Genomic DNA, 110546 nt, shown 5'->3' on the forward strand with positions numbered 1-110546 from the left:
GAATGACTACAATCTAAATGTACATGTTATGTTTGCTACACTGAATAATGCCACATTTAGTCTAGCTGTGACCAAGAACTGCAGATGGAACACACACACACACACACACACACACACACACACACACACACACACACACACACACACACACACACACACACAAAGCCATTGCCTTTAGGCGCAAATGTTCATCTAAAAGATAAGTTAAACCTGTAGCGACAAAGGCACTGTTACCAGAATGCTATATTAATGCTTTGAAAAATAACAGGCTTTTCTGTATACGACTAAAGAAGAGGCTCAACGAGCAGGTGTGGTTTGCATGCTCGGGCCAAACTAGACTCGGTGTTGTTAAATAATAAAAAAACAAAATCAATGTGACCGAACAGGGAAAAGACTTTCTTGTTACGCAACACCATCAGACTGCGTGACAAAATATTGTGATTTGCTGGAGGAAATTACTTTCCTGGACGGGTTTGATTAAATATTAACCAATAGTTTGGGTGTGTGGGGAGGCTGCTGCAGCAGCTGATGGACAGATATGGATTAGACGACCGAGTGAAACAGGACCTCCAGGTGTTTCACACGTGGTATACAAATTCTGAGAAATGATGGGTGTGAAAAATGAAAATAAACAGCAAAACGTGTTACTCGCATATGTAATATCTGAATATGGTTTATTTATCTCATGAGTGTACATTGCTGAAGTCCGTAAGCGGACATCAAGACCAGTCATCTCTTTTAGAAGATTGGCAGACTACACCCGAGGCTGTTTAGCATAATCTTCTTTTCAGCGTTTGAGAGGTTAAATATCGATTACACAGCATTTTTTAAATATGGAACCCATAACCCCCATAGAGTAGGTCATTTGACACTTACTGCTGTTTTGAAGACAGTAATAACAACATGTAAAATGTATTAACTACATATATGTTAAAAAAAAAAAAAAAAAAAAAAAAAAATTCGCTTCTTCTTGTACGTTAGCCAGACTTCTAACCGGAAGTGACAACCATTTGGGGGTACAAATATATGAAAATATTTCTACCTGCTAATATTTTATAAATGTTTACAGTTCAGTATGTATGTATGACTTCACCCACGTAATTGCGTCTCGATTAGCTAAAATAATAAATAATACAAATTCCAAATTGCATAAAGCACCTAACAGGTGGAAACAAGCACACCTGTTGAATGGAAGAGTCTGGTAGCGGTAGGTAGAAAAAGAAAGAAAAAAAGAAGAAGAAAAAAAGAAGAAAGAAAAGAAGAGAGAAGGGAAAGAAAAAGAAAAAAAAGAAGAAAAAAGAGAAAAGAAAGGAAAAAGAAAGAAAAAAGAAGAGAAAAAAGAAAAGAAAAGTAGCGGTAGGTCATTTAGCGACTTTGCTTGTTATCGCCTGTCACGTGCATTACCAACGTTACTCCAATTTTATTATATTTTATTCCACTTATTTATTTGTTCATTATTTTTATTTATTTATTTTTTTAAACTATATTTATTTATTCCATTGGTTCCAGTAACAAGCAAGGTAATATGTCACTTCCGGCAGCCATCTCTTGCCTGACGGTAATTAACAACGTTTGAGTGTTTGAGTGGCTAACCCGCCGTAGTTTTCCCTGTTGAACAGGAGAAAGAGTTTGTTTGGTTTTACCCCATCAGAAAAGCTTTAAGAAGAACAGTCTCCAAAACTTTCCAAACTGCCGTAAGTATTGTAATTTTAAGGGGAAAAATAAAAGGGTAAAAGTTAACAAGCGAGTCAAAAGTAAAGCTTACTGGGATGCTTCTAACTGTCAGCTACAGGTGAAGCAATAGTACTAAACGCAAACTCATTAGTTTAATGTGTGTGTCGCGCTTTTCAAGTGGTGTGCAGGGCTTTACCTACTGTTGCTCGCTAAAACGATATAGTAAAGCTAAATGAACCATGACATATACTAAGCTAGCTTAGTCCAAAAACATGTAGCACTACTTTAAAGGTGGGCTGGTGCTCGTCACTTATACGGAGCCATTTCCACCGTTATGTATAACTCAGTAGCCATGCCTTTGACGTAGCACAGGTCCGTACTCAAACTTTAGATTGTTAAGAACATTAAAACATGGCAATGTTACTTGACTTGGGAAAGTAGGAGACTCCAGCAACAGGCCAGAAGTAACATAACTGAACTGGTTTTACATAGAATACCATAGGGTTTAAAATAAAGTAACTATGACTCAGGTACTATTTACCAACACTTACTAATATTATTGATCCACTTGTATTCATTGAGGTCCTGTAAAGAACATCTTGCTTACTAGAAATGTAACTGAAACCTTTTTTGTTTTTTTAGTAACAGGAACCACACCAGGGAATCTCAGGGACAGAAACTAATCTCGTGAGTTATAGCTGTGCAAGTTCACATGAATGATGCGTGCACATTAAATCAGCATTGCGGTGCATTTTACCATTCTTTTTTTTTTTTTACCTATAAAGTGTCGTACCAGAGTATGTTTTTGCCCAAGGCCTTTACATTTTAAAACTCAGCTGATTAACTGTGGTCCTTAAAGATTCTTCCTTTATTTGAGTATGAATGTTTGCCGTTGACCTCTTTGACCCATCTTAGTTGTGAAACCAGAAAGATAGAAGTGTATTTGTCGGTGATTAAAACACTTGGGACCTTCTTTCCAGCAGCATTTCAAATGCACAGTCTTTTGTCCCTGATATTCACCAATGCTTTTATGAAAAGAGTGCCTTTGGGCATGCAAGCCTCTGTAGTCTGGACTGGCTCAGTTGCAGACATTAGTCACCAAGGGTCTTGAGTTCAGCGCTCCCCTGTCAGCGTTTTGGAGCAGCACAATGGAGACAATAGCAGCTAGTTCACGTTCATTACACAATGTTCCAATCCAGCTCATGCTGTGGGAGAGCCGGAGAAGGGAAATGGTGACTTTTGATTAAATGGTTGAGTAATTGTGTTTTGCCATTAGCGTACTGCAGTCGATTCATTCATGTCGATGTTGACTGAGCTCAATGCATCGTGAGGTTTGGCTCAGCATTTGTTAGGGAAATTTACAGGAAAATCTGATGGAGTATGTTTTGTAAGAACGGCGGTGTTTATGCCTACGGAGGGGGGCGGGTAGTCGAATCAAAATACAAAAGGCCAGCCTGTACGTCATAAACATGTGATGGAATCCGTGTCCGTTCAACGTGCATTTTTTCAGTTTGTCATTTAAAACTGGTGTTGCTGCATGTGATGATTCTCACACAGCTACCTGAGGCGGAGGGCTGGCTCATATTCTGTCACTTCCGTCCTGCATCAGCGGTGGCACCGGCGTAAACACGTGTGAGAAAGTAGCAGTTAAGTCAGATCCTCTGAGAGAAAGTGTTGAAGCATATTTATTCAAATTAAGACTTGGCCAAAAGTCGTGCAGCCGGTGCTTTGAAACAAAAACGTGTAGACCTCACAGGAGGGGACACGAGGCACTTCAAAAATCCTGAATAGAAACCTGTTACAGAATTTTGTTATAGCAAAGAAAAAAGTTGTCCCTTCCCCCAAATGAACCAGTGAAACAGTTGAACTGGCAACTGTGTTGTTACTTTGACACATGTGAAAATAGGTCATGACTGCTTCAGATGTGTAGTGGCATGCATCTCTGTAGTGTCTCGGTGATGGTAATGAAGTCGGTATGTTGTGTAGCCCGACACATTTGTCATAACTAGGCTGTAATTTAGATCAGGATGGGTAACAAACATGAAACCTTTGAAACGGCTTGTATGCTGCTTCTTTACATGCAGTTTTTATTTCTTATTCACCGTTGACATTAAACTTATGTTTGTGTGTATAGTCATCAAAAGAACTGCCCAGAGGCACGACCATGGTGGCTGCCAAGCGGCGAGACCTGATAGTGAAAGGGCTTTGTTGTAGGTACAGCTCCAAGTTTGGGGGTATCATGTTGAGACAGAGCCCTGCTGCACATGTGAGTGTTGGAAGTCGAGTGAGTTCACGTAGAGGTTATTGATATGTGGGAAACACTGTGGGGGAGAGAAGGGGTTGCCAAGTTTGAGGATAATGAATGAGGTTTTGGGTGTTGTTTGCCTGGGAAATTCAGACTGGGAAACTTTCTGATCCCCGTTTCCTGTGTTGTTCTGTGGAAACCCTTAAATGCACAAATATTATTAGGCAGTGGAATCTGTGCTCCGACCACGAAGGCAATACTGTGTCCATGTTTCACAATATAGGGGATGGACACACGCAGCATTACAAACTGATAATCTTTATTTGTTCTGTCAGAAACTAGTTTTCCAGGGGCTTCTTGTCATGTGCAAAATTCAGTAAATGTATTCATTTTATTTTCCCTCTCAAAAATTAATTAAAGGAATCATTAAAAAAGGCGTGTGCAGATAAATTGGTAGCACCTGCATAAGACGACGACCTTTGAGTGACGTTGAACTAGTAACTAAATCTGTTTTTGTGTATTATTCCCTCTGAAACATTGCTGTGGATACATTAAAATATATCCTCAGCTTGACGCTTGCATGATTAAATGCAGAGAGTGGTGGTGGTGTTACTGCTGGAGGAGGAGTGAGTCATTCATGCTGTCTTAGCCATAGGGGGAAGCCTTATGTTGTACTGTGGAGTCTTCTTTCACTCAGTTTGGCTGTCGGTATGTTTTCTGCATGGCTTGCCCACCATCCCTTCAGTTGCATTATTATTTATCTGTACATTTGTTTCTGGCTGGAGTTATTTAGGGGGTTTTCCGAATGGGATGAGGGAGCCAGTCAGTCAGTGTTTATGAGCAGTGATCCCTCATCCTGCTCGATTGTTTTTCTTTAGCCTGATGAGTGGAAATGTTCTGTGTTGCAGAGTTTTGGACTCTCCTGTCCAGCTGAAACTTGTTAGAAAAAAACTGAAGGAAAAGGGGAGACTGTCTTGGGATTGCATATCTATTTCAGGACCTAAGCTGATACCAGAGTTTATTTATTGTCACCGATATGTACACATGGTTTAAGTACAGACTTATTTTTCCTGTGTGAAATTGAAGGTGTTATATATAAATATATATAGTGGTAGTTGTTCTGTGAGCACCACTGATGCTGCTCAGTTAACCATTAGATGATCCTTAAAATCCTGACTCTTTTTACCGAAGGACAAAAAATGCCACCTTCCCAGCAAATGCGGTAAAAATATTATATAGTAACTTTTTTTTTTAACTTTAAAATACTCAATGTTTTAAAACTACTTCAGCCTGAAAAATAATTTCAAATATTAAGTATAATTTTTGCGATTTCACCCTTTAAAGCCCAGTATGTTTACATAATTCCACTGTTTTCTATTGAAAAAGCAAAAACAATTTCCATAAAATACATTTCGAGGAATATTTGATTGGTTTTATTAGGCCCTTAGATGAGTCAATGATTGGCAGCAACATGTGTTTTTATTTTTTTTGTAATGTCAGATTAAAAGAAAATAAAACCTGACGCTCGTGATCCTAAGGACAAAAAAATGGCAGCTTCGCAAAAACTGCTGTAAAAATACTATGATGTAATATTTTTTCCCACTTTAAATGACTCAGTCTTTTAAAACTACTTCAGAGTAAATGCAACTATTAAATATATTTAATCATATTTTAACCATATAAAGGCCTGTATGTTTACGTAGCTCTACGTGGAGTAAATGGACAGACTGCTGTCTTTGCAATCAAGGTTCCCATATGGTGCTGCCAGCTCGTCTCTTTCTGTCTGTGCAAAAGTCACACTGCCCTTAAGTTTGATGATGAGAGGGGCTCGCAGCAGCACCCTGCAGATTTGAACTGATTCATTTTTTGCCCTGTAAACATTGTCCAAAATGAGCCTATAGTTCCTCTGTGTCCACATAAGCCACTGAGTGTTTCCTGTGCAGGTTTGTCCAGGTCACAATTTACTGCAGGATTTCGTCCATCACAGTGGTGCGTAGCCGGTGGCATGGTGTTGTGTAGGTCCCGGGATCAAACCTCTGGCTGCTGGGACGTAGCAGAGCATTACAGTTTTTGCGGGAGACTAAGATATGGAGTCAGTCCGACCTGTCACTGCTTCAACAGTCTCCTCTCCACTCTCACCTTCAGATGGGTCAGTTGAACTTCAGCTGGTCTGTTTCTACCTCTGATGCCTCCTCCATGTCAGCCTCGGACTCCTCAGAGGAGGATGAGGCGGCATCTTCACACTCGGAGTGCACAATCATTTCCAGAGCCTCCTGTGTGCTGTAAGGTCTTGCACTACTGCTCAGACTTCTAACCGTGGCTGCAGTCCAGCTGCACAAACTACTTAAACGAGAACCAATATAAAGTCCAATTTTGTTTTGGTTCTTGATGTTGAGATATTTTTCAAGCTCTGAAAGGTTACTCATCATTTACTGTTTTTAAATGAGCTTGAAACGCAGAGTGTGGCCTTTGAAGAGAAAAGGCTCGAAGGTGGTATTTTGGTCCCCGCAGAGATATGAATACACGCTCAAACACACACACCATTATCTAACATCAATGATGGCACACTTATCATTTCCCTTGCAGAAAACAGAAAAAATGTGACATTTTGCTGCTTGCTTTGAATGGTAAAAAGTAGCGCCACCTGGTGGACAGTAATCCAAAATAAAATTTTAACATAAAGGAGTGCATTAGTTGATGTCAACATGAATGTGGTCATTTTTTTGCCTGAAATGTGGCGGTTTTGCGTAGCTTAGCCATTTTTAGATATTCTAAGGAGCTGAGACAAATAAAATATTTTTAAACTCTTCTAGTAAATATGAGCTATTCATTCAGCACAGTCAAAATAGGATGAAAATTAAAAAAGGAATGGCACAAAATGTCCCCAGGATCCTCTGAGAGTTTAAAGGTAGAGAATTTACTGGAAGTGAGGAGTTTGGGTGAGCTGTGTGTGCGTGGGTGAGCTGTGGCTTTCTGTGAGGAAGAAGAGTGTGCTTTATTTTTTGACACACAGGAGCTTCTGTGAAACAAGTCGGAGATAAGTAACACAGAGCTGTGTATGCGCCTTTGTATGCCAGTGTAACGGCAGACGCAAGTATGTGATGTGTATTTATATATAGATAAGTAGACTCGCCTCCCTTGTGGTGTGTCACTTTCAGTCGTGGAAAGGAGTCGAGATCTTGGAGCAACTTTTGCTGCGCTTGAACACAGGATGACACATTGCAGGCTGGCACAGCGCTGCTGTCAAATGTCACAGAAGGAATCTTGTAAAAATGCTTTTAGACAGCAAGCATCTGCATCCATCGTCTTCAAAGGCAACGTGATAGCAAACGCTAAGATCACCAAGAGTGTCCCGGGCCTTTGCCCTGTCGAGCAGGCACAGCTGTACGAGACTGCTCTCGGCGTTCGTGGTTCAACGTTTTCAGCTTGCTGCTGTGGCGAATTCTGTAGCCATGGCAACCAAAGGGAGGCAAAGACTACAGGGGCTGATATTATTATGTCTGAGTTTCTTTTTGCCTCCTCGGGAGCACAGAATAGACGGATCAATAAAAAGAAAGCGTCTGTCAGCAACATCAGGACGTTCAGAACCAACCAGCAGCATCAGGACACGAAGCTGAGGCAGCAGCTCTGGTGCAGCATGTATACCACGAGCTGCTGCAATCCACTGTCAGCTTACATTTATTAAAACCTATAGTGGGAATTGGTATAACAGCCAGTTCAGCGTGAACTGGGAATAGCCAAGCTCAATAATAACTGCTGTCCCATAGTTGTATTTGGTACAGATAAAGTAAACAGTAAATTATCTTTTCCTCAGCAGAGTGGAAGGAGCTAGGAAATGCTAGTGTTGGCTAGAGTACTAGCTTTCTTGCCATCAGACTGGGGGTGGGTTTTGATTATCGATCTATCGATTAAAATTGATTCTAGCTTGAATAACGTGATATCGATGCATTAAAATCCTGAATCGATTTTTTTTTTTTTAAAAATTGGGTAAAGATCGTGGCTCAAGAGTCGGGAGTTCGTCTTGTTATCGTAAGATTGTCGGTTCGAGCCCCGGCTCGGACAGGCTTGGTCGTTGTGTCCTTGGGCAAGACACTTCATCTACCGCCTACTGGTGTTGGCCAGAGGGCCCGATGGCGCCAGTGTCCGGCAGCCTCGCCTCTGTCAGTGCGCCCCAGGGCAGCTGTGGCTACAATGTAGCTGCCATCACCAGTGTGTGAATGGGTCGATGACTGGATGTGTAAAGCGCTTTGGGGTCCATAGGGACTAGTAAAGCTGTACAAATACAGGCCGTTTACCATTTAATATAAATTTATTTTGCCCGAAACGCCAGAATCTCAGGTTAAATCTCACAAAATTTCAACAACCACCAAACAGCTAAAACAGTAAATGAGAGCAGGAACACGGATTCTGCACAAAGACGTAAACACAAAGCGCGGACCCGCCGACGCATCAGAATCAGTGAGATGTCGCCTTTCTCACCCGACGCCACGGACACGGTCGGGGCTGGAAGCCGACAGCTCGCTGATTTTGAAGCGTCGGCGGGCGCTTTGTGTTTACGCCCTTTTTGTGCTGATTCTGAAGCTGCAGGTTTGATCTCTCCAAACAATATTGACTGAACCAGCAGCAAAAGAAGATCCAAACTACGCTTCACATAAACATCGTCATGAATTCCCTCTGACTTTTGCTGTTTCGCTTCTACCATGATAACACATGATCACACTTCATGCACAGCTCTCTCTCTCTCTCTACTTCACGAACAGTTTACTGTCTAAAAATCGTTTACTGTCGAAATCGAATCGATTCTAGAAATCAGTGACGATACCCAGCCCTACATCAGACTTTTTGACATGTGGAGTTGTTTGGCATGTGTTATCGTTGGTTTTAGACGAGTTGTCATGTGTTTGGAAGCTTTTATAGCGGGTACAGCAGTTATCACCAACCCTCCTTTGTTGCTCTTCTCTGTATTTATTTCCGGCCCTCCTCTCGGTCCATGACAGTAGATGAAATGGTTATTAATGACTGCAACATACAGTAAGCTGTCTCCCTCTGTGCACATACATTTTGTAAATACTGTCTTAAGTTTCCCGAGTGAGTCTTGGATTAGTGAGGTACCCTAGTATTGTTCATCTAATGAAACTACGGTAAAATGTTGCTGAGAATGACTAAATGGGATTACCCAGCCACCCACAGGCAGACTCCACCTTACAAGTATTTAGTTGATGACTCATACGGTGATATCGATCACCTGTTTTTTCCAGGGACTAGAGAACTGAAGTGACTGTGGAGAACCTGGTTTGTGCTTTGTTGAGCAGGAATGTTACTTTGATTACTGGGTTTGTGACTTTGTGACTTTGTCGTTGTCCTAAGTCAGAAACTAAGTTAATTCTTCTCCCTCTGAAGCGTTGTAAGATCCAGAAGTTCTTTTTTTTAACTACTATTTTAAGATGCTTCATAAATTATAGCTCCAGTTAAATGCGTCATTGGGAGGCCCATCCTGGCTCCTATCAGCACATCACAGATTCTACACACACACACACACACACAGAAAAACACACAAAACCTACATTAGACGCATCCTTGTGGGTGTCACACCAAAATAGAGCGAGCCAGTAAGCAAGCGTAGGCAAATTCTGTCTTTTTCCCCAACTGTAAGTATGTATTAAACTATGGATTTCATTCGTGTGAGTTTTTAGCTCAAAGTCTCCTTTATGAAGGATGCGGATCTCTTACGTAGAGCCAGAGCCTCCAAATAAATGTAATGCAAGTTAAAAACGTAGTCGGTTTAAATTATCCAAAGAGTCGGACAGTATAGAAGTCGCATCTGTGCTATTTCTGCCGTTGTGTGAAATAGTCCTTTGAAACTCCCTTCAGTGAGTTCATCTGGCTCCATTCTGTCATCTCAGCCTGGCTGTCCAAGCAAAGTACGGTACTCTTGGGAGTGGCCTAATTTAAACCGCTCCACTGTTTATAGATATAAGCTGATCGTATAGCGAGTTTGCTCTGTGTTTATTTAGGTCTGGGGCCTCTGTGAAGATGATCACTGGTGTGAATAAGAAGGACACACCAGTGTTGACGTCCTGGAGACCATTAGGTAGACGGCAGAGCTGACCAGTTCAGGATCAGAGACATGAGCTCATCTCTTCCATCCCCTGTTCTCAGGCTGAAGAGAGAACTGGGTTTTAATGGGGGCCTCTAGCAGGGGGTTGACTCGGGAAGGGGTTTCGGGTTAGCAGGAATGCAGCGAGAAGACAACGGCGTAGATTTTCAGGCTAAACTATGGAGTGAATTTGAGTTTTGGCTTGCACATAAAGTATGCACACATGCCAGTCTAACAATCGAACAGATATTTATTCCACTGACCCGACACCAAAAATGATGTAGCATACAGAAGAGAAATACTGGGATACATGTGTTTTATTCTAACTTGGCTTTAGATAATAGCCCCAGTGGCATCAGACTAAACAAGACAGATTCACCCATGAGCTGTTAGTCAGCCTCCCCAGTGTAATCAAGTAATCAGGAAGTGTCTGCTAATCACACAATCTTTCATCATCTAATGTGTATGTGTGACTGCAACCCTGGGCAGGGACGCAAGTGGGGTAATGACAAAACACAGCGTGTCTGGCTGGTGGTACTAACAGACTGAGAGCATTGTGAGCGGCTGAATGGCACGTAGGCACACAACATGGCACACTGTCCTCGCCACACCTTATCGCCCTTCCCGCCTCTCCCTCTCACCGAGTGGAATGTTGTTTTGATTCGGCTGCACTCACTGCTGGCTGTTTGTTTACATTTAATGAGTGCAGGCTAATCACCGTCCCTCATCAGAGCACTTTGGAGTGGAGGGTGGAGGTTTGCAGGGATGTTTCTTCAGCAGTGTGCGGGGAAATGGCACGAGGCCTTGGGCCGTGAAACGTGACTGTTGCAGCATGAGCAAAGGGAATTCCCACTATAGATGTTTTTAACTGAGAGCCATCATATCTGTGATACTCCCGCTCTGTGTTGACATGCCTCAGGTGCAGCAAATGCTGTTGCAGGTAGGTAAAAGGTGACGAGGGACTCATGTAGAATGGTGCCGATGAAATCCATAGGCAATATTGTGTTAGGCAGAAAATGAGAGAGTCTCCATGAACAGCTGTTATTTTTACAAGAGTCTGGTGCGATGTTTGGAATTCAGCCTACACTTAAAAATATATATAAGATGATTTTAAAAAAAAATGTTTCCCCAGTATGGCCACGTGCATGCTTTTTCATGGAAATAGTGTATACTAATGTCCCACATTCCAGTGGAGTAGTGATGCATTTTAGATTTTTGAAAATGATATGTAAAGTATCATAAATGCAGTCAATATTACTGACTGTCTAATCAACAGAATGGTCTGGAACCAGCTGCTGCTGATGCAGAGAGAAAGAACAACGTGTGCAGGATTGATATTTTTGTTTGCTGGGGACACTGACGATAGAACTAGAACGTATTTGATGTATGATAAGCAGTTCAGCCTCACCGTCCCAGCGGTTTCTTGCTTGAGTAAAAGAACAGCAGTTTTCTACTAAATGTAGCCTCTATGCTGTATCCGTATAGTAACAGCGATGACCCATTTGCATTTTTCTTGTGGCTTTTTGCCGGTGGCGTGGACAGTTTTGGACCTGCAGGCAGATGCAGAGACATTTTTGAAAAATACCCAGATTTAGAGCAATACTGCACCCAGCAGGCGAAAGGCATGAGCAAAGGTGGCGAGAAAGTAGGTCAGAGGGAGGGAAGCGGTGGGTGTTTGTTAGTGGGTAGGGGTAGATGCACATACAGAGCAGAAACGGTGCAGAGGGTGGTGGGAAGGATGGATGGGGTGAAGAGGGTTGAGGAAGAATTATTTTCTCTATCTTCTGCAGCTTGCTGCCATCTGGGACGTAAACCAAATGTGCCAGAAAGAGCTTTCTTGCCCATAGTCTATATTTGAGTAGTTAGCACTGTTTATCCAAACTCTTAACAGACTGCTCTGCTCTAAGAAGAGACATTTGCAGGACTTTGCAGCAGTGTGTCAGTGCTGTCACCTCTGTTTTAATCATAACGTTTAAAATGAAATTGATGTTCGTGTGATCAGCTGTTGTTACTGGAACTATTACTGTAGGTGTGAGCCTACATGTGATCATGTCTGCATCCCTTTTGTCGATCTATTGTTTCATAATTGTGTCTTACTTTGTTACCTTTGTTACTGCTCATGTTTTATGACTAATCACACACCACGCAGGTGCAAGTCTATGTGGAACAGAGGGGTCGAGAGGTATTTTATGGAGAATAAAGTACTGTGTTTAAGTGACCAGTAGGTGGCACCACTAGCATGTGCACTTTTGGAGTTTGAAGCAAGTTCAACCCGTCAGTTCACCTGAGATTGCCACATGCCAATTTGGATCCACTTAAACTGGAAGAGAGAAGAAATGTAGCTAATCAAGCTTGGGGGCCATGTTTTAGAATGATGGACAAATTTACTCTGCACATCTTTTATATCTATATATGTTTGTACTTTATAGTTTAACTTGAAACTGTAGTTTGTTAGTTTTGGTTAGTCTGTGAATCTGTCAATGCGTTCAGCATCTCAAATCTAAACAGGCTAATTTAGACATTTTTGAAATGCTGAATCTTTCCCCTGTTGGAAATCACAATAATAAATTGCAGATGAAACAGTTGCATGATTAAGATGCATATGCTGTCTTCTGCACTGCAGAACTTAGGCAGAATTCGATGAAACCATTCCCATAGGACACGTTGACCTTCAGTGCTTGACAAATCTGTACTCGCAGGCTGAGGCTACCGTGCCCCATTACTATTCTCCACAGGTTGCGTGCATTGCTTCGCGAGTACACTTGCAGTTGTCAGCATCAGTGTACATTTGTGTTCTCCAAAGACCTTTGTTTATTAGTTATACGGTAGCCTTTGGTAAATATTCATCCTCGTCTCCCTCTTCTCTTTCCGGTGAACCGTCGTTGTCCATGTTCGTTGTCTTCCTTCTCATCCCTCTGCCTGGCTGGAGTGAGAGCAGCGGGGTCCATGGAGAGAGCTACTGATGGCTGAGGAGCTGTGCACCGGCTGGTTTCGTATCATTGCAGGTACAGTAGGTAAAACACCTTTATTTTTGCAGCAGCACATCACCTCAGCAGTTTGAGCATGGATCGACAACTTACCCTTAGAATAAAGCATGAAGGTCACCCACCACTTTCTGCATTTTTAGAATCTCAAGCGGTTTACTCACCGGTCCTGCAGTGAAGTGGACTTTATACTGCATTAGCTAATGCATGCTTGTATTGATGCATGACAACATATGAATGCTTTTGTTTATGTATCCACTGTGGCTACATGTTCACTGTGCTGTGTGGTGTGCCCTTTTTAAAAGTGTGTGTGTGTGTGTGTGTGTGTGTGTGTGTGTGTGTGTGTGTGTGTGAGAAAACAATAATAATGGATTGGATTTATATAGTACTTTTCTAGGCACCCAAAGCGCTTGACGGGAAAGCTAGAAAATAGAGCAGCATAAGTTCTTCCTATCCAGACACATGGAACTCATTTCCCATAAGCAACATTCTCTTCTACTTCCTGTATGTTCATACATCATCTACCTTTTGGTTACATTTGAAACCAAATGTATTAGAATCAGATATTACAGAATTAAAGACAGTCTCCTTAGATTACCTGCTGATAATCTGCCTTTACTGTAACATAGTCTACTGGTTTGTTAATTTAACAATACAATTAAAAAGTTAACTAATGTTATGTGATGTGTACATCATGTGCACAAAGGCAATAGCATTGGTTGTGTTTGCACTGATTTGAGGCTAGGTATAGAACAGGGCTAGGCAACTCCAGGCCTCGAGGGCCGGTGTCCTGCAGGGTTTAGATGTGTCCTTGATCCAACACAGCTGAGTTAAATGGCCAAATGACCTCCTCAACGTGTCGTAAAGTTCTCCAGAGGCCCAGTAATGAACTAATTGATTCAGATGTGTTGACTCAGGATGAGATCTAAAACCTGCAGGACACTGGCCCTCGAGGCCTGGAGTTGGACACCCCTGGTATAGAAGAACTGTAGGAGACCGATGCAGTACCATGAAAAAGTGTTTTAATATTAGACCAATATAATCTGAGTAAATAAAGAAAAAAATGCACTTTTTAAATTGTAATTTCATTTATTAAGTGGGGGAAAAGCTCTCCAAACCTACCTGGCCCTATGTTCAGTTTCACTAGCCACACCCAGACCTGATCACTAAAGTCTCCAACAGTGCATTGACTCATCCAAGAGGTCACAAAAGAACCCAGAATAACATCTGAAGGACTGCAGGACTCACTTGCTTCAGTTGAGGTAGTTCAGGTGTAGTTGAGGTGTTCACGATTCAACAATAAGAAAAAGACTGGGCAAAAATGGCATCATCATTAACTGCTGTGGCAGCGCTAATTAGCTGCATAATCATCATACATGGCTCTCTTGTATTAGAAATAAGAAATATTGTTTGAATTGCCAACTTGCTCGTGGAAACAAATGAACTATATGTTAATGGTACTACACTACAGTGAGTTAATGGTGCCAGATTTCTGATTCAGAAGCATCGAAGTTCCAGCACCAGCACAAACTGTTAAATATCTGTCATGGTGCTCTGTAGGCACTAGATGACAGTGTAGGAGAAGATGTTTGTCTTGAGGCAAACATAACCGAGCATGACTGATACTAGAAGAACAATGGGGGAGGAAATTGGCAAGGGATGGTGTAAGTGATAAGAAAGATGAATGGATAAAGGCAGGGAGGAGAAAAAATTACAAAGGTCACAGAGATTACTTAGCAAAGCTTTAGAGCTAGTGGGACCGGGGGTAAGATGAGGGTGTCGACCCTCTCCTTGGGGGCATCAGTGGTGGTTGATACGGAAGAGCTGGCCCTGTAGCAAGAAAAGGATGAAAGGAGGGAGAAGGCAGGTGACATAATGAATAACATAGAAGCAACTTGACAGACAGTAATGCAGTGAAAATAAGAAAGAAGCGTGAAATTATAAATGTGAGAGGAAGATTTGGAGAGAGTAGTTTTATATCACAGCAGTGTAAGAATGACCTCAGGAAGAACAGCTGCTGAAGTGCTTCAGCTAATGCTGATACTAATGAATTGAAGTTGGCCAGCTGGCTCTGCTCAAACAAGAATAACGACACGTATTTTGTCTCTTGGATTATTCTATAGTTCCATACATGCACATGTATGTATAGAACTATAGAATAGAATGCCTTTTATTGTCACTATACACATCAACAATGAGATAAAGAGCATCTCCTACTCAGTGCAGACCTGTGGGGAAAGGAGGGAGGGTACACAGTTCTGCAGCACTATATACATATGAACACTATATAAATATATAAAATGAACAAATATGCAAATAAATAGTGTTACGTGTGGTTATTGAATGAAGTATTGCACAGTGGTGATGGTAGTTGTGTAGTCTGTGTAAAGAGGGAAGTCCTTGGATTTGGGGAGGAGAACTTTTTTGGGAAGAAACCATTCGTGAGTCCGTCAGTGTTTGGGCTGATGCACCTATAGCGCCTCCCTGAGGAAGCAGGTTGAACAGGTCAAAATCAGTAGGCCTATATATGTGTATAGCATGTACCATTAATATGGGTTTGGTTTCTTACCATATGAGCCATGTTTTATTAATAAGTGTGTGAATGGGGCGTGTAGTGTAAAATGCTTTGAGTGCTCAAGCGAGGTAAAAAAGCACTATAATAGAACCAGTCCTGTTACCATTTACTGATACACCACTACTACTGTTACTACCTCTTCAGCTGCTCCTGACACTGCCAGCAGTAGAAATTAAACATGAGTAAACATTAGGGCTGCCACGATTAGTCGACTAGTCACGATTAGTCGACTATCAAAATCGTCGACGACTGATTTAATAGTCGCGTCGCGTCGTTTGAAGCTTTGTAAGATCCCAAAAGACGCAGGAATAAGTAGTAGGATTTAAGAGTGTAATAACGGACTGAGACAGAAGATGGCAGCACTGCATGTACAAGGATGCCAGCTGCCGTTAAACACCAAAGAAGAAGAAGCTCTGTCCCAGAATTCATAGCGCAGCCCAGCTCAGTTTCCAACAATGGAGGCAGCTAGTTAGTTTTAATGTTACTCTTATTATTCTTTCTGGGTCACAAAATAAACGTTTAACATATTTTCAGGCGAGAATGTAGCTGTGTAAACCTCAAATATCTGCTCAGTTTATCAAGACGCCACATATTTTCAAAAGCGCTCCGACGTTTTCGGAGACGTCTGTTACCCACTAGCTCGATAGCTAGCCGGGGGCAAGGCTCACTAGAGCCGTGAGAACACCGGACTCCCGGCATATCGTTTTCAAACCCACCGCCGTCTTTCGCTACTCAGGTTAAACATGATATATAAGTGACTTAGATAAGTTAAAAATGTTATTGTTTGGCTTTTTTCAGTATTTTATTTGTTCCTGAGTAAATCGGTTTGGCTGAGATTAAAGTTATAGTTTTTACACAGCTGAATAAACGTGAAGCAGACAGCTGATCATCAGAAGTGTGAGATGCTCGAGAGTTTACTCCGGTGTCCTGTTATATTTTAGATAGCAAGGAGTTTATTAAACTTCACCGAAACAATCTGCAAATTTCATTAAAATTTAATAAACTATCATCTTGTCTTTATTTTTAGTTAGCACAGACCTTAAACACTTAAAGCTGTAAGCTAATGATAGTTATATAAGAGCAGATGCTGCTGGTGCAATAAGCTGTACGTTTTACGTCCAGTGGATGATGATCTGATTAGTCGACTAATCGCAAAAATAATCAGTGACTAGTCGACTATCAAAATAATCGTTTGTGGCAGCCCTAGTAAACACGTCTTTTCCAGACTTAAAGACCAATGGGTACAAATTACCCAGTGTCTGCATTTGTGGCTCATTGTTATTCTTTTCTTCCTTTTTCGCCCAGTAAAATCTCACTTTGCTGTTTGATTTGTCACATTTGCCCCCACCCCCCTTCACTCTCCACCCTCTCATAGAAAATTAATCAGCGCGCACACACAAACACCAGCACACACCCCTCTCTGGAGGCTGGTCTGTCATCGGCTCTTCCTGTTTGTTGGCTGCAGCTGTAGCCTGCGTTGCCGTGACGTCGCACCGGTCGATTCTCATCCCAGTGCGGTGGGAAAGCACAGAGACAGAAAAAGGCAGCCAAATGAGACAGACTAGCAGAGAGACGGTAAGGTGGGAGGGAGCGGGGAGAGGAGCAGAGTGAAACTGCACCGATATTCCAAAGAGGGCGGGACACGGAGGCAGTTACTAGAGAATTAGGCGCTGTGCAGGACGGTGCAGGGCAAGGATTTTGCGCAGTAGTGACTTAATATAGAGCACGTTTATATTTTTGTATCAACATGGGTTGTCACTTTACTCATACCCTCATTATTCTCTGTGTGACCAAAAAATAGACTCATGCCTGGGTACCTCGGCACACTGCACTGACATAAGGTAGGGTGAAGGGTAGCTGTGTAAGCATGTGTGTGTATGGTTACTCTGTTTGTGTGGCTTCTATATTTAAACCTCACATATCTGTTTGCTTCCTCGGATGCTCTACATGTAAACATGTAAATGCGCACCGGTTTTTGTCAAGTAAGAGAGGTTACTAATGTAGCCTTCTCTCTTTGGGGACAGTGTCAGGAGATTCAAGCTGTAAGCCATGTGACTGCACAAAGAGCTGCAGGGATTGGCTAAGGTCATCTGTGACCTCAGCATACTGCCTCAGCCACCCCCCCCCCCCCCCTCCTCCAAACACACACACACACAACCCTCCCTCTAAATCTCTCCACCTCCTTCTCCCTTCCCTGCCTCTTTCATTTTTTTCCTCCAGTTTGCTTTTTCCCTACCTCTCAGCATCCTCGGCTGTGAAGGTTTGAGCCGCAGCAGCAATAGCAGCAGCAGCAGCATCCATGGCTCCAGCTCTGATCGACACCTAAGCCGTCCCCCACCCCTCCTCTCTCTCGCTCTATCTCTCTGTCTCTCTCCCTCCTGAGCTAGTTGACAGGCGGCATCTGGGGGTGTTGGAGGTTCACAGTTAGCCAGGGCGTTAGCCACAAGCACACAGCTGTTCTGCTGCCATCAGTTCTACTGTGTTTTAGTAGCCAGGAGCTTCTTCTCTTCCCCCTCCCCTCACGACACCACCTTTCATTTCAGGCTCTTTGGAGATTGAGGAATGCAAATCTGCAACCATGATGGAAGGTAAGATCATTTTATTCTGTCTTTTTTATGCCACCCCATTTTTCTTTTGTAATTCAGGATAATCCTTAATGGCCTTGTTCTCGTGTGCTTCATCTCGTAGCAAGTGTATGAGGTATTTGAGGTTGAGATGTCAGTAGCTGTCCTTCTGTTTCGAGCACACGCATTTTGTTGACTTGCTTGTTATTCTTGGGAAAAGGGCACAGCCACTGAATATCTACAACAGAGGCACAATGGCGAAGCTAATTGAAGCGTGTGTACCTTTTTTGTGTGTGTGTGTGTGCGCACGCATATGTCTGAGAACCCCCAGCCCCCCTTTTTCCCGCTTCCCATCGTAAAGGATTATTTGGATTTATTGTGCAGGAGGGCTTATGTACCCAGCTGGCTCACTTGTATAAATTTTCTTTGTATGGTGTGCTCTGAAACGGATGCACACGCTCACTGCACTGTATGACTTTGCCGTGCGTTCACACTACATGGCTGTTTAACCCAGCACTTGTATGTTTGCACGGGCAAGTGCACGCGTACATTCGAGCCTGCCGATGGCTGGACTGAGCCGTCTCTGTGGGATTAAGCATAGTGATGAAAAAGAGAATTCATCATTGTTTTAATGTCATGTCCCTTTAATTGGTGACATCATTAGGGGCAGGCCGGTGATGTAGGAATGAATCTCTGTAGCTCTGCAGCTGGCACGCGAAACCTTCTGTTTCATATGTCTTTGATTTCCTGGATTTGGTTTGGAAGTACAGTATATAATATATTCAGTGACCAGTTGTATGTTCTATGATCAAAAATGCAAAAGATTTGAAGTGTGTACATTTTAATTGTCTTAATAAGGTAGAAATTTTCAAAAAATTGTGGATAAATGCACGAGGAAAACCAGTTATTTTGGCTCTTTTGTTTTAATGTCGGATGACCTTAGGACAAGATGGAATTACCACAGTGGCTGATGAGGACGAATCTTAGCATGCTGTCTGGTTTTATGTGTTTCTCTCAGTGTTTAAAAATAAGTGACAGCTATTGAGTCCTTTACGTTTGCTTTGTAGGCAGGTAATCCACACACGTTTACAGTAATTTGGACATTGGGATATGCTGTTCACCACGCCAGTCCCCTGATTTCTGATGGATTTGTAAGCTTGAGAGAAAATTTCAGTGTTTAAAGGTGTTGTTCTGAGTAAGTAATGGCTATTTGACCAAATGGCTTATCGCTTGACCTTAACTGTGTATTATCATGCTACTGTGTCATGAATAGGCTTACTGTCACTTACTGTCTCATGTGTCATTATACGATGAACTGTGTTGTAGGTTATGATTTATATAATGGCCATATGGCTCCACCCTTTCTGCCAGACCCTGCAATTCACTTGTAACACTGAGGCCTCTAACAATGATATCTAATAAGCTCATGCTGCTCATGCAGACGCAAATAACTCGCTTGTTTTTGAAACAAAAAAGGTAACCCTGGGTAACCTTTTCCTTCCTGTAGGCCGCAGCAGTATAATATGATTCCATGTTCAGTGTTGTACTAGGATACAGACTCGCAGTGACAGCACTGGGCAGTTGGACACTAATGGACTAAACTAGAATATGATGAGCTAATTTTTTTTAGTGTATTGTCCTGTCATAGATCACATAACTCTCTTGGGCCAAGTTATTGGGTAACCAAAAACTACAGACCATCTATAAACCACTTACCTTCCATCAGCATGGCTAGCACAGGCTTACCATGGACTAGTGAGGGCAGGATTACAGTCAGGTGTTAAAATTGGATGCTAATCCTTGTTAGCTCTGCTTTTTAAGGCCTGCGTGATTGGCCCTGAGTAACATACAGGGTAGAAGATGAGTAGTTACTTAAATGTAACCTAGAGAGAGAGGTACAGGCATTTGCTAACGTGTTGCTAATAGCAGCTAAAGTTAGCTCCTCGTAGCTGTTCTGAGAGATGGCTACTGTCTCAATCTAAAATACACATACATTGGTCTCATTAAACTGCTTACTTTTGTTTCATTTGCTAAGATAGGTAGTCACGCTGCACCTTTTAGAGAATGTTGTGCGTTTCCTTAGCTTGGTGGTCTGTTCATTGTTGGATGTTGTAGAATCAGGCCAGTTCTGAAGTGTTGTTTTGTCATCATCAGCTGCAGCAGCCATTATTCAGCTTGGCTGGAAAAGCTCAAACATAGACCAAACCGTTTCTCACTAGTGTTGTTTAAGAGACATCACAAGATGCATGTATCTCAGTTTTATTAATAAGATCCTCTGTTCGATCGTGGGAAGAGATCCTTCTGCGTGCATGGAGAGTTATCTGCTGCGGTGACCCATAAGGGAGCAGCTGAAAGTAGCTTTAGTTCTGCATGTACCGTACATTACCCGGGTCAGTCTTAACTTTCAGTTTTTAACAGTCGTTTGCAGTAAATGTCATTTGCTTTGCTGCTGTATATCATGTTTTTGGATTAAGTTTCTGCTACAATAGTTTTTATGTTCTATTTTGCTTCTGTGGACGTTTCATTTTATCCAGTTTTAAACTTTGCTGTTTTATGCTTGTAGTGTTACTGTCCAATAAAAAAACTACTTTGATAAGTAGGCCTATTTTCAGATTTATGACACCACATTTCAGAGCTAATCCACCAGGTGTTTATTTTAAGAACAAGGAGAATGCTCTTGACTGATACAGGAACATTGAACAGAAACATTCAGTGTCACCATATTTGGATTTATATGGTTTTCACAGGACATTAAAGGTACATCCACACAGGAAGCGGTTTGTGGTGATTAGTGAAGTGAACTGTTCCCGAGTTAATTGGAATTATAGTAAAGAAGATAGATATATATATATATATATATATATATAAAAATAAATAAATAATGGCTGCAATAATTCCTGGCTTCATAAAGGTTGCAATCTTCAGTTTTTCTTGATTATAGGTTTTGAATCGACTCTATGATTACATTCAAGGATGTAGGGAGCTACTTAACTGGCTTGCGAGGTCATCAGTGTTGCTCTCCTGTGGTTTCAAATATCATCTCTTCAGCAGGAAAACATGTGAAGTGATTTATTGCATTTAGTCTTCTTACTGTGATCATTTGCATTTATGCTGCTCGTCTTCTCACCCATCACAAATTAATTATTCGACAAACATGTTTTTAAAAGTTTCCCCCATTGGACAACCTTGCAAGATAGAAGCTAGCCATGCTACTTAGTTGAACCAGTTTATTGAAATCATGTGTATCCGGTCTTTAAATGATGACGTGTGAACCTGCTTCCGGGCCCAAACTACTCTGCATTTATTAAGGCTGTTGTGTTTTTAACATGTTTTAATGCTTTGTATCTTGTTCTATTTAATCTGAAGGAGCCCCTAAAAACAGTCAGTGATCACTGTTGGTCTCTGTTTTTATTACACTATTCCTTTTAAAGCTGAGGTTTTAAACTGTTACAATGTAACTCCAGCCCAGCCCATGCAGCAGTATATTAATGACTAACCTCGTATTGTGGATGGATTATCTCAGTTGTTCTCCTGACTGAGGTTTGGTCCGTTTACAGCATCCTGCCATGCGATTGCATTTGTCCCTAACCATCAGGAATCTTCACGTTAACTTTTATCGAGTGGAAAAAAGTTAGCGTTTATCCTCCAGCTTCACTGTGTTTGTGTGTTTATGTCATGCTAATAGGAAGTGACAGCAGAGCTGTACATTTTAGTTTTTCAGAAATCTCTCAGTCAGAACATGCTATATCATGTTTAGGTGGGAACTAGCGAGCTAACTTCCTGCTTTCTTCTAACTCTGTTGAATTTAATAAATTCTGTTTTCATGGATGCCTGGATTTTAAACTTCATTGTTACACCTGGTAAAGCAGCAACGCTGATCATTTTATTAAAGATGAAAGAATTTAGACAGTTTGCGGCATCTCTGAGAGTTATAGTGTTCGCTTGACTTTGGGACCTGAATCGGAGTTTGGACCCGGAAACGGCTAATGACATCAGACTTAAAGACCGGATTATGCTTAGTGTTTTTAACCTTGCTGCTAACAACAGATGTAAACACTGAGATACTTTGTATGGCAAGACTTTGAGGTAAATATAGGCCCACTGGATTTCCTTTGAAGTATTTTTCATATTTCTTATTTGAATTAGTAATACTCAAATATTACTAATTCAGGTGCTGTGGTAGCACACCAACAGTGAGAGGGCAAACACCCCCCAGGGAAGAAATGGGAGAGAGAAGAGGACGTGTCCAGTGAGAGCAGTGGGTTGGGTTGTGAGGAATATGTAGTGGTTGATAAAGATCATCAGACGGGGAGAGCTGGAGATGAGGCAGATAACTTTATAAGCAATTAATAAAGGAAGTTCAGATTTGGATTATCTTGATGGTTCTATGTATATACGTACACTTAACTTCTGTAGCCTTGGAGACGAGCTACAAATCAGACATGTATGTGCATCCGTGTCCGTGTTTGGTGCTCTGTGCATTACAACAGGGATCAGCTCCTATCTGTTGTTCTCTCTGATCAGTTGCATATTATGTTAAAAACCAAAGGGCTGATTAGAAGTGTCCGACCTTTCCTCTAGCGGTACTCTGGAGTCAAAACTTCCTTTATAAGGCAAACAGCACCAACATTTTTCCTCATCTACCCTAGAGCCAAAACATTTTGTGTTTCAGGCACTTACTCTTGTTTCACCTCTGCCCTAATTGTAAACTCTGTGCAGACTCTTGTGATATTTTCTGATCATGACAATGTTCAGAATGGAAAAACACTTATTTTTAATGACTGCATGGTATTTCCTGTGGCACCACCATAAGGGATAAGTTCATGTTGCAGTCCGAGGACTGATAAGGATCGAAGATTAGCAAAATCAGTATGTTTTTGGTATTCTGTCAGAATCTTTACTACACTTAGCTGCAGTAATCATTTACTACCCTTAATACACGAAACTTGTACTGAACAATTTAGTCAGTCATAGACAGTAGGAAGCTTTAATCCTGGTTACCAGCATTTGGAATTAGACTGTCACAGGGAGGCATAGTATTTAGAGCTTGTGTGGCTGAAAGTTGGATAAACCCTTGATCTGAATGCAGGACAGCAGAGGACGGAGAGGAGCTCAAGACATATGGTGGCTTCCACTTCTTTATTGCTCTGTTTGTTATTTAAGGTTACAAGCAGCAAAATTTAAGAAACATTATTATTATTATTTGCTTAATTCATCATTTATTTGCAGTGTCACTTGTGCTTTTGGCATCTGCATTTTGTATTTTTAGGCTTTTGTGACATAAAATATATTTATTTATATTTAAAATGTTGCCTTTAAAGTTGCATAATAAAGATCTGATTCTGCTGTGCAAGCTCAGTTAAACTGATGCTGTTGAATTCAGGATTTTCTTTCATTTTCTCGGCCGAGGTGAAATGGTGAGGGGTTTTGCTCCTGGCTTGGCTGGAACAGTCTGTGATATAAATGTCATAAATACTTTATCGGTATGTAAAAAAATATTTCATACACTATCATCTTACCGGGAGAAAGTTCAAACTGTTTAAAAATGAATATTGCTGATACGAAATAAAGAACACGTCAGTCACTCTGCCCATCTCTGTAGTCGCTCTTTTTCTGAGGATTCCCTGCCTGCAGGTACGATCGCTAGGAGGCAACGAGCAGCTCTCAGCCCGTGGTCAGGTTTAAGGGGGATCTTTAAGGTTTAAAAAACCTGACAAATTAGGGAAGAGTTCAGTACCTGAGTTTCCTGTTTCTATGGCTGCACAATGCTGCGCATTCATTTGATAGTGGAAACTGCCAGTACAGGTCAGCGCTACTAATGATTGTGTTACTAGGAAAAAAAAAACAGTATAGATGTACAGTATTCGAGTGTCTGAACTCTCAGGGCATAAGCTCTGCAGTGACTCAAAAGAGCTAACATTCATCGCATACATGTTACTTTTTGCCAAAGAATTAGTGAATATCAGAATCAGAGAAACTTTATTAATCCCAGAAGGAATTTGAGTTGTCATAGCAGCAGATTTACAACAAACATCACGCACTCATATAAAGTGAGTGCAGAAACAGAGATATTGATAGATAAATATTAAGGTAAACAGATAAATATCGAGAGAGGTATCAGTATAAAAGGACAAGTGTGTGTGTGTCATGGTGTACAACAGTGACATTGAGGTGTGACCAGCTCTGTTCCACATGTGTGGATCTGACCCAAGTGGATGAATCAAAGAGTCTGATGGCAGCAGAAGGAACGAGCTCCTGTAAGGTTCCCTCAGACGGCGAGGTTGAAGGAACCTGTTGCTGAAACTGCTCTTCAGATTGTCAGTGTGTCATGGAGGGGAGGGGGGGGGGTCATTGTCCATGGTTGCCAGCAGTCTGTCACTGATCTGGGGTCTCTTATGTCATAATTGCGCAAATTATCAGGTTCTGCAGTGAATATGTGAATAACTGAGTGGTTTGTAACAAGCAAAACACTGAGCACGTCTCCAAAATATTCCTGTGACTCACATATTTTAATAATTAGAGATAAAACTGCATGTAGCTTCAAAATGCATTTTTTAATAACTATGTGCTTGTTATTTATATTGTTACAGAACCATGAAGGACATTGTGATAAAACTAGTAGCTGCATGTTTGCTCTAGAAAATTTTGTCCTACACTGGGTCCTACTCTAGACCCAAAGGAGTAATCTGGTGTCATTTGCCCAAACCATTAACCCATGTGGAACGATGCATTGGAACCGATGCAGAATTGTATCTTCCTTCTTCTTCTTGCAGCCAACTGACACATAAAGCTGCATGAACAGCTACATAAAGGTAAACGGGAGAAATTTACTGTCATCCATGTTTGGCAGGAGAGTGAGGCACAAAATCTAGTGTAGCGCTCTTATTATTATTATTATTAATCCTTTATTTATCCAGGTAAAAAAATCTCATTGAGATTAAAAATCTCATTTCCAAGAGAGACCTGGCATCATAGCAACAAAAGTCACATACCACATAGGTGTATAACATTTAAAACAAATACAATATCCCATACAAACATGTGTAAAATATACAATAACAGATCAAATTAAGAGTACATTAAAAACAATCACACTGAGTAAAAGAGCTGTTCTCTCGTTCCTTTAAGACAGACTTAAACTCTCCCAAGGTAACCAATTCTGATAATTTCAGTTCCTTCTGCAGATTATTCCAGGAAGCAGGGGCAGCGTATTTAAAAGCCCTTTTCCCCAATTCTGTTCTGATTTTTGGGACAATCAATTGTATGATTTTGTTCGAACGAAGGTTGTATTGGTTGTGGTTTTTACACATATAAACACATAAAAAAGATGGAACCAGCCCAAGGAGAGATTTATAGATAAAGATCAACCAATGGGAGAGTCTGCAAGTATGCAAAGATGGACATTTAGCAGCAGCATACAAAGAACAATGATGTACATCATTACAATCTTGACAGGTTGTTGTCGATGTAGATTATTGTTCGATCTACTGCGCTATATAAATACAATTGAAGAAGAAGATGCATTTTAGTATTAAATAGTCCACAATGAGAGAAAATCAGACAGACGAGAATGGGTCTGTGGTAATTTCCAACATGTTTCTCTAAAGAAAGTATGGAGGTGATCGACTACTTCTGACGTTGGTTTGTACACTGGAGAAGTGACAAGTCTGAGTCACTGGCTTCTCCTAATAATAACAAAAGTGTGTGTGCATGTAGCACAGTATTAGATAACGCTGATATGAAAAACAAATGTTTGCGCATGTGTGGTCAGGTCATCACAATGTTTGTTTGCGTGCGTCTTCCTCAAAGTGTGGCAGACACAGAGGAAAGCTCTTTGTTGAATGTGTCACAGCAGAATGGGTCTATTGTGGCCGTGCTTTACAAGTCTGACAAAGACCCAAATGAACTTTCCCACAACAAAGACACACAGAGGCAGAAATTCAGGAGGGAAGGAGATGAAGTGCCAGCAGTCGAATTCATTTGCTTGTTCTTCTTCACTTTTCGTAGCACCATATTCATCGTAGACAAGAGCCCGTCCAAATTCTGTCTTGTTTTTGTTTGTTTTTTGTTTGCGCAGACACACCCGATCGCGTGCACACACGCATAGATGAGCTAATGTAATGATAACTGAGATTCAGAGCAAGCTAAACAGACGTGTTTGTCGTGGAGCGGCGGCTGGGGGAAGGCGAGGTTCTCATGCGACGTAATGAAGCAGTTTCTTTGAATGACGTGTTAAAGTCGGCTTGAGAAACGTCTTTTTCAGAAAGACTGTTGAGACTACATGACGTGTGTTTGCTAGCTAAAAAGGAAAGGCACTGCGTGTAATTCAGCTGGTAATTTTTCAGTAATATTAATATTTAATGTTTTCCGGCTATAATTACATCTTATGTCCCAGTCGGCAGCGTAGTGGTTCTTTTAAACTGAGATGCTGCGCATTAAAAAAACAAGCGTGGAGTATCACAGCCTGTTACCGACTGACTAAAGATGCTGGTTTCAGCCTGACAGGCCCCACGCAGGGATCAGAGGAAGCTGCTGTCAAAGCAGGAGGTGATTTGCTGTCAGAGACGTGTGGTCTAATTTAATCAGGGACTCTAGTTTCATCATAAAAAAACCAGCCTGGTCTTGTGATAACGCAACTGGCGTGTTTGTGTTGTGGTTTTGAATTTAGGTGAGAGCCGGTTGAATGTAGCTCAGAGGCCTGTGCTGGGTTTTCGTGCGGCTGTGATGTTACTGAGCGAAGGTTTGAAGGTGAGTCAGAGGCTGTGCTCGTTTCAGAAGTGCTTTATCTTTATCGATGATCTAGAATCATTTATTAGCTACAAACGATGAATGCTAAAGTTACAAAATAGCTCAAATCGGATGCCTCGCTGGATATTAGATGTGAAATATTTCATATTAAAACTTTAGTAAGTTTACAAACAGGAGTTGCGATCAGTAGCAGAAGGCTGCTTGTTGTTTCATGTGATTGACATCAATTGCTGTGACACGCTAAATTAACTGAAATCTACAGACAGGATTTTTGCATCGACCCAGTGGACAACTTATGACTCAAAGCAACGAGGTTAACGAGCTCAGGGCAGAATAAAACGTTTTCAGTGAGACTGTATTGAACGTGCTCTGCTGTTGAGCCAAATACAAATGACAACAAGGTCTTTCATGTTTAATCCACAATAAATGAGGGAAAACTCTGTTTACATTAGCATATTTCATGCAGAGTAAAATGGATCAGCTCACGGAGCAATCCCAAGTAAGCAATCTGAGAAGACACATTAACATAGAGATGCACGGACAGAAGCTCTGCAAAAGCAAAAGGAGAATGAAGACGATGCTCTACAGCCATTTCAAGGAGGGAGCAGGCGAGCAAAATGAGCGGTGTAGATAGGAAAGATGATGCGAGTTAAAAATTCCAGGTAGGATGGTGTGAGAGGTGGAAAAAGGTGCGTTTAGTTGAGTCACTTTGTTTGCTTTGGTGTGACATTTGTGGCATTTCTGGAATTTGACCAGATTATGTGATAAAGATGAACATAAGCACTTCATTTATTTATTTTCTTTAAATCGTCCGCTTTGGTTTGAAATCGCAGCTTCAGACATCCTCATTTCTGTCACGACTGTCTGGCTGTGAACAAATCCCCAGGGTTGCAGGAAACCCCTCCAGGAAGTTGGATGTATTTTGCTATATAATATTCATGTGTGTCTCTGTTCATCTCCCAGGTTGACTCTTACTGCGTGGCCCAATCTCCTTTTACTCTGCTTAATTAATAAATCAGCGTGACATAACGGTGCAGTTAAACGGATGCATTTGCGTATTCTTTGTTCGTGATTACCCGCTTACCCTGAGCATCTGTATCTACTTCAGTTAGTCATTTTCTGGGTTTCCCAGAATACCTTTCACCAGCCCCTAGAAAACCTCTATGTAGCAGTTTGATAAAGGTGGAAGTATTTTAGTGTGATCTCATAGTTTCAGATCCAACCACCCATGTTATTGATGGCTGCAAAGAAGAACTGAAATATGCTGCTTTTATACGTCTGTTAATTAGAAAAGGTGTTTTTGTTTTCATCCTTGTATCCATGGCGAATCCCCCCCTTTCACCGTGTCTGTTCTGTCCGGTTGCAGCGTTTCACGTGTTCCTACTGTGCGGCTACAAGCCAACGCAGTGTAAACAGATGTCTTTTTCAATCAGCAGAGGCTTGCACTAACACAGTAATGCAGAGACGCAGCTACAGGAAGAGATTAGCTTGATGCTGGCTTTGTTGAGAAATGTAGTGATGAGGGAAGGGTTGAAGGGTTTGGCTGTTGGAGAGCAACAGAGGGATTGAGGGCGATGGAAATGTGCAGCAGTGTCTCGTCAGCTGTGCGTGATATGTGCGACTTGTGAGCTGAGTGTGAGTCATTACATATTTGTAGTGCATTTACAGTTTATTGGGCTATAGGCCTGATTCATGTCCAGGCTTATACTAAAGATCTGGGGGGGGATCCTTGATGTCCTCACTCGACCTGTCAAAAAGTTATTTTTATTCCCATGTATGGACTCTAAACTAAACTAACTCTAAGAACAAACTCCAAGTGTAAGAGGTAGATTACCCAAAACACACACAAACATACTGCAGGCAGTGAGATTTTCAGCAGGAGTAAAAACAAAAGCAGCTCCTGCAGGTGACTTAAACATATAAACCTCGTATCTGTACGCAGGCAACATGGCAAAAAGTTGTTACTGCAGCCTGTGAAGCATTAGGACAATCCTTTACCGCATGACATTTGGTACAGACTGTCGTCTTTATTCTTTATTTCTAATGTTAATTTGTTTGTTGAGACATTACACTCTGTAAATGTCAGTAACTTGTGAAAAATGTAATTATTCCTTTGACCAAACTGTACATGCAAACTGTATTATGATGTAAGTAAGGTGGCACAGAAAGCACACAATTAAAACTAGTGGTTTTGTTTGTTTGTTTTTATAGCTGAGGTACAAAAAGTAATGTAACCTGGAATAACGTGTTTGAATTATTCATCAATCCCAGTAATCCCACAGTGCAAGTGAACTTCAAGCAGAAACAAAGCGACCTTTGCATCCATCTTTGTCTTTTAACTCTGAGGCCTCTGTGATGTCAACACAGCTCTTTGACCTCGCTGACCCCGGCTCTTCTGTTGTTGTGTTTGTTTGTTTTTTTAATTTTTTATTAGCCATCACCTTTTAGCCAGCACTTTTCAGTACAAATATGTTGTGGAGTTCAGGAGACGAGCATTTCCTGTCCTCTGCTTTTTCTGTGCAGCACAGGTATGTGCGACTCTCATTTGCCACCTTTTCAAATCATCATTCAAACCCCTTGTTTTAACTCCATCGTGCATCTACTTCTATAGTCTATATTGTAAACAGGATCACTAAAGCTTAGCTGATATATAGAGGATGCACCCTGGACAGCTGACACGCACAGACTGAACCAGATGCTCTCACTTTCATACCTGCTGATTTAGTTGAGTTAACCTTGGATGGAGCACCTGGAGCAAACCTGAACAAAAAGCTAGCTCGGATGTTTGAACACAAGCATGTGGCTGAGAGGTGGTTGCGCCCAATCATAGTTTATGCTATAAATGAAATGGGGGAAGAGAGTGAGTTAAAGCACTTGAATGTATGTAGGCTGTGGTTTGGGGATGAAATGTAATGAAAAGCTTGAATGATAACACTGAGTTTATATTAAACATGCTTGGTAAATCTCCACAGCCAGTTTTTATTCGTCAGTTGCTGAACAGGATTGTAGCTTTACGGGAAATTTGGATTTGTTTTTACTTAATTATTGTCATCTTATCTTAATCTTGAAATGCTCTTAGTCCCACGAACCACACTACTCCAAATAAAGCAATGGTTTTATTTTCTACAATTTAAAAAGAAATATTTATAATTACTACAAAAATGTAATTTTTCATTATATCACTGACAATAAATGTGACTTGGTCAGAAACACAGAAAGCCATCTCTATTTTCAGAGGCGATTGTGATCATTTGCCATACTCTATTCTGTGCTGTGCTCCCGGTATCTGCAAGTCCGGCGACGTTGTGGGTACGGAGCTTGACGGCAGCAGTAGAAAGTGGGATCAGTAAAGTATTCTGATCTGAAACTACTTTTTAATTTAGCCATATCAAGCTCATAGGTTTATCAAAGTGTACACAATCTGCTTGTTGACATATCGACCCTGCTTCCTGGTCCAAGCTCTTACTGCTTTTAAAACGTGTTGCAATGCTTTGGGTCATCTTTTATTAATGATAAACAAGCCCCGACAAACAATTGGTCATTGTCAGCCTTGCTGGCTTTTTATTTGGACTATTTAAGTACGGCATGTGTTTAAGCTCGTTTTTAAAACCTCACAGTGTAAGTACCGATCATGGGCTCACAGTCTGGCAGAAATCTGAGGTCCCCATCCTCCATCTTCACTGGGTTTAAGTGTTTCTATTATCTGAACCAACATTGCTGCTGTTTAGTTTTGTGCTAACGGTCAGTAATACTGAAAAATGGCAGGATTACATTCTTCTCATTTGGCTTTTTGTGTCACTGTTTAAGGTTTGGTCAGTTGTCCGAAAATGTGAATGACAACTTCTTTGTTGGGAATTTTATTTTTATTGAAACGTAGTATATTTGATTACAAGGTGGATGTAGAGAAGCCAGCAGATCTCACTGGCAGTAACTTTACACTGTGGTAGCACAAACCATAGAGAAATGTTCCTTTTGTTGTGAGGACCTTCCATCAAAAATAAAGGTAACCCATCAGGTCTTCAATTTCTGAGATGCTGGAAGACTCTGACTTTCTACACTTAGCTGAGAGTTTTAAAACTGAGCATTAGCAGCTAACACAGAGCTCTGCCCTACACTGATTGTTCTTTCCTTGTATCTGGCTGAGGCATTAGCTCATTGTGTGTTTGATGGCATGTCATGCTAATCAAACAAGGCAGCAGGAGTCCTTATGTGTTACACAGTAATGTAGAGAAGTAACAGGGGAGGAAAATGTGGTCAGGCTAATATAAACTGGGACATCAGTTATTGTTCACTTGTGCAAATGACACACTTTAGTTTGTGTAAGTGAATGTTCCCAAGGTGTGTGTGTGTGTGTGTTTATGAGATAGAGATGATAAATGATGTTGATGAGATGGTCCATCTGCCAGTCATAGCCCAGGAGCTCAGATGGATGACTCATAGCAGATAGGATTTCATTAGCAGACGTCAGGCCAGTCTGCAGAATAGAGGAGTCATTGATTTTCACCGTATCAGCAGAGAGGGGGACAGAAGGGGAGAAAAGGAGACTTTGGGTTTGGAGGACTGCAGCTGAGAGAAAACTCAGTGAAAGTGAACCACACAAAGCACCTGTCATCTGCAGTGCCGCTGTAAGATGCTGCTGAAAGAAGGGTTGTTTGTGTCTATAATGAAAGATGGGCGCAATGGACTTTTTATATTGTGTTTTTCTCTGGGCCATTTTTATGCAAATATCATTGAGACTCATCAGTGGAGGAAGAAGAGGGACTGAGAACGATGTCCGTGTGGAGGATGCACTCTGTAAGTCCAGCAAATGTAGATCTTAAATGCAAATGTGGCAAAGCTTTCACCCTCGTGGCAGTCCGTCACAGTTTCCTACAATCAGGGATTTTGCGTAGCGCCGACGTTACATTCTTGTTTTTCGTTCTTGATTGCGAGGCATCGAGTTCAGATTTTATTTCATTCATCAGACCCTCGTTCGATTTTGTTCTAAAAGTCAAATTTTATATGTGACAAACTGATAAAGGGGAAAAACAGAGAGCGATAGAACAAAAAACAAAGTATTCTCTCTGGTTTGTGCCGGTAAAGAAGGGCGGATAAACCAAAGTCAGGATGTGCAGTCCTTTTCATTATACCAGACTAGTCTCTCCAACATTCATTTCTTTAACAACTTCATTGTTGAAAGACTCGGATCCATATATAACAAATGGTCGAGGCAGATCCACTCTGGTGGAACAAATTAAAGGGTTGGCAAAGGAAGTGACTCCTTCACTGTTTGCCTCGTGTTAACCTCTGTCTATAATTTCTGACAGCTATGCAGTGACAGGGAAACATCTTGGTCCCGTTTCCTGTGATCAAAGATCGGGCTGCCCAACTCAGTTTTTGAATTTGAGCAGAATATGTCATCTTTAAACGTCAGTAAATGCAAACACAGCATGTACCAAGTGCTTCCTCCCAGAATCACAAGGTTTTCTTTGCTGTTTTTCTCCTCCTGCAAGTCACGAGGCTCTGAGCAAATACTTTGTTACTATTTGAGAACATCAGCATCACTTTCAGAGCCTTATGTCTGCGATAGAAGTGTTTTATATTATTATGATAATATTAATTTGATGTAAAATATACCTTCTTCTTCTTCTTCTTCTTCTTCTTCTTCTGACTGCAGTACTTTCAGTGTTACAGTATAGTGCAATCCCAAGTTTCTTTCTAAATGTAATCGTGCAACGTGTTAATTTAGTCACTCAGCTTCTCAGCGCCCGCAGGCCATCTCATAATCATCTCTGAGATTGCCTTCCTCAGTAAAATATTTAGTCGTTGTGTCTTTATTTCATTTCATTGACCTAAGATTTAAACTCTTGCAGAACACGTGCATTAAAAACATTGTATATGTTCTTTTTAATCACAGGAGGGGGGATAATCCATCTCTGCCCAGCACTTTTTAAACTCTCTGAGAGCACATCAGTGCAAACTGTTCTGCATCTGTGTATGATCCATCTGCACATTCAGCAGGTCGAATGCATTTGATGTTAACTTGGCCTCTTTCTATCTCCATTACTTAAGTGCTGCAGTTATCGCAGGATTCTCTCCTGAAATGGCCCTTTGTTGGTTTAGAAGTAGCAGCTGGTTACATAACATGGAATCACTGCTTTTTGGAAAACCTGTTTACAGCATCGTGTGCTCGATGTTTGCAGCACATATTGATGAATAAAAACACAAAATGATTGAGGAATATCACAGAAAAGGTCCCAAATCTTTAGGATTATGAAAGAAATGAGAATTGTTCTGATATGTTTTGCCTGTTTTCTTCAATCATTATTATTATTTGTGCATTTCTTTTTTTTGCTGGGTATTTACAAAGTAGGTGCAGTGTGTATGTGTAGCTTGAGTCAACTTGTGGGTTACATAAGCTTTTCCATAACTCCGGGTTGCTGGGCGTTAGTGACGCTGGGAATGATGGTCTGTTCCCTCAAAGTGTTTCCAGATCTTGTGGTTCATACTGGTTTCTCTCCTCTTGTTTTTTTCTTTCTCTCCTTACGTTACGGTTTCTTCCTCTGCCCAGCTTTTCTTTTTAGACACTCGTTTGTGTTTTCATGATTTTAATTTGAGGGCCGTCCTGTGAAAACATGCTGTCAGAGGCTTTCCATCATTTTTTTTTTCTTTGTGAAACATAGACAGTCAGAAATTCTTTCGCCAACCAAAATCTGGCCAAACCTGTAATCTGGGTGTGAATAAGGGAGGGGTGGAAGCAGTGGTCTGCTGTAACCAGAGAGAACTGAGATTAGTGGAGGAACTAAAGCAAATGTAATCCGCAGGAATTTGGGCCGGCTTTTTAGGATCATGTCACAATAAGACGCACGAGAGGTAAAAGGCAACACGGTGTGGCGCATTGACTCGACTCCTCTCGCCTGCGTTCTTTCTTCTCTCAGCCCCGCCCCCTTATTGTCCTCATTTTCATAATTGTGAATCAACAAACAAAGTAATTTCCGGTTCTTCCCTCCGGGCACGCGGGAGGAGGACGTGACCAGGTTGCATCTGAGCCGCTGATATGTATCGACGTTTTTTGTTATCGAGCCTCATCTGGGTGAGACCACACACATGCAGCCTGGCAGTGAGCTGTGTGTGCAGAGCTGCTTGTGTGGAAAGCTTCTGATTGTGCGCAGATTTATAACCTGACCTGGGATCAGCTGCTCGTCGCTCTGATCGTTCCCGTCTTTCAGATGTTCCGACACCCTCGTGTCTTTCGCACCACCTCCTCCTCCGTGGCTGGAAAATAGCTGAACTAACAGCAAATACTCAACATATCTAAACTTTAAACACAATATAAGAAAAAAACAGACAAACAACAAAATAGAACATTCATAAAGTGGTAATCAGATTTATTTTTTTATTTTCCCTGAATTTTTCTTGGTCCAAGACTTTTAACTTGGGTTTTTCATTTTTGCATAACCTTCATTAAAACGCTCAGCTTCAGTTGTTACAAGCATCCAAGGCATAGACAGCATCACAGTTATTTATCTACTTGTTATTTGATGATGTAGTAAAACACAGTACAATGGTAAGAAAAATGGGATTATGTCTCCTAACAAACGCTTACTTTGTGGCACCTGAATGTGAAACTGTGCTGAGGATCATAAAGGACTTTCAGAGGACTTTGTGTAGCATGACAGGCTTTTTAACTGTCGTTAAATATGCACTTGATTTCATTAGCTCAAGTTTGGCAGTTTTACCATCAAAGCAATTAAGGTGGCCAAATAAACTTAATGTTCCAAGATCCTTATTTTTGCTTGGATGGTTTTCTTGGACAGAAGCCGAGCTCACGGACTGTCGACGTGCCAAAAACTGCACCGCAGCGCCGTGTCTTTCCCCTGAACTCAGTTTGTTCTGCTACTCCGTTTTCTCTATAATGTGAAAAATATGAACACTCCTGTGCCAACCGACACGATGACACATTGTAACGGATTTACTGTGAATTAGCTTCACAAAGGAAACGATGGTAATGCAGCCATGTCAGATTGCACTACACAGCACAGGGGTAAGCCTTTACATGCGCTTATCATTGAAGTGCTTCAATATAAGGGATGCACTGCTTAAGCTTGAAAAAACAAGAACAAACGAGCGAAAGATAACAGGTTGTGTTTGAGCCAAGTGTCTAATTTGTCAGTTTCCAGTGTTGCTCCCTTAACATCTAAACAAATACTGATTGACCTGTTATTGATGACCAGACTTGCTCCTGTTAGTTTGCTAGTATTTCCTACTTTCCCCATATAAACAGATTAATGTGTGTGTGTGTGTGTGTGTCAGTGTGTAATACAATACATAAGGAAGATTTTAGCTATATCTCCACGACTAACTTCACAGTATTTTTGTAATGAGCATGTGTGTTGATTCTCAATTACATTTTTTATTCTTAATCATTATTAGCAGAATCACGATGGCCTCCTAGGCCTGTTTTATCTCGATAAAGGCTGTGGGTGCATCTCAAACGTTTTCTCACCACAGTCTCGATCCTTTCTCCTCCCTCGTCCTCCTGCTCTTCATCCTCCTCCTTAATACCGCCGAGTTCAAACTCTGTGCAAACACCGATCTCGTGGTTTTGAGAAGAAAAAATAACATCCTCTCATCAGTGAATCACGCTTCATTGTACACCCACACTGTCTTGTGCCTCATGGCTCAGCTGCTTTGAGTCACTGTATTTGATATTAAAATGAAGCCAAGACAAGAATCTCTGGATAGTTGGGCCCAGAGAGCACTTTATGTATTCATCACAATCTCAGAACAGATTCTGTGAATCAAGGTAGCTCACAGTGAGCAACGGCTGTCTTTGTAATAAGACGGGCGGTTGAATCGTGCGCTGAGAGCTTGTTTAAATAAAAAAAGAAAAGAAAAAGAAAATGCTCGAGCAGCCATAAAGCAAAGTTGTTGTTTCTTTGTTTGTTTTTTGTTTTGCTCCTTCTTTTCTTATCTTCTTACGACAAAGATGGTGGCACACAAGATTAGTTTCCTCTAAATATTTTTTTCCTGAACGACTTTCAGCTTTGCTTAGAGTTACTGTTACTAGAGTTACTTGCACATGCTGGTTTTTTTTGCAAATTGTGCAAAATAATTTATTTTTTCCTTTTTCCTGCAGTTTGTAAAAATGAGTGCATCTCAAAAATGAAACTATGAAGACACTCGAAATAAATTTCCTGTGGTTGGAAACTATTTTATCTAACGTCAAAGGAGCTTGCAAAGAAAAGCGTCTGGACTTCTTTAAGATACTTGAAGACGTTTCACCTCCCATCCGAGAAGCTTCTTCAGTTCTAAGGTCAAATGGTGGGGAGTCCCAGATTTAAACTTAGTGGGAGTTTCCCCCCACAGAGGGACAAAAGGACCCCCTGATGATCCTCTAATCGCCTGAGCCAAGGTGTGAAACTGGGTGTGGGTCAAAGTCAGCCAGGGTTTCGGATGAGCTCGTTGTGAAACCTGGCCCCACCTTATCATGCGAATTCCTGAGGTCAGATGGCCCAGGATGTAAGTGGGCGTTAAGGCGTCTGGGGAGGGAACTCAAAGTCTTCAAGCAACTTAAAGAAGTCCAGACGCTTTTCTTTGCAAGCTCCTTTGACTACGATGACCTGGATGACTGAGAACCTTCAGACACATTTTATCGAACCTTTTTACATTTGCCGCTTTGAGGGATATACATGTGAAATTTCTGTAACTACAAGTAGGGCTGGGCCATATCATCCCGTTCACGGTAATACCGCTGTAATGTTGGCCAACGATAAGAAAATGAAATATCACGATAGAATATGGGTAAAACGTGCATGCGCGGTGCCTTTCTTTTCATACGCACATGGCGGGAAAAGCACTGACAAAGAATGAGAAGAGCGAAAGCGGATCGTTGAATGAAACGGATGAACCTGAACTGGTTTGTAAAAATGCTTCAGTGGTGTGGAACTGGTTTAGCTTTCATCCGTCAGATACACAACAAAGCACTATTTTTGGTAGCGCATGCTAGCGGGCCGTCGTTATTACAGTGTTTGATTTTAAGTGTGCCAATCCTTTGATTTTTCTGAAAATCGACAGAGCCCCTTATAATCCCGTGTGCCTTATGTATGAACTCTGGTTGTGTTTACTGACCTCGAAACGATTTTATGTGCACGGCGCTCGAAAATCTGTCAAATGTTTTAGTACGACTTTGCTAAGCTACGAAGCCGCACCGCTTGATGGATTGTCGGAGCGTTACGGCTGTCGTAGGCGGAGCCTCGCGGAGTGATACGTGCTGCGCTTCAACATAATGTTACCTTATTGTGTGTGTATAACCTCTTTTTAAGTTCTGTGGATATTATACATGGTTATGCTGAGGATATGTCGGCCAGTTTCCACTGGAAATGCCTTTTGGTTAAACTGTCAGCAAGGAATTTGCATTTGCACTGTTACATTTTTATATTTATTTTAATGCAGATTAAAAAACAGCTGCTTGTTTTAAGTGAAAATACATTGATGTGTTTTTTTTTTGCACTAATAAAGTTGTGGAGTTGTAAAGTATTTTGTCTCGTGTCAGTTATTTCGTCAGTTATATCGTTATCGCAAATTTTCGTGATAAATATTTTTGATCATATCGCCCTGCTCTAACTACAAATATGTGTTTAAAAAAAAATATATATATATATATATATTTTCAATTTTTCTGTAGTTTATTGCACTTTTTTGCAATTTATCTCGTTACTATGGACCTAATGCATGCATATTATTGAAATTTGGGATATGTCAGTTGTATTGATGCATATTAACTTGAAATGCTACAGCAGGTCAAAATATAAAGACTTGGTTCTGTGGTGGGGTTTAAAGGGTTATTAAAATGAATCACATTTGTTTTGTGTTGATGCTGCTGGGCTGTGTCAGAGAGATTATCCTGACCATCTTACTTATGGGATTGAAAACACTGACCACAAGTCAATAAATACATGTAGAGCAGTGCTGCAGGAAATTACTTGTTTTCACTCATATTTTTATATTTTACTCAATGTTCTTTGATAATGACACAGAGCTTCATGAGCCTCTAAATGTCGAGTGTGTGTGTGTGTGTGTAAACTGTTAAACTTCAAAATCATCTGCTTTGCTCACACTGTAGCGTATTGTCTTTTTATGTAGCGGGCCCTTTCATTTCTGTTAATTAAAAACTACAGTCAATTCAATTCAACTTTATTTATACAGCGCCAAATCACAACAACAGTCACCTCAAGGCGCATTATATTGTAAGGCAGACCCTACAATAATACATGCAGAGAAAAAACCCAACAATTAAAACGGTCTTGATCAATACGTCCAGACGCACTGGATGAACTCATCATGTCTTGAAGCCAACGTAATAAGGGACTGGCCTTGCTATTTTAATCTCCAATCACAAGTGAGCGTCTGTTGTAGACAACTTATCAGAATCAAAATACTTTATTGATCCCGGGGGAAATTATTTTTTTGTTACAGTGCTCCATTATAAACAAACATTAACAGAGACAGACAATACACTAACTAAGAATAGCACAATATATACAGGAATATATATACATAAAAGTCACTTGTTAATAAATAGCTGAAAAAGGAAGAACATGTGCAAGAAGGGTGTAGCCGTTGCAGAAAACAGTGTGTTAAGTGGAGGAGTTGTACAGGGAGCCACAGGCAGGAATGATTTCCTGTGTCGTTCAGTGGTGCTTTTTGGTGATCTCAGTCTCTCACTGAACGTGCTCCTGTGACTGACCAGTAGGGATGGGTATCGTTTAGGTTTTATCCGATACCAGTACCAAACCGGTACCTTTTGAAACGGTGCCGGTGCTTAAACGGTGCTCAAACCGGTGCTTAAAGAATGAAGAACACACACTTTGTCCAAAAACCTCTCATGTTTAGCTGTTTTCCACTTTTTCTTTGGTCATTTTAGCCTTTTTGGCCAGGGTGAAGGGAGTATCTGCCATCAAACAAGAAGACAGCCGCATGTAGCTATGATGATGTTTGCTAGTTCACCTTACATGCATTAATGTAATAACGTGGTTAGCCTACTCAACGTAAATTACACACGAACAACATTAAGCTACTCACGCAGAGAAGAACGGCTGCTGCTGCATCATCATCCTCATCATTTCTGCTACACTGGCAGGGCTAGGGGCCAGGACTCTCCTCTTCGGGTTTTTGGGGGATGTTGCTAACTCCGGGTCCGATAACAGGCACCACACCCGCAGTAGATGTGCTCGGTGTGAGGTCTCACAGCAAGCTATCAAATACGGTGCATTTCTCGGCTTTTAAAAAAAACGCTATGCGTCGCCAGGTGTTTCATCGGATTCGAGGTGTTACCTCCTTTGACAGTATCACAGTATCAGCTTAAAGCACTTGTTGCTGCTGAGTTTGCATCTTTTGCTGTGAAGTACAGCCAGACTTTGACCGCTTCGCCTTGGACATTTTTAATCTGTAGCTCTGCTCTAAAAGAGCGTACGTACCTGGCCCCGCCTACTACGCTTGCAAAGGTAAAACGATTGGCTAGAATCCAGAGTGTATGACATCTCAGGGAAATAAAGCACCGAAATGTGTGCTGCTTTTCGGTCTGGTTACTACCGTTTATGTCAGAACCGGTGCCATCATGGCACCAGATACCGGTACCCATCCCTACTGACCAGCATGTCATGGAGTGGGTGGGAGGTGTTATCCAACATTGTCTTTATCTTGGACAGCATCCACCTCTCCGACACCACCTTGAGGGAGTCCAGCTCCATCCCCACAACATTGCTGGCCTTACGAATCAGTCTATCGAGTCCGTTGGCATCTGCAACCCTCAGCCTGCTGCCCCAGCATGCAACAGCATAGAGGATCGCACTGGCCACAACAGACTCATAGAAGATCCTGAGCATTTTCTTGCAGATACTGAAGGACCTCAGTCGCCTCAAAAAATAGAGACGACTCTGGCCCTTTCTATAAAGTGCTGTGGTGTTTTTAGCCCAGTCCAGTTTGTTGTCAATGTGAACTCCAAGGTATTTGTAGTCCTCCACAATGTCAACACTGACCCCCTGGATTGAAACAGGGGTCAAGTGTTTCCTGGTCTTCCTGAAGTCCACGATCAGTTCCTTGGTCTTTGCCACGTTGAGCTCCAGATGATTCTGCTCACACCACGTGACAAAGGAGTCGACCACAGCCCGGTACTCTGTCTCATCATCCCTGCTGATGCAGCCAACCACCGCAGAGTCATCAGAAAACTTCTGAAGATGGCAGGTCTCTGTGCAGTGGCTGAAGTCTGTGGTGTAGAGGGTGAAGAGGACAGTCCCCTGTGGTGCCCCTGTGCTGCTGATTATTATTATTATTATAATAATTCTCATCATCTTGAGCAGAAATGTGGTACCACCTAAACACCTTTAAAGCTATTTATCTGAAAGGAATTTCATAATGCAGAATCTTTTTTTCTTTCATGAAAGCCTGTATGTGATGTGTGTTGTTATTATCAGGAAAAAGACTGAGGGGGAGATGGCGTTCTTACAGCTCTGAAATGCCACATGCTTATACAGGGAAGGGAGATATCCTCCTTTGGGTGGAGATTCAACTATGCTGCTATATTTCAGGGCACTGTCAGACTAATGTGGCCAAAAGAAGCTCTACTGTCCCCCCTCCCCTCCCCAGTGGCAGCGGCGCTGATGTGTTTTGATAGGAGGGCATGACTGAAATAGCCACGGACTTGTCTTGAGGGAGAAGTCTGAGGCCTGGCAGTGGTTAGGACAACTGTATGCTGGCATTAGTCATATTTAGTTGTGTGTGTGTGGGTGTGTGTGTGTGTGTGTGTGTGTGAAAACATTTGAAAAGCTCTTGTAAGAAATCATTGCCTTTTGTCTTATTAAAGTTTCAAATATACATATGTTTATGTACCGAAATCATTACCTAACTTGGGGTTTGCTGATGCTTTAACAATTATGTTTTGAAAAACAAAAACAGCTTTATCTTTGATCATTTTATCAGAAATATACATTTGGTAACTATATGAAGGAGGCCGAAGTCAGAAGGTCACGCTGTGGCACGAGCAGGATCACTTTAAGGGGTGTCCTTGATTCTCATGTCAGCATCTCATATGTGTAAAGATTTTTTGTCAGCAAATTAGACATTTCCCCCCGTGTCCTTAGACCAAAGATCTATGTTAATAGCTACTTTGTTGGCTCTGCAGCAGGGTCATTTGTAGCACAGTCCTTGGTGGATGCTATTTGGAGCCTGGGGATGAGAAGCTTGAGTGCAGGCTGTTTATAGTGAAGCAGGGGATGAGCAATAATGGGACGCAGGAAGAGATGGACACAGACAGGTAATAAATAGCAACTCTGGTTCTAGCTAACGTTTCATTTTTTGACATTTAATATGTTGTAATTCTTATTATCTCTGATGTTTAAGGAAACTTTGAATAAATAAGGAAGGTTTAATTAAGGATGAAATGCTGTGATGGCAGCAGTGTGAAAGAAATTTGTCTGTACCTATGACAGCATCATAAACCTAAAAGAATAAATACAACACTAAACATCGAGTAATAAAGAGAGTGCAGACATATAAGGCTGCATCACCACCATCCTCACATTCAGTTTTTGTTCATCTCTGCACCAACCGCTCGCACGCCGCTGTTTGGTTTCTGGCTCTGACCCACTTTATTTAGAGGTGTGTGACGTCACTCAGTGTGTGCATGCATCAAAACTATCCACTTCCTAATATGCGTACGTGTGGAGTCGTGTGTTCATTGTGGATACATTGTTACTGCGAGTGTTGCACACGATGGCTGACAGCGCAGCCACCTGGCCTGTACAGTCAAGTTCTAATTTTAGCATTCACAAACTGGCACTGTCTCTTTGTCTTACACACACACACACACACACACACACACACACACACACACACACACACACACACACACACACACACACACACACAGAAGAGATTTGCTCCTGGTGGTGATATCTGGAGGTTTTCATAGGCCGTGCCCCCACATGGCAGTTTCCTGTTTGTTCTCCAAGGTAATGAGACTGGGGGGGGACACTTCCACTGACACGATGTCGTCTCCCCTTCCCCTCTGACTTCTTTCTCCATTTTGGAGGTAGTTGAGATGAAGATCAGAGAACTGGAAGATTAAATCCAGAGACTAGCAGAGAAGAAAGTAGGTGGAGAATATAGAATAAATGGCTTCCTTCCTTCCTTCCTCTGCAAGCAGAGATAAAATGGTTGTAAACAGGGAAGGCTGAATGATTTGAGAGCTTCCTCGTTTGTGCAAATATTTGTCTTTGGAATGAGCTGACATACTTTGTCATTAAATCCATTTGGCTTCATTTTTGAAGGTTAATTCTTAGTTTGTAACTACTGAATAGGAGCATGTGCTTTTCATTAGCACGTCTTTAGTTAACAGATATCTTTTCAGTCTGCGAGGCTGCAAAAACAGTACTTGAAATAAAATAGAAGCTGCATTCAGCTACATGTCTGCTTGAGATAATAGAGGTCTTTCTTTTTTTGCCTGGGTATCATTGCTGGTACACTGGGAGGTCAGAGAAGGGTTTCTTTCTCTCACATGTCTTCTCTTCCTTCTCCCTCTCAGAGCCAGTAAGATGAATGAGTCACTCCAACAAAAGAGCCCTTTAAACCGCTTGTTTGCATTGCGCCGGTCGATCTCTGTTTCTTTACTGTACGTCAGTCTGTCTGCATCCCATCTCCCTGCTCGCTGCTGTTTGTCTGCAGTTGTTTATTTTTCTGTGTGCTCGTTTCTGTGCCTGCCTGCCTTCGTCCTGTATCGCTAATTACTTGCCTGCCTGCCTGTCAGTGGATCCACATGCTTTTCCTCGTGCTTAGTCAACAGCATGACTCAATACCCACAACAACTCAACACACCATCTTCCCGTCGCAGTTGTCCCCTGCCACTCTCCCACCTGAGCGCGCTCAGACATGCACGGCACACACCAGCTTATCATTTCCAAACATGTTGTTTTATCCAAGCAAAAGACGTCGAACGTGTTTTAAAAATGAGTTTAAGATATTTATTCCATGTCTAAATGAAACGAGCTCCCATTTTTTTCCTTCTTTTTCATTCAACACCTCTGCTGTTAAATCTCAGTGGTGTATTATCTTCCTTTCTGATTACTATGCACAGCAGCACAGGTCTCGCATTCAGAGTCTGGAGTGGCCTGGCATGGTCTCTGCTGCTGTAGCTGGCAGCATTAGCTGTGTATGTGTGTGTGTTTTTCTGGTTGGCGAGCAGATTGAGCCTCTTTGTCTCTTCCCCATTTGGAGCAGCTTGTTAACGGCCTCTGAGCTGCTGCTGCAGAAGCAGAGCTGTTCTCCACATGTATGTTGGCCCATGGCTACATGCAGGAGTTTTATTTTTAGCCATGTGCGATTTGGAGTTTGTTTCCAGAGCATTGTTTAATGTTTTGGTTCCTTTGTTTCTTATATAGCTAGGGCTAATGCAATAGATCCCAGGTGTGTAAGGCGTCAGGAAATAACGCAGTAGGTGCTGTACACGCACTTGGTTTGCTTTAGTTTCCTGCTGACAGTAGTCGATGAAATTGTAGTGAAATAAAAAGCAGAATAGCACACATTTTTTTAAAAACGGGTGGAATATCCACCAAACATGGATCATAAAGATGGATCGGTGCATCTTGCACCCCTCTGCATCTGTATTTTTGTATTCTTGAGGCTCCGTAATTGCACAACTGCAGCTGTGCCCCTCATTTCCTAATTTGCCTTTTCTACCTGACAGCACATCAGGTATACAAGACCGGTGTTTTTCTCAGAGGTGTTTTGGTTTGTGTCGATGTGCTCTGTTTGTCTACCTGCAAAAATTGCACATGAGCACTGAGCAAGTAATATACAATCTTCAGGTTAATTGTCATGGCAACAGCATGTGCTCAGTTTAATAATTGCAGTTGTTCAAGGTGATGGTTTGTTTTTATGGAAGACTGTTAGTGACAAACACTCGATTGAGGCTGCAGGGTGGATCTCACAGAGATGTGATAACACCATCTCTTGTTCAGCTTCCTCCTCCTCCAAGGTTGGCCCGAGCCACACATTTTTAACAAATCAACATTATTTGAATTCCATAGAAATTAGTACAGAGACCCACAGTCTTCTAGGGAAAAAAATGTGGTGTGCTGTTGCTCTTCAAGTGCCTTGTAGTTTTTTAGATTTGGCAGTGTCCTGTCCTGTTTGGCTTCATGTCCTTTGGCTTTTCCTGAAATTGCATTACTGTGTCTTGAGAAGAGACCACTAATTACGTTAGCACATCCTTCTGAACGGAAGCCATCAAGTCATTAAATAGTATGCACCACAAACCCTGTTATTTCCCTCTCTGTTAATGAACTCGTGCCACACACATTCATGCATTCATGTCACGGTGCAGGTCCTGCACTGGTCCTAACAAGGAATAATCATTTATTGGGTTATTTAAAAATACAAACGTTTGGTGGAGTCGTGTGTGAATACAAATATCTGTTCTGATGTATTTTTATGTGTGCGTATTTCAATGCTAAACATTGTAATGACCTCCAATAAAACGACGTTTTCCTTGTTCATTTACTGTGTTATTGCCCTTTTCTTGCACTCTTTAATTATTGGGAGTGCTGTTTTATAGTAGATGGACATGAAATAAAAATAAGCTTCATAAAAGCAATAAGAGGTAATTCCCATAAAACAAAATAGTCCTGCAGGGTTGAACTCATTTGAGGTAATGTGCGCTGAAAGAGCAAAACAACACACATACATGTGCATTTTCTTAGTACAGCTGTGAATATGTCAGCTGCTGCTTCAGGGAAGTAGTAGAAACAAACCCCAAAATAGAAGTAAAGGGGTATTTATTTAAGCTGTCAAATCTGAAACAAGTAAGATGTCAAGAAAGAACTGGATTTCTGACATTTTGGTTCACTTTGAAAACCATCACGGCCCAGAATCTTCCTGCTGGCCTTAACTGAGCCTCACGAGAGGAAACGTATAAAAGTAAACGACTTTTATGCTTCCAACTGGATTTTTGTATTTTTAGTCAAAGCAACTCTTTAGCTAATGCTACAGCGACACTAGGAAAACACCGACCGGAGACTGTGCGATGAACAAAATTGTGACACGAATGATCTTGTTGCCTTTGAAAATGAGATCAGGTTCATCGCTCTTTGAAGCAGCTTTGGTGCATTCAGATTGTGATTTAACCCTTTCATGCATGGATTTTTACAACCTCAATCAGGATTTTGTTAAGTATTTTTATTCATCTTTAGGTATAAAAAAAGATTTTTGAACTACATTTTTTTTTTTTAAACATGTACTTTTCAAAGAGTTTTTTTTACATGTCCACTTAGTCAGTCCACTGGCTGACCAGTGGGTGGCAGGTATGGAGTGGTTTGAGCAAGTATACCATCAAGACTGACACAAATAAAAGAAAACAGCCTTTGAATAGCTGTCCACTGTGGTGACCGCTGCACGTGAAGGGGTTAAACATTTAGTCTGCTGTCGATCTGTTAGTTTGGGATCGAATGGGGTCAAGTTGATGATAATAACATGTGTGACGGGACGGCGATTAACTGGTAAACTGGCAGTCGCAAATTTGTTGCCATCTATGTTCTCAGAAAAATTCACGTTTACCTCAGATTTCAAACAGCAGTTTGTCTATAAAGATTCATGTAGTTGCTGCAGGTTGGCGATTTAACTGAATGATGATAAAGGTGCTCGACAATCTTATTATTATTTAAAATGGCCACAACACAAACATTTAGCACCCAGCTGTCACCTCCCCCATCAAAAACGCAAAGATGAGTCATGCTCGTTGCTGCAGACTGACTCGGGTTAAATGAGTCTGCAGTCATTTGCAAACCGGTCTGTCTGCAAGCGTTTGCAGTCAGTTCACATCAGGCCGTGATCGTTTGGAGACAGGTTGCCTCCCACCTGGTGACCTGTGCAGTTACCGTGGGATCAGGTTGGTTGTGTTGCATGATCAGTCTGTTGGAGACCAGTTGGTTGTTGCAACTATTTGCAGTACTTTAAGGTTTGGCACCAAAAAAACTTTCTGCATCAGTGGGTCCACTGATTATTATTTATTTATTCATTTTATTCCCATTTATGTTTGTTTACTTGCTTACTTATTCATTGGTTTCCTAGTTGCAACCTCATTAAAACTAGGAAAACTCCACCCCAGTGTGAGCGAGCCATAAGTCAAACTGTTCAAAGATTAATCGGACAGGACGATATCAGACTAAAATAAATGTCTGTGCCTTGGTAGCCCAGCTGTTGAAGGAACAATTTAAGCTCCTTCCATCCGTTATACTAAAGGCTGAGAGAGAGCACGCTGTGTCCTCATCTGGAAGCCTCCCACAGATGGTTCACTGAGATCAGGAGGGGAAACTGGTCTGGGAAAGCCAGAGATTGAAAGAAGAGATTGCAGTTTGGCATCGCGAAATGAAGTCGTCTGTACTTTGAAAGGGAAAGGGGTAAAGCTCGACATCAGTTGAGGGGAGGAGCTGTCTGTGTATGTGTGCAAACGACACATACGTATGTACTCACAGGGACACACAAACAGCATGATGGCTTCCACAGTCGCCCTGCTGAAGTACATGAAAGTAATAATACTCGTTGTATTTTGGTACTTTGTCGCTTCGCTGAAGGCCATCGATGGCTGTTTATGTTTAAGGTCTGTAACGTGTTAGACGGGTGATGCATTACCATAAGATGAAAGGATAAGAAAGCGTTAAAAGAAAAACGGAAACCTTCCTGCTCTTCATCCACGATCTCAGTGACCTCACTGATTCAAAGCCGATGTTTTCATATGAAAGAGTACTCATCGTGTGCCTCATGTAGCCACGCAAAGTGGAAATAAGATTTCTGACCTTACCTAAACTCTTATTTTTGACCTTGCCTTTATAGAAACGAGCACTTCTTTCCAACACCTGATCTACTCGTGTCCGTCAGAATTCATGACGCTCTTGGCATCGTGAATATTCTGCAGTGACGTGTGTGTGTGTGTGTGTGTGTGTGTGTCTACCTTTTCGTATATAAAGACAGATTCATGTCCTTACGTGCAACATATGAAACTGCCTTTAGTCTTTCTGTATGTGTGCTGGTGCTGATTATAAGCAGCGGGATATTTATTTGAACCTTGACAGTCACCATTAACAGGATGCAAGGCTGAATATGTTGGCAGAATCAATGGGAGAGTATTTCTGGGCGAGAGCGTCTGTGTCCTGGAGGCCTTCTCGGATTGATTTCTCGTTCTGATGCAAAATTAGTCGAGTGGAGAAATGAAATAAAAACGTGGAAAAAATGTAAACAAGCTGCAGATACTCTCCTTTGTCCCTGTGGGTCTGCTGTAGTAGTCTGCTGAGCTTCGGTGTGGTTTCCTGTTATCCAGCTTATGACACTTCTTAGGTGAGCAGAGGACTGTAGACGCTCTTAATTTTTAGCAGGAGACTACAATGATGATATTTGTCTTTTATTCATGAGTAGGGTCACTGGTGTTGAATTTGAGTACCAGAACACATCAAGGACGGGAGCATGATACCGTTTTGTGTGTGTGTGAAGTAGCATCAAGTTTCTGGTTGGAGACTTGTGTGTAACTGCATGTGGTATGAGGAGAAAAAATAGGTTGGTCCTTAGATTATGTGATGAGATCGCAACCACACAAAGAGGAGGAAGTATGAGAGTAAGGGAAACATTGGAGAAGAAATGGAGGACAACTGGGCCTTCATTTGGGGTAAGAAAGAGGTGCGAGCATTTGAGTTTGTTTAGCCTAATGTAACTAAACATGACTCATTTCATAGACAGGAGGACTACATATTAAGATTAAGATTACATATTTAATTTTTAAAACTTGAAGCTGGACTAATGTGCTGGTCAACTGGCAGAGTCGTTTTTGTAGCGTAATTCCTGAACAAACAGGATACTTTGTGCTTAAATTGGTAAAACAGGAGAAAGTCCAGAAGTTTCATGTGAACAATGTCTGCATTTCTTGTTTTTCACCTTTTGTCCCGCAGCTGTACCAAGTCCACAGAGTAAATGCGTTTTGTTTTAAGGCATGAACTCGCCCGAGCTTCCTCGAGGCCTAAACACACCAGCGCTGTAATCATTTGTTGTGTTTCAATGAGCGGCTCCAGTAGAGCTTCAGGAGATGTGAGGTGATGTGTAGGTGAGATTATGACTGTAGAAGGCTGGTTTGGTATGACCCCTGAATTACTGAGTAATTACCAACTCCAGTAACTTAATGGCTGATTTTGTTCTCACCTTGTGAGTTTGTCTGCTTGATTTGATGTTTATTTGTCTGCGAGCATTTTGAGCTAGTAATCACATTCCTGTTCGGTGCATTAAAAGTCAGCAGTTTCTCAGCGGCTGCTTTCTTCATGTTCGCTGTGCTCAGAAAACTTTGTTTTCATTCTTTTTTTTTTTTGACCTCGCATTGATGCAACTAGTCACTAAATAACACATAAAACATTTTCTTTAATTTCCTGGGTGATGGATGAGTCGTCCACTGAGCCTTTAACCCACGAAACCTTCGACTTCTAGTCACGTCTTTGTTTCTGCATAGAATAATTCACCTTTTTCTCTTTTCAGGATTGAAAAAACGTACCAGGAAGGCCTTTGGGATACGGAAGAAAGAGAAGGACAATGATTCCACGTAAGTCCTCTGTTGTGTTGTTTGATCCACGCACAGAGCTTATTAGTGCTTCACTATGATGCTGTGAAGTGGAGCCACAGGCTGACTGAACACTCGGGGGGGAAAAAATGATATGTGGCAGTAGGTTATGCATATTTATGGCAGAAGAATGAAGGGATTGTGGTCAGGAAGAACAATTACAGGATTAGTATTAAGTGTGGTTCATGTCAAATACGTGAAATGCTAGACTGCAGCTTCCTGTAATCATCTGCGGCTCAAGGGTCTTCCAGCCAATTACGCGTCACTGCTGAATACTGTATAGACTTTATAGACCACTTTATTGTATGTCATGTGTTATTTAGGATCTCTAAAATAATACACCAGCTTACAATACTTGTTGCTTGTTTTTTGTGTAAGATAAAGGGAAGAAATGTTCTGCATTTATGTAACTACGACAGTCATAATACAGGAAACTGCTGCCTTTGGCGTTTGTTTAGTCAACTTTTGAATTTTTGTAGCCATGTTCTAATCCTACACAAAACAGTTGAAGTGTTATGAACCTGCGTGTCTGTGGAAGTGTGTGACTATGATCATGTGAAAACTGGATTAATCAGAAAAAGACTCACTTAAATGAAGACGTTGTGTCTTAAGTAACATTTTCCTTTCTTTTGGTTTGCACAGGGGGTCTCCAGACAGAGATGGTGTAAGTAACAGAAACGATCTAGTACATAAACAGTTTTATGTATTTATTAATTGGGGTTTATGTAAGCCTGTGTCATCAGAGAAATTTGTGAGGCACATTGTTTTTGTGTTTTTTCTTTTTCTGTTCTTTTCACCTGACAGGAACCTCGAGAGGTTGAATCGGTACTGAGCTCAGCTTTTTAGACTAGACCACACTCTAGAGAAGTGTAGTGTGTAGAGCTTAGACTGGTCATAGACGTCGCAGTATGTTCTTTAACTCAGTCTGATGCAAGTGCAGCTGTTTCAGCTGTCTGTTCTTTAGCGCGCTCTCTGAGGAAGCTCTGTGGGGGTGTGGGGGGCGTTAGGGGAACAACACCAAGTCATTTGGAGTTATGATGAAACCTCAGTCTTGAAATCCTGTTCAGCTCCATCGACTAACATAAAAAAACCCCAAAAAACAGCCAATTTGATGAGTTGAAGAGCCGCTAACGTAACAGAGCAGCCTCAGAGTAAAAGCTTTGTGACTTAAATCTGGAGGTTCAAGGTGTTTGGGTGAGATTAGCTGAGACGTAGTTCCTCTGTGTAGGTGTGTAATGCAGTTGCAGGTATGTTGTATCGTGTTTTGTTAGGTGAGATTTTAGTCAAACTGTTTCTGTCTTCTCGCTCTCAGAAGAAGACGAACGGGGCCCCGAATGGCTTCTATGGAGATATCGACTGGGACAGATACGTAAGTAAAAACGCTGCTTTGTAGGCCCAGGCTGACTTTCAAGACTGTTTGTTGGTTTCACTTTCATGTCGTGACTCTTCTGTGTTGATCTGTGGTTTTATAAAACAGATCAACAGCTTCACAGATATGTTAATTGTTTGTAGATGGTCCCGTCAGGTCAGCGGGTTTACATGTGTAGCTTACACGGTGGGTGTGGGTTGTCTGTGTGGAGTTTTTTACTATGCAGGAACAGCTGCTGTTTGTCACTATCATTCAGACTCATTGTGTCTTTCAGAACTCTCCTGAGGTGGATGATGAAGGCTACAGTATCAGACCTGAAGATGAATTAGAAGAGGAAGATATCCTCAGCACAGTTTTTAATACGTGGCAGTTTCTGTCACGTTACTTGGCAAGAACTGGATTGTTTTCATTGTTTGTGTCGCATTTGCTGCACACTGTTGGGTCAGTTTTTGTCGTGCATGTGATGGAAGACAAACGTGACTTGGCTCACAGAACAGATCAATATGATTAGTGTTTTACTGAGAAACGGCAAACAGATAATAAAATGGCTCAAGTTCTTTAAAAAGGTGTTTAGGCCCCAGATTTAAGATACAGAAAAGTCTTCATTTTTATTATGTGGCTAATAAAAAAGTAATTAAAAACAAATTTATAAAGTGGGTCAGAAAAGAACATTTCTAAGTGTCTGTGAATGTGTGTTAAACAGGACGATGTCACAGAAAACAGACTTTTGTAAAGAAGAAAAGATTTAAGTACCGACACGCAAAGTTTCACCGAGGAATGTGGTTCCCGGGTTTCTCATCAACCTTAAGATGAAATGTAAACGTTTGTTTTCCTTGACATTTTTCCTTCACTTGCCCCCAAAAAGTCTCACTTCTTCTCCTCCGACGAGTCCGAGGAAGAAGAGGACCACAGGAAAAAATTCAAGATCAAGATCAAGCCTCTGCCGCCTGATCGTGTTGTGGAGGCACCCTCAGTCGATGAGCTCAAAGCCTCCATAGGCAACATAGCTCTGTCCCCATCTCCCATGGTGAGTAGATCTGGTTTCCCTGGTCCGTCTCTGCTGGCTTTAAGTTAGCCGTGCATGCATGCATGCATCATTTCTGTTGCTCTTCTTTTTTGTGGTTTTAACTGTGCATAAATGTAGCCGTTGCTCACGTATCGTCTTTTCTACTGTGTGTGGTACTATATGTTGAGCTGCTACTGTTTCTCTACAATATAAAGCTGCTTTAACCAGTATTGCTCAAAAGGGACATAAGGACACCACGAGGAGGACTGAAATCACATTTCATTCCTCTGTTATGATTTATAAAAGACCTCTAATTTCATATAATTGATTTCAAGTGTTTGTGATATAGTCTTGGTCAGACTTGGTCATAGTCGCTGACTTCAGTGTTTGGAGTAACTCGAGGCAGATGTCCTACCGCAACAGAAACCATCTAAGCACCGCTGCAAAATAGCAGGGTGTGAAGCTCTTATTTGAAGCGATGCAGCTCAGTTGACGAGTCCAAATTCTAACCAGCGTCCTCTTCAGACAGCCCATAATTAGCGACATCCCTGCCTCTCTAGCTGGGACCCATAACTTGAGTGTTTTCCAGTGAGGAGAGCTGGCTTAAGTATCTATCTTGAATTATTCAGGTAGGAAAGTGGGCACCTGTGTGTCAGTCTGCTGTGGTCATTTGAGCCTCTGGGCCTTAATAATTGAGTCCAACTTCAGTGTGCTCACCCACTGACTGTCAACCTGATCACGTGTGAATGATTTTTCACGCTGGTCACGTCTGCGTGAACGTGTATGAAGAGCTAATGCACGAGGAGGCCTGTGTTTTTGGAAGGTTGCACACCTACATTTCTTACCCTTTCTCAGTTTTTGATCATTTTCCAAGGACTATTATTTCAGTGTGACAGGCTCTGTTTATAAGGCTTTGAACACTAACACTTGACATCTTATTGTGTGTTGTTTATCTTCTGCTCCTAAATAAGATAAATGTTAAGTGCGGCCCTCACTGTATGACATATTTGAGAGTGTTGGATGTTGAGGTGTTGCTCTTCATTTTGGTTCAAATCTGCATGACGTTTAACTGCCCAGCGCTTTTCCTTCATACATGCACACAGTTATTTTATGGCTATGGGTAAAATAATTTTTTTTAAAAAGGAATATAGGCCACATGTTAACTGAAAGACTAAACCCTGACTGTTGCATGTATGTGTTTGTTGTTTCTGTAACCTCATTTGGTTGATGTATAAATGGGACTGAATCCAGGGAAACCCGCTAACACCATCCCGGCTGCATGTGCCCGTGTCTGTGGGTTTAGATGACTGCTTGCGTTGTAAAAGAGACTCTGCTATGCCAGTGTTGATGTACCATTCCTCCTTTTTAATCGTTCTAATTCTCTCCCTGTGCTGTCTTGATTTTGCTTTCTCTCTCATCTCATTGTTATTTGCTGCCTCAAATGATGCTAAACTCTGTAGAAGAGTCCGGTAAGCCTTTGCTTTGTACCCCTCCACCCCCTTAACCTTTTCATCTCTCTTGGCATTTACTACCTGCTGAAAATAGGCTAGCTACATTTAAAGCGAAATATTTATAGGGCCGGTGGCTGTTTTGTGATTTCTCTGTGGCTGTAGCCACTCGTCATCGCGGTGCCAGGTTATTCTCAGCGTTTTCACGCCTCATGCACAATGATGTGGCTGCCAAAGTATTTGGACTATGTGAGCCCTCGTCTTTCAGGGTGTTTCTGCTGGCTAAGATTTCTTAAATCTGGTTTTAATGAGTTTTTGAGTGTTAAGCGCCCAGTCCTCAGTCCAAACAACTAGATTGCAAACAGTAGAGGCCAGCAAAAGGTCAAGGATGGAGGGAAAATGTTTGCGCTTAAATAAGAGATCTCACGTGACATTTGATATCTTTGACATCTTACTTTTTATATTTTGGGCAGAAACAAAGAATGTGTCCTACCCGAGCACCAAAAGCAAAGAAGCAATGTTTTCTTTTTGATTCTCTTCGTATTTCAAATAGAAAACGACACCGTATCTTTAAAGGCTAAAAGGTCATAACGTGAGAGTCGGAGAGCTTCCTGCTGTGCTTCCTGTTTACATACAGCAAAGCAGCAGTGATTGGTTATGACAAGCAATACAGAGCTTTGTCCTTCACCAGTGTATCCAATCAGAGGTCTCCTTTCTAGGAGCATTTCCCACCCACTGTTGCATCACTTTAATCACTCACGGCTCACTGCACAACTGGATCAGGCACAAGAGTGAGCGATGGAGGGAGAGATGGCTGATGCGAGGTGGACATGACACAGACAGATGGAGAGATTTCAGTTCAAATTAAAGATGCCAAGGGGGCAGATGGAGTCTACAAGGGAGAATAAAAGGAAACTCTAAAGGATTAGTTGGCAAAAGGGTGGTGTTTGCAGGAAAGTGATTAGAATAAAGATGGATGAAAAGTGAGCCCATTTGAGATTCTAGAGCGACTACATTTTGTTCTTGAACACTAACCTAGAGTTAGTTTAAATAAGTCATTCTCACTTTTTTCCTATTATCTGTTTGACATCACACACACAGCTGTTCGAGCTTATTTAAAATAAAAATCTGAGACAGATGAGCTCGTTTTTTATGACTGGGTAACAACCACATCCTCAAATTCAGCCAACCAGGCCAAAAATTCTTCTCATCCTGATGCATATGATGTCTCCTTTACTGATTTGTCACTCTCTGATCAGGTATCTCTTCTCTCTTCCTTTTTGCTGGTCACAGAGACGTAGCCCGGTAAGTGGCTTCTTCTTCCTTTTCCCTGGGGTTAGACTAAATGTACCGTAGCATGTGCCACATGTCTACTTACTCCTTTTCTCCTTGTCCTTGGGGTCAGTTGAATAAGGGAAAATATGTAAGGGTCAGCAGTTAAAACAGTCGATCAATATGTTTCAAAATTTCATTAACATTAAAAATATTTTTAGCTTTTTAAGATCAGCGATATACTTGTGTACTTCTTTTGGGTGTTTCTTTGCCTTGAATGGCTTCATGCTTGGTCTCTACTGGGGACACAATTTACACTTTGGACAGCTTGGACCCTTTGATGTCTTACTTCAGTCACTCCCCATCGTGTCTTCTCATCTCCTCCCTGCCTCCTTCTCTCTCCTTATCTGCCTTTTGTTGGCCTCTCACATCCTGCTTGTGGTGAATTCATACACATGCTCTCTTAGACTTTGGTGTTTGGGATCACAGCCGAGAAGGCAGTAATGTTCGTGCTGTTGCCTCCCCGTCATCAACACTGGTCTCTTTTTTTTGTACGCCTATCGCATCTTATCACGTGGCTTCTTACAGCTTCAAAGGACGTTTGGAAAACCTTTAAAGACGCCATAAACCACTGCAAGCAGATTTAGTTTACCAGTATCCCACTTTCAGACAGATTTGATGTTCACAGCATTATTGTTGTACCAGCTTTGCATCTCTTCATTTTTTCTGTCTCGCTTAAGGCAGTTTTCTCTCCCTATTACCGTTGGGCGATTGGACGAATTTATCGACCACAGCGATAGGCTGAGCGTTTTACAAGAGCGATTTATTTATGTATTTGCCCATGAGTAAGTTAGTTTCAAGCAACAAAGTCATGTTTGAGTCTTTGCTGGCGCAGTACGTCTGCACGAGCGGCACACCTCTTTGGTTATATCCTCAGGTTTACCTCTTTCACCCGGTTTAAAGCCAAAGAAATCACCAAATTGGTGACTTTGTATTTTACTTTTTGGCAACTAGTTCCTCCATGTTTGGACTTACTGTGTTCTAAGCACGCAAATCAGTCCGTGCATGATTACATTGCTCCGCCCATCAAAAAGTCACCTGCCCGAATATATCGGCCATCGTCATTTATTGGACTGATGAATGTCGGTTAGAAAAATGTGACAAATCGCCCAAAGTGGGGAATGCGTGCAAGTCATGCCCGCTCATGTGAAGTGTAACTGAGTGCAGTCTGATCAGATTTAGTCGCAGTTCAGCCTCCGACCTTCAACAGCTGTTGTCTTTGCTCTGTCCAAACACAGTTTCAGAAAGAAAAGAATAAAAGAGCTAAGAACATCTTTTTTGGTTTTATTAGAAATCCTCACACATGGATGGAAGAATGTTGGATCCAAATATGAGAACAATTTGAGGTTTCTTGTCTTTGACTTTTTACATTTCCATGTTGTTTCTTTCCACGTTACAGGGTTTGAAAAGGAACACGTCCAGTAAGTATCAGCTTCATCACCTCAGGCCAAGCTCGCTTTTTACAAGTGACAAATTAGGAGGATGTGATGTAAGATTAACGTAAATACATTTCATTTTGGGCGCAGGCGAAGAGATTGCCAGACCGAGACGCGTCGTCCCTCCTGCACCCGCCGTGGCCCCCACACCAGCTCCAGCACCACAGCCCCCCAGGTGCGTATCTCGGTGTCGCTGCTCGTCCTTTCTCCTGCCTTTGGATCACCCTTCAGTCCCGAAAAGTTTTGTGCAGTTGGTCTCTATTTTAGCTTTTTGCTCGTTCCACGACACTGACGCGTTCATTTTAATTATACTTTTCTTGTTGTTTTAGTCAGCGGTGTCAGTAACAAGAGGCACAATCGCCGTATCATCATGCATAAAATGTCGACATTTGGAAACTGCACCATACGTTGGCGAGGTTTTTGTTATCTTCATTATTTTCTTTGCTTATTAACTGCAGGCTTAAACTGTGGCATGCCACATGAAAAATAGTGTAGTAAGAGGAACTGTCTTTGGGTTGCTTTTGATCTTTTTGCCATCTCGTTAAATAAATCCAGACAAAAACTGTCCTCTAAAGCCAGACAGTCCTTTGCAGACCTGCCACTGTATCTACACAAAAACTCCACGCTGTGCCAACCTGGTTTTCATATCTATTGCGCTGAAGACGAGGTCTTTTTATGTTTAAGTGTGCGTTTGTTGGTTGTTGTTTGGCTGCGGTGTTTGGTGTGTTGGTTGCAGCCTCGGTACAGTGAATATGAGGTATTTGTATTTTCTGCAGATGCGATTGAGCCACAGTCACTTTCTCTTTCTGTAATGCCAAAAGACAAATGGTAAAAGTCAGTTGTTTTTATTCTGCCCCCAAAACCATCCCATTAGCTTTTCCCGTCATTCTTCCTGTCGTTGTTTATGCTCCTGCCACACTTTAAAAATGACACATTTGTAATATTGTTGGGAAGATTTGAGCGGAAAGGGGAGCTGCAGCCTGATCAGACGACATGCAACGAGACGCTGCACTCTCTGACTGTTGTAGCTGTAACTGTTTGCAGCTAACAGTTTCTTCTGTATTGTCCTGTTTTTTCTGTCGCAGCAATCAGCAAACACCAGTCTCTGAAGACACCACAGGCTTATTTGGGCCTCCTTTAGAAACAGCCTTTGGAGAACAGAAAACTGAAGGTAACCCCCTCCCTCTGTGTCTTTGTCTGTATCGGCTCTTTGAATATGTTTCTGTTGATGCTTTGCTGTCAAAGTATGTTAGCAGTATGATGAAAAACACAAACACACACTTTTTGTCTGTGTAAGGCTTCCAGCTAGTTTTGGATGTCTTTGTTGAGGGTGTGGTTGACGGCAGTCCTCCGAGGTCGTGCTCTTTTGCACAGTGAAACTCGTTCATATGCAGATTCTGCCGTCACCTGCTCACATCCAGCCCTGCAGGATTTTATGATGCAGACTGTGGATGAGCTCTTAGCTCTTACGCAACTGCCGTGTCAGGCGTAAGTAACATCAGCTTGACACAAATTCCCTTCACATTTAATTCAGACAAGTAGAAAAGCTCTGCCTCTGGCACTTTGAACTGGTAATGTTTCACTTTTTTTCCAGTAAATACTAGTTTCATCAAGATCCTCTTAAGGTCAGTTAGAGATTCTCTGTGTAATTTGACGCAATTCAGTAGCGTCAGATGTGCCGTTAAGTTGAATCGTTGTCTTTGTGAAACTGCTGGAGTGTAGACGGGATGTGTTGCAGGTTTGTTGCATCACACTGATTTCATCCTTTTTTAGCTTATTAGCTGGTGTATTTTTTTCAGATGTCTTTTTTTTATATGCAATTATAAAAGCGAATATTATATAGTAGCACTGAATCGAGTGCGTGTTCTTGTGTTGACACATTGTGATTGCAGTTTTTACTGACGTTCTCATCTGTAGCTGTGTCCCAAAACGTCGGCTGCATCCTCCGGAGGCTGCATTTGAAGGCCGATTACGTCACAGCCAGGCGACGAAGGCTGTCCCAATTCGTCGACTCCTTCAAATGCGTCCTTCATTTCTCCAAATTTGAAGGATGGGTCGGGTGTGTCCTTCGTGGCCCACCATATCCCAGAATTCATAGCGCGGCCCAGCCAAATTTCAGCTGCCAACAATGGCGGCTGCTACTAAGTTTTAATATTACTCTTATTAATCTTTCTGGGCCACAAAATAAACTTTTAACATATTTTCAGGCGAGAAAGTAGCTGCGTAAATTACAAATATCTGCTCGGTTTATCAAGACATCGCATATTTGCAAAAGTCTGTCACCCACCAGCTCGATAGCAAGCCGGGGGGTTCAATGGTCACTCCAGCCGGTGAGAGCAGCAGACTCCCAGCGTCATCGTTTTCAGACCCCCGCTCTTTCGCTACTCAAGTTAAACATCATATATAAGTCACTCGGATAACTTAAAAATGTAATTGTTTGCCTTTTTTTCGGTGTTTTATTTGTTCCGGAGTAAACCGGTTTGGCTGAGATCAAAGTTATTAGATTAAATAAAACTTTATTAATCCATCGGGAGGGTTCCTCCGGGATTTTCACACAGCTGAATAAACATCAAACTGATTAAACAGAAGTGTGAGACGGTTGAGAATTTACGCCAGTGTCTTGTTATACTTTAGATAGCAAGGAGCAGACGGCCGAGTTTATTAAACTCCGCCGAGACAGCAGTGACGCAAATCTGAAGGCTAGACCGTCCCATTTCACAGCCTCGCACTTCCGGCCTTCTGGGTCTTTGAAGGACCCGGCCCACGTAGACCGCGAAGGCCGGGTCCTCCGAAGGATGCAGCCGACGTTTTGGGACACAGCTTCACACAAACATCCCCAAAGGATCACGAGCCCGAAGTGTTTCGCTGCTAACGCCCTTCACGATGGCCTTTTCTGTCCCCTCCTGAACTTAGCGGTTCTATCTGAGTGTGACGTGTGGGGGACTCCTCTATCAGAGCCTGAATCCTCTTTGACAAGATCCTTTCCCACAGGAAGTAAGTTGCGCCATTCCCTCCACATTACGCCGCACTTCCCCGTCCCTGTGAAATTAACACACAGATGGATCAGCTCAGCTCATCATCCTGAGAAATCTGCAAACTGACCTGATCAAACAGCTGTGTGCCAATAATGCTGCCCCCCCCCCGTTCTAAACAGCCATCGTTTCATTTCATCAGTCATTTCACGAGCACGTGATTCAGCGTCGGTTGTAACACGAGAGACGTTCAATAAGTTTCCGTCATTGGGCACCAACCCTTGCCTGCATGCATTTGGGCTGATGGGGGCTGAATGTTCTGTGTTGCATGGTGGGTAATTTGGGACGATCCCCCCTCGTGTTGTATCTGGAATACAATGGTGCCTGTCGTTGATAGATCCAAACGTTCATCTTGTGTTGGCTTATTTTCTTCATTCATTTTTTCCCTTTGTTGTCGTTTGCGCCTTGAGTCAGACTGTATGCAGCCCATCACCAGGTGCAGTGATGTGAAACGGGTAATTATTGCATTCATTGTTAAACTTGTGGTATACTTGCAGCTCCACCTCCACTTCCACCCAAGAATGTCCCAGCTTCTCCACCAAATACTAGCCCTCCGCCTGCAGATGATGCTGGTAAGAATCTGCTCATGTGTTTCTGCCTCCCGTTAAATCGCCTCAAACTGAAACAAGCTTTTAAATTTGACCTCAGTCGTCTGTTTATCTTGATGTTCCGGTGCTAACTTTGTCAGTCTGTTTGTCTCCCTGTGATCTTTTATCTCCTTGCTGAGCACATCTGCAAACACCCCCCCCCCCTTTCTTTTTTAAATTGCTCCTCCCTTATCTCTGTTTCAGAAGTGTCTGCAGGAGCAGGCAGCTCAGCCAGGAAGCCTTCAATAGCCGACTTGGACAACATTTTTGGACCGGAGCAGGCTGCCCCTGCCTGCGAGGATACGGGTGACTCGTGGGTCTGCTTCAGCGAAGAAGCTCCTGACCAGCCGCCTCCACCAAAGGACCCTGCACCTCCCCTCCCCTCCTCCCCACCTCCTCCAGAAGAACCAGCACCTCCATTACCAGCCTCCTCTCCTCCACCTGTGCTTCATGCCCCACCCTTACCTACATCACCACCTCCTTCGGAAGACTTTGCACCACCTCTGCCTACTTCACCTCCCCCAGAAGATGATTTTGTTCCCCCTCTACCAACTTCCCCACCTCCCTCAGAGGAACAAGTCGTACCTTCAGTCCGTTCGGGTCCTCCCACTCCCAAAGACCAAAACCCTCCCACGCTCGCCACCTCTCCGTCTCCTGCAACAAAGGAGCTTTCATCTCCTCCTGTTTCCTCCCCTCCTCCTCTTAGTTCACCTCCAAGTGTCCCACCTGCACCCACCCCCAAAATAAGCACTCCAGCACTGACGCCTCCTTCCGAGGAGCCTGCGGCTCGCTCCGTCCCGCCGCCTCTTGTCCTCTGTCAAGAAGAGAAGCCCAACAATACAAGCACCACCCATCCCAAAGAGGATGGAGGTGAAACTGTCACTTCGCCCAAAGATGCAATCCAAGGCAGTAGAACTACACCTCCGCCACCACCTCCTCCAACGTACCGCGCAGTGGTTTCATCACCAGGTCCCACATCTGGGGCCGGCGGCACGAATAGCGGTGAGCGCTTCAAGATCCTCACTTAAATATATTTGTTGGGTTAAAACTTAATTTAGAGGATGGTTTACAAGAAATATTCTCACTACAATGAAAAGAAAAAACCCACACGTCACCTGATCACTTAACTGCTAATTTTAATGGTGTCATTGCAAACAGACAGTGACAGTGTTGTGAGCTGAGGCATCATGTCAGCAGTGCACCCTGCTCAGATTTTCTTTCAGCTGATTGCACCACTTTTGTTGGAACTTGCATCACAGGAACAGTTATCCTGCATGTTCTTCCTGGAAAAGAGGTCATGTTTTGGCCCAGATTTATGTACAATAGCATTTTGCCTCAGAGCGTATTATGTTACCAGGGCCTTTTTCTTTCACGTTTTATTAAAAACTTGACTTGCTTAGAATTTCTGTGCTTTTTGTTGCATTTTTAGTGCCTTTTTTTTCTTTGTTTGTTTTTTAGCTTTTTGCTTTTTGACCCGTCCTTGAGCTGCCCAATATGTGGGAAACGTGGACAAAGACAGCAGTGTGGGCGGTTTTGTTTTGTTAGGTTAAATGTACTGAGCCAGTGTCCAAAAGAAGTGGATGTAACTATGTGGCGAAAAAGGAGCTCTTCGAACGAGGAATAAAACTGATCAAATTTCCTCTCGAGTTTTCAAAATAAAATGTTTGAACATCTGAGCGGAATCATTTTTCCAGTTTCGTCAATGGTGAAAGAGACCCGAGAGAAAGCACGTAGAGGGATGTGTGCTCTTAGTGCTCTATGGAGGATATGAGGTGTGTAGTAGATCACGACAGCGATCCTGTGAAGTGAAAAATGAAACAACACTTCTTACTGAGTGCTGATGGTACTCTGTCCTTTTGTTTAGTCGTTTTCCAAACTGAATAATTAAATTAATCCCTTTTGTGTTTTCTGCGCGCCTCTTCAGGTTCCTCTTCACCCGTACGACCTGCCACACCGTCGTCAGTCAACCCCACCCCACCTCCCCCTCCACCTCGTCCCCCTTCACGACCCAAACTTCCTCCAGGGAAACCTAGTGTAGGCGATGCGGTAAGACCTTTTTTTGTTGTTGTTTTCGTTTTCGTTTTCATTTTGTCACTCTTATATCTTTCAGTTCTTTGGTTCTGATTCGGGGATTTAGGCATTATTTACATGGCCTTTGAGTCTAGGAAGAACTGGCAAAAGAATAATCATTAAGTCGACTATCTTAATCAGGGTTTAACTTGATAATCCCAAAGAGTTTATAGCGGCTGTGTACATAGTATTTAAAATGCCGCATGCTAAACCGCTTCTTGTTTCCTTCCCGTCTCTCGTCTCGTCTCCTTTCTCTGTTCAGAATCGCCCATTCAGCCCACCGATTCACTCGGCCAGCCCTCCTCCCATTGCTCCGTTGGCGAGGGCTGAGAGCACCTCCTCCATCTCCTCCACCAACTCGATGAGTGCCGCCACCACTCCTACCGTGGGCAAGGAGCTCTCTGTGTCTGTAACAGGTGTGTGGACCATCCGCTCAACACTGCAGCACGTCTCCTGATGGATGTGGAGGTCACAGAGGCTAGCAGGGGCATCTTCTGTCATTATATTAAAAGTTTTACATGCATTTTACGAACTTTGCATGTAGCGTTTGTGCGCATGAGTCATGCACCTGTGCATTTACTCATTTTATTTGTTTTGGTTCTTTTTTTTCTGGAAATGGCAGCAGTTTCACCTTTGATGTTGTTTTACAGCATCTAATTATCACAGAGCGAAACCTTCTACAAACATGCCAATGATCGTTTTGTTTACATTTCTGTTTATTGATAAAGAATTAATTACACCTAAAGATAAGAGTCCTGAACTTCTCTCACACACACACACACACACATACATATATATATATATATATATATATATATATATATATCTCAACATATATATTAGTATCTGATTCACGTTAACACGCAAACACAGGGAAATTCATTTTCATGCTCACACATGCAGGGTGTGAGTAGGAGGTGAGAATATGAAAATTTTAAAGTGCAAACCATCCTTTAATGAATTAGTGACACAACAACAATTTCTACTCCTTGATAACTGTAGAGTCGGTTTTAAAGGAGCCTGCAGTGCAGCTTTTAGTGGATAATGGCAAATCTCAGTAGACTGTAACATAGCTGAGTCATAATACTAAAAAAAATAATAAATACACATTCTGGAGGCAGCAGTTATGTAAAAGCAGAATCTAGTCCCCGATTGGAGGGTGCTTTCTTCCTCTTTTAAACAAATTGCAGGGACCGACTGAATAAATGACATTTTTACTGAGGTCTCTGTTACAGCCGCTTAATTTAATCTGTATTCTCTGTGCATGAAAACAGTCTCGGAAACTGCTTATTATGAAATATGCTAAATTGCTCCTTTAAAGTTTCACCACTTTTTTTAAATTTTGTATTTTCATCAGCATATTTATTATAATTGAATATATTTGTTTTTCTCCCATTTGAATTTAATGTGCATCACAGTTCTGATCATTTTTCGTTGTCTTTCATGGTTTGATTTCTTTTTGCTTGTTTTTTTTTGCTGTTTGTCTCTTTGGCTCGTCAGAGGATGATGTATATGTAGACAAACTTCCCACCTTTGAGAGACACTTTGATTCGTTTGCAGGTAGGGTAAAGCACCCCCCCCCCTCCTCCTCCACATGGGGACGGGGGGCGGGTTAGGTAAGGGTTTGGTGAGTGCTTGTTTTGAGAGTTTTTGGATTTGGATGCTCTTTACCCGGAGCGCAGTGCACAAAGAAGGGTAAAGGCCATCAGTGAGTGTTTTGTGCCTTTTTTAGATGGAGGTCAACAGGTTTTGTAGCCTCATGTCAGGCTTTAGAAGCACAGTGCATACCAAATCATTTTTCTTACTCCTCCTTTTTTCACTCATCTGCTTTATGATTCGTGCACAGATGTAAGGACGCACCAGACATTATTTCTTTTCCTTTTGAATATGGCATCATTTTTCAGTGAAACCACCAATCTTCTACATTGTTTTACTCCTCATACCTTCCCACGCATTTCTCAGCCATCGAATGCATATAACAGTCTCTTTTTATCTGCATATCTTTGTCATTTCTTCCTTGTCTTTCTCGCTCATTCTCTTGGATGTCACAGTGAAATCTGCCAGGAAACAAATGAAAGCTGTGGTGACACAAAAAGCTGAATCTACTGCATAGTACTCCAAAAAAAAGTGCCCCCCCCCGGCCCATCTGCCCGCTTCTAAGACTTTTCTCTCTGTTTTATGACTGTGCACCAGTGACTGTCTCGCCATGTTCCCATGGCAACCTCCTGTCTCGTCTCTCGGCGACACACATTGTGCGTGCAGTGCGGTTGCTCCCAGATACCTTTGCTCTCAGTTCGCAGCACAAGAGTGTGTTTGAGTGTTTGTGTGCTGTTAGCATGTCTGAGGAGCTCTTTATCTTGTCGGACCTCGAGATCCACATTGTCTGTCTTTTCCCTCTCACGCGCACTCAAACTCACCAGCTCACTTGTACCGTCAGATCAGCGCTTCTGCTTAGAGTCATTTGAAGCCTGGCGTGAGATTTAGGCTGAATTAGACAGGCAGCAGCTGCTTGGCATTCATGCCATCCTCAGTCTACAACAGGAGTGCACGACACGGCCTCGAGTTCAACCAATCTCTCAACCAGGCTGTAAAGCATCGGTCTGCTCCCACGCTTGACCTCTGCCGCTCACCTTTCACACCTGTCGCCCACGCTCTCTTCAACATAGAGCCCGACATATTACCGGACCCCCGCCTTCCCCATCTGAACACCCGCCCTTTTGTTCTTTCTCTGAAGCAGTCTGCCGCTCTCATCGTTCCATCACCCGACACTCTTAGTCCTCCCAGACCTTTGGTCACAGGAGCCCACGGCCATAGCATGGAGAGGAACAGGCCTCCCCTGTTTTTGTGGAGCATTTGCAAAGTTTACAGTGTCAGCGTGACAAAAAAGTACACAGTTTTTCATCCGTCAGACCTGTTGGAGTCACATTAGAGCTGGAGTGCAGATCATTAGAAAAATACTACTGCTCCAGTTTAACGTTTCTTATTCCTTTAAATGCATTTGGGGGGAAACAGGATCCACCAGTGTTCAGGTTCATTACCATGTTGTTATTATATTATTAAAAAAAGTCAGAAAATGAGCTGAAATATGGTTTAATTTGGTTTAAGCTGTTTATCTAGTTTTTTCTGTTGTATGATGGTAACTAATTGGGACTTTCTGAGTCGTCCTCTTTTTTTCCCTGGTGTCTGTGAGGGCGGTTCAGGTGTCTTTGTAAAAGCATCTGCACCTGAAACGTGGGGTGCAGCGAACCACAGTCTCGCCGCCTCCCTGCTATCGTCTGATCTCAGTCTCATGGCTTCCCTCTGCACACCATCCTCATGCATACCAGCCAGCGTCAGTGTGTTTCATAACTGAAGGCCTGTTGTGAGACCTGATCACAGTTTTAACACTCGGGTATCTGTTGATGAAAGTTAGGGTCACTGAATTGGAACGTCAGCTTGTTTCTAATGCTTTGCTTTGGAGAAAACGTTGGCTCCCCCAACACAAACAAAAAAAGACCACTGTGCATCACCCATCTTGTCACATGCTCCTCGACCCTTTGTCCTCTTTCGCCCCCAGCCTCCACCTCCACGTTTCACCTCACTGTGACGTGTAATAGACCTGCCATGTGAGACTCACGCTACTGTCCTTCTCTCCTTGCCCCTCTCACCCCTCTTCACCCACTTCCCCGCCTTTCATCCCTGTACCTCCTCCCTCCTCCTCGTCCTCCTTTCCCAACCCTCCCTCCCTCTACCCTCGAACCCTCACAGAGAATGACCAGCCATCCCTTGTATGGTTTGACAGAGGGAAGTTTTATTTAACCTTCGAAGGTAAGTTTTCTCTGCAACAGGGTAGCGCGCACACACGTTATTACGAGGCTCATTCGTGCAAGCTTTGGCCTTCTTCTCTCCTCCCCCTTTCCTCCTTCCCCTCTTGGCTCCTCCATCATCATCATCCCTTCATTACCCTAACCCTGGCCATGCTATCGCCCTGACTGAGCCCCCTCACCTAGAGCCAGATATGCGGTGCAATATCTCTCTCTAACTTCTTCTTCTGATGATGATGTTCATTTTCATCATGTCTGCACTGATTCATTCCCTAAAGACTCATCAGTCTTTGTCCACTTTACTAATCACTTTTCTCTGTACTGTCATCATTTTACCTGTTGGGTGTTTGATCGTGGGCTCTCTGATGATCTTTGATCTTGTCCAAAAAATACAAAAATTGTCAGCATGTCTGGAGTACGCATGCACATCTGCCTTTCTCTATGTCTGCCTCTGTCTCTTTTTAAAAACATCCAGCTGTGCTTATTCAGTTAAAAACAGACATGTATAATCCTCTGTGTAGAAATGCATTAATCTGAGGGAGACATTGGAAGCAGTTCACAGTCAAAGAGCAGAGAGAAATGGGTATCATCCGTACATATAATGTGCTGTTTTCGTGCCTCTTTACTAACACCAGTATTTGTTTCATTTCATTTCATCACTCTTAATTTGTTCATGTTTCGTTCCTTATTTTCTCCACACACAGTTTGACACAGAGAGCGTAGTTTAAGATTTGGATCATCTATTTTTCATGTAGTGATTTCTGCTGAAGTGTTTGTATTCAGGGCTGAAGTTTGGATATATTAATATCAAGTTTAGGCTTAAGAATTAGAAAATGGTTATAATTTGAATGTAATTCTGTCTCTGACAGTAACCTCAACAAATCAAACAGCAACAGTGGAGCACAGCATTTATTTTACTTACAAATGTGTACGTGTGGGTTGGTTACTCGTAGGCTGCTCTCGAGGGCCCAGTCCTCTCACCATGGGAGCTCAGGACACGCTTCCTGTGGCGGCTGCGTTCACGGAAACAGTCAACACCTTCTTTAAAGGAGCCGATCCCAACAAGTAGGTCTCCTTTACCTGTCACAGTAGAAAACCCTGACTAGGCTATTTCAATATTTATTTATTTTTTGTGTGGATGATGAGTAAAAAAAGTTTGACTACGTTTTACCACAATATTTAAGGGATAATGGTCGACGGGGTTTATTAAGTTTGTCCCAGTTTACCATCTAAAGCGGCTGTAATGTTTGTTTGATGCTTTTGTATTTGTCAGAAATGACAGTTTTGATTTATGAAGCATCTGATGAGCTCTGGACACACACATGTGTTTACAGCATTATGTGTTTGTAGTTAATATGGTCAAACATCCACAATCCTGTCACACAGTGTTTATAGTGAATATGTGAGGAAGTATGCAGGTCCACTAACAAACACTTGGTTGAACTATAGACACATAAGAACAGTGTTGGTGGATTTTGTTACAATGAATCCAGTTTTGTATGTTTTGTACTTGAATTTCCTCCTGCAGAGTCATGTAAACAGGTACAGTTTGCTTTTGTTGCTCTGAGTTGTGGATTAGGATGAACTGATGTGTTATTGATTTTGCTTCTGATCGGGGCTTTACTGCTGTAATAGTGTGTGAGCTGTGATGGGCAGAGCTTTTAATGTAGTGATTCAGTCAATAGCAGAAACGCATTAAGACTGTGTGTTTAGTTTTATTATCAAAAGGAAATGAAGTCATGTGTGATTTGTGCATTTGTGTGTCTCTCTGCAGTCTTTCATGCAGTGTTACTCTCTCTTCTCTTTCTCAGGTGTGTTGTGAAGATCATAGGTGAGATGGTTTTGTCGTTTCCGGCGGGAATCACGCGGCACTTTGCCAATAACCCGTCCCCCGCCGTGCTAACCTTCAGCATAACCAACTACAGTCGACTGGAGCATGTGCTGCCTAACCCCCAGCTCCTCTGCTGGTAATGACACCACCGTAAACTCAACATTTCAGTTAAAAAAATAAAAATAAAAACTCAGCTTTTCCTGGACGATGTGAAAAGATCGAGCCAACCTTTCTGGGAATACATAACTAAATCTAAATACATTATTGTCTAACTTTAGCGTCACCCAGTAATACCTAACATGTTATATGTGGTCCCGTGTAACCAAACGTGATTAAAACCAAATCAATGTACCTGTTGCAAATTATGCATCATTTTAATTTCACTTACAGAGCATGTGCGATACTGATTTTTAATAAGCATGCCACACTTGACATTCAATTTTAATGACTTTTGTTATGCAAGTCACCTTATTATCTATGGTGACACAGCAAGTTTGATGTCACGCAGACTGTAAAACATCAGGAGAGCAACATGTGACCAACAACAAGGAGTAAAGAGGTTTTGGGGAGGTCGAGGTGATGGCGTGAATGTTTCCATGTTTGCAGCGCTGACATGTGCTAGTGAACTGACTCATCAAACATCTACAACCCCCTGTGCTTTATTCGGGGTCTTTTGACCACTTCAGATGAGTAAATTTTGTGAGCTTGTTTCCAAAATGAGCGCTGAGTAAGTGTGGAGTCATCATGAGGTCGTCTGAGTGTGCAGGCAGATAACCGTGTTGCACTTGTTGTGAAACGCCTGATAAACCGCCTGATGTGATCTTTAAAATTAAAATTAAATTATGCAAAATATCACACATCGTTATAGCATGAAGTCACGTGACCTCACAGTAGAATAAACATTGTTTTTAATTATGATTCATTTGTTTATTACAGCTGTCAAATGTTGATGTTTTCCAGCCTCCTGCGTGTTTCTTGTTTTTAGAAAAGCAACTTAAAAATAGTTTTTACTTTATTCTCAGCACCTGTAAAGTCTGTGTGATCTAACGACCACCAACCACATCTGGATCATCGTTGGGTCACACTGACTCTGAGGAAAAGTCACATTTTCCTCCCAAAAAACTTGTTTTTTCTGGTTGAACAGTCGTTTCGTACCAGCGCACCGCTGAAGTCTAATGGCTGTGTTTAGTCACTTCAATAGAAAATCACCGCAGTCCTGTGAAACGTCTGAATTCTGATCGGGCTCTTTACTGTGATTCCTCCACCAGCGACACCACCACGCAAGCCAAGGCTGACAGCAAGGACTTCTGGGTGAATATGCCAAACCTGATATCGCATTTAAAGAAGGTGGCAGAGCAGAAACCACAAGCGACGTACTACAACGTGGACATGCTCAAGTATCAGGTAACCTTGGATTTGGGATTTTGAGAGTAGCTTAAATCCCAAACACTGAACTCCTTCAGTCGAAGCATGTTCAGCTGTTTAGGGTGTTTCAGTGTGAACAGGCTTTTATCAAACCACGTGTTTGCCAGGTGTCAACACAGGGCCTCCAGTCGACTCCTCTGAACCTGGCAGTGAGCTGGAGGTGTGAGCCCACCAGCACTGACTTGAGGATAGACTACAAATACAACGGGGAGGCCATGTCGACGCCGATGGCCCTCAACAACGTTCAGTTCCTCGTCCCCGTTGATGGAGGCGTTTCAAAGCTACAGGCTGTCCTACCTCCTGCTGCATGGTACGGTCTTTCTAGACTTGTTGTTACACAGTATTAAGCTACACGGCTGAACAGATTAAGGGGGTAAAGGAGGCAGTTTGATGCATTTATTGCTCCAAATGTTATTTAGACAAGAGATAAAATCCTGTGCCGTATCTGGGAGTGCCGTGCATTTATTTGCTGTCAGGTTTTGAGGTTAACCTTCAATGACCTGTTCACCTGTTTATGTTGTATCCTTTAATGGTTTTCTCTTATTCCTAATCCTGGTAGGAATGCAGACCAGCAACGAATCCTGTGGAAGATCCCCGATATCTCCCACAAATCTGAAAATGGAGGTATTTCTTTTGAATGATGATTTAACCTGTTTCTTTAAATAACAAATGTTGGGAGGACACGTGGTGCATGTGTGTGGCTGGTGTACAAATGCTGAAAATGGAACAACCGCAGATGAGGACGACAAGATGGAGAGGAAGTCTGGTGCATCATGCCCACAGTAAACACTGCCCCCTGTTGGACAGCAGTGGTACAGTTACTTCACCAAAGCTGATGTTTACAATGAGCTTTTATTTTTTAATAGGATAAAGTAAACGAGTGCCCACGGTAGCAGCTGTGGAGTATTTACAGTTTCTTCTGACCAAGTTTGGTTTGATTTGTGCTCCAGATCGCAACCTGCCATCATTAGACCCACACTGTCATTTACATGGCAAGGACACCCATCGGTGACCTGACCTCCAGGATGAAGACACGAAACTAGATTATGAATTCTCTTTAAGATGAGATCTGCAGTTGTAGAGATGTTGCCCATTTTTCATGTTGTTACATATTTGCTTTTGTGGTTTCTAAATATTAAACATTTTGGGGCTTGGTCTCATCCTCTCACTCTCCTCCCTCAGGTGTGGGCTCGTTGTTAGCACGCTTTCAGCTAACAGAAGGTCCCAGTAAACCGGCTCCACTGGCGGTGCAGTTTACCAGCGAAGGCAGCACCCTGTCAGGCTGTGACATCGAGCTGGCTGGGCCAGGGTACCGCTTCTCGCTCATCAAGAAGAGGTTTGCTGCAGGTCAGTCAGATGGGGTTTTCAAAATAAAATATTCATTACTGCTACACGAAAGCTTAGCCAGCCAATTCCTGAATGTTAACAAGTTTATAAACTGGTTATTGAACATATAAAATCCATGTTTTATCTCTTTAAACTTTTTTAAATACTGATTGTAGTTCCTGGAAATAAAACTCCCACCAGTTACACTGTAAACATTTTCCTTTATGTATGTTTAGGTTAAGATAATGTGCATATAGTAGGACTTGAAAAGACTTAGATGAATCCACACGGTAATAAAAGTCAGTTTTAGGATTGTTTTAGTAACTTGGTAAAGCTTACCTGAGTAGAATAAGTTTGAATCCTTTCATTGCAGCTACTTAATAAAACATAAAACTAATGAAATGTCACATCTCATTTATACAGATAAGCACTTAGTTTCTAATTGACGTCTTTCAGGAAAATACCTGGCTGATAACTGACCCATCGCTGAACAAAGTGAACGCAGTGGACTGAGGTCGACGCCGAGGACAGAGGACAGACGGACACCAGACAGACTCTGTGATCCTTTTCTGAACCCACACAACAGGTCTGCAGCCCGCCCAGCAGTATTGTATAACTTGCATATAACATTGTGGAACTGTTATAGGTCATGTAATTATTGTATTTGTATTCATTTCATAACATCTGTATTGCTGCACTTAGACACAAATGGGTTCTTTCCTCCTCTGTAGTCTGTGCCTCTGTCTCCGTCCTCCTCTGGTCAACGTGTGGTGTTGTTTTTAAAGTTTTTCACTGCAGCTGCCTGACCAAACAAGGAAGGAACAGATTTTTAATTCTTGTTAATGTGAAAATTTGGGCCATTTAAAAAAAAAATCCTCGTTGTGGTCAGAAGTGCATCAAATCTGAACACATCCAGAGTTGGATGGGATGAAGTTAGTAAACAGCCCGGTCCTCAACCTCTGGGATAAGAATACGAGAGGTGTACTCACTGTTTTGCACTGATCCATGTAGCTGCTTCACATGACACACCATCAGCTGTCACAGGTAAAAGTGGGTCCTTCTTCTTGGTGCTTGTGTACGACCTGTATGAAACTAGATTTCCAAGCATCGCCTGCTGGTATTACATGACACATCCTGCTAAAGACACCAGTTAGCCAGTCAAGCCACTATTCTATTTCTCTGTTATATACACTCGCATGCAGGGAGGTTGTAAGGATGTTAGGCAGCTGCAATGACTAGTCAGTTTCACTGGTAAAATAAGGAACTATGTTTTCGTGTCAGAACAAAAGAAGTGTACAAAGTGTCATTTAAGTCGAAAATGTATATCTTAAAGGGCGTTTGGTGTTTTCCTCGTATCGTCAGATAGCCTTCCTGTTGTTCACAGGACAGCAGTGTTAGACTGCAGAGTACATGACAGCATTCTATTTTTATTTATTGATGACAATGACTCGTTGTATAAAACGTGATTCTGTATATGAATAGAGTTTGAATGGTATCACACGACTCGAACCCTTAAAGGTATAAATATTTAAATTCCTTCTCATTTTTTGTTATCTGTGTAGTTGGGTAACCTGTGTACAGTATAAGGTCTAATTTTTTGAATTTATTTCAGATATAATTTTTTAACTCAAGTGCAACAGAAGAATTGACCTATATATGGGTGGGGGAGGGGTAATTTAAAGACAAAAGATAAATATCTTTCTGGATTCTGTGTAATGCTTTGTGAAAGCAGTGTTAATGTAGAGTTAGCTATTACATGGCCAAGATTCACGCTTTGAGGAATAAGTTTGACATTTTTGGATGATGCGTGTGACATCCGCCAGGAAACTGCTAGCATGCTAAAAAGGCCGGGAAAGGCTTGCCAGTCTGTGTCTGTCAGCACCTAGAAAGCTGATTAATACACAGTGTCATGTTTCTTCTTTAATACAAGGGTGTAAAAACACCCTGTTGTATTCGTCATTAACAAGTTTATTTAGCTTGAGAGTACTGCATGGGTCCGAAAATGCTAATGGCGTTCATCCACGCTAGACGTTAATGTCTCTGTCAGGATAAAAGGCAGCATTTTAGTAACACCCTGTCATTTTCTCTTGCGCCATCACCAGGTCAGACTTTTCATTAGTTCATGACTTTGGTTTATTAAATAAATGTTCCCTCAACAGTTCCCCTAGCCTTATTTATGCTTGTTCTGGTGAGCTAATTTTAGCATGCTAATATGCTAAATCACCAGGGATACTGCAGTGAACGTGCACTCATCCCATTAGCATGCCAGTAAATCACATTGCTGTGCTGCAGTGCGCACTCTCAAGAGAAGCAAGCATCAAACTGTAGATGTTTTAGCCTCTTATATTTTAGCAACGCTAGCTTAGCCGTTTCCCTCCCGTTTCAGTTTTTCTGCTAAGCTAACCAATATGGCTCCTGGCCAAGGTTAGTTTTTCCCCCCAAAATGTCAAACTCATCCTTCAAGGAAGACAAAAACAATAAAAACGGCTGCAGAGATGAAGTTTAGTGACCATGGTACTAGTATTGGAACAGGAACTGTTTACTGGGACCAGCTCATTTCCTTACTTCAAACTTAGCTGTAATAAAACAATAAGGAAACCCTGATCATCTAGTGTTCTCAGTTCTTTCCTCTACCTTCAGTTTGACGGCAGATCACAAGAAAACCTTCCTTCCTGTTTCCATTTACCTCACTGGTACCTAAACTCCCTCATATCATACCCTCATATCGTGAGCAAATCCCAGTCATCCAGCCAGTGCTTGAATCCATGGCTTTATTTTGCATAATTGTAACGGTCTCTGTGAGATGACATGATTTAAATGAGGTTGTGGAGCGAGGTTAAGTCGACCAAAATGCTTTCTTTTTCTTTTTTTGTTTTACGTTTTGTTTTTTCGTATTTTATGTGTGTGTACCCCAGACAGTCAGTCCCGTGTTAAGGAGAATAAGCTGAATATTTTTAAAATGGATATTTAAAAAAAAAAAAAAAAGTGTTGTTTAATGTGAAAAACACTGTGCTGATGATGCTGAACTTCCTGAATGCTCCGACACTCAACGTGAAGAACAAAAAGTGTGCGTGAAGTGTAATCGAAAAACCTCTGTACTGTACTCTGTGTTGGCAATCAACTAAATGTAACCAATCATGGTCCTCTCAGAGCTCTCAAGCATTTCGAGCGGATTTAGGACGGTATCCTGACGTCAGTACACCCATTCAGCGATGCAGTACATCTGATTGGATAGTTTTTGGGCCCTGCAGTTCAAATGAGTCTGTTCATTTGAACTTTGATCTTGTGCAGACCCAGGCTGAGAGAACGGCAAAGTTGCATTTTGTTGGTGTGAGGAGCGATGGATGATTGGTGCCGTTTAGTTCTTGATAATACTTTTGTTTGGTGACGCATTTTTTCAGTCATGTCAGTCTTTCATCGAGCTAAATGGAAGACCACGTGCCCGAGACAATGCTGCTACCTTCTTTAAGCTAAACAGTGCAACAGTCACTACAGCATTATCTACAGAAGCCCACCACACATGCCACCCACGGTGCATCAGTGTAGAATTACTCCTACACTTATGGTTACACGTCTGTTTGATCACAAACCTTTTTCACTGTATTTCTGAAAACAGCGTTTAAAATTTTCAGCGCATCAAAACACAAGAGCTTCATCTTCATGGCGAATTCATCCTGCAGTATTACTGGATGCAAAGCATGCGGTCAAACGGTGGGGCTTTGTGACAATAGTGCTGAAATGACGTGTTGTGCTGAGTGTCAGTTAGCTTGTGTTAATGTTGAGACGAGAGCAACGAGTGTGTTTGTGTGCTATAAGCAAGAATGCTTTTTGGTTCTTTACCATTAACCTCAAACACATGTGAAAGCTGTTTGTACAGTACATAACAACGCTAAGATGATCTGAGAAATTTAGTTTGCTTCTTTCCAAAACCAATAAAAGTTATAACTGGATGTTTGTGTTTGCTGTTTTCCTTCTATGAAGTAATATTGTGAGGTTTTATTTGTTCCCATTCAGCAGGTTGCTTTAGCGATGTTAGTCCAAACTTTTGACCTTGGCTGAAATATCCCCCAAAAAATATGGGACGGATTTTATTTAATTAATTTTGCCCTTAGAACTGTCATCATTCTTCACTGCACAGATTCAACAGGTTGCTGAAAATATTCCTCAGATTTGGATCTGTGTTGACGTGATAGCATCACACGGTCATATTTGTCGGCTGCACGTCCACGATGTAAATCTCCTGGTCCACCAAACCAAAGTGTGCTGGCTTGAGATCTGGAGGCTCTGCAGCCCATTTGAGTACAGTGAGGTTACGACATGTTCAAGACATCAGTTTGAGATGATTTGAGCTTTGTGACATTGTGGCACTAAACAGCTGGCATCTACTGTGTTCTTCTGCTACTACATCATGGTTCACAGATGCTCTTCTGTGTTCCTTCATTGTAACAAGTGGTTAAAACCAAGGTATGTAAACCTGTATCCAGTGGTAAACTGCTGGTCATGGCTAGAACTGAAGGCCATAATTTGATTATGTTTGCATTTGTACAAGTGGCTGGTTAGTGTGATTTGCACATGATGGCAGCAGGATTACAATCTTCTGAATTTTCCTGTCGGGGGAATCCTGACAGCTACAGGATGGATTCCCATCCAATTTGGTCCAAACACACATACACCTCTGAGGATGAACCGCAGTAGCTTTGATGTTCCCTTAATCCTGTCTGCTCTGCCACCATCTCATTAAATTAGCTGAATTTTAAAGCTTTAATGATTTCCACGTGTAAAATCAGTTTCATTCTTCCCGTCAGTCTAAGCTAGGTTGTGTGCCACGTACGCTAGGACAGCTAACACTGTAAATATGGATTCTATGGTCATTTTGAGCCCAAAGCCTGACAGGAGCTAGCCAGGCCAAAGATGCTATTGTTTCATAGAAAATAATAGAAAATGATATAGTGGAATCAACTTGAATTAGTAAAATTCACCCAGGGAAAATAAACCACAGGTTATTGATGCTATTGCGCTTTCCTTTACTTCATAAAATGCGAATTGACTGAAGCTGGATTTGGAATAAGAGCATAGAGGAGTTGGTGGATTTGTAGCTGGTTAAGAGTGTAGTTGATTTTCTTGTTGCGTGCTTACGTGAGAGGTGAAACCTGCTCTAAGTACCGCCCCTTGTAGGCGGGGCTGGGTTGTTGCCTAAGGGTCATGTGTAAGTGGTGTGTGGGCGTTTGTGCACGCCTGCTCTGCCAGCTGGTTTAGTTACTTATTCATGTACTTGTGTACATACTTGCTTACTTTTGCGTGGGGGGGTCTTAGTGATCCAGTTTGATACGTTCACACGTTGTCCAGTATTTGGAGTAAAAAACAAACAAACCTTTGCAGAATTGAATCCCGGTGTTATAATAGAATATTTATTTGACAAAAGCAGCAAAAAAAATTACCAAATACAGGTGAAGGTTGCAAGAAAGACAACTGATTTTAAAACATTTATTTATGGTCGCACATGTACAGCTCGGGTTCAGGAACATGTTCAGAGATGCTCATCCAGATTCACTTCCACAAAGTTTAACAGTTGCACAGAGATCATAACAGTTCGCCACGTGAGTCAGATTTGGTTCTTAGCAAGGTACACAGTCATTATAGTCACTTTAACAACAACAACAACAACAAAAAGTGAGAGGATTGTCCTCAGCAGAAGTGGGCGAGGTCGGTCTTCCTGCAGCCCACCTGACAGCACATGTTGGCCAGGAAGATGTTATTATCCCGTTTGGTCATCTCTGAGGCCAAACTGCTGAACTTCTCCAAGCTGCTCTGCTCCCCTGTAGGCAGAACAAAACACATCAATGAACAGAGTGTGGAGGTTTTAGAATCTAAGCCTTTAACTTGGTCCTCTGCAAACGCATTAATAGTGTAACTTCACCCTTACAATCTGAATGTAACTGTGCGGGAAACTCTGTTCACCTTACTTTAAACATGACTTCCAGTAAATGCTTTCTATAGCAGTTCATTTCAGCCGACAGTGTTTCTCAACAAGTGCAGCTGATGAAGCACTGCTTTCAGACGCATCCTGTGTAATTCGTCCATGTTCCCTTTAAATAAGGAAGCGCTAAATGACTGCACGGATGAGCTCGGTCTTATTTGTCTTCTTCAGTGTCACTTTACGCTTTCCGATCAGCACGGCTGACACGCTAACTGGGTTTATTTGTGTGGTGTATTAGAGAAGACGCCCGGGGAGCCGCCAGCTACAGCATTTAATCATTGAGCTGCTGACTCCTCTGGCAGACTGTGCGTCGCTGTGCTGGGAAACACCTGTTTGGAGAAGCCCTGCGCGTCAGCCGGTGAATTAATAACATAACACATGAGGTGTAGCAAAAACTGCCAGCCTGGTTAGAAAGCACAAACTTTAGCTTGTGTTGGGTTTCATTTAAGCCACAGAAGCAGATACAGAAGAAGTACTGTGTGGGCAAACTGCACTGAGATGGTAACTCGAAAACATGCCATTTTTTAAAAAAGTGATATAAATGATATTTCTATTTTTTTTCTTGAACGCGGTTACACCCTCACTGCAATTTAAATAATATAAATTAAAGGGTAAATACACAGTTTGTTACTGACTTTTTCTGCATCGTTCTTTCTTGAAGAAAGTCTGAAACACTAAACTTGTAGCAAATGAAACTATAGAAAGAAACTCAGCTACTAACGGCGCGTCCCTTCTGTTGTGCGAAATGAGTAAAAGCAGAGTTTTCTCACCATCCACGTCTGGCTCGCTGAAGAACCTCCTCCAGCGGGACGCTCCACAGGTGTAGGAGATGGCGTTGATTAACTGCTTACCGCACAGCTTCATTGCCGTCACTTGCGCTCTCACCTGATCCACACACACCACTGCGCACAAGAGCAGAGGCAAAACCACCAGAGCACGCATGCTGGATATCTGACTGTTGCTCTTCCAAGCCCACCACAGCTGTTCTCTGATTCTGTCTGTTATCCTGCCGCTCTCTCGGTTATTGATCCGCCGCTCGCATCCTCCTTATATTAGATTCAATCCACCTTTGACTTCATTGATGCCGAGTGTCTTTCCACCTCCCTCTAACCAGCCCTTAGCCCATCCCAGTCACACACACACACACAAAACTTGTTGTGCTTGCGGTTATCTCCACCATCACCATTTTCAGCCATCTAAATAAGAGTTACGAGCATGAGCCTTTTACAACTCGGCCGGCAATCACATTAGCAATGGTGCAGCCCCCCCTTAGCCCCCCCCCATTACCCATGATTGCGCTGACCTTCACTACTCTGCATGGCTAATTAAGGGATGCAAAGTGATTCCCCCTCGAATCAAACAGATGTTTCTTCTGTTTACGACGCTCTGATGGCCCGTCTGTCTTTGACTTTACAGCAGTTTGGGTCATACAAGAGGAAACAAGTCAATGTTGACAGTCCATCATGCGGTCATTACGGCGCTGCTGATGGTGCGATGTGACGTTTCAGCTCGATCATTAACAGCGGAGGATATGAAATTATGTTAGATGGGCATGATGCGTAGTTATAGCAGCAGAAAACAACAAAAAATATACAGACACATAAAAATATTTTTCAAATAGTAGAATCAAGCAGTATTTTCTAACTCTTAATCTTTCATCCAAACCAAACCAACGGTTCTGTCTGATGAGCAATTCCATAATAGCAAACTCTACCCTTTATTCTTCTGCAGGACACACGGAGATACAGTAACTATAACAGTTTATACATGAAGTCGGTGTTTTGACCTTGTTCAAGAAATAATAACCTTTCATTTTCCAACTCATTAGGCTGGTAACATCTTAGAGAGGCAGCGTTTCACCAATCTGCAACAATGTGTGTCTACAAACACTTAAAACTGTGAAAACATTGAACACCTCATCTGTCTACAGTACAAAAGATAATTTAAAAAAAAAAGAGAGAATCTGAACCTGATTCTGTCATAGGGAGATGAAGCCACGTGTGAAGATGATGCATAAACCTCGCCACCTTTGCTGGGCGAGACAAATAGACTGTGGTAAAGTGAAAAACTGTTCTGTGGTCAGGTCAATTGAAATTTGAAATTCTTTTTAGAAAACATGGACGACACGTCCTCTGCACCAAAGAGGGGAGGGACCCTCTGACTTTTCATCAGCACTCAGTTCAAAGTCAAAGGTGCGCATGAAACAGTCAACCTGAACATCTGGAAAAGCAACATCAGTGCTAAAAGCTATGTACAGGTTTTAGAGCAACATGTGCTGCCATCCTTCAGGGGAGGCCTTGAATATTTCAGCATTCTTCAGATACTGCAACAGCAGCAGGATTCAATTCATTTCCGTTTTATTTGTATGGCACCAACAAATTGATGCGTCTTGATATGTTTTAGATTTGCACATCGCTGCATTCTGTTGATTTTCACATTTTACACATTTTGTAATTATGGTTGTACAAAAATTCTGAAACTGGAAGTTTACTGTCCCTGACATGTAAATCGGGATATTAAGAAACAAATAGCGACGTTATATCATCGTCACACTGATTACACAAGCTGGATTCTGTCTGTCACGCAGCGCTGAGATTAACTGCAAATCTTAAAGGTCACCAGTGTATGTTGCACGTTCGGGGTCAGGCAGCTTGCTTTGCTTTCTTATTTATGAGGCTATTTATTTATCTTCTCCGTTTTACCTAGAATATGTTATCATCGATAACTGCACTACTGTCTGTCTTTAATAATTCAGGCCGGGGTCTTTCTGTGTGGAGTTTGCATGTTCTCCCCGTGTTTGCGTGGGTTACCTCCGGGTACTCCGGCTTCCTCCCACCGTCCAAAGACATGCAGCTTGTGGGGATAGGTTAACTGGATAATCCAAATTGCCACTAGGTGTGAATGTGAGTGTGAATGGTTGTCTGTCCCTGTGTGTTGGCCCTGCGACAGACTGGCGACCTGTCCAGGGTGCACCCCGCCTCTCGCCCTATGACAGCTGGGATAGGCTCCCGCGCCCCCCGTGACCCTGAAAATGGATAAGCGGAAGCGAATGGATGGATGGATTTAATAACGACTATTGCTATATGCAATGTATTTTGAAGGCTAATATATTTGCCTCTACATTAAACTCACAGCCGTAGTTGTAGGTGTGCAACTAACATTATCTTGGTATCAGCTTTGAACGTCCGTGCCTTTCTCTCCATCCAACCAATCAGAAGTTACATCCCCAGTAACACATGATCATCCGAAACTTTTCTGCTGTGCAACATTTTATTTTATTCTATTTTAACTTTTTTGAACTTTTACTTTACTAATTGATCATTGAATTGTTTCTAACGCAGCATTTCGACTGACGTTTTTGGACATTTGTGGGTTTTTTTACTTGTTCTCAGAAACGTTGCGCAGAATCTTTGTGACAATAAAAACATGACTTCTATGTTTACTTTAATGCCCGAAAGGAAAATGTAATGTTTTCAGATCACATCTGTTTTAATGGGATTGTTCATATCTCACGGAGACATTCAGTCGCCCTTTTCTCTGGGAACTACATTTTACAAAGGGAGCCACAAGATAAGCGGATGAAGCAGACATAAACCTAATTGGCTCAGGGAGACTGCATCTTTGGTCTATATGAACCTGTCAGACAAAAAGCTGACCTCAGCAGCGTCCTCCTGAAGGTAAAGCGCCCGGAGGGTGAATTCTAGTGTATTTGCAATGTTAGCCAACCATCAGTCGCCTGTGTCTGACTACAAAGGTCTAAAACTGCTGAACTTTTTTATAAGACCAGCACAAGTGCATTAACATACACCCCGGGAGGCTGAGAGAGCTGTTGGTTTAAAAACTTTGTTTTCAATGCTTGTTCCTGAAAAGAAATATAGATAAAAACACATAAAGATTAATAATAAGGGCAAGCACAAACAAATACTTGTTGTATTTCTGCACTGGTTTTCCAGTTTTCTGTTAAATTATCACAGAAGGATCCTGGAAAACCTCCCTCCTCTCTGAGCTGAACCATCATCTGTCCATGTTTGAACCTGTGCCCAGAGGACTGAGTCTCACAACTTTCATTTTTTACATTTCCTTTTTTTAAAGAAACAAATTAAACATTAACTTTTAACTTCAGATTCATGTTCTCGTGTTTTTTTTACACATTTTTATTTTAAAAACATAAAGTGTGAATTTGCGCTTTTCTGGAGCAGACTGGAGCGCTTCAGCGAGTGCTGCCTTCAGTTATCACTGATATGAAAAGGCCCACGTGGTTTATTATATGTCTACATGTCATGCAAATTATCAACGTCACATAAAAAAACTGCAGTTTTACTTCTACAACCAAAAACCTGCTGATTTGGAGGAAGAGAAGAAGAAAAGATGAAAGTCACTGTGCTTCTGTGGAGAAGCACCGTTACAGTCTTCTCTCTCATACAGGCTCCTCTTGGCTGTCCTGCTGAAGCTTTAAAACTAGACTGGAAAAGTGTGTTTTCTCATTGTTTTTTTGTTTGTAAGACATTTTTATTGGTAAAATTTTATGTAACAGGTGTGTAAATATATAGCATGACTCAGTGAGGAAGAGAAGTAATGTCAATATGAAATGGCTCATTAAAAATGTTCTTTCCGGCCATTGAACCTTCACTCGTTTCCACTCTGGTGCCTCGGCCTTTTCATTTTACAGGAAAGATTTCCTGTTTTCAGCTCAGTAAAGTCTAAACTCAGAACTTACACAACATTTTCTGATTTGAGGTAAAAAATGTCTGAATGTAATGCAGAATTTAGCAGCAGAGTGTATGTGGGACTTTTGACTGTTTCAGCTGTTTCTGTTGATTTTAGTTAAAAAAAAAAAAAAGGACTGGATGACTTTTAGTTTAGGGTGAGGTCTGCAATAAACACCTGGATGCTCTCATGACCCAACGTGTCTGCTCACCCACCGTGTCTTGTCTTTCTCAAATAGAAAAATTTGATTTGGACACAGAAAAAGCTCAAAAATGGATTTTAGATTTTATGTAAAATCACCACAAACCTGTGATTTGGGCTCAGTGGGAATAAATCAAATATACTTTAGCTTTTGTCTACTGCGAGGTGAGAACACACTTGCTTTAAGTTGACCATATTTTCTTTCAAACTTATTTTTGCTTTAAATGTCTTGTAGCTACAAGCATTCTTCTTAAAAATGGCATTTGCACATGAATAAAATCTCTCATATGTACTTCTTCCTGTTTGTCTCTACGTGAGGGATGTGGAGGAACCCTGCAGCCAAAGCCAGCTCATATCGGTTCATTTGTTCTTGGAGTTTCTTCTGTTTTTCCAGGTTTTATGAACAAACAGAGAACATCTACCAAACCTTCTGACTCAGTCTGAATTATTTCTGCCAGAAATCTGATAATAACAGAAATAAATACATTCTTACATAAAAAACAGTGAATTGTCCTTCCTGTAGACAGCTGCCAAAGTGAACATACGAAACAAACAAAGAACAAAAAAGTAAAAACAACAAGTTAAATACAACTATTATTATCATCATCATCATAATTTATTTATTTATATAGCACTTTAAAAACACACCTGGTAGACCAAAGTGCTGTACAATACTAATATGCACATAGTAATAAAACCAGATATAGCAATAAAAAAAAAAAATCAGTTACCCACAGAGTTAAAAGCCAGAGAATAAAAATAGGTTTTTAATAAAGACTTAAAAACTAAGCTTGGGTAGATAAGCCTATTTCCAATAATGTCTGGCGATCATGAAACAATGCAGGGCTGACATGTTGCACAAAATTGACTAAAAACAATAAAATAAAACAAATAGAAGAGAGCGACAGACGGCATGCCAAACACACAGGCGCCATCTTCCTTTCTCTGTTCATGACAAAATGCATTAGCAAAAAGGAACAAAGGTATTATTATTATTTATATATTAGTTTATTATTTATTAGTTTTTAATCACAAATAGTCACAGAATTGTATATTTTGATGATGTTGTATACGGATCAGTTAATTTTCTTTGCATTAATAATGGCTCTGTTATTTTACCCTCATTAATGTGTGCTTCATACAGAATTTCAGTTATGAGGATAAAAATTAAACATGTGTTGTATGTGTAAAAGCTGGACAAAGGTGAGCAGTTATAATCATAAGACTGATTTTCAAGAACAAGGGTGACGTGCAGAGTTTTAGTAACTACAGAAAGGTAAAGCTGATGAGTCATCGTGAGTTGCTGAAACTAGAAGCTAAGGAGAGATGTGATGTTCAGTGAGCAGCAGAGCAGCTTCGTGCTGAGAAAGAGCACTACAGACGTGATGTTTGCTTTGAGAGGTCAGAAGGAGCTGCACTGTAAGTTTGTGGAGCTTGAGAAAGCAAATGATAAGGTGCCAAGAGAGGAACTGTGTCTGCGAGGGTGCTGCAGGACACGTATGAGGACTGTGAGACAGTGGTGAGGTGTGCAGTAGTTGGGTTTAAGGTGGGGGCGGGATTACATCAGGGAGAAGATCTGAGTCTTTCTTGTTTGCTGTGGTGATGGACGGGCCGGCAGATGAGATCAGGCAGGAGTCTCTGTGGACTGTGATGTTTCCGCACAGCATTGTGATCTGCAGTGAGACTGAAGGCAGGTGGAAGGGAGTCTGGAGAGGACCTCAGAGGAAGTTCACGACTGTAGTGAAGAATAACATGTAGAGGGTTGGTGCAGTTCTAAGGATAGATGACAGCCTCACCTCTCAGACGTTTACACCAGCAGATGTAAGGAAAGAACAACCTGCATCATGACAGACTCCACCCACCTTACACACGGCCCTCCCCTCGGCCGGAGGCTGTGCAGTATCTGGTCCAGCAGGCTGAAGAATAGCTCTCAATACTCACAATTAGCATTATGCACTTTTAATGGACTTATTGATTAAGCCATTATTATTATTATAGTTATTATAATTGTTATTATTATTTGAGTTAGGTCATTACTTATTTCTAACATTCTAACCTATGAGAACTCAGACCTGAGTAATTCTCTGTCATGTTTCTTCATTATGAGTGACAATAAAGAACTTTGAACCGTGAAACTGTATTGTTCAGTTTTATTTTAATACTCTTCAAAGTATTCTCCTGTGTTTGTCTGCTACGTCAGATTTATTCTTGTGTCTGTGTTCCCTTTATTGAAATTCATAAGAAGATGAAAGTGATAAGATACTGTGACGATCACAAACATTTTGTCCCCAGAGCCTCATAGGTAGTTAGGATGGTTTTAAACTGACAGAAGGTCTAAGGAGCTTGGAAAGAAAAGCGTCTTCTTTAAGTTGCTTGAAGACATTTCACCTCTCATCCGAGAAGCTTCTAGGGTCAAATGGTGGAGAGTCCCACATTTAAACCCTGTGGGGGTGTCTCCCCCCAAGAGGGACATGGACCCCCTAATGATCATCTACCTAATCACATGAGCCAAGGTGTGAACACGGGTGTGGGTCACAATCAGCCAGGGTTTCGGGTGAGCTCATTGTGAAACCTAGCTCCACCCTATCATGTGATTTCCTGAGGTTAGATGGCCCAGGATGTGAGTGGGCGTTAAGGAGTCTGGGGAGGGTCTCAAAACTGGATTATAGATGGCAGACAGTTGGTGTCGTAAGCCCCGCCTCTGTTCAAAGATGGACTCTTTTATTCCTCTTTCAAACCATCTGTCCTCTCTGTCCAAAATGTGAACATTGGCATCCTCGAAAGAGTGACCTTTGACCTTTAGATACAGATGGACTGCTGAGTCTTGTCCCTCGGAGGTGAGAATTATACTTGGAAAAATTTGGTGAATTTTAACTATATAAAATTGATTCAGTCCTTGTGAGTACAGCCATAAGGCAGAAATACGTCGACATACATTAATTACTATTTTCTGTTCCTTTTTTTCTATGCACGGATAATATTTACGCTAAAAGATTAAAAAAATCGAAAATATCCACAGAATATGTGACATATTAGGTCCACATGAAAAAATATTTACAGCCCCGTCTTTTTAGAAGTATTATGCAATTATTGAATAATTATTATCTACATATCCATGCTTGAAAAATATTAAACACATGTCAGTGTGCTACATACTGAACATGCATGACAGAAACAGAGTATCGATACTATCACTCGTCTCGATACTATTGATATTTGGATAGACCCGCCCACCTCTACTCATTTAATCAAGTAACATTGTTATGTTGTTTGGATTTCATTCACGGCGATTGTTTTTAAAAGGCCAGCTTTGAGACAAATCTCATCCATAATCTCTCAGAGTCAGAGTATAAACCCGGTACAGCCAGAGCTAAAACTGCCCCTGCTGCTGCAGAGCCCCTCCGGGCCTGTAGGGGGCATTTTCAGAAGACTAGCCTGTCGACATGTAGCTGAGGAAGAAAGGCAGCATGTAGTAGTGTAGCAGGACCTTCAGTGTTTTTACGAACTTAGTAAAAAATGTCGCTCTTCTTTCATTTAGTTATATAATTTACACAGGACAGTCAGACACTCGTTATCGGTCTCAAGGTGAGTCTTTCTTGCTGCATACGTGATATCGCGTGCAAACTGAAGAAGGTCATTTTCACATTAGCTCCCAAGCTAACCTGCTAGCATCCATGTATCTGTCAGGGACATCGGCACTGTGAAACAGCTATCAGTCCTCTGTATTTGTGTAATAACCCGTGGCTTTTCCGGCTGGATAAACCCTACAACCTGTATATAATTACTGAGATAAACAACTTGTTCTCGGATATGAAACAACCTGCTACCTAAAAAGCATCTGTGCTGATGGTTCGCCCCCTTCACTCAGGTTTAATAAGCAGCATAGCATGGAGGAAGCGCATTATAAGTGCGTGTAAATGTGCTGAAGTGTTACCACAGAAAATATCAAAGAGTAAAAACGACAGTGTTGCGTGAACATATTTTCTTTTCTGTGAAAAGTATCATATAATTGAAAAAACTGGGAAATGTATTAAAAATATCTCCATGTAAACACACAGATTTTTCCTACAGTAAAGAAGAACGAGTACTCTGTGATGAGGATGTGTCTTCAGTGCTCGTTTTGTTTAACTAGCAGTCAAAAGCTCCAAACTTAGCTGTCATATAAGCCGTGAAAAGGGAAAAAAATCTGTGTGCTAAATAGCGAGGTGAGGTAACTTATCCAGCTTCAACTGATTGTGCTATCATTTCTCTTTGAATAGCAGCACATCTGTATGCACCATGGAGCCTGTAATGCTTCAGGTTTGGCAGAGAGCCTTTCGCCGCCTGCGCAGGACCCTGATCCTTCCGAAGAGGTTCGACTCAGGCTGTGCTGAGCAGGCAGCCGTCCCTGCTTCTGCGCCCTCCTATGGTAGCAAGCCCGTACTCCTGGTGTCTCGTCTCTACCAGCCTTCGAACTTACGTGATGTGGCGCTGGACAGCCGGCTGCCAGGGGAGATGAGCTGCAAGAGCCAGAGGCTCATGCAGCAGGCTGGGCTTATTCATCCATCCAGCCCAGGGTGCTACTACTACCTTCCTGCCACCGTCCGCTCCATGGAGAAGCTGGTGAGATGAGGCCTTATCTTCTTATAGGAGTGATAATAATAATAATAATAATAAAGTAATATTCATGGTTGGTTTTGTCCTGCCAACTAACAGAACTGATACTATTTTCTTTGTTTAGATTTTTTTTATACCATGTATACATTTTTACTTTGTTCATTTATCCTGAGGTCTGCAAATGTTCCTTTAGGTCTTATTATATATATATATATATATATATATATATATATATATATATATATATAACATAATAACACGCTCAATATTTTGCTTTACGACAGCTTCAGAATGACAGACATCCTCTTACATGGCATCTATCAAAGCAGTAGTCTATTTGCCACAGGCTCTAAATATGTTTAGGCTGTGAATGTTGTCCAGACAGTCTCTTTTCCCTCTTAGATTATTGTGGATTATACGATTATAAAACCTAATTAATCTAATCACATAGATTATGTGATTATGTAATCGAATATATTAGATTAGATGTTTATTGGGCTAAAATGATAAAGTTAAACAGTAGCTCTTGACTAAAGGGAAAAGAGTAAAGAAATGCCTTTTTTTCTAGTTTCCTATCAATTTTTGCGTGACTGCTGATGTTTATCGTCCAACCTCCTGATTTGCACTGCTGTCTTTGATCAACAGGTGAGAGTGATCGACCAGGAGATGCAGGGGATTGGTGGGCAGAAGCTGGACATGCCCAGTTTGTGCTCGGCCGACCTCTGGAAAACCAGTGAGCGCTGGGATTTGATGGGAAAGGAGCTGTTCCGCCTGAAAGACCGGCACGGCGCTGACTACTGCCTGGGTCCCACTCACGAGGAGGCAGTGACGACTCTCGTCGCTCACCAGGCGACTCTCTCCTACAGACAGCTCCCACTGCTTCTTTACCAAGTAAGCATTCAGCCTGTTCTTACTGCCACTGTTTTTCCTGTAACAAGCTGCAGTTTGTTTGTTTTTTCTGACATGATTTATTTTGAAAACCCCCCAAAAAACAGATCACTCGCAAATTCAGAGACGAGCCAAAGCCGAAGTTTGGCCTTCTCCGAGGGAGGGAGTTTTACATGAAGGACATGTACTCCTTTGACGTGAGCGAAGAAGCCGCTCATCAGACGTACGAGTCTGTGTGCCAAGCGTATACTCGGCTCTTCGCCAGGTTGGGTCTGCGTTGCGTTCAGGTGCAGGCGGACACTGGAAACATCGGCGGTAAACTGTCCCATGAGTTCCAGCTGCCGGCGGACATCGGCGAGGATCGGCTTCTGGTCTGTGGGAGCTGCTCCTTCTCCGCCAATGTGGAGACCATGTCATCAGACCAGTCCAACTGTCCACAGTGTGAAACTGGGAAACTGGTAGAGTCAAAGGGTATAGAAGTAGGCCACACGTTTTACTTGGGTAAGAAGTACTCTCACATATTCAAAGCCACCTTCAGCAATGCCCAGAACAAGCCGGCTGTCGCTGACATGGGCTGCTACGGCCTCGGGGTTACGCGAATTCTGGCGGCAGCAGTCGAGGTGATGTCAACAGAAGAGGGGATCCGCTGGCCGGGGCTTATCGCTCCTTATCAGGTTTGCGTTTTACCCCCTAAGAAGGGCAGTAAGGTGGATGAGGCAACACTCCAAGCTGAGGAACTGGTCCAAGCTTTGGGAGAAACTCTGCCTCACCTGAGAGGTGAAGTTGTTTTGGATGACCGCACACAGATGACAATCGGAAAGAGGCTGAAGGATGCCAGCAAACTGGGTTATCCATATGCTATTGTAGTAGGACAGGGAGCTCTGGAGGAAACACCCAGGTTTGAGGTGATCTGTCAGCAGACAGGTGAGACTGTCTTCCTCAGTAGAGATGGACTGTTAGATCTACTTGGAAGAGTGGAAACTGTATGAGTAACAAGTATGAATGTTAGAATAAATGTTTCAGTTTGTGTGAGGTGGTGGGCATAGATTATTCCATGTTTTCCAAAGCCTGTAATTTACACATTCAATAAACAATTTTTAAACAATAGCTCTGTGATGTACCTGACCTGCATTGTACATTACAATGTAATGGAGTCCACAGCTTAATTTTGTTTTTTTACAGTAAGTCGTGTAATAATCCTAATAAAAATTTAATCTGTACCTGGACAAATCAGTGCTGGTTACAACCAAATTATGAATGTCGCAAAAAAGTGAGACAGCAAAGAAAAGCAAAGTTGGTAGAAATATTCCCACTGTTTAGTAGTATTTAGAGTGGTATCCTACAATGCAGATATCCCTTGTAAGTAGGCCAGTATACAGCATGAAGTACATGAGAATTTGTCACAACATGAATGTAATATAACACTGATCTCACACCAGATTGGGAGTGAGTCCTTGAAAAATTAAAATAAATACAAGTTTGTTTGTTTTTTTAGCACAAAAATAGTTCTCCCAGTGCATGTTGTAAAGCAAGGACCTCAAAATGTGGACAAAAAGCCAAGAGTTAGGCTACAGTGGGGGCAGTGTTAGGGTTGCTTTCCATGGTGCACACAAGTAAGGCTGAAATAATTAACGGGATAATTAGAAAAGAAACTGCCACCTATTTTAATAATACGTGGCAGTGCTTTGAGAGCCTTACTTCTGCCGTCGGAGCTTCGTACCGCGAGGAGTGGAACGCTCTGCCGGAAGTGAGTTTCCACACGGATTCTTTCGCATGTGGCACCGCTGTTACACATGTGTAAACAAGGCAACTTGAGGAACGGTTAGCTGGACAGACTGCTGTCAGTGTTAATATAAGATTTAAAAACAAGAACCAGCTCTTTAAAGTACATTTTGATCCAAAATGGCGTCCACAGTACACAGTGACAGCGACGATGGCATGGACGCGTTCATGGACAAATTCAAGACCCAGCGGTATAAAAATGCCTTCAGTGAAAACGACTGGGAGGAGGTAAGGTTGGCTTGCGGAGACTATGTGCACTAGATAGAAAGCCACTTGAACCTGAATAAAATGCGTTAGCACGTCTTTGTTCTTATGTTGGTGGTTAGCAACAAGATGCTAACATGCTCAGTATCTCGTGAAGATATCGAAAAATAGCATCAGTACCTGTGCTGGTATCGGATCGATACTAGCGCGATAGAATCGATACTTTGCTTCTGTTTTCCACCTTCAGTTTGTAGCCCAATGAATTGTGTCTGAACCTTTCTGTGCTGACTGTCACATCTATTTTATTTATAGCCCACAGACACATTTAGATTCCAGCCCCCCCCCCCCCCCCACAAGAAAACAATCAGTTTCAAAATACATGAAGCTGAAAGGTAAAAATCACAGTGATTATTAAAACGTGTTCAGAGCTTACAAATGAATGATGGTTAATCTCCGACTCTGTATGCTGCCCTCAGAGGTTAAAAGTATTAAAGTGTCCATATTGGTATCGGCATTACCGGCCATGGCTTTACTTGTATCAGGTAATACCAAAATGTGCTGCTGTCTCACGCAGGAGTTTAATAAAATACCCATGTTCATGAAAAACGCCCCCGAAGAGATCGACCCACAGAAATACCCAGAACTAGCCTGCCTCCAGTCCATTATCCACGACGAAGACCGGCCTCCTGAAGGTGTGCGAACCACAGCTTTCTCTCCTCCAAGGCTTTGAATGTATTCGTGAAAACAGCTGAATAAATGTGAGAAACGTGTTCTTTTCCAGAACAAGCAAAAAGCCTGAAAGATGAAGGCAATGCCTATTTCAAAGAGAAGAACTACCAAAAAGCGGTGGTGGCCTACACAGCGGGTTTGAAGAAGAAATGTGCAGACCAGGACCTCAATGCTGTCCTCCTCACCAACCGTGCAGCATCACACTTTTACCTTGGTAAAAAAAAAAGCATCCAAATGTCCTTTTGCTCTCACAAAAGATGACATTGTTTAAAAAAAATATGTCTGGCTTTTTCTTTTTTCCGTGACTCAGGAAATATGCGCTCTGCTTTGAATGATGCTGCAGCTGCAAAGAAGCTCAAGCCAGACCACCTGAAAGCCTTGATCAGAGGTGGGTAATGTTTTTAACATGTACTGCTATGATATGATGACATTGTGTTACTAGGCATGGAAATCTAGTGCTGGTTTCAGTTTAGATGCTCCAGATTTCTGTCTGTTATAGCTCTTAGAAAGCAAATGAATCCCATGTTTGTGCTTCTGCAGGCGCTCAGTGTTGTATAGAGCTGCGCCACTTTTCAGAGGCCATCCAGTGGTGTGAGGAGGGGCTCAAGGTTCATCCTACTGACAAAAAACTGCGGGAGCTGAGAGCAGCGGCAGATAAGCACAAAGTAACTACACTTCAGATGATTCTTGTCTTTTTATATATTATTTTTAGAAGTGGTGAAATCTTTAAAGCGCTGAAATAAACCTTGATTTGTTTTTGGTATCGAAGAGAGCAGCAGAGAGAGATGCCAGGAAGGCCAAGGCTAAAGAAAAGAAGTTGCATGGTGAGAAAGAAGCTCTTCTGAATGCCATAAAGGTAAGCATTAGAGATGGAGCATCTAACGTCGCACACACGTCACACACATATTTGTATTTGACACTAATTGGCAGCTACCTGCCCCGGCCGCTGCTGCAGATTTATAGTTAGAAACCAGAAGTCCAGATGCTGCCACAGCCCTGCTGGAGGCGCCTAGCTATCAAGTCCAAGCCCAGCCACAGGCTCGTAGTTAATGGGCCCATCACTGGATGATGCGTTACCAGCGCAGGTCTCGTCTTCACCCTGGGCCAGGGCAACCGCCACAAACCATCCGATTCTGCAAGGAGCTTAAGTCAAGAGGCTGACCCTACATATTAGAAGATGCATCTTAAACTGCCTTCACTATCTAAGTGAAAAATGAATGCAGAGAACGAAATTATATCAGTTATGATTTTGGCGTCTATACACAGGATCGAGGCATCAAACTCGTGCAGCCTGCGAGGGCTCATCGGAGCGGTTCCGACAGTGAAGATGAGGACGAACGCTCTCCTGCAGCGATAGCGGAGCTCAGCCTGGATGGCCTCAGCTCTCAGGAGGTCACCGGGGCTCAGGTCTTCGTAGATGAGCAGGGCTCTCTGCAGTGGCCCGTTCTCTTTCTCTACCCCGAACATCAGCAGAGTGACTTCATCTCGGCTTTCTGTGAAAACAGCTGGTAAACGACTCCTGCCCTCAGTGACCAAGATTGTGCTAAATTTATATACAAATATCACTGATGATCGTTTTGATTATACATTCCTCCACTCTTTGATCTGTGACCTGTTTCAGATATCGTTTGACTAAAGTAAGACACGAGATGTAACTTTTATTAGAGCAGCATAAACGACAATAGCCAGTTTGTGTAATGTAAATGCCAACTGTGACCACTGGGAGTCACTGTTGAGCAAAAGGGACACAAAAGGTTTTTAAAAGGTTTTTAAAGAATGACACTTTTATGTAGGACAGTAAATTGAAGCAGTAAAGTGTGGAGAATAGTCACTCTTGCATCTCTCAGCTTCACAGACCACCTGGGAGTCATGTTTGAAGAACTTCCACCCTGGGACGCGGACAGAAAATACCTCCCACAAAATCTGCAGGTCTGTATGCTGGGCTTACAGGTGGGGAGGTGGGGGTGTTATTTTATGAGAACGGAGATCAATTAAAGTAATGATCAAACTTGTATAGAGCCTTTTAGTGGCTCCAGGTGGAGCCGAGTGAAGACTGGTTGGCTGTTTCAGATTGAAAATGGGGAAATGTGTTTGGCTTCAGTCATCAAACTTTTCCCACAAATAACTGATGTTGTCTTTCACAGCTTTACTTTGAGGACGAGGAGAAGGAGACACTTTACCGAGTCGACCCAGAGATGTCACTTTTGAAAATACTGCAACACAAAAGGTAGATTTAATAATTTATTCTGCTGATGAGTGGTTTCAGTCTCATTTACACGATGGTCACTAAGAGCACTCTTCAAGACAAGTTCTCTTTATAATGCTCCTTTTATTAGGTGCTGCTGTGAGTTCCTTGTTATAGATGACTTCCTTCCTTATGTCAGATTTAAATGTATACCTGAGGGGTTATTAACTGTAAGAGAATTTACTTGTACCATTGTTTTCCAGCGTTCCTTGTTGTAACTTTCCTTCATGCTGGTTTCCTGATTGAATCTCTTCTGTTTTGCCAACAGGTATTTTGTGAAGGCGGGCACGCCCAGCTTCATCGTTTTAGTAAAAGGCTCTTCATACTGCAAGCAGTTTTTATCAGGAAGGAAAATACACGGACTGTAAGGAAAGGCAGAGTTTCAATTCACGCACATGAAAACCTCTGAAATTCTCAATAACTGACTCATCAAACGTCACTGAAAATAAAACATGAGGTTTTGTAACATGAACTGTTTACACTCTTTATTTCTTTCTGTGAAAAACGGGTGAGTGTTGACGTGTGTGAATTATTGAGCAACAGTCATCTCATCTATATATTCTAAGGTAAGACCCTTCATAGCATTAGAGAGAAAACAATCAGAAGATCCCCTTTGAGCAATCACTGCTGTTAGTCCAATAGTCACACAACTGGCATAGTAACTCCAACTTTAATGGTCGCCTTCTTTCGTACAACCACAGAAAAAAAACTGACCCTCCAAAACTCTTTTACTGCCCCTTTCCCGCCTGCACGTAGCCATGCCCCCCCCCCTCACTAGACATTTGCACAGTAGGACACATCTTAACACCTGCGATGGCGGGAAGAAAAAAAACAGGAAGAAAGTGAAATATGATCTCTCTGCTCCCTGTCAGCACTCTCGCTGCAGCAGTTTGCTTTTCCTGATTTTGGTTTCAAATCCTTCAGATTTCATTTTTGAGTCTGAATGTTTTCTTTCTTCTACATCAGGCCAACATTTTTGCAGCACTCCTTCCAAAATCAGTAAGATTTTGATCAAAGAATTCAACTTCTCAGTGTCTTTAAGTTTTCATTTTTTGACATTTGTGAAAAAGGTTTAGATTAATAATAATAATAATAATAATAATAATAATAACAATAATGATAATAATAATATAGTTTAGTAATAATAGTTTATAGTTTAGATTTTGCTCCCAGCTGTATAACCCTATTGTTGCAGCCCTACCAGCCACAGCGCCGCCTCAGACCTTCAGGCAGGCTCTTTTAGCTTTACATGTTTTACTTATGTGAAGCATTCACTTAACAGTGTTTTTCACAATGGCTAAAATAATAAACTGGTGTTAAACAATCTTTTCCAGCTTGGAAGCCACGCCTCCTGTGACACTGCTGTGTTACAGTGGATAAGTCGGCCATGTGTGAGATCTCTGAAGCTGTTTGCATTGTTAGTGTGATTTGATAAGCTCTTTATCTGCACACAGTTTCCAGGTCAAATTAAGCCCATGCTTTCTGTTTTGTAGGACATCACGTTCAAGCTGACAGAGATTCATTCATTCATTCATTCATTCATTCATAATGAGATCATAAATGTCTTGGATTTCATATTTTTATTGATGAAAAAACACTTTACATCAGTTTTAACATCAGAGCCGATCTAACACCACGTTTAGCTCTCTACATGCAGCTATGTTTTTCTCATTAGCAGAAAAATTAATAGACTAAAATTCAATCCTCTGTATTATTACTGAAGCTATGCAGTGACTAATCTAAAAAGGCGACTCATACATTTAAACTAAATGTAATTTTTATGATTATTAGGAAGCTGATAGAAATATTTAACGATACTCTCAATTCAAAATGACTTCATTGTCTCGTATCACTGATAGAAACATCAACACAAACTCGGATTTCGTCACCGTGTGACCACAGTGACTGCTGGTTGAGCCATATAAGCAGCTGGCATTGGTTGTACAGGCATCATCATCATGGGTGCCTGCATGACTGGAACAGGCTGCATGTTCACAATGTTGTTATTCTGTATGTTGATGACAGTGGGGGCTTGCTTACGATGCTTTAACTCACGATGCATCTGACACCAGGAGCACGTGGCGCAGCAACTGGAAATTGCAATATCGTTAAGGAGAGAGCCCTGCAGAGAGAAGGTAAAACCATTATTTCTTTCTTTCTGCTTTTCTGCTTCATGATATTGTCTCACTGTCACTGCTTCATACCTTGATGCCATATCTGTTTCGCATGGCAGCCCTTACAGATAAAACTGCAGGAGGTGGACAAGTAGGGATCCCATAGAATGAAGGAGCAAACATTAAATCAAATAAAGGGAGAAGATTGTTCTCTCCAAACCTTCCTGCGACAGTTAGGGTGAGGCAGGGGCCGCACCAGAAACCATAGCAGCCTGAAAAACAGAAATACATCACCAAAGTGGTAACATGTCTGAAGTGCCTAAGACCCCAGAAATGACAAGAAAAAGATCTTAAAGTTCTTCTTACAAGTACTCGCGTCCTCAAAGCAATCCAAGAGACCACTGTCCCAGTCTGTCAAGGGTTTTTCTGCCATTGTGTGTTGAAGTTCAGCCACAGACACTAAATAATTACTCTGTAAAAGTAGAATGAAGTAGAGAAAACCCAAATAAAACAATTGCAATGAAAGTCAGCTTTATACATCTTTGTCTTCTTTCAGCTGAGACGGAAAGCTAAAGAAAGATTCCTTGCATTTGACTTTGTTGATGTTTTTAATATTGTACTGTTAAATGTTTGGTCACGATTATAAGTATACTGTTTTATCAAGATTACAGAATTGAATCTGTTTCCAGGAAATGGAGTAACATATAGGATGGAGGGAAACATGCAAACAACTTGCAAATGATATAAAAAGAGAGCACATGAAAACATGAAATGTGGACAAAGAAGTTGCTAGTTTTCCATGAATACTGTTGTAAAAAAATAGGAACATGTTACACATGTTGTTGTTTAGGGTACATCACTTGTGAATCGGGACATGTTATATATAGCTACTTTAACATAGTCCGATTGATTGCAAGGCTAATTTATGACGTTTTTATATTTCTATTTAACCCTTTCAGGCACAGTGTCACTACAGTGGTCAGCTATTGATGGTACACTTCAACATAAACTACATTGGACACTGATGTGTAACTCCGTACCCTGCAACCCACTGGTCAACCAGTTGTCCACCTAAGTGGAGATGTTAAACTCTTCTGAAAAGTACATGTTTTAAAAAAGCGAAGATCAAAAATCTTTTTTTTTTTCATGTCTAAAGATGAATAAAAATACTTAAGAAAAGAAATCCAGATTGACACTGTCACTATTCATGCATGAAAGGGTTAAGTTTCTATCGTATATTCACCCTCCATCCATAATAAAGAAAACTGAACCAATGAAATATCAGAATCTCTGATAAATGAAATAACTGAACTGACAGCATCATTAACACCAAGCACTAAAGAAAAAAAAAGAGATGACACAACAAACTCTTCACTCACTTCTTATTCTGCACTCTGATGTCTCTCCTCTCCAGCACTCAGTCACACTCTGTTCTTCTTTATCAAAGGAGGTCATGACACAGTCCAGTGAAACCATTGGACATGTGAGCATGACTGGTACTGAATGTATTTGAATATTCAAACAAGTATTTTAAATTGGCTTCACAGAAGTTAAGTGACTGAGAGTGAACTACTGAAACCAGTGGTTTGATGTAAACAGAGCAGAGCAATGCTCTAATACATATAAATAAAGACTGAACGAATAACTGAATAAACGTGTAACTGACTGCTGGATTGTAGCCTTTTAGTAAAACTTTGTAACCACCGAGAGAACTCTGGGTTCAGGATGAAGGCTACGAGGTCAAGCCTGTCATCATCACTAAAAGCAGCTTGTTAAAAACACTTTTAAATTTAGAGTTTCAGCATGAAAACTACTGCAATTTGTAACTCTTGTGCTTATTTGTGGTCATAGATCAACAAAGTCAGGAAAGTCAGGAAAGTCTCACATCATCTATAATTGACTGAGACAGGACTCTTCCAGACACTAAACCAAGGCACAATGTACATTTCAATTCCTTTAATTTTAAATATGTTTATATTGTCTATCCTGTAAAATAGTCAGATATCTATTCATATTAATGTACAGAATTCACCTGCTTGCTGCTACTACTGCACATTCACCCAGTGTATATATATATATATATATATATATATATATGTTCCTCCTCTACACCCCCCCCCAATTTTTGCACATGTCGAGGAGCGTGTCAGGCTACATTTCACTGTGTGTTATACTTGTATAACTATGCATGTGACAAATAATAAAGAACCTTGAACCTTGAACCTTGAAGTGAAAGTGATGGAGGAAGAGAGCCAAGAGCTGTGGCTATGAAGAGTTTGCTGAGTTTTCTTGGGAAAACAGAGATGGGAAAGTTGACCTGTGGTTATGCTTGTTCCTAGTAGAGGTGTTAGGGTTTAGTTTACATCAGTGTGCTTACCATCTTTCTCTCTTTTAACCGCGGTCAATAAAGTGTCTTTTGTTGTGTGTGGAGAATGCCCACAAACACCCAAATATAATACATTTAGAGACTGTAGTAGTTTGTGGGGCAGAGCTTCACTTTCATGCAGTGTTTGGGTGAATCTGATATTTAAAATGAACAGAGCCTTTGTCTACATAGCAACGATGTTTGCATGTTTGAAAGAAGGTGTGCCAAACTATGAGTAGGTGTCTGTTGCACGGGTTCTTTTTCCTTGTTTCTCCAGATATCACTTCCTTGTTCAACTAAAATGATAACACTGTAAACTAGTACATTTGAAGGATTACATTTAGATTCTCAAAGCTTCATTATTTTATTTGAAATTATGCTATATCCATTCGGAGATATGCACACAAGTATGGTTTTAAGACAAATGCAGCAGTATGAGTGTGCTGGTGTGGGACAAAAATGTCATCTACCTACCAACAAGCAGAGGGTAAATAGAAATCCTGTCCATAGGCTTGATTTTTTGCATTTGCTCAATATCTCTGTTTTAGAAATCACATGACTATCCAGCGTTGCAACCAGGAAAGAGTTGCAGTCTTACACACCTCGTACTGATTTTATATAGTGGAGAGTACAGGGTGGGCCATTTATGTGGATACACCATAATAAAATGGGAATGGTTGGTGATATTAAAGTCCTGTTTGTGGCACATTAGTATATGTGAGGGGGCAAACTCCTCAAGATGGGTGGTGACCATGGTGGCCATTCAGAAGTCGGCCATCTCAATTTTGAATACACGTAGACATTGAGGGCTAGCAGGAGGGACTATGCGCTTACCTGCTTCTCTCTGGCAGGTAGCTCCATGCCCTCCTGGGTTTTAATTACACCTTAGAACACACATGCATCAACACTACAATGAGCGGGTGGAGGGAGGTTTGGAGTCTTCTCCCACCCCCGTTCTCTGCGGCCTGCTGGAGCGGGGGGGCTAGGAGGAGGAGTTGGCCGTCCGACTGCGGTCTGGAGTGTGGGGCCTCCCTGCTGCTGCGGAGTCGGGGCGGTCTCTCCCCACCGCAGGGAAAAGGGTAACACCACCTGGGTCTGGGTGCAGTTCCCCCCTCCAGGGGCAAGGGTACCTAGACCCGGTTCGTAGAGTACGCTTGGGGAGTGTGATCGTGTGTACAGCGTCTCTTTATGTCTGTCTCCATGTTGGTTGAGTGTGGAGTAAGTGCATATGAGAGCATGAGGGTGGGAATGGATGTTTGTGTCTGTGTGTGCCTGTATGTCTGTGTCTATATGTCAGGTTGGGTATCAGACGCCACCTCTCTGGGGACATCTCAGGCCCTCCAAGGTTTGGAGGCCTATCTCCACCCACCACCACTTCCCCTGCCAGTGGCGGACTCCCTCAGGTGTCGGTGCGTTGGTGGTTCTTTGTGTCTGGGGGTGGGCGTCCGGGTACCCACCGGCTCACTCCTTGGCGGCCGCTTATCGGGGCCTGGAGCCTGGGGCTCGCTCGGGCCACTTCGGAGGTGGGGTGCCCCCGGCCTCTCGGCCTGGGGCTCGGTCACTCAGGCACAGCTGGCTGCCGGCGGAGCTCACGGGCGCGTCACTGCAACTCCCCCTGGCTTCTGCTCCGCGGCTGCTGAGTGAGCCCTCATCTGGGACTCTCCTCAGCTCTTACTGGGACAGTGGCGCGGCTGCCCCTCTGTTGGTCTTCCTTGGTCTCTTGTGTTCTGGGGGCCTCTGGATGTCTGGAGTTTTGATCTCCTCCATACCTGCTTCATGCCCTGGAGGACGGGGCTGTGGCTCCCCACACTCCCTAGCAGATCGTTACATGGAGAAACCTTTGGAATGCAAGCATGCTGATCCACACAGGTATGCACACAGGTGTACACACGGGTATTCACAGACGCGGACTACAGCTTTCTTGGCTGCTGCCTCAAAGCACATTATGCGCTGTCTATCTTGCGTGCTGCACAATATCGTTTATTATTTAGTATCTACTGATATCTACTGCTAGCTAGTTTATTGTGATGGTGCCGTTTTTTTTTATTTATTATGTTGCTCTTTGTTGTTTGCTTTCTCTTCTGTTTTTTTTTCTCCATACAGGTGACTCAGGAGTTTTGTTCTTTTTTTTTTTTTTTTTTTTTTTTCTTTCTTCCCCCCCTTCTCACCGTCTCTTCTCCCATTTGGTTTTCTTTCTCTCCCTCTCTTTCTTTCATTCTTTCTCCCTGTCCTATCCTCCAGTCATGTCTGTCCCGTTTGTAGCAACTGAAAATAAAATAAATTCATAATTATAATAAAGGTCAATCAAATGGACCAATATGGCAAGGCCATGACGATCCACTTGGTAAAATAAATCCGCTTGGCATCTTTCTTGGCCTTAAGACAACAATTCTGATGGCTATAGATCCAAACGGGACACAAAAAAAAAAAAAAAAAAAAAAAAAAAAAAAAGAAGTCGGCCATCTTGGATACAACTTTTGTTTATTCAATAGGAAGAGGGCCATGTGACACATCAAACTTATTGGTAATGTCACAAGAAAAACAATGGTGTGCTTGGTTTCAATGTAACTTTATTCTTTCATGAGTTATTTACAAGTTTCTCTTTGTTCACAGCCATTGACATGTCGAATAGGAGATGTCAATGTGAGGAGAGGATCAAAATTGTGTTGATATCTGGTGAACGCAGTAACCGGGTCATTGCAGCAGATTTCAATGCAAGACACCCTACGAGACCACCCATCTCCCATGCTACAGTTAGCAAACTGCTTGCTAAGTTTCGTGAAACTGGTTCAGTGTTGGATTTGCCAAAATGTGGACGCAAGAAAACTGTCACTAATGAAGAAACATCAGTGGCTGTCCTAGCTTCATTCAGCAAGAGCCCACAGTGTAGCACTCGCCGCATGTCACTGGAGAGTGGCATTAGTCGAACATCCCTTCGGCGGATATTAGCTACTCACAAATGGCACCCTTACAAACTCCAGCTACTGCAGCATCTCAACGAGGATGACCCAGATCGGTGCTCAGAATTTGCAGAATGGGCAAAACAAAAATTGGAACAGGACCCTCAGTTCACACAGAAGGTTTTGTTCAGTGATGAGGCAAACTTTTATGTGAATGGTGAAGTTAACAAACAAAACCACCGCTATTGGTCTGACACTAACCCACATTGGATGGATCCCTCCAAGACTGTTGGACCAACAAAAGTGATGGTTTGGTGTGGTATATGGGGTACAACGATAGTGGGTCCATTCTTCATCAATGGAAACCTCAAGGCCGCTGGATATTTGAAATTGCTACAGGATGATGTGTTTCCCTCTTTATGCACTGAAGCTGGCACGTTCCCTGAGTTTTTCCAGCAAGATGGTGCACCACCACATTATGGGTGCCAGGTCCGAGCATTCCTAAATGAACAGTTTCCTGGAAAGCGGATTGGTCGTCGTGGGCCAGTTGAATGGCCCCCAAGGTCTCCCGATCTGACCTCCTTAGACTTTTATCTTTGGGGTCATCTGAAGGCAATTGTCTATGGTGTGAAGATACGAGATGTGCAGCACCTGAAACTACGGATACTGGATGCCTGTGCTGGCATTTCTCCTGCGGTGTTGCTATCAGTGTGTGAAGAGTGGGAGAAGAGGGTTGCATTGACAATCCAACACAATGGGCAGTACATTGAACACATTTTATAAGTGGTCAGAAACTTGTAAATAACTCATGAAAGAATAAAGTTACGTTGAAACCAAGCACACCATTGTTTTTCTTGTGACATTACCAATAAGTTTGATGTGTCACATGGCCCTCTTCCTATTGAATAAACAAAAGTTGTATCCGAGATGGCCGACTTCTAAATGGCCACCATGGTCACCACCCATATTGAGGAGTTTGCCCCCTCACATATACTAATGTGCCACAACAGGACTTTAATGTCACCAACCATTCCCATGTTATTACGGTGTATCCATATAAATGCCCCCCCCTGTACAATGTGGAATTAAAGGAGCAAATAGTACAGAAGTGCATCTCATGTGTTTATTGTTGCATGTCATCTGTGTCCTCATGTTTCGCCTGCCGCGGCTGTTGGTTGGAGGAGTTGCAACATCTTGTCAACAGAAGACTTTTTAGGTTTTATTGGATTTTTTATATATAGATGAGTTTTATTGGTGGGAGTTTTATGGTTTGCTGTTGCTGTTGTCCACGCAGCCTTTAAAATAAGCCTGTGGCTTCACACAACAGATTTCCTTCAGTTTTATTCCCCTGTTAGGTTTCAGTGGTACAGCTGCATTAGGCATTGTACTGATTTGCTTTCTAGTTATTGTGCATCAGGCGGCTGCCGCCGCAGTTTGTTTAAGACAGTTTGCCTTCCTCACAGCTGACAGTATGGTACATAAATATCCACCGCTAGTATGCACAGAAGACTAGGCTGAGTGAGTTAGTTTTAATAGGCAGATTAGTGGGGGATATTGCTCCTGTTAATTGTGTGTCCAAGGTTTATTGCCTGACCAACGTGTTTCGGCTTGTGGCCTTCATCAGGGTCATCCTGGGTGACCCTGATGAAGGTCACAAGGCGAAACGCAGCTTTATTGGCTGAGCAACATTCTCTGTTTTTGCTACCAAGGCGTGACATTCAGTTTTTTGATGGTGATTCGTTGCAATACCAAACCTTTATGAGAGCTTTTGAAGACGTGGTGGAGAGTCAAGCTCACAGTGCTAAGTATTGTTTATATTTTCTCAAGCAATACACCAGAGGCCATCCAAGAGAAATGGTGAGAAGCTGTCAGTATATGCCTGCTGAGTATGGATATGCTAAAGCTAAATCTTTGCTCCTGGAAAACTTTGGCAATTCGATGAAAATTGCTGCTGCCTACATTGAAAGGGTCAGTAAATGACCTCCTTTAAAATCTGAGGATGTGAAGGCTTTGCCGGAATATGGGTTTTTATTAAGGCAATGTTGTAATGCAATGGGAGATGTTGAGTCCTTGCATGAGTTTAATGTCTCTGCTAACATGCAAGCAGTTATGAAAAGGTTGCTTTATAAAATCAGGGATAATCAGGAAATGTTGCGTGCGATCTGCTGCAGAGGGTTCACTCTAAAGTGGTTTTTAGTGATGTTGTTGAGTTTGTCAAAAGGCAAGTGAAGATTGCAAGTGACTGCGGCCGGTGGGCAAAATAGTGCTCTGTCCATAATACCAGTTACAGTGAAGTCCAAGAAAGGACAATCAGTCACTGATAACCTACGCTTTTCTAGATCCTGGGAGTTCAGCTTCATTTTGTACTGAAGGGTTCATGAATTGGCTGAAACTTTCAGGAAGGAAAACTGGCATTCCTTTACGTACAATGGGTCAGGAGAAGATGGTCAGTAGTTATCTTGTTTCAGATATGGAAGTAGTGGGCTTGGATTTAGATCACTACTGTGACTTGCTTGAATTATTTACACAGAAAAGCATGAATGTTCATCAATGCAATATTGCCCGATGGCCACATTTGCACCATATTAAGATATTGGAGATAAATTCTGGGGTAGATCTGTTGATCGGAACCAATGTGCCCAAGGCTTTAGAGCCATGGGATGCTGTTAGAAGTCAGGATGGAGGTCCCCATGTAGTAAAAACTATGCTGGGTTGGACGGTGAATGGTCCTTTCAGAGAAGATTGCAAGACTGATATTTTTGATGTGAGTGTCAATAGGATTTCCATGGCAAGACTGGATGAGCTGTGGGAACGTCAAATGAAGGCTGATTTTCCAGAATGCATTCAGGATGAGCAGTTTGCTTTGTCTAGAGATCAGCAGTTTATGAAGTCAGTGATCGACACTGTTAAGTTGGTTGATGGTCATTATACCATTGGTTTACCTTTCAGGTGCAATCAGGTAAAAATGCCAAATAATAAGAAGGCTGTAGAACAGCGAGCTATGAGCCTTAAACTGAAGTTTATCACGGATGGCTCATTTCATGTCAGTTACACCACTTTTATGACTGGTATTATTTCCAAAGGGTATGCAGAGAAGGTGCCTACTGAAGAATTGGATCGCGGTGATGGAGGGTTGTGGTATATTCCACATCATGAGGTGCATCACCCACAGAAGAAGTAGTTGCGGGTTGTCTTTGATTATGGTGCTTCATTTCATGGAGTGTATCTGAATGGACAGCTTCTGTAAGGCCCAGTTCTTACTAGCTTGCTAGTTGGGGTAATAAGTGCGTTCCGTAAAGAGCCTGTTGTGCTAATGGCAGATACTGAATCTATGTTTTATCAGGTCAGAGTACAAAGAGAAGACGCAGATCTGTTAAGGTTTCTGTGGAGGCCAGACGGAGATCATAGTCAGGATCTGGTGAAACACAGAATGAAAGTACACCTGAGGAGCCACCTCACCTCAAAGTTGTGCGAGTTTTGCCTTGAGGAAATGTGCAGAGGATAACAGAGATCAGTTCAGACTTGAAGTTGTCAATAATGTTCTACATAATGTTTATGTGGATGATTGCCTTACCTCTATTGGGTCTGAAGAGGAGGCAGTGTTGCTCCATTAAGAACTTATTGCTCTTTGTGCTAAGGGAGGCTTTAAGCTCACCAAATGGATTAGCAACAGAAGAGCAGTACTCGCTGGCATACCTCAGCAGGAACACTTAAAAACAAACCTCTCACAAGGAGAGGGATATTGTCCCTTGTGAGCTCGATCTATGACCCTTTGGGGGTTTTGGCACCTGTTGTGTTGCCTGCTGAGTTAATCCTTCAGAAACTGTGCAGAAATCGTTGTGGCTGGGATGATGTGTTGCCAGTTACTGTTGGACAAGAATGGACAGTTTGGCTGAATGATCTTTGCCTTCTTGCAGATTTTAAGGTTGACCTTTTTTTTTTTTAAACCTAACTTTGGAGATGTTGCTTCTGCTCAGTTACATCACTTTGCAGATGCAAGCGAGGAGGGTTATGGCACAGTCAGTTACTTTTTGCTTTTTGCAATATATTAGAAATGAAATTTCAAGGTTTAAAGTATTTGTAGCAAACCGGGTGACAGAGATACTTAGTGTCCAAACCTTCTCAGTGGAGATATGTCAATACATCATGTAATCCTGCTGATTTGACTCCTAACCATCTGTTGCTGCTTAAGACCAAGCCATTGATGCCACCAGGAGTGTTTCAGGAGGATGTATATGGACGACGTCGATGGAGAGAAGTACAGTACATGTCTGACCTGTTCTGGAAGCGCTGGGTTAAAGAGTCCCTGCCCCAGGTTCAAGAGCGTCAGAAAAGGCAGAGAATTGGACGGAACGTCATTCCTGAACTTCTCAGGGTGAGAGGTTCAGGCATCCGGGAGGGGCTCAGAGTAGAGCCGCTGCTCCTCCACATCGAAAGGAGTCAGATGAGGTGGTTCGGGTATCTGACAAGGATGCCTCCGGGGCGAGGCGTACCGGGCATGTCCCACCGAGAGGAGGCCCCGGGGCAAACCCAGGACACGCTGGAGAGATTATTTCTCTCGGCTGGCCTTGGTGTTCCCCCGGAAAAGCTAGAGGAGGTGGCTGGGGAGAGGGAGGTCTGGGCTTCTCTGCTTAGGCTGCTGCCCCCGCGACCCGGCCCTGGATAAAGCGGAAGAAGATGGATGGATGGTCATTTCGGGGATGTGGTTATCGTTGTCGATGATTCTGCGCCTCGTAACTCTTGGGTGCCTGGAAGCGTTGTGGAAGCAATTTCTGATGGTAAAGGACTGTATGTCAGCTTCGTATTAAAACAAAGACTGGTTGTTTGGACGGGCCGATCATTAAAGTGTCTCTTTTAGAGGAAGCAGAAGAGTCATGAGGATTATGTGACTTTATCAAATGGCTACTTGAATGAATGTGGATGTGTTTATTTTTGAATAAAATTTTATCCTTAAATGTTTGATAAAGGATTGATTATGTCTATCAATGTCTCCTACATGGTAAGTATGACGTAATTATTGATCTGAAATAATTAGGGACCGGTATTTAGGAGCCATATGAGTTGAGTTGTTCCTTTTTTGGATTAAGAGGGTTGGTTTAAATGCACACACTGTATTGGTGCACGGGTGTGGGGCGTGACTGTGGGTGTGTTAGGTGATAAAGGTGTTTGCACTCACCTGTTCACCACACCTGATGTTGATGACACAAAGGTAGGCTGAGCATGAGGGGAGACCTTCTGTTGACCACAGCTTGAGTCATTTTGATGCATTTTTGTATGCAGCCTGAGTTTGGTTTAGTGCACTAATTGATGCCATAAGCCGATGTTGTAGTTTGACATAGCAATTGGTGTAATGTTTGTGAGTTGTGTTCATGTTTGTGCAGTCTGTGCATTTGTATCCTGTTTGATCCCATGTGCTGGTTTTGTATAGTGGACAGTACAACGTGGAATTAAAGGAGCAAATAGTACAGAAGTGGATCTCAAGTGTTTATTGTTGCGCAACATCTGTGTCCTCATGTTTTGCCTGCCGCGGCCGTTGGTTGGAGGAGACGCAACAGGGGATCTTGGTTCAAGCCCTGGCTGGATCCCTTCATAGTAGAGTTTGGTTGGTCTCCCTGTGGTTGTGTGGGTTTCCTCTGAATACCTCATCTTCCTCCTGCACTCAGCTGAGTAACACTCAGGGTTACTGTTCAGAAGATGTTTTTGAGATTTAACTCATTTAAAGGAGTTTAGATTTTGCACCCAGCTGTATAACCCTATTGTTGCAGCCCTACCAGCCACATTATTTAATCTTTAATCTTTAACAGTCAGACAACTTAACTAAGCATAGACCTGCTGCTGGTCATTGTTTCTTTGTCATTTAAGTGACGCAAATATTCAATTCCTAATTTGATGACGTGACAACAGGTTATTGTTCCTTGTTGTTAGTTTTCAGTTTTTAGAGCTGTTGGACTCGACTTGAAACAGTGATTTAAACTGTGATTTACTCTCGATACTGAAGACTGTTTTTCTTGTAATGCTTTAACTCCAGTTTTAATACATCTGAATCCAGGAGGAGCACTCCGCTTTGCAGTGACACTAATCACATTTAGAGTTTGTGTTATGTAATTGCCAATTGTGACCACAGGGAGGCACTGTGTGACAAAACTGCTTTAAAAAAATGACAAAGCAGTAAACTTCTCTGATTCTTCTCTCTTCTTGTTTTATGAGAAAGCAGATCTGTTTCTGACTCCAGTCTAAATATAGTCAGATCACCCAAGAAGTCTACTTTTAATTCTTTTCCTGGTTTTACTTGTTAGGCAAGTCACAGCAAAGAACTCCTGATATTTTAATGTGATATCATGTTTCACCTTGTTGGCTGTTTGTCTGCGGTGAGCTGTATTCCTATATGCCCTCCTTCCTTATCCCAGATTTAATGTAAACCCAGAGAGTTATCAGCTGTTTAAGAATCTCATTGTTTGTATTTGTATCATTGTTTCGGTATTCCTTATAGACCTTCTTTACTGTCCTTCCTCTGTGCTGTGTAATCACTGAATCTTTTCAGATTTGTTTTTGCCACGGCAGAAACTACTAGATTAAATATTTTTAAAAACAGAAGACGTCATACTGGAAGCAGTTTTTATCAGGACAGAAAAAACATGGTCTGTAAGGAAAAGCAGATCTTCAATTCCTCGACACAAAATCCTCTTAAATCCTAAACAGCCAGCTTAGTTTTTGACACTCGAGCATCATACAGAACAAACAAAAAGCAGGAGATTTAGTAACATAAACATTTGTTCTTTAATTCTATCTGTAAAAAAAGGAAACGTTCAAGTAGATTAATTATTGAGAAGTCAGGGAAAAGATGATTCATTAAACAGACAGAAAAACAAATGAACAACATGGGCGAGGATATTTGTTTTCATACGCTAGGATTAAAAGAACAAAAGGCAGCAAAGACTTTTGGCTTTTGTGTATTAATTGTTGGTTTGCTTACATGTACATTTGAGGGAAACACTGATTTGTCTTCAACACGACACCAAGCATCACTGTAAGTACATATAAAACGTGAGTTTTTAATTTACTCCATTTGGAGTCTGTGTTGTTCATTATTTGTCCTGGGTGTGTCACCACCTGTTCCCCATTCTCTCGCTGTCCTGCTTGAGTATTTAAGTGTTTCTCTCTGTTAGTTGTTGTATCGTGCCCTCACCGTGTTGTTTTCGCCTCTGTGCTTGTGGTAACATCTTAGTTCTCTGTTACCGGTTTTCCAGTTAGAGCTTCGTGCTTTGAGTTTAATTTTTCCTACTGATAGTCCTGCATTTGGGTCCTTCCTCCTGCCACACAGCACACACAATGACACATTTTAAGAAAGACAAATTAATGAGGAGTGAAATAAAAAATGAAAAAAGCCACTGCAGGACTCCTGTTTGATCTTTATGGTGTCATGAAAGCTGTGAAGAGCACATCAGGTCTTCATCAATCTCAGTAAACTGTAAACTGATCTGAAGCAGAGTTTGGTGAATCTAAAGTAGGATTGCAAAATGATCATAAATGTCTTGGATTTCATATTTTTATTGATGAAAAAACACTTTACATCAGTTTTAACATCAGAGCCGATCTAACACCACGTTTAGCTCTCTACATGCAACTATGTTTTTCTCAGTAGCAGAAAAATTAAGACTAAAATTCAATCCTCTGTATTATTACTGAAGCTATGCAGTGACTAATCTAAAAAGGCGACTCATACATTTAAACTAAATGTAATTTTTATGATTATTAGGAAGCTGATAGAAATATTTAACGATACTCTCAATTCAAAATGACTTCATTGTCTCGTATCACTGATAGAAACATCAACACAAACTCTGATTTCGTCACTGTGTGACCACAGTGACTGCTGGTTGAGCCATATAAGCAGCTGGCACTGATTGTACAGGCATCATCATGGGTGCCTGCATGACTGGAACAGGCTGCATGTTCACAATGTTGTTATTCTGTATGTTGACCACAGTGGGGGCTTGCTTACGATGCTTTAACTCACGATGCATCTGACACCAGGAGCACGTGCAGCAGCAACAGGAAGTTGCAATATCCTTACAGAGAGAGCCCTGCAGAGAGACGGTACAACCATTATTTCTTTCTTTCTGCTTTTCTGCTTCATGACATTGTCTCACTGTCACTGCTTCATACCTTGATGCCATATCTGTTTCGCATGGCAGCCCTTAAAGACAAGACTGCAGGAGGTGGAAAAATTGGAAGCCCAAGGAATCTCGACACAACACAACAGCATATATCACACAAAGGGAGACAGTTGTTCTCTCCAAACCTTCCTGCAACGGTGCAGGCGAGGCAGGGGCCGCACCAGAAACCATAGCAGCCTGAAAAACAGAAATACATCACCAAAGTGGTAACATGTCTGAAGTGCCTAAGACCCCAGAAATGACAAGAAAAAGATCTTAAAGTTCATCTTACAAGTACTCGCATCCTCAAAGCAATCCAAGAGACCACTGTCCCAGTCTGTCAAGGGTTTTTCTGCCATTGTGTGTTGAAGTTCAGCCACAGACACTAAATAATTACTCTGTAAAAGTAGAATGAAGTAGAGAAAACCCAAATAAAACAATTGCAATTAAAGTCAGCTTTGTCTTCATCTTTGTCTTCTTTCAGCTGAGACAGAAAGCCAAAGAAACAGTAATCCGTGCCCTTTTTACAACTTGGTTGTATTACTGTAAAGCTTTATATACTGGTGTTACCAGTTTGCCCTGTGTCGTCTTCAGCTGCTGCAAAATGTTGGATCACAGCTTTTAACTGGCTGCACAGTTAAAGTGCTTAAATGGTCTTCCCCGACCTTCCCTCTCTGAGCTGCACTTGCTTTTCCGCTCACATCAACTAACCGACTGCTCCTGGATGTGTCGAGGACACAGCGGAGGCTCAGACGGACTTTTGCCGTAGCGGGTCCCAAGTTTTGAAATTTGTTCCCATTTCACATTAGAGAGGTCTCTTCACCGCCAATTCCTAAATCCAGTCTAAAGATCCATGTCTTCTGCTTGGTGTTTGACCCAGTTTGAGATATTTATCATTCATTTAAAATTCTTTTACTCATGTTTATCTTGTATTGATGTTTTTAAAAAATGTTTGAATTCTATTTTATATTTAATGTATTTATTAATAAGAATATCTCTAGAATATCCCAAAATCTGACATGTTTGTGAACCAGGACACGGACCCCATCATTAAACCAGGTGACGTCTGGTCCCATTTGGCTTTAGTTACGCGTCTCTCCTTCATGCTCCATTGCAGGCTTGGGTATCAGTGCAGATCTACGTACATGGATTCCTTGCATTTTACTTTGTTGATGTTTTTAACATTGTACTGTTAAATGTTTGGTCACGATTATAAGTATACTTTTTTTTTTTTTTTTTTTTTTTTGCTCTTTTCATTCTTGATTTATATATTTTTCTATTACTCTATTTTTAAACATGTTTTTAAACAAGGAAAATGAACTACACCTTTTTAAATCACTGTCATAACTATTCCACAGGTTAACTCCTCTAACAGAAACACATCTCTGCTTTATATTTGTCCTCATCTTGTTTTCTTTTTTAAAGAAATCTGTTCCCCTTAAGTCATATTGACTCTCTCTGACTTTGAACAGCTTCTGAGTACTGGGGCAAAGCAAGTTATTTTGTGCTTTATACATTATCTGTGCCATTTTATATTCAACTAAATCATAAAATTTCAGGGTATTCAGATTAATAAACAAAATGTTAGTTGGTTCTATATAGTTTGATTGGATTATAATTCTTATAGCTCTTTTTTTGTAACTTGAAAATAGGAAGAGTGTTCGTTTTATATGCATTACCCCATATCTCCAGACAGTAAGTCATATATGGAAGCAACAGAGAACAATAAAGTGTGTATAATGATTTTTTTTGTTCAGGACATGCTTTGTTTTATAGAGAATAGCAATGGTTTTTGACATTTTTGTTTTCACATGGTTTATATGAGACTTCCAACTCAGCTTATCATCAATTATCACTCCAAGAAATTTATTTTCGTACACTCTTTCAATTTCAATTCCATTAACCCTTATTTTAGATACATTTTTCATTTGTCTAGTGCCAAAAATAATCAATATTACAATATTACTTTATCAAGATTACAGAATTGAATCTGTTTCCAGGAAATGGAGTAACATATAGGATGGAGGGAAACATGCAAACAACTTGCAAATGATATAAAAAGAGAGCACATGAAAACATGAAATATGGAGGTTTTGAGTTTTCCATGAATACTGTTGCAAATAAATAGTTACACGTTACAAGTTTTGAGGGTTTTTTTTTTAGGGTACATCACTTGTGAATCGGGACATGTTATATATAGCTACTTTGACATAGTCCGATTGATTGCAAGGCTAATTTATGACGTTTTCATATTTCTATTTAACCCTTTCAGGCACAGTGTCACTACAGTGGTCAGCTATTGATGGTACACTTCAACATAAACTACATTGGACACTGATGTGTAACTCCGTACCCTGCAACCCACTGGTCAACCAGTTGTCCACCTAAGTGGAGATGTTAAACTCTTCTGAAAAGTACATGTTTTAAAAAAGTGAAGATCAAAAATCTATTTTTTCATGTCTAAAGATGAATAAAAATACTTAAGAAAAGAAATCCAGATTGACACTGTCACTATTCATGCATGAAAGGGTTAAGTTTCTATTGTATATTCACCCTCCATCCATAATAAAGAAAACTAAACCAATGAAATATCAGAATCTCTGATAAATGAAATAACTGAACTGACAGCATCATTAACACCAAGCACTAAAGAAAAAAAAAAAGAGATGACACAACAAACTTTTCACTTACTTCTTATTCTGCACTCTGATGTCTCTCCTCTCCAGCACTCAGTCACACTCTGTTCTTCTTTATCAAAGGAGGTCATGACACAGTCCAGTGAAACCATTGGACATGTGAGCATGACTGGTACTGAATGTATTTGAATATTCAAATAAGTATTTTAAATTGGCTGCACAGAGGTGAAGTGACTGAGAGTGAACTACTGAAACCAGTGGTTTGATGTAAATATTGGCTACTACTAACCAGTGTTGGGTAAGTTACTTTAAATTAGTAACTTAGTTACATTACTAGTTACTTCTATCAAAAGTAACTCAGTTACTTCAAGTTACTCATTACTTTCAGAGTAACTAGTTACTAGGGAAAGTAACTGGTTTTACTCAGAATTCTCTTGTTAATGTGTTGCTTCCGTAACTGGATACCCAGCAAGATTGCCAGTCTTCTAGCTTGCTTACTTGCCACAAGTGCACTGTGCCACCTACCAATAGAAAGGAAAAAATGTGCCCATTTCCACGAGAGAAATCCCACGCCTGACTCTATCCTAGCCTGCTTTTTACATCCAACACAAAAACTGCAGTCGTGGTGCTTTCGATTGTACTCAGAACTCGGAAATTCTGCCTTCTGAATAGGAAGATGTAGGTAACACCAGACTGCAGATGAGCTGCATGCAGAGCTGGACTGGGACAAAAATTTTGACCACCATTATAGGAAAAATCATAAAGCCTTTGAATGAAAATAAACACTGTTGTGACAGTGATGTACACTGTTCTGATGGTATATGTATCAATCTATCAATTGTTTGTTGTAAGACTCAGATAATTATTTTTTTAAAAGTGAGACATTTTAAATGAGAATAAGAAAGAAAAGTATTTCTTTGTGCCCCCCTTTCCCTTTTAATGCCCTACATGGACCCCTGGCAACACTTTGCTAGACCCGCCCCTGCACAGTTACCAGCTGTCAGCTACTTAGAAAAGGATCCTGGTGTTATTTGTCTCTCAGAAACAGTTCATAACTTCCCTTCAACTCATCCATGTCACCTAAAAGGTAAACCTGTTTCTCCATCACAGCTCTGATGATCCAGTAAGGACATCTCCTGGTTTCATCTTCATGTTTCCCTCTCACCACATATCCAAACCGACATCATGACCAGCAGCTTTACAGCTGTGGCTCCAGCAAACATCAGCTGATACTAGAAATTAATATTAAATAAATTCTAACAACAGCTGATCAAGCTTAAACGTGCAGCTGTTGTTTAGTGCGACATCCGGTGGTTTCCTCTTTCTGGCGCAAAGTGGGCGATAAACAAACAAGAGAGAAAAGCCGATCAGCTGATCATTGATCAGTTTCATGATTGAAGTAGAAACGGGAGAGGGAGGGGAGAGAATGAGGGAAGAAGAGGCAGCTGTGCAACGTAAACACAGAATAACTCCAGCTTTGTGTCTTTTTCATTCTAGCTGAAGTCCGGGACAAAATGTCCCTTTTCACCTCAATACGAAATGCATGATATTTTCTCTGAATACGAGACGATTCCGTTTTTTACAGGACGGTTGGCAACTCTAATAATTAACCTTATGAACAAAATAAAGTTCAACATTAGTAACATAGCACCCACCCAGCTGTATAGAAACTCCGTCATGCTAGCTAGCACGCAGTACAAAAAAGTCAGCATAACGAAAATAAACTCCACCTAAACTTGGTTCATATCTGACCCAGATAGACTGCAGGTTATAACTTCTTACCTGAAGTTCAGTTCACCTGATACTCCAGCGGCCGCTTCGGGTCTCTCCTCTTGCCTCCTGTTGCGGGAATTGCTGTCTTGTGTGTGA

General features: G+C 41.8%; 6 protein-coding genes and 2 long non-coding RNA genes across 14 annotated transcripts; 5 read left to right on the forward strand and 3 right to left on the reverse strand.

The window, feature by feature from the left end:
- Positions 1-1514: 1514 nt before the first annotated feature.
- sgip1a (SH3GL interacting endocytic adaptor 1a) lies at positions 1515-73127 on the forward strand. Of its 3 annotated transcripts, XM_040035077.1 has the most exons (27): positions 1515-1694; positions 2317-2361; positions 12946-13021; positions 18119-18163; positions 48431-48494; positions 49155-49176; positions 49825-49881; positions 50156-50219; positions 50733-50908; positions 52348-52356; positions 53629-53640; positions 55067-55088; positions 55194-55278; positions 56189-56274; positions 58017-58097; positions 58633-58707; positions 58927-59724; positions 60647-60768; positions 61055-61208; positions 64540-64599; positions 65549-65660; positions 66407-66562; positions 67695-67830; positions 67959-68161; positions 68411-68475; positions 69034-69198; positions 69634-73127. In XM_040035077.1, exons 3-27 carry the CDS (start codon positions 12979-12981, stop codon positions 69654-69656), a joined length of 2835 nt encoding a protein of 944 aa, XP_039891011.1. In that variant the 5' UTR covers positions 1515-1694; positions 2317-2361; positions 12946-12978; the 3' UTR covers positions 69657-73127. The 3 variants fall into 3 exon arrangements, with proteins under 3 accessions (XP_039891011.1, XP_039891012.1, XP_039891013.1); XM_040035078.1 differs by lacking the exons at positions 1515-1694; positions 2317-2361; positions 12946-13021 and adding exons at positions 16739-17150; positions 17377-17416; XM_040035079.1 differs by lacking the exons at positions 1515-1694; positions 2317-2361; positions 12946-13021 and adding an exon at positions 16739-17150.
- LOC120735618 lies at positions 37548-45145 on the forward strand. The gene is made up of 2 exons (XR_005696317.1): positions 37548-37934; positions 40640-45145. It is a non-coding gene; the product is annotated as an uncharacterized LOC120735618 (long non-coding RNA).
- Positions 73128-74647: 1520 nt separating the features above from the next.
- insl5a (insulin-like 5a) lies at positions 74648-77187 on the reverse strand. 2 transcript variants are annotated; one of them, XR_005696316.1, is made up of 2 exons: positions 75790-75907; positions 74648-74993 (listed from the first exon to the last, which is right to left on the reverse strand). XR_005696316.1 is itself a non-coding variant. In XM_040035080.1 (2 exons), exons 1-2 carry the CDS (start codon positions 76094-76096, stop codon positions 74863-74865), a joined length of 303 nt encoding a protein of 100 aa, XP_039891014.1. In that variant the 5' UTR covers positions 76097-77187; the 3' UTR covers positions 74648-74862. The 2 variants fall into 2 exon arrangements, 1 of the variants encoding a protein (XP_039891014.1); XM_040035080.1 differs by lacking the exon at positions 75790-75907 and adding an exon at positions 75925-77187.
- A 6277-nt stretch (positions 77188-83464) lies between these two features.
- On the forward strand, positions 83465-87026 carry pars2 (prolyl-tRNA synthetase 2, mitochondrial). Of its 2 annotated transcripts, none has more exons than XM_040035925.1 (4): positions 83465-83647; positions 84325-84664; positions 85304-85549; positions 85654-87026. In XM_040035925.1, exons 2-4 carry the CDS (start codon positions 84341-84343, stop codon positions 86533-86535), a joined length of 1452 nt encoding a protein of 483 aa, XP_039891859.1. In that variant the 5' UTR covers positions 83465-83647; positions 84325-84340; the 3' UTR covers positions 86536-87026. The 2 variants fall into 2 exon arrangements, with proteins under 2 accessions (XP_039891859.1, XP_039891858.1); XM_040035924.1 differs by having other exon boundaries at positions 83466-83647; positions 84322-84664.
- Positions 87027-87223: 197 nt separating this feature from the next.
- On the forward strand, positions 87224-90978 carry ttc4 (tetratricopeptide repeat domain 4). Its single transcript, XM_040035926.1, has 10 exons — positions 87224-87556; positions 88107-88224; positions 88314-88475; positions 88572-88649; positions 88802-88926; positions 89031-89117; positions 89528-89769; positions 90109-90190; positions 90406-90488; positions 90775-90978. The coding sequence occupies exons 1-10, from the start codon at positions 87449-87451 to the stop codon at positions 90872-90874; spliced, it is 1185 nt and encodes a 394-aa protein (XP_039891860.1). The 5' UTR covers positions 87224-87448; the 3' UTR covers positions 90875-90978.
- A 1093-nt stretch (positions 90979-92071) lies between these two features.
- LOC120736010 (cornifelin homolog B-like) lies at positions 92072-94129 on the reverse strand. 2 transcript variants are annotated; one of them, XM_040035929.1, is made up of 4 exons: positions 94000-94129; positions 92987-93092; positions 92711-92892; positions 92072-92628 (listed from the first exon to the last, which is right to left on the reverse strand). In XM_040035929.1, exons 2-4 carry the CDS (start codon positions 93051-93053, stop codon positions 92392-92394), a joined length of 486 nt encoding a protein of 161 aa, XP_039891863.1. In that variant the 5' UTR covers positions 93054-93092; positions 94000-94129; the 3' UTR covers positions 92072-92391. The 2 variants fall into 2 exon arrangements, with proteins under 2 accessions (XP_039891863.1, XP_039891864.1); XM_040035930.1 differs by lacking the exon at positions 94000-94129 and having other exon boundaries at positions 92987-93800.
- Positions 94130-103101: 8972 nt separating this feature from the next.
- LOC120736012 lies at positions 103102-106928 on the forward strand. 2 transcript variants are annotated; one of them, XR_005696400.1, is made up of 4 exons: positions 103102-104912; positions 105873-105982; positions 106081-106549; positions 106679-106927. It is a non-coding gene; the product is annotated as an uncharacterized LOC120736012 (long non-coding RNA). The 2 variants fall into 2 exon arrangements; XR_005696399.1 differs by lacking the exon at positions 103102-104912 and having other exon boundaries at positions 106679-106928.
- LOC120736009 (cornifelin-like) lies at positions 105418-106433 on the reverse strand. The gene is made up of 3 exons (XM_040035928.1): positions 106334-106433; positions 106052-106239; positions 105418-105969 (listed from the first exon to the last, which is right to left on the reverse strand). Exons 1-3 carry the CDS (start codon positions 106398-106400, stop codon positions 105736-105738), a joined length of 489 nt encoding a protein of 162 aa, XP_039891862.1. The 5' UTR covers positions 106401-106433; the 3' UTR covers positions 105418-105735.
- Positions 106929-110546: the final 3618 nt, after the last annotated feature.

This window comes from Simochromis diagramma, unplaced genomic scaffold, assembly GCF_900408965.1.
Source record: "Simochromis diagramma unplaced genomic scaffold, fSimDia1.1 OVJJ01000816.1, whole genome shotgun sequence".
NCBI classification, from domain to species: Eukaryota; Metazoa; Chordata; class Actinopteri; order Cichliformes; family Cichlidae; genus Simochromis; species Simochromis diagramma.

What these genes read in the sequence shown, in the direction of transcription:
- sgip1a (XM_040035077.1), top strand. Translation starts at nt 12,979, where the DNA reads ATGGCTGAGGAGCTGTGCACCGGCTGGTTTCGTATCATTGCAG. An exon ending in AGATGAATTAGAAGAGGAAG is followed by an intron (nt 50,220 to 50,732) that starts ATATCCTCAGCA and finishes TTTTTCCTTCAC; the next exon opens with TTGCCCCCAAAAAGTCTCAC. An exon ending in AACCCCCAGCTCCTCTGCTG is followed by an intron (nt 66,563 to 67,694) that starts GTAATGACACCA and finishes TTCCTCCACCAG; the next exon opens with CGACACCACCACGCAAGCCA.
- insl5a (XM_040035080.1), bottom strand. Translation starts at nt 76,096, where the DNA reads ATGCGTGCTCTGGTGGTTTTGCCTCTGCTCTTGTGCGCAGTGGTGTGT. An exon ending in CAGCGAGCCAGACGTGGATG is followed by an intron (nt 74,994 to 75,924) that starts GTGAGAAAACTC and finishes TTCTGCCTACAG; the next exon opens with GGGAGCAGAGCAGCTTGGAG.
- pars2 (XM_040035925.1), top strand. Translation starts at nt 84,341, where the DNA reads ATGGAGCCTGTAATGCTTCAGGTTTGGCAGAGAGCCTTTCGCCGCCTG. An exon ending in TCCGCTCCATGGAGAAGCTG is followed by an intron (nt 84,665 to 85,303) that starts GTGAGATGAGGC and finishes TTTGATCAACAG; the next exon opens with GTGAGAGTGATCGACCAGGA. An exon ending in TCCCACTGCTTCTTTACCAA is followed by an intron (nt 85,550 to 85,653) that starts GTAAGCATTCAG and finishes CCCAAAAAACAG; the next exon opens with ATCACTCGCAAATTCAGAGA.
- ttc4 (XM_040035926.1), top strand. Translation starts at nt 87,449, where the DNA reads ATGGCGTCCACAGTACACAGTGACAGCGACGATGGCATGGACGCGTTC. An exon ending in AGCATCACACTTTTACCTTG is followed by an intron (nt 88,476 to 88,571) that starts GTAAAAAAAAAA and finishes TCCGTGACTCAG; the next exon opens with GAAATATGCGCTCTGCTTTG. An exon ending in CAGCGGCAGATAAGCACAAA is followed by an intron (nt 88,927 to 89,030) that starts GTAACTACACTT and finishes TTGGTATCGAAG; the next exon opens with AGAGCAGCAGAGAGAGATGC.
- LOC120736010 (XM_040035929.1), bottom strand. Translation starts at nt 93,053, where the DNA reads ATGGCAGAAAAACCCTTGACAGACTGGGACAGTGGTCTCTTGGATTGC. An exon ending in CTTTGAGGACGCGAGTACTT is followed by an intron (nt 92,893 to 92,986) that starts GTAAGAAGAACT and finishes TCTGTTTTTCAG; the next exon opens with GCTGCTATGGTTTCTGGTGC. An exon ending in GAAACAGATATGGCATCAAG is followed by an intron (nt 92,629 to 92,710) that starts GTATGAAGCAGT and finishes TTCTCTCTGCAG; the next exon opens with GGCTCTCTCCTTAACGATAT.
- LOC120736009 (XM_040035928.1), bottom strand. Translation starts at nt 106,400, where the DNA reads ATGGCAGAAAAACCCTTGACAGACTGGGACAGTGGTCTCTTGGATTGC. An exon ending in CTTTGAGGATGCGAGTACTT is followed by an intron (nt 106,240 to 106,333) that starts GTAAGATGAACT and finishes TCTGTTTTTCAG; the next exon opens with GCTGCTATGGTTTCTGGTGC. An exon ending in GAAACAGATATGGCATCAAG is followed by an intron (nt 105,970 to 106,051) that starts GTATGAAGCAGT and finishes GTCTCTCTGCAG; the next exon opens with GGCTCTCTCTGTAAGGATAT.